Raw genomic sequence first — 111808 nt, forward strand, 5'->3', positions numbered from 1 at the left:
TTGTAATGGACTTCCCTGAATGTCCCCTCTACCTCAATGATCTGTTGTGGTAAAGGCAGGCAGCCCCCTCCTCAGCAGCTCCCCACAGGTTTCCCACCCCACTGGGCATCTGGGAACTAACTTTTGCTTGGCCTTATCTGCCATTCCTAGCCTGGCTGCTCAGTGCAATGTTGATACCTGTCCTTGGGTCACTGTGGGTTCCCTTGAAGCCTCAGAAGAGCTTCTCTGTCATTTCCCTTGTGGGGTGGGGGTTTGGGGTGGCATAGACCCTTAATCCTCCCCAGGCCCTAATACTAGACAAGATGTTCAGTATATAATTTTCTAAGTTTCTTAAGATGAATTCCTGCATGGGAGGGTCTCAGAGCCCTGGATTCTCCATGCTCATGCTCCATCCCTCACCATGGGGAAATTGTTCCCTTCAAACAAGTAGAAGGTCTGTACACCACCTACTCACTATATCTTTTCTAGGTTCAGCTAAGACCATCCAACTTTTTCTTTCTTGGTTACTTTGTTTTCTTTATAGCTTGGGCCCCAGGAGCAAAAGACCACTGCTTTATCCTTTCAGGGTAATTTCTCATCATTGAACAAACTTTTCTTGCTTTTTTATTTTCTTATTTCCTTTTGTCCTCACTCTCTTTTTTCATTCATATTCTCCACTTCCAAATGCCAACCATTGTGCTCCATGTGAAACTTATTTTGATGAAGCATATATTGTTTTGATGCTTTTTAATTTTGTGTGTGTTTGTTTATGGATGCTGGGGATGGCACCCAGGGCCTTGTAAATGCTATGCAAATGCTCTATCACTGAAACTACATCCCCAGCCTCTGTGTGCATTTTTTAAAAAATTACTAATTCTATTGGCTAAAAGTCTCTTTCTGTCCCTTACCTCACAAAGCACCATGTTTTCAAAGGCCCATGGGTGTCATGTGCTCAGCTAATGCATTATTTCCCATTGCCACAAATATCCCATTGTGTGCATGGACTCACCCCGTGTTCCCATCCATCTTCTTAGAAGTGGTCATGTGCATTGACTCAACTCTGGCTACACAAACATGGCAATGAGTGTCACTGCAATGAGTTTCTTTGCACATGTCCTTGTGATCATCTCTCTGGGCATCTACCCAAGAGCAGGACAGCTGGATCATAGGATGTGCATTTGGCAAATGCACATTTGACCCCCACACTACCAGCTTACCCTCCTGAAAGGCTGTCCCTGCCGTCAATCACCTGCAGCAAAGCTCCACTAACATTTGACATTGTCTAGACATCTACTCATTATTAATCTGATGAGTGTAAAGTTGAATCTTATGGTTGTTTGAATCTACATTTCTCTGGTTACTGTGGGTTTCAGCATTTATTTATATGTGTTTGCTTTTGGATTTCCCTTAGTTGACTCCCTTTTAATATTCGTATTCAACCAGTGTTCTTTTTCCTTTCTGATGCACTAGAACTCCTTATTTAATGCAGGTATCAATCCTTTGGGGGCTTTAGATATTGCAGGTATCTTCTAACCTGTTCATTGTGTCTATGGTGTGCTTTGTGGACTAGAAAGTCTTTCATTTGGAGTAATCAAATCCACCTATCATTTTTGTTTACAGTTTACAGTTTTGGGGGGTTTCTTTTGGTACTGGCAATTGAACCCAAGGGCTCTTAACCACTGATCCACGTTCCCAGCTCTTTTCATTTTTTAGTTTGAGACAGGGTCTCACTAAGTTGCTTAGGACCTTGCTAAGTTGCTGAGGCTTGTCTTGAACTTTTGACACTCCTAACTTGGCCTCCCGAGTTGCTGGGATTACAGGAGTGTGCAATCACTCCTGCTTATGGTTTGTATAGTTGGTTCTTCTGAATTTTCTCACCCTTAAGTCACTAAAATGGTCTTCTGTTAATTTTATTTATTGGTAATTTTTGCCTTAAAGGATAAATTAATCCCCTAAGAAGTTTGTTTTTCTATATAATATTAAATAGGGATCTAGTTTTTCTTTTCCCATGTTACCAGTGATTTATATCTTTTCTTACTGGCTTGGGACAACTTTTCTAAAATATATTAGGCTTGCAAGGTTCTATTTCTGAGTGTTCCATCTCTCTACTTAATCTCTTTTGTTTGTTCTTGGGACAGTAACATTCTGTTTCTATTACCAGGGTTTGGTAGTGTGCCTAGTATCTAGCAGGGTTAGTATTCCCTTTTCTTTTTCAAAGCTGACTATGCTAGTCTTGGCCCTTTATTATTTCATGTAAATTTTAGAATAAGTAATCTCTGAAAATAATCTGCCTAAATTTTGGAATTTTGTATTTATTGATCATGGAGTTAAAATTAACCTTTAGCAAATTCACAAAATCATTAAAAGTCTCTATGTATTTATAAAATCTTTTCTGCCTTTTGTTAGAGTTTAAAAGTTTATAAAGATTTTATGAATTAAGTTAATGCCCAGATCATTCATAGTTGCTGGGTGTGGTTCTTGATTTTTATTATATTTTTGGTCAATTATTATAAGTGTATTACATAGGATTCTAACCTTAGAATCATTACTTTGTTGTGTGTGTAAGAGGTACTATCTTTGGCATCGTAGGCTCTGTAGCAGATGTCATTAATACCCCAACCCTAGTTTAGACAAGAATGTCTTCACATGCTGAATGTTTCTTGAAAGTAGGATTGACAGATAAAATACAGGATACCCAGTATTTTATCCTAAATATTGCATGGGATATACTTATACTAAATAGTTTTTAATCTGAAATTCTAACTTAACCAGGCATCTTACATTATTATTTATCAAATGTGTCAATTATACCTGAGAGGCAAGGAAATATACCGAAATTTTCCTTATAAATTTTTTCTTGTTAGCCAGGTGTGGTGGCGCATGCTTGTAATCCCAGCAGCTTGGGAGGCTGAGACATGAGGATTGTGAGTTCAAAACCAGCATTAGTAAAGGCGAGGTACTAAGCAACTCGTTGAAACCCTGTCTCTAAATAAAAAATACAAAATAGGGCTGGGGATGTGGCTCAGTGGTAGAGTGCCCCTGAGTTCAATCCCTGGTACCCCCCGCAAAAAAAAGTTGTTATAGGTTTTTGGTAACAATTCCTGGAATTTCTTTTCCATTCTTAGTGTTTTAGACCATTTAGGCTGCTAATAAAAAAATTCCATTAACTGGTGACTTAGAAATAGAAGAAATTATAGAGTAAAAAATCATTAAGTTGAATGATTGTAAATTGGGTTAGGGACTATGTATTTCATATTTTGACATTTCATATTGCGTCACAAACTTATCAGCAATATCCAGATTTTCACATTGTTTAGCATACTTTCACATTGTTCATCATACTTTGAAAACTTTTATTTTAGAAAAATTTAAGCACATATACAAAAGTAGATTAATGATCTCCTGTACTTCAGTGGTTATCAACTCACAGCTAATCTTGTATTTACAGCCCTGCTCTCCTAATGCTTTAAAGCAAATCACAGGCATTTTGGGGGAGTAGGGGGTAACTAGGGATTGAATCCAGGGGCACTTTACCCCTTAGCTATATCCCCAGCCCTTTTTCATTTTTTTTATTTGTTAAGGTCTTGCTAAGTTGCCCAGGTTGGCTTAGAACTTGCAATCTTTCTGCTTCAGCCTCCTGGATAGCTGGGATTTCAGGTGTGCACCACTGAACTTGACTAACATGGGCATTTTTATAACTGCAAATGCTCTTGTAGGGAACTTCAAAAGTTAAGAACTATGTTTTTTAATATATTCACCACTCCTCCCCAGGTAATTATTGCTAAATATCAAGAAACCCCAATTAGTGTTTGAGTTTCCAATTATCTCACAAATATCTTTTTTTTTTTTTTTTTTTTTTTAAAGCTTGTCTGTTTGAATCTGAATCTGAGGAAGTCTATCCATTGCACTTAGCTGATTTGTCTTCTAATATCTCTGGTCCCTTCCAGCTATTTTCCTTCCTTTGAAGAAATTGGGTCACGGCCTAGAATTGTCCATGACTGCATCTCCAGTTTGACATGTTCTCCTGTCCTCTGTATTTCTGCAAATTGATTCTTAAATGTTGACCCTCAATCAGATTTAGGTTTGATAGTCTAACAAAGCTACTTCAAAGGGACTATTGTTATTATATCATTCTTTTGTCTTTGTCATATCTATAATTGTTTCTCCCCTTTCAATTAATCTTATCTATTTGCAATTGCTTTCCTTTTTTTTTTTTTTTTTATTGAACCCAGGAGTGCTTTACCACTGACCCATATCCCCAGTCCTTTTAAAAATTTTTTAATTTTGAGACAGGATCTGATAAATGGCTTAAGGCCTTGCTAAAGTGCTGAGGCTGCCCTTGAACTTGCAATTCTCCTGCCTCAGCCTCCTGAGTTGCTGGGATTACAGGTGTGCACCACTGTGCTTGGCTTTCATCTCCTCTTTTCTTGATTGGTCTTGGCAGAATTTTACTTTATTGAAGTTTTCAAAGAATTTGCTTTTGCTTTTGTCTTTTCTTCCTCCACTTCATTGATTTTTGTCCTTATTTTTATTTATTTTTCTTTCTTGTTTATTAAATTTGCCCTTTTACTTTTATTCAAGTTTCTTGAATTAACAGTTTCTGTTTGAAGTTATGAATTTCTCTCCATCTACTGTTTTAAGTCCCAGGAATTTTAATTGATTACCATCTCATTGACATTCTGAGTGCATACTAATTTGCTATATGTTTTCTTTTTTCACATTTTAAAATTTAATCTTATTTATTTCCCAGCAATATATTTTGCAAACTATCCTTTTGTTATACATTTCTAATTTTTTGGCATTAGGTTCTGAGAAAATGGTATGTTTGTTATTTTTGATTCTATGGTATTTATCAAGTAATCCTTTGTGGCCTGGCACATGGTCAATGTCATAACCCTATATCTGTGCTTAACAACAGTTTTTCTGTGGTGTTGAGTAAAGAATTAGAGGGAGAGGGAAAAGGAGAGGGAGAGAGAAGGAGGGAAGGAGGAAGGGAGGGAGGGAGGGAGAGAGAAAAAGAAAGTACAGAGGCAAAGTGACTGTGGATATATTCCAGAATTTTTTTCTGAGTTCCTTGATGGTGAAATTACAGGAGATTTTTAGTTTCTTCTTCTTAGGAAGTGGTAGTCTTCACTTGTCTATGATTTCAGACAGTCTTAAAAACAATGTCAGAGATTTCACATGCCACTCACTTCCTTGGGCGAGCCAAACAGTGGAGGGAGTAATGTTTGCCATTGCAGACCATCTGGGTTAATCACCTAGTTATGTGGAGGTGAACTTTTTAAAGGCAAGAGGTTTATTTAGCTCACAGTTCTGGCAGTTAGGTTGGCTGAGTGCATCTGGTAAGGGCCTCTGCTATGTCACAGTGTAGCAGATGGCATCACATAGTGGAATATGTGCAAGAGACAGAGTGAAGAGAGAGAAAGCAAGACTGAGAAGGGACCACGGTTACTCCTTTATAACAATCCATTCTCCTGGGAACTAGTCCACTTCCTCCAGAAGGCATTAATCTCTTCCAAGGATGATTCCTCCAAACCTAATCACCTTCCACTAAAGAAGATCCACCACCTCTCAATACCATTACATCAGGGACCAAACTTCCAGCACATGAACCTTTAGGGGGACAAACCATATCCAATCATAGCACCTATACTTCCAGACCTTCCGTCTCAACCCTATAAAACGAGGGGTTGTAAGCTCCATCCAGCTTGAACATTTATATTCTGCTTTTGTAAGCTCCACCTTGCAGCTGGTGTTACCTGAAAACTTGGGACTATAATTGTGATCCAGTCTCTCAGATGCCAGCACAGGCTCACAACCTCACAAACCTGGCCCTGAAGGTACACCATCCCACCCACTATAGTGGGCTATGGGGAACGAGGCCTTTCTCACTTCGTGCTCAGAAGATGATGTGGCCTTTTCCCTGCTTTTATTTAGCAAGAAAAACAGTTCTTTCATGAATCATGCTGTCTGCTTTCCAGGCTGCAAGCCCATTTCCAGGGAAAGCAGACAAGAAACATGCCAAAAAGAGTGTAGAAATAAACAGGAATTAGTATCCTTGGCAGCTTTGGGTCCTCAGGTCCTCCTAGGGACAAACGTGTGCTCTGTTTTATTGAATGTTTTCCATCTTAATAAGCAGTGGGAAATGCCAGACCCATCTGCAGCTGCTGCTGATCCTGGGGACTGAAGAGGGTGCAGCACAGGGCTTCTGAGCATTGCCATTTTCCCATCGCTCAGGAGGGCTAGGAAAGTCCTCACCTTGGGGTACTAGAATTGCCCCAGGAGACAGGCTCTGCCTTGCAGGACTGGCGACCCCTTCCTTGGCCACATTCTTTGTATTTCTAAGCCTCAGATGTCGCCCTAAGGCCATTTACCCATGCTCCACAGAATGAAAATATAGGGGAAAAGATGTTTGTGCACGTGTATTATTCAGTTCATATACATTATGCATAAAGTGACTATGAAGTTGCTGCACAAGTACTGGGATGGAAGAAATGTCACTGTACTGAAATCAAATTAAATCTAGTTCTAAGCCCTCCCTCACTAGGGAGACGAGCTGTCCAATTTCAGATATTCCCCAGGATGGAGTGGGAGTCCCTGAGAGATGACTCACATCAGATCCACTTGAGAGAAGGCCTCCCATCTTCAGCCCATTGAGCTGTCACTGCTTTCTGAATCCTGATGACCTGTTCGAGATCTCGCGGAGCCAGCGGGTGGGGGGTGGTGGGGGGTGGCGGCGCTCCAGAAGCGCTGGTAGTAATGTAATTTACATTTGCCCAGATATGCAGAGAGATGGTGCCCCTGGAGGCGGCACTGGGCACTGCAATTGACTAATGCCTATTCCTTTTCGGCGGCTCCGCCCCAGAGGCGCCCTCGTGTGGCTGTATTTCGGAACTGCTTCCTCAGCCGGAGCCATCTCTGTTTTTAAACCTGATTCTAAACTTCAGTATGGCCTCTGATGCACCCAGAAGACAGGACATTGCTATGTATCTTTTTTCATTTAGATTTCCCCAACAAGCAGATTAATTTAAAATCATGAATTTCCATTTTTTTTTAAGCCGTAGACAATATTTCAAGCGAGGAGGGGAATAGAGATGGAGAGGTAGAGAGAAAGAATGAAAGGAGGAGGGGAATGGAGATAAAGGGAGGAGGGAGAGAGGGAAAAGAAAGAAGTTGCTAAGAAGGTTTGTCTCCTCTAAAGAAAGGGTGAGGAAACCAGGGGTGAGGGGAAGGAAGAACAGGCAGAGAGTTTTGGCCAGCATGTTCAAGGCACTGTCCACATCCATCAGACTCCCCTGTCCCCTCCAGTGCCTCTGCATCCCCATCCTGCATAGATTGTCTTCAAAAGATCCAGTCTACCACTAGAGAGAGCTGATGGTCTTAAATAAATGGCCAGATTTCCACAGACAAGTGGCCGGTCTAAAAGAAAATGACACTTTTGTTTAGGTTTATTGTAAACCGGTGATTTAAACTCCTCACCTGAATACTCATGAAAGCAGAAATGGGCTGACTGTGACGTGCTCCCTGAAATATGTACCTGGACACCCTGCCTTCTGCTGGGGTGCTTCCAAAGGCCTTGCTAAACTTTGTTTGACTAGCTAAATAGAGAGACTTCTGGGTTCTCTTGTTCTCTGATATTTACAGAAACTCAAGAGGGCTCATTTCTCTCCTCTACATTGTTTGTTCATCTTTATATCATGTTCCCGCAACTCTCTGTAATAAATGGTTTCATTTATGGTTCAGCGCTGAATCCGGATGAGGCCTCTTCTGTTGAAGACCAGGAAGGTAAGTCTGGAACAGGAGGGAGCTCTCTTGTCTTTCCTACTGGCAACATCTCATCAGTTAGAGTGAGGTCAAGGGTCAATACCACCACTGCCCCAAAGGCTAAATGAGAGGTCTCCAAGTCTCCCACTGTCCCCCCACGTGTCAAAGGCTTGGCCACCAACCTGTGATGCTGTTGGGAGGGGGTGAAAGCTTTATGAGGCAGAGCCTTGCAGAAGGTCATTGGGAGTCTGTCCTTGAAGGAGATATTGGGATCCAGGCCCCTTCCTCTGTCTTTTTGCCTCCTTACCAATGAGGCAAACAGCTTTGCTCTGCCCCCAAATTCAGCCATGATGGACTACCTTGCCATGGGTCCAAAAGCAACAGGGCTAAGCAACCATGGGCCCAAACCTCTGAAACCCTGAGCCCAAATTCTTTGATTCTCTCAGGTATTTTGTCATAGGGGTGGAAACTTGGCTAACACGTCTGTCTCTTCTCCACATGTTCCCTCTCTCCTTTGCCTTAATTCACTCATTCATTGAGTCAGTCAACATCAGTTGAACAATTTCCAGGACTGCTGTTTTAGTTCTCGGGGTACAACAGTGAACAAAATGGGCAAATTCCTGCCTTGTATCCTAGTAGTGAGAGAATGAACACCTACCACCTGTCCCCTGTGCTTAAAGCTCTCAAGACAAAAAGAGCAGGGTGAAAGGACAGAAGATGTTGGTGTGGGGCCGTGTGGGGCCTATTTTATACAGGAGTGAAGAAAGGCCTTTCTGGTAAAGTGAAGACAGCAGAAATGAGGAGATGAGGAAGAGCTGTGTGTGTGTGTGTGTTTATGTGTGTGTGTGTGTTTGTGTGTGTGTGTGTTTATGTGTGTGTGTGTTTATGTGTGTGTGTGTGTATGTGTGTGTGTGTGTGTGTGTGTGTGTGGGAAAGAGCTCTCCAGGCAGAGGGAAAGGCAAGAACTGTTGAGGAAGAGAACAGAAGCAGCTAGGCAGTGAGCACAGGGAGGTTGAGGGAGAGGTTCGAGGCCAGATCATGCAGGCCTTACAGCCTGTCGTAACGTGTCTGGATTCTTCTCCAAGCACAAGGAGAAGCAAATGATACTGAGCAAAGGAGTGCCAAGGTCTCGGTCATGTTATTCAAAAGAGCCTATTAGCTGCCCTGTAGAGAACAGACAGAAAAACCAGTTATAAGGCTCCTACATTGCAGCAGGTGAGACCATAGTGCAGGGAGGTGGCCGTGGCAGAGCTGGGTACATTATATGAAGCCAAAGTCAGCAGATTTGCTGATAGAGCAGACATGGGTGTGAAGGAAAGAGACTCAATGCTGACTCCAAGGTGTCTGGCCTGAGTAACTAGACGAAGGGAGTTGCCACCCATGGGCATGGGGAAGAGTGAGGGAGGAGCAGGCTTTGAGGAGAGAATCAAGAGATCTATTTCAAACGAATGCCACAACCGTCATGCCAGCATTCATACCATGATCTTGCAGTACTCTTTCCCACGTTTGCTGACCAGAAGTATGGGGCAGAAAATGGACCATAGGATCCTGGGGTATTTGGAAATTCTAGCTAGCAAGGAAGCTCTCAAAGACGATTAGGGTCTGGTCCCAAGGACTAATGCCAGTCAGAAGGGGCCCTCACTTGCTAAGGATGAGATAATGATCTGGGAGTGTAGCTCAGTGGTGGAGCACTTGCTTGGCATGTAGAAGGCCCTGGGTCCAGTAAAAAAGGAAAAGAAAGAAAGAGAGAAGAAAGAAAGAAGAGTATGTGAGCATTAATAAGGATAAAACTGCAATGAATTGCAATGTCATCAAATGTGTTTAAATCCATGAGTTTATGATGATGCTAAAATTGATCTTTTAATTGGTGCCTGTTGGAGAATTATGTCAAACCAACTCATTATTGAGAAAAATGATTGATAGTAAAGGGAAGGAATAAGCATTTATTCTGCGTTTTCTGTGCAAACTATACCAAGGATAATCAAATAGTACTTGAGGGGGCATTTTTCTTTAATAATCTTCCAGCTAATGAATGAAGAAGAATGATAGAATTTGAATATCACACCATTTGGCCATCTTAATGAGGTAATGGGTCCAGGCAATGAACGTAAACTGCTCTGAAAATGATAAAAAGAGAGACAGGGGGAACATTATTTGCCTCCCGATAGAAGGATCTGCCACCACCTCTAGAATTCAAATACCAATTTGCAGATAATTCAGAGGAGGATGTGACATGCCAAACAATACTGTGGGGTGCATTCAGCAAGATCCAAAGAGAGGATAACACCATAAGACAAGTGACCTGTTTTCAACAAATAAATTGGCCAAGAAAAGGGAATGGGAGGGAGAATCTAGAGATTAAAAGACTTACAGATATATGAATCACACTGTGCAGACCTTTTTTGAATTCTGATTCAAGCTTCCAAAAAATTATGAGGCAGATGGATAATGGAACATTGGCTATTAGATGATGTTAAGAAATCGTCTTTTTTTTTTTTTTTTTTTTATGAGGACAATGAGGGCACAATGATGTTTAAAAATGAGTACTTGTCTTTTAGAGATGCAAACTGAAAAAAAAGATATATGGAATGATGCAACATGTATGTCTGGGAAAGATAATACGGGGTGGAGAATAGAGACAAGACTGGCCCTGAGTGAAAAGTCACCGAGCCTGTGGCATGGGTGGGGGAGTTGGTACACCAGTCTGTCTATGGACTTTTGTGGATGTTTGAAATCCCTTATTATAAGGAGTAAGTCAAAGATAAAAGATAGGAAAGAAAAGGAGGAAGGAAGGAAAGAAGAAAAGGAAGCAAGGAGAAAGGCAGGGAGGGAGAAAGGGAAGGAAGGAGAATTTTGTTTGGGGCACCTTACAGTGAGGAGGTAGTTTGCTATCCAGGTGGAGGTGTTCCATAGATAGTTGAGTCTGTGGGAAGGAAGTTCAGGAGTGTTAAGGTTAGAGACAAAAATGAAGGAATCTTAAATTTTTATAAATTTATAAATGAAGAGCCAGGTGGGGTGGCCCATGTCTGTAAACTCAGTGATTCAGGAGGCTGAGGCCGGAAGATCACTAGTTCAGGGCCAGCCAACTTATCATGACCCTGGCAACCTAGCAAGACCCTGTCTGGTTCTCTCTAATCCTCAGCCACTTTAATTTTATTGATTTTATTTTGAGAAAGGATCTCACTCATTTGCTTAGGTCCTCACTAGGTTGCTGAGGCTGGCTTTGAACTGGTAAGCCTCTCGCTCAGCCTTCCGAGTCTCTGGGATTACAGGCATGCACCACCAAAATTGAGAGGTCATAAAAGAAGCTATGCAGATGTGACCAAGAAGGGAGGGAGAGAAGTGGGAAGGTCACCCTGGGGACCAACCAAGTGGGAGAGCATGCTATGAAGGATGGGCACGCTTAAGTGCCAAGTGCTGCACAGGGTCAAGTGCACGCTGGATGAAGAGGGGCTGTTACCTTTGGCAGCCATCATCCACCTGGGTTAAAAAAGTTTGTGGGATGTGTGGGAAGAGAAACCCAAGTGGCATGGATTCTAGAAGACAGAGGAGACGAGAGGCAGTTGAGTGTTTAGGGGAGATTTTCAATACAGAGCAGAAATGAGACAGAGGCAGTGTGTGAGAGCCATGTGAGGTCAGCGGAGTCGTTTTATTTTAAGTGGGAGAAATTATTCTTATGGGAATGGTGGAGTGTGGGGCAGAGAGAAACGATGTGGGAGAGAGGGCAACTACCGACTAGATTTCCCTGTTCATCCAGAACATCCTGAAACAGGTCACAATGCGGTCAACTCCATTGCATTTGGTGTCATGACCCACATATTTCACTGTCAGAAGACTGAATATTGCCCCCATGGTCTCCCCAGGGAGAAGTAGGTTTGATGGCCACGCGGTCATTCTAGAAGCTGCATCCACAGTGAGGCAACGGGGTTTGGCCCCATGGGTGCAGGGCTCACGGATCAGCACAGGGCGCTGTGAAAGCCCATGCCAGTCCAGGCTGGGGTCATCTGGAGACACTTTCTTGGGCCCCTTGCACAAGTTCTTAGCAAATTCCTCACCTCCACTCACTGGTGGCACCGAGAGGCAATTGATGACTTCGGTGCCAACAGGAGTGTGTGCCCACTGTCCTAGCAGCGTCCTCATGGCTCAGGCCATGCTCTTGCTATGCTCTTCCATAGCTGTCCACACTGAGAACAGAGTGGAGAGGTGAGGTCATTCCACACAGACCACACACTGATTTGATCGTCTAGGAGAGATGTGGAGTGGACAGTTGGACAGATGGGCCTGAAGTTCAGAGGGAAGATCAGGCTGGAAATAGGCAGTGGGGAATCATTAGACCGCGGCCAGGTAGTGAGCACAGGAAGGAGGGGAGGGCAGGTAGAGAAGAGGGTAGGCAGCTGCAAGGCACTTGAGTGAGGAGACTCATCTGTGTGAAATACTGCTGGCAGGTCACCTCAGGGGAGGACTCTCAGTGGCCCCTGGGATTTGCAATGTGGAGTCATTTAATGAACTCCATAGAAGGAGTTGTGGCAGAGTTGTGAGAATGAAGCTGATTGAAGTGGGTTTGAGAAAGAATGAGAGGAAAAGAAGTGGAGTCTGAGTATGAATAAGTGCTTTGAAGAGGGTGGATATAACATGGTGGTGAAAGGAGGCTTGAGGTTTGGGGTCAAGTAGGTTTTTATTTTTTTATGGGGGAGATTTTAGTACACATATATGATGATTATGGGGATGATTCAGTGAAAAGACAAAAATTGCTCCTGAAGGAGAGACAGAGACAAATTGATGGAGTGATGTGGTTGAGTAGGTGCAGGACAGGATCCAGGGTGTGTGATGGGGGCTGCACCTAGGAGCACACCCCACTCATCCTTCCTACTAGGAGAAACAGGAGCTATGATACAGTTGCACATGGTTACAGTGATCCTTGAAGTTTTTTTTTTTTTTTTTTTTTTTTTTAGTATCAGGAATTGAACTCCAAAGCCCTTAACCACTGAACCATATCTCCATCCCTTTTTAATATTTTATTTAGAGGCTGGGTCTCTCTGAGTTGCTTAGAAACTCACTAAGTTGCTGAGGCTGACTTTGAGCTCCTGATCTTCCTGCCTCAGGCACTGGGCTTACAGGAGTGTGCCACTGAACCTGGCTGAAAGTGTGGTTTTAAAACTGGGGGTTTTGTTCTCAAAGGCCCAGAAGATTTTTCTCAGGTCTGAAAATGTATTATCTCAAAAACAAATGTCATTATAATTGTATCTTTGACTCTTCCCTATTCTTCACCTTCCAGATCCAGATAAGTCATTGTGATTCCACCTGCCTCAGGGGTCTTGTCTGTAGTGCTCCTGGCTTCCCTTAGCTCAGTAGCATGGAAGGGCTCCTGCTCAGCATCTGGCTGACCTGATCTAGCAGGTACTTGATGCCTGTTTGGGGAGCTTGTGATCAAGTGATGTAATCTGTTTCCCTCCTAAACTCAGGTAAACTCGGGATAATAATGGTGCTTAACCTCTCAGCCCATTAAAAAGATTAAAATAAATAACAGTGCCCAGTGCTCTGCACTTGGTGGGCATCAAGTTTGAGCGGTCTATATTTTTATCTGCCCTCACTCTGCATTTCAGGTTGAGCTTGCATAGTGAGAATTTCTGCTCTAGAATCTCTGATGCATCCTGTGGACCCCAACTCTCCTGCCTGGCGTCCTTGCCCTTCCTTGTATTTCAGATTCAGAACAAACCCACCATTCACCAACCCATATTTTTCCATTTGCTTTTACAAATTTATGGAAGATACTGCTTCTCACATCTCAACCTGGAGAAATCCTGCACATTCTCTAGGCTTCATTGCAAAATACTGCAATATTTCCCCTGACCTTTCTTCCCATGCCTGACTGGTCCCTTCTTGACTTGCCCCTTATTTCTAAGTTTGCCTGTCTGTACTCCCATGGGACTATATGCTCCTCGGGAGCAGGATGACTGTTTAGTTCCTGTCTTTATTTTTTGGTGCCTTGAACTAGTACCAGGACAAATCAAAGCTCGGAGGAATGAAGGGGTTAGTTATTTCCTCCTTGATATCCACCTCTTTCCCAGCTCTTTGTGATGCACATTGAATTATCTGTTGATGATCTATCTTCTCCATCATGCCATGAATGCACGGGGAGATGAGACGTTCGTTTTATTTTTCTCCCAGAAATAAAGATCCTAACACACAGCAGTGTCTATAAATGTTTATGCATAAAATAGACTGAATGGACCCTCCTCCCGCGCTACAATCTCCCTCACCCCGCCACCACCCAAAATGCAGGTGGGCATCCCTGCAGATCTAGCGGTGGCCTCCAGGAGGCGCCCGCCTCTCGGAGGTGCTGGGAACGCAGGCGCCCCTTCCGGGCAGGCGAACGGGTTAGTTACAGCCGCATCAGCCCTGAGCAAAGAGATGGGGACCGCACGATTGACGCGCCGCTTCCCCCACGGACGCGCAACTTGCGTCAGGGATGCGTCTCCTTTCTGTTCTTCTGGGCCTCGGTGCCAACATTTAAGGAACGTTAATTGAGGGTGGGTTGTGGGAGGCTGCCATCTTCCGGTGCTCCTTGGGAGATGCTAAGCCTCTGCTGCCGGCTGTGACAGCTACAATATGCGCACATACAAAATGTTCTTTATCTGTCATCAGATGATAACAGCAAGTGCGAGGCATGTCTAGCACTATCCTATGTTCTTTATACGTCAACTGAAAGGCGCATAATAAGATAAAAAAGTATAAATTCCCATCTTGTTAGAAAAATTAGATGCAGTGGGATTGAATTCCTCACAAGATGGCCCGCTTAGCAATAGCAGAGGCAAGGTTAGAACCCCTGGCAGTTTGTACCTGATTGTGCAGCAGGCTCCCAGCTATCCACAGCCACCTGCTGTCTAGCCAAGGGACCACTGAGCTGTCTTGCCAGCAAGGACCCAGATAGCCAGACAACAATTTTAAAGGCCTACTATGTTCCAAGTGGCTTGTTTTGCATTGAGTATCAGCAGGTAAACAAGTGTCCCCTCCTGGAACATTCAGACTGATAGGGGAGACCAAAATGTTGGGAGAGTGATGTGGCCAGTGGGAATGATGGGCAGTGTGGTAAGTGCCTGGGAAGGAGCCAGTAAAGGAGGTGCCAGCCTTTTCACTGTCTTCCCAGGCAGCCAACCTGGCTTCCTCCTGCCACTACTAGCGCATTGTAGTTATACATAATATTGGGCATCATTTGACATGATTATACAAGCATGAAATATAGTTGGTGCTAATTTCATCTCTAGTACTCCTTTTCCTCTGTCTGTCCCTTCTCTGTTTCCTTTCCTCTGTTCTACTGGTCTTCTACCTATTTATAGTTTTTTGATTAGCGCTTTATGGATATACATAAAGGTGAAATTCACTGTGGTATACTTATATATGTACATAGGATAGTTTGGTCAATTTCATTCTGGTGTTCCTCCCTTTTCCCATTCATTCTCCCCCCAAACCAATCCCTTTCTTCTACTTCACTGATCTCACTTCTATTTTTATGGGGTCCCCCGACTATTTCCTTTATTTTTCTCATTTTGGGGAGCTTGTGAGCAAGTGATATAATCTGTTCCCCCCTTTTGGTAAAATCAGGATGATAATAATAGCTTCCACATTTGAGAGATAACATTTGACCCTTGATTTTCTGAGTCTGGCTTATTTCACTGAGTATGATGACCTAGTTTTATCCATTAACCAGAAAATGCTATAATTTCATTCTTTTTTTAATGGCTGAGTAAAACTCCATTGTGCACATATAATACATTTCCTCTATCCAGCCATCTGTTGACAGGCATCTGGGCTGGTTTCATAAGTTGGCTATTGTGATCTGTGCTACTATAAACATTGATGTGGCTATACCACTATCATATGCTGATTTTAATTCTTTTGGTTAAGGGAATGGGATAACTAGGCCATATGGTGGTTCCACTCCTAGTTTTCTGAGGAGTCTCCATACTGATTTCCCAAGTGGTTGTAATAATTTGCAGTCCCACCAACAATGTATGAATGTAACTTTCCCCCCACATCCTCACCAGAATTTATTATTATTTGTATTCTTGCTAATGGCCATTGTGACTAGAGTAAGAAGAAATCTCAGTGTAATTTTGATTTTATTTTCATGATTGCTAGAGTTGTTGAACATTTTTTCCATGTGTTTTTTTGTAATTTGTCCTTCTTCTTTTGAGAAGCGTCTGTTTAGTTCTTTTCCCCATTTATGAATTTGTGTGTGTGTGTGTGTGGTATTAAGTTTTTTGAGTCCTTTATGCATTCTGGATATTAATCTCCTGATTAACATATTAATGGCAAAGATCTTCTCCCATTCTGTAGTCTTTCTCATTGTGCTGGCTTTTTTGCTGGGCAGTACCCTTTTAATTTGATGCCATCCCACTTATTGACGTGGTTTTATTTCTTGTGCATTAGGAGCCTTGTTTTGAAAGTTAGTGCCTGTACTAAGATGTTGGGAGTGTTGAGCCTACATTTTCTTCTAGCAGTTGAATTAGACCATTTCTGGTCTAATTCCTAGGTGTTTGATTTACTTCAAGAGGACTTTTGTGCAGGGTGAGAGATACCATTTTTACCCCAGTCTTGTTATTGACTTTTCTTTTTGGCAGCTGGTGCTGTGGTCTTTGTGCTGGAAACCTGTCTGTGCCCTAGTCCCAATCCCTACCAGTCCAGTCTTGTCCCCAAGTCCTTGTAAGGTGGTTGGAATTCTTGTCGTTAGTGATCAACTTCTCTTGTGCTTCCTTCCTGCTTAGGTTTCTGAATAACAAGGACTGTGCTTTGCTTGCTTATTGAACTGTTACCAATTAGACCCCTCACCCCCATCTTCCCATGCTTTCCCATCTCCATGTTGGCCCCATCATCAACAGTTTGAACTTGCCTGATCCTCCAGTAGGCTCTGCGTTCCCAGGCCCTGGCCCAGCTTCTCCATCTATTCTACCTCTGAAACCCTCCTTACCTGCTGGCTTAATCACACCTCTGCCTCCCCTCCAACAACAGCTGGTGTCTAAAAGACCAACAGACTCTAGACTCTCCTTTTCCTCTGATAGTTTCTCAGGCACAAGACATCAAGTGTTCCCAGGGTCACTCAGGGCTAAAAATAAGAGTCCACAGCTGCCCAGGATCCCTGGGGACATGTGGCCTCATCTCAGCCCTAGAGCAGGCTAGCAGCTTTTCTTTACCTGTCACAGACTGGGCAGATGAGGCTTGGTATTGGAGCTGGCTGTTCTAGAGGTTCACAGCACTGCTGTTACGATGGACTGGGTGATGCTTGCCTCTGGGCTCTACCCTCTAGATGCCAGAGGTACCCTACCCTCAGTTGTGGTGGCGAAACCATCTCAACATTGCCAGTCACCCCAGTACCACTTACACAGACATAGGGTTGGGGGGTCAAGTGGCACTAGAGAAAGGATCATGCCACAGTGACATCCCAGCAGAACTCCATGAAAGGGACATTCTCCCTGTAGCAGGGGTTGAAATGACCTGAGGAACAGGAAATGCTGACTGAGAGGGTCTCCTTGCAAGTGGAGCTCCATCTTTGGGGACACGAGGCTCTCTATGTCACAGTCATTTCCCTATTTCTAATTCCATTCCTCTCGTCCCACGTGGGTTTCACCTCCTTGCCTTCTAAGAAATCACAGCATTCTTGTCAAGGAGTCTCAAGGTTTCTCTAGTCACCGAGTCTCAAAAATTGTTGTGGGTAAAGGTTTCAAGAGAAGGTGGCTGAGAACCAAATAGGAAGTTCTGAACCCTCTTGAGTTCTTTCTACCCACAGTTAGGAGGAGCTGAGCACATACAGATACTTCCAGACCTGTGCAGATCAATCCATCTTAAATTTATTTATTTATTTTTAATAGTTTTATTAGTTGTTGATGGATCTTTATTTTATTTACTTATCTATTTATATGTGATGCTGAGAATAGAACCCAGTGCCTCACACATGCTACGTAAGAGTGTTACCACTGAGCCCAGCCCCAGCCCCCACCCCCCATCTTAAATTTAAAATACCCTAAGTTGAAAATGCATGTCATGCACCTGACTTACTGACCGTCACAGCTTGGCAATACAGTCCACTGCAGGGTGGGGGCTGTTCCCCCATGATGGCTTGGTTACTGGGAGCTGGGGCTCACTGCTGCGGCCCAAATCGGAAGTCTGTTGTAGTGCATATCACTGGACCAAGAAAAGATCAAATTAAAAAATTGCAGTACCTTTTCTGCTGAATGCACATTACTTTTATACCATTGTAAAGTTTTAAAAAAAAAATGTTGGGTCCTATGTCTAAATTGTGAAGCATGATAATAAAACACATATTTAGAAAACTACAACTCAACTAAAGGCCTAGAACATGACGACGGTTAACTTGCTACTCCCTCTCCACCCAGGACAAGTGCTCCCCTAACTCTTTGCTGTCTCTTCCTGCTCCACTGAACCTTGCCTCTGGAGCTTCCTTATGCACATTGCTATATTACAGTGTTGTCAACTCTTGTTCTAGAACCTTCTCTCCACCCTGCACCTGTCCTGTGGTTCAGTGCAGGTTCAGAGGCAGGAACTGGACTGGAAGGCCACACTCCTCTTGAAGTGGCAGCCCCTTTCTCCACAGAAAAGCCCTCTTCACCATGGCTGATTTTAGGACTGTCAGCAAAAGAGTCCAGTGTAGATAAACTTCCTATTTTCATGTCACCCTGTTTACTTGGCCACTGGCCGAGAAGATACCAGCACTCCAGGTGCTGGACAACCCCTTACTAGTTTTTCACAAACGTATCCAGTACAGTACTTTGAAGAAACGTGCTAACAAGGCCTCTGGCCTTGAGCTGAGCTTCACAGAAATGTCCACATTTTTAAGATAAGTTACAAATGGGCTCCATGGTAACAGCTGGCAGGGGGAGGAAAGAAAAGGGAGAAGAGGCTCTCCCCTTCTCAGGTGTTGTCCTTGAAGAGTTAACTTGCCCAGAACAGTGAAAGAAAAACCTGCTTTTGTGTGAACTTCTGCAGACTGTGAACTTCTGAGCCCCTCCCCTTACATGCTGGGTATAAAACTCTAAAACTTCCTGAACTCGGGGTTCAGGGCATTGATTGATTATAACAAAGGCTGTACCCTCTGAACGTGGCTGCAGCCAAATAAAACTGTTTCCTGCTATCTTCGGTGCCTTGCCTCGTTTGTACCTACAACACTTTCTCTGCCTCTTCAAGGGCCCTGGGCAAGTCACTCCTCTCCATACTAAAATCACACAGTCCCCTTGAGCTCTTGTCCCCTTGGGCCCCCTTTGGTTGTTGGAAGAACATACAGATGTTGAGTTGACACATCATGAAATGCTATCTTAGCACCAGGCTAGTGATTGACAGAACTGGGTTGCAAGACTAATGTGCCACCCAGGGGAGCTGGGAGGGGAAGTGTCACCAGGTGCCATTCCCTGTGAGTACACATGCCCTTTGCTGGCACTTTGACAGGAAGGAGCTTCAAGATTTCTGTCATGGCCTCTGCCTTTCCAGGTGTTGTATAACATCGTTTTCCTATATGCCAAGAAGGAGGAATGGAAGAAGGCCGAAGAACAACTCACACTGGCCACCAACATGAAGTCTGAGCCCAGGCACTTCAAAAATCGACAAGGCGATGGAAAGCAGCTGGGTAGGTGTGTCGGGGAGGGGAGGTTTCCACAGTTCTCACTGTGTCAGGGCTGTCTGAGTCTGGGCAGCCCTGCTCTACGCTCAGCATGAGGCCATTTAAGCTCTTGAATCTGGGCCGAGAAGCCAAGGATAAGAGCACAGGGTGGCAGAGCCCTTGAATCCCTTGTAGTGGGGATCCTTGGCAGTTGCACCCCTGGGCGGTAGGATGTTGGAGGCTGAGCAGTGCTGTGAGGGCAGAGGCTGCTTGCTTTTGAGTCCTAGCAGCCTGGCACAGAGCCAGGTACAAAATGGCCCTCCACAAAACATCTTGATTACAGGAATAAATGGTATAAGTGAATGATAGTCTGAGCACATTGGGAATGAAGTTTTAAATAGGATTTTTTGGTGGGACAGGTACTGGGGATTTAATCCAGGAGCACTTTACCACTGAGCTACATCCCCCAACCCTTTCTTTCTATTCTTTTCTTTTTTTATTGTTTTTTTTTTTTTTTTTTTAATTTTGAGATAGGGTCTCCCAAAGTTGCTTAGGGACTCTCCTTTTCCTCTGATACACCAGTCTGCTGCTGGCTTTGCTTCCTTTCCCATCCTAGATACAATCTAGCTTGATCTCTTGAACCCTTTACTTGCTGGTTCCTCAACTTTTCTGTCTCCTTGTAAACAGCGGTGCTGGACGACATCCCTGGCTGGATCAGCTTTCTGTCTTTCACCTGGGATGTTCAGGGGTGATGCAGTTCACACAGTTGATGTGTTGTTGCCAGGCTGGACTGGCTACCTGACTTGTGGGGTCCAGTGTGAAATGAACATGTAGGGCTCTTGTTTAAAAACTTCAAGAATTTCAAAATGATGACAGCAGGTTATTAAACCAAGTGAGGAACGCTTTTAAGCATGGGTTCTTGTGCTTGATCATAAGTGTGGCCCCCACATTCACACAGCATCCAGGACTATACATGTGATCATCCTGGAGTCTCAGAACTGCCCTCCCTATGGGCCTGCCACCACTTCTGTCCTTAGTTATCCCCCCCCCCCCCACCTCACGTGCATGCTGGCAGGCCCTCTCATGTGGAAGGGAAAGATTGAGGTTCCCACCATGTGAAAACCACCAGGAGCAATGTGGCATTGAAGCCAGATTTACAGATAGGTAGTTAGTGTAGTTAGGTAAATTGGGTCTAATAGTGAGTAAAATCCAGAATGAAGGCCATATAGAGAATGGAGCCCAGGAAAGCAGAGCAGCACTTGGGGAAATTGAAATGTTAATGTTCCCAAGGCCCAGAGCCCATTCTAAGGAAATGTTAATGAAGCAGCTCCCAGCAAACAGAGAGGTGCTAATAAAAAGCCGCCCCAGGCCCTTCCTGCCCAAATTACTCCTCTGGCCCATCTGTCCCTTACCTTTTGGGCTTTCCCACCTACATTCTATCACTGAAAGATAATAGAACAAAGGACAGGAACACCGACAGGAATGCGGGGGGCGGGGCGGGGGGGGGAGCTGAAAGAAGACCTTAGCTATAAGAGGGAAGACCTCCCCCTTCCATGGATTCCACCTCTTGGGTCCCCTTCTTCTTCCAGGGAGAAGTCTTTTCTGCTGTCCTTTAATAAAGCTTCTACTTTCTACTCTAAATTTGCCTCTGCGTGCTTCTCTGGTGTTATAATTCTGCTTCTGGGAAGTAAGGACTCATCACCGGTAAACAGCGTTAACAGCATGGTATACAAAGACCCAGAATCTCTGTTATCAGTGGTCCCTTCTGAGGCTGGGTCTTCAGCTGCACATAGGATGATAAACTACCCAGCTTTTTGAGAAGCAAAAGGCACTCAGCTATTCTTTGACAATCCCTTCTTACTTGAACTTCGCCTTTCTATTTCTGAGGCCAGGAGTGGGAGAGGATTTTGTTCCCCTTGCTCAGTGCTAGCCCCGTGCTCCCTGGGCATCCCCCACCATTTCTTTGCCCAGTGGAACCTTGAACACCCTCTGGGTCCTGGTCTCAAAGGTAAGGTCACCGAGGCACTGAGTTGAGACACACAGTTAAAAAGCTAGTCAGATCCTGGCATTTGAATCCAAGGATCTGACTCTTCAACACCTGAAGTAGGACAGTCCCCAAACTTCTCCTAATGGCAGGATCCCCTACCTAGACTCCAAACTGGCCAAAATGGTGATAGTGGTTCATTAAGAGGTGAAAACATCACTCAGAACCCCTAAGAAAAAGGCCTTCTTCAACAAAGAGTGACTTCCAAGCATCTCTCCCTGAAAAAAGAAGGCCAGAAGCCACTGGACCCAAGGTGGGACTCCCTACCTGGCTTAAAGGGTTGTGCATTGATGAAACCGCTGTTGACCGGTGATGAGTTCTTGCTTCCCCGATGTTGAAGAATAACACCAGAAAGCACACGCCGAGGCAAGGTCAGAGAAGAAATTAGAAATTTATTAAAGGACAGCAGAAAAGACTTCTCCCGGAGGAAGAAGGGGACCCAAGAGGTGGGAATCCGTGGAAGGGCTGTTCTTTCCCCTTTTTATAGTTCTTTCAGTGATGGAATGTAGGTTGGAGGCCCGAGGGGTGGGACACAGGTGGGCTTAATTATCACCTTTTGGGATGGGCTATCTCCAAGTCTGTTGGGGCTGTTTTCCTGGGCTCCATTACCATTTCTTTGAGGTGGACTTTGGCCTAGGGCCTTTTCAGGACTTCATTAACATTCCATGAGTTGTCCTGCGTTTTCCCTGAGTCATTCCCAGCATGGCCTCCATTTTAGACCCGATTTACCTAACTACACTGACTACCTAACTTTAAATCTGGCTTCATTGATATCAATATCCATAGGTTCAGGAAGGGAGCTGGAAATAATGAGGACAACCACTTCTCCACAACTGCCCCCCACAAGGCCCTTTCCAGTGCCAGGTCTGTAGCATCCAACTTTCAAAATATCCCCCATCCCTTACGCAGGTCCCCGTGGTGGTGGTGGTGGTGTGGCATACTTTTTAAAAATAATAATTGTTAGAGTTATACTCTGAAATATTAATGGGGGAATCAAAATGGCATTTGGGGATTTTTCTTCAACTAATATGGTGGGTGGTGGCGGTGTTAGATAAAACAAGACCGAATGTGAATGGTTGCTCTGTCTTGCTGATGGGTGTATGTGAGCTTGCTGTACTATTTTACCTATGTTTGCATTTATCTGAGTTTCTCTGTAGTAAAAGATTTTTAGCAGACTGTGGTGGCATATGCTTCTAATCTCAGTGATTTGGGAGGCTGAGGCAGGAATGTGAGTTCAAAGCCAGGTTCAGCAAGACCCTGTCTCAAAGTAAAATATAAAAATGGCTTGGGATGTGGCTCAGTGGTTAAGCACACCTGGGTTCAATCTCCAGTACCAAAATAAAAACCTCAAGAACTCTGTGTATATTAGAGTGGGGGGGGGGCAACATCTCTGCTTTTCTAAACCTTGCAGTGACAGTTTATTCCAAGAACAATGGGTTCCTGTTTCTAGATTTTCTGCTCTGAGCTCCAGCTACAGAAGTGAAGCCAGATTTAAAGTTAGGTAGTCAGTATAGTTAGATAAATCGGGTCTAATACCAAGTGAAATCTAAAGTGGAGGCCATGTTGAATGAATTCCGGGAAATGCAGGACAACTCATGGAATGTTAATGAAGTCCCAAGAAAAGCCCTAGGCCCAAAGTCCATCCCAAAGGAATGTTAATGAACAGCCCCAGCAGATTTGAAGATAGCCCATCCCAAAGAAGTGTTAATGAAGTCCTTCCTGCTCAGACTACTTCTTTGGCCCACCTGTGTCCCACCCCTTGGGGCCTTCCCACCTACATTCCATCACTGAAAGAACTATAAAAAGGGGAGACAACAGCCCTTCCACCGATTCCACCTTTTGGGTCCCCTTCTTCCTCCGGGAGAAGTCTTTTCTGCTGTCCTTTAATAAACTTCTAATTTCTACTCTGACCTTGCCTCGGCGTGCTTCTTTGGTGTTATTCTTCAACATTGGGGAAGCAAGGACTCGTCGCCGGTCAACAGCTGTATCAGAAGTATTAGGCAGTCACCGCTCATGGAGGTGTGGGTCCCAGCTTTGCTGGGCCCTTCTTCCAAGCTTCTAAGTAATTAAAACTCCAATCTCATCCCTTTGTTCTCCAGCTCCAGAAGCAGGGCTGCTTCCTACAGTCTCTGGGTTGATTTTCCTGATATTCCCCTTTTGCCTTTTCAGTTTCCAGTACCTGCTTAACCAATTGCCTAGATTAAATTCTTTGTTGAAATAACTGGTGTGGTTCCTGTATTCCTAGCTTGATCTGCCTGATGCATGCCCTCAGAAGCACTGCCTGAGAAACACATTAGGGTGTAGCTGTACCTTGTTGGCCTGCTCCAAAGATCCCAATCTCAGAAACCTGCCAGAAGCTCTACCAAGTCAACTTCTATGGTAGAGAACTTGCCGGTCACAGGAGAATCCCCTAATCTAAATCAATGTTTATAAGCAGAAGAGGAGGGTTTAATTTGCGAACGCCAGTAGGGACTCTAAATCTTTCCATCCCAATCAAAGCTGTCAGAACTAGTTAGCATCAGAACCAGTCAGATGTCCCCCAAATTGCTGTCTCTCCAGCAGCTTTCCTGTCACCAAGGAAACCACACATTGGTGCACAGGGTCCCCAGGAACCAGACTGTAACTGAGTTGCCTGGTGTGTTTGTCATTATCAACTATGCCAAAGCACAGTATCTTTTGCAAGAATGATTCTCCTGCCCCAAACCCCTGCTGTCTTGTGTTTCCCAAACCGAGAATACTTCCACCTTCAAGAAAGACATGTGCTGGCAGGCATGACAGGCAATGGCAGGAGTCACTTGTTTACTCAACAACAAATAAAGCAGATTATCTTCTGCATTGGCCTTGGGACTGGCCCACACAAATTGGATGGCTTGAACAATAGGAATGGGTTGTCTCATAGTTTTAAAGGCTAGACATCTGAAATTGCCATGTTAGTAGGGCTGATTTCTTTTGAGGGTTCTGAGGGAAGGATTCTCCTGGGTTTGTAGATGGCTGTCTTCTTGGTCCTGTGGGATTCTTCCTGTCTGTGTGTGTGTCTCCATATTTCTCCTTGTTATAGGGACACTAGTCATATTGGATTAAGGTTCATACCAGTTTTGGTTTTTTTTTTTTAATTTTACTCTTCTTTTTTACTTAATCATCTCTCTCAAGACCTTGTATGCAAATAAGGTCATATTCTGAAAAACTGGGGGTTAGGACCTCAATGTGAAATTCTGGGGGACATAATTCAGTGCAGGATTAATATTCCTGAGAATTGAGGGTAGAGGATTCTCCAACCCCTCAGATAGGAAAAGTCTTCTGGATAGACAAGAAAATCCTTCTCAGTAGAAAAGTGTTGGACTTCTTTGAGTCAAGTCCTGAGTAAATTTATTCTAAGGTCTCCAAGACAGGAAGATAAAATAAAAACAAAAAGGAGTTATCATTGAAGGAGATGTGCTTTGCTAGCTTCTAGTGGCAGCAAGAACAGTGTAGTTCCAGTGGCCAAGGTCACCCTGGTTGCCTTCTTCAGGGGGCATCAGGGGTAGCGGCAGAGGCAGAGTGGGTTCTGAAACCAGAAATACCCAAGCATCTTCTAATGATGTTCATGCTGCAGATTTTTTTTCAATCCTGGCAACTATGAAAAATTTTTTTAGGGAGTTTTGCTTGCAAATTCCGCTGACAATGAAGTTCTGTAGGAAAGAAAGTTTAGTGGAACTTATTAGGTAAGTTAGTGGGGGGCTGTTTTGTACATCTCCTTGTCTTGGACAATGGACTACCCAAAGAAATGGAGTGGGCAAAGAACCAGGTAGGTGATATCATTTAACTCTCCCCAAAGGGTTTTCTTAGCTTCTTCTTTTCAATCCTGACCACCTTAATAATTTGCCATTAGTGATGTTTGTGTACCCTCTCCCTCAAACTCGTTTGTTGAAGCCTTAATCTCTAATGTGGCTATATTTGGTGAAAATTTCTTGACTGAAGTAGTTAAGGCTAAATGGGTCATGAAGGTAAGGCCCTGATCCTAGGAGACTGGTACCCTTATAAAAAGAGATAATGGGGAGTTCTTTTTGCCTTTCTCTTTTTGTCTGAGCATGCACAAGGAAAAGGACATGTGAAGACACGGCAAGAAGGCAGCCCTCTACAAACCAGGAAAAGTCCTCCCCAGAAACCAAATTGGTTAATACTTCAAGTTTGGACTTCCTAGCCCCCAAAATTGTGAGCAATAAATTTCTGTTGTTTAAGCCACTCAGTGTGTAGTATTTTGGTATAGCAAATCAAATGGACTAATGCAATTTATTTAAGTTATGTCTTCCCCATTAGAAGGCAGAAACCATGCATCTCTATTTCCCCAAACACCAGGATGCCTGGCATAGTAGCTCTCATATGGCAGGCACTCAATATTTGTTGAATGAACCAATGATTAGAAAATCAATGGGGGCATGGTAAGTATTATTATGCTTATTTTAATGTGGAGAAAATTGACAGCTATGAAAAGATACTTAATACTCACAATCTTGGGACACAAATGCATTTCCTAAACTAAAATTAATTGAAAGTGGACCAGGGCCATCTAACATCCTCATACACAAAACACATTAAGACTTGTTTTAGTTGCTGAGGGAGGAGGGTTGTATTATCCTCTGCTGTCTAGTGTTCTCTCTCTAATCAGGATCAGGGATTTGCCAACCCACATCTGGTTCCTCATAATCAATGCTCTCAGAGTCAGCAGATAGATATAAAGCTAGAGAATTTATTTTTTTTTTTTTGCTAAAGGCAAGGTGAGGTACATCAGAGGATGAGTATTTGGCATCTCTGAGAGACCTCACAGGGTGGCACCACTTCTGTCCAGGGTCTAGTCTCTGCCCTGCAGGTTTAAAAACTGGATCTGTCAGCAGACTGAGTGCAGATCCATCTCTCAGCTTTAATTAATTAAGCATGAAGAGCTGATGCATGAAACCAGCATGTCAATTATTGATTCACAAGAGGACTGGAACTGCCTCTGTGTCTGGAATGCTTGTCTCTTCTCACATCATCTTCCACTGAAGACAAACCTCTAAAGAAGGTAAATATCAGAAAGTTGCTCAGTGAGCATGAAATCCAGATGAAGGGAACTGGATGGCTCAAATGTTTAATGGCAGTGAACCGCCATTTTCACTTTAAGAATAGTCTTTCTAATGGCAAAATAATTCAAAACCATTATCTGAGGCTCTGTCTGCAGAGGGCACTTCTTCAATAGGTATTTTCCTCACAGTGACAGAAGCTGACTAACATACCATCTTTTACAAATAGGTACCTGAAAATCATCTCATACAACTCACATATGGCACTGGTTCTGAACTCAAAGTATTTGTGGGTTTGTACCAGCCAGCTTTATGCAGTCCATAAGGGCTTCAACTATTTTAAAAATGGCATGGTCATCAAAACTCTCCGGAGCTAGAGCTGTGGCTCAGCGGTAGAATGGTTGCCTTGCATGTGTGAGGCATTGGGTTCTATCCTCAGCACTACATAAAAATAAATAAAAAACAAAATAAAGGTAAAACAGGTAAAAAAAAATTATATTAAAATACACATTTTTAATAGAATAACTTCTCCAAAACAAAGATTAAATGAGTGGATTTTTTAAAACAATTTTGCAAGTCTCTTGAACATTTGGCTTAATAGAACATAGTAGATTCTCACATCTGCATTGTATTCAGTCTGTTACCATATCATACACCATATAGCCTCTGGAAAACTCTACCCCATACCTTTAAGAGAATGAGAGAACAAGGCAATAATATCTTATACTAGCTTTCTAGGGGTGCCACAATGAAATACCATGAACCAGGTGGCTTAGAACAGAACCTTATTCTCTCATTATGGGGGAGACCAGAGGTTCAAATCAAGATGTCAGCATGATTGGGTTCTTCTGTAGGCTCTGATAGAGAATCTGTTCTATGCCTCTCCTAACTCTTGGTGTTTGTCGGCCATCCTTGGCTTGTGACTTCATCACTCCATTCTTTCTGTCTTTTTTTTTTTTTTTTTTCAAATTTAACTGGATATCCTGGGTTTTTATTTATTTTTTATTTTTCAATTTTTTTTTATTTGTTTTAATTAGTTACACATGACAGTACAATGATCTTGACATATACAACTGAATCAGATGGGATATAATTTCTCATTTTTCTGAGTGTACATGTTGCAGAATTACATTGGTCATGCAGTCACATATATACCCACAGCAATAATAATGTCTATTTTATTCTGCTGTCCTTCCATCCCCGCCTTCCCCTCCCCTCCCTTCCCCTCCCATCACTTCTCTCTACCTAATCTAATGTGACATATTTCTTTTTTTTTTCCTCACATCATCATACCTGTATTCTGTAAATTTATATTAAAAAAAAAACACAAAACAATTCTCCAGAGTTTCTTGCATGAAACAGATGGGACTGTTTATGCACAAATTTTTACAAAAGCAAAATACAAAGTCATTGGCTTAGAGTAAGAATCTCTGAGTTTTTAAATTTTGTTTTAATTATTATTTATGTATTTATTTATTTGTTCTAATTAGTTATACATGACAGCAGAATGCATTTTGATTCACAGTACACAAATGGAGCACAATTTTTATTTCTCTGGTTGTACACAAAGTAGAGTCACACCATTTGTGTCTTCATACATGTACCTAGAGTAATGATGTTCGTCTCATTCCACCATCTTTCCTACTCCTGTGCCCCCTCCCTTTTTCTCCCTCCTCTTTGCCCTATCCAAAGTTCTTCCGTTCCTCCCATGCTTCCCCAACCCCCATTATGGATTAGCATTCACTTCTGAGAGAAAACATTCAGCATTTGGTTTTTTGGGATTGGCTCACTTCATTTAGCATTATATTCTCCAACTCCATCCATTTACCTGCAAATGCCATGATTTTATTCTCTTTTAATGCTGAGTAATATTCCATTGTGTATATATACCACAATTTCTTTATCCATTCATCTATTGAAGGGCATTTAGATTGGTTTCCCAATTTAGCTGTTGTGAATTGTGCTGCTGTAAACATTGATGTGGCTGTGTCCCTATAGTATGTTGTTTTTAAGTCCTTTGGGTATAAACCAAGGAGTGGGATAGCTGGGTCAAATGGTGATTCCATTGAAAGTTTTCTGAGGAATCTCCATTCTGCTTTCCAGATTGGTTGCACCAATCTGCAGTCCCACCAGTAATGTAAGAGCCCCCCACATCCTCACCAAAATTTATTGTTGCTTATATTCTTGATAAATGACATTGACTGGAGTGAGATGAAATCTTAGTTTCGATTTGCATTTCTCTAATTGCTAGGGGTGTTGAACATTTTTTTTCATATATTTGTTGATCAATTGTATATCTTCTTCTGAGAAGGGTCTGTTTAGTTCCTTAACCTGTTTATTGTTTGGGTAATTTATTTTTTCAGTGTTAAGTTTTTTTGAGTTCTTTATATTCCTGGGGATTAGTGCTCTATCTGATGTGCATGTGGTAAAAATTTGTTCCCATTCTGTACGCTCTCTCTTCACCTCACTGATTGTTTCTTTTTAGTTTGAATCCATCCCATTTATCAGTTTTTTATTTTATTTCTTATGCTTTAGGAGTCTTGTTAAAAAAACCGGGGCCTAATCCAACACGATGGAGATTTGGGCCTACTTTTTCTTCTATTAGGCGCAGGGTCTCTGCTCTAATTCCTAGGTCCTTGATCCACTTTGAGTTGAATTTTGTGCATGGTGAGAGATAGGGGCTTAATTTAATTTTGCTGCATATTGATTTCCAGTTTTCCCAGCACTATTATTTGAAGAGGCTGTCTTTTCTCCAATATATGTTTTTGGAGCCTTTGTCTAGTATGAGATAACTGTATTTATGTGAGTTTGTTTCTATGTCCTCTATTCTATACCATTGGTCTACCAGTCTATTTTGGTGCCAATACCATGCCATTTTTGTTACTGTTGCTCTGTATTTTAGTTTAAGGTCTGGTGTTGTGATGTCACCTGCTTCACTCTTCTTGCTAAGGATTGCTTTGGCTATTTTGGGTCTTTTATTTTTCCAGATGAATTTCATGATTGCCTTTTCTATTTCTATGAGGAATTTCATTGGGATTTTGATTGGAATCGCATTAAATCTGTATAGTACTTTTGGTAGTATTGTCATTTTGACAATATCAATTCTACCTATCCAAGAACAAGGGAGAACTTTTCATCTTCTAATTTCTTCTTTCTTTCTTTAGCCTTCTGTAGTTTTCATTGTAGAGGTCTTTTACCTCTTTTGTTAAGTTGAGAATCTCTGAGTTTTAAAATTGGCCCAGTCACTGAAAAGATGTGTGAGGTTTCATTTGTTCAGTTATTTACTGACAATACTGAGTAGCTGCCAGAGGCCAGGGGCTAGTCTAGGCACCTGGCAGATAAACAATCAAATGAGACATGGATCCTCAGTGAGAAGCCAGTGGGGAGGGAAATAGAAAAGAAAACAGGAACTGCAAATGATTATAACACAATGTAAACCCAACAGAACACACAATGTATCATTCCGTTTATATAAAGTAAATTCTTAGTGGTAGAGTCAGGGTAAGGGTTTATGTGGAAGAAGAGGAGCTGTGAGGTAGTTTTCTGAGGCTTCCTAAGACTTCTTGATGTGTGTGTGTTGGTTACACAGGTGTGATCCATTTGCGATAATTTATTGAGGTCTCAAAAAAATAAGTGTACAAAAATATAATTTATGTTCTTCAATTAAACCTTTCTAAAATAAGGACAGTCACGAAGAGTATTATTTGTACAGGCAGGAAATTAAACTGATTATGTATGATAAAGTACTATTTAATTAAAATATATATAATATAATCCATTATGCAGGACATTCTATAAGACAACTCAGCTATGTCCAGAAAACCTCATTAATTTGATAAATAATTAATTCATATCACAATTTTTCTGCATATCTTCTCACTGATATTAAAATGTTACCCTTAAGTTTTTTATGTATGATGAATGACTAAAGAATAATTGAGTTCTGAATCAATCATGCCAACCAATCAGCAAGCATTTATTGAACAACTACTTTGAAATCATCTGTTGGATGTTGTAGGAGCACACACAAAAAAATAGAGTAGCATTTCTGCCTCAAGGAACTTCATTATTTTGAGGAAGACTTGAGTGGGAATACACACAGCAACCAAGATACAGTCTAAGACTGCTAGGATTTCTGGAAAAAGAGAGAATTGAAAGTAACTTGCCTAGAAAAAGGTTGTGGAGGAGCTGGGGGGAAGAGCAAAGAGTAACTTCTATTCCTGCCCACCAATATTGATTTATGTGTATACTTCTTTGATTGCCCTTATCAAAGTCTGAATGTCTTTAAAATGCAAGACAGTGGGGCAGATCAGCAGGGGACATTTCTTGCCATGTAGGATAAGAATTTAAGCAGGTGCCACAGGTGAAGTGATGGGTGAGTAGGTGAAGGTCAGGTGGAATGTTGTGACCAGCAGTGATAAGCCATGCAGGAGGCAGGGCTGAAATGTTAGAAGTAGCTGTTAAACAGCTCTACCAGAACCTAAAGCAAAGTCAAAACAAGAAGCGAATTTAGCTATTGAGGTTCACTCAAGACCAAGATCAGAGTCAACCATCAAGGTTAACTCCCAGGGACGCCAATGTCTCCTAAAAGGAAAATTTTCCTAATACAGTATAGTCTAAGACTGCTAGGAAAATTTTCCCAATGCTAACTATAGGGTTTGCTAGGTAAAGTCTAGTACTTCCGAGCCAGGAGCTCTTCCTTCTTCTCCAGCTCCATTCACGGGCCAAGTCTCTGTTTGGTGTTGTGGCCTTCACACGTGTACAACTTTATTGACTCCATTGACCCTCTTTCCCCCATAAGATACTAGGACCCACAGAATCTTCCCTCTCATCTGAAATTTGGGTTTTGGGCTAAGAGTTGGGACAGGACTTTGACACTCAAAGTGTTTTTATAGACTATTTTGATAGAGGTGGTGTTTATGATGTGGGAAAAATTGGGGCCAATTTTTCTTAAAACGTTAGTCATTTTGAATAATTAATTTTCCCACTTCTATGGGGTCATCTTTAAAGGAATTTTAAAAAGAAATACCATCTCTTTATAGTTATATCTTAAGAATTTAGAACTGGAGTAAGATTAATGCTGAGAGAATTCCTATTTCAATATATTCATTAATTATAGAATTTCTACTATACTTCCAAACACCGCTCTCTCTCTCTCTCACACCCTGGCAGTTTAGAGAGCTCATAGTGACTAATCCATTCAGTATTGCCGGCTCTGTCTTAGAAAAGTGTGAGACAGTGTCTTTAAGTCTTCAGGGGTAGTAGAACTAATTTGCTTCCAAGACACTCTGTTATCTCAGGGCCCCACATCAAAGAAGTTTGTACAGATCTCTGCCTGCTGAAGTAGCTATCTCCTCATTCCTGTCTGGCAGACTCAGAGGATGTTTGCCCTTAGAATGATAACTTGACATATCAACACTCTGCAGAACCTGGTCTAGTCTGGAAAAAAAGGATTTGTATTTATGCATATTGTCTCAATGAGTATATCTTTTGGTATGTAAATGAAGATTCACATCCCTAGTTCCTCTTTGTAGACCATTTCTTTCTTCCTCAGCAGTCTTATAATGACAAAAAATTCCTTTATTTTTCAGATAATTTTATTATTTTTTTTTAAATTATGAGAGCAACATGTTTTTATTGTAATGGAAGAAATAAGACTAAGATCAGCAGAGTAAAAGTTAATTATTCCTGTCTCCCCACAACCCTGTTTCTTCCCTCCGACCCCTGAAATAATCACAATTGTGAATAGCCTCGTGTAACCCTTCCTCAAGGATCTCTCTCTCCCTCCCTCTCTCAGTCCACCTCCCACCCCCATCCTCAGCTGCAGGCCTGAGCATTGCACTTGCACTGGAGTCCAGGGGTCAGAAGTGACTGCAGGGATGGAGTCTTTATTTGGGTGTAGAAAAACTTCGCAAGAGAACAAACCACCCTTAGGTTCTGCTTCTATGAATTTCAAAGTCTTCCATTTAACTCCTTTCTAGTTTTTTTTCAGTTCTGAGGACATATGTAAAATGTGAAAATGCAAAAACAGTGTGGAAGTGAAATCTTGTCCTGCTGCCCCAGGGAGACTGCCTACTCACTAGTCTGTTTTCACCAGGCTGAAGCAGGCAGGCAGTGACTCACCAGGAGTTGAGTGTTTATGAAATGCCAAGTAAAAAAAATCTCTGTTTCCATTGCTAAAGTCCGTGCTTAGCATCTGGACGGCCATCTTAAGGGACAGTCACCATTTTAAGAAAAAATTCACTTTTCTGCCCAAGGGCCTTTCTGAGAAAGGCTCACTTCTCCCTCATAACAACCCAACTCTTCACCACCTGCATTAGGACCTGCCGGGATCCCTGAGCCTGCCCGATAAAAGTCCCAAACCCCACGCCTGTTTTGCCTCTCTTCATCTATGAAGAGATGTGCCTTTATTTGTCAGCTCTGACCAATAAACTCTAGCGTTGTATCTCTGCCTGGTCTCCATCCTTCATTTCTCGCCTGTCTCCTGGTTCCTCGCTTTCCTTTCACTTACCACTTTGTGAATTAGCTGAGCAGCCCAGAGCAGCAGGACGGGTAGAGGCAGTACACAAGGCCATTCCACAGCGAGGCAGCCCAGGCTAAAAAGCACAGTTCATGGGCCATGGCAGGCATGTGCTCTGATTGTGGAGAAACCATCCAATTTGACAATGGGTTTGTATACCTGTAGGGGCTAGGTTGCAAAGCCAACTGGAGCAACTTAGTATTTAATAGCAAAGTTTCTTAATTATGGACTAAGAGCTCTTTAAAAGTACGAGGCAGCTTAAGCTGAATGGTGAGATCCTTGTTGCCCTGATATTTTTTGTTCTGTAGTATGCTAACTTGGGGAGACTTCGCAAGAGAACAGTCTTCAGGAGCTGTCTTTACTAGCACTGGATGAAGTGGGGAAACTTCAGTATAAGTAGATCAAGGGACCCACCCAGTTTGCCCTATTAGAAGATGCTGGTCTTTGTGTTCTCCACTTTTTTTTTTTTTTTTTTTTAATTGTAGTGTTGGGGATTGAAGCCAGGGCTTCACATACGTTAGGCAACTGTTCTACCACTAAGCTATATCTCCAGTCCTACCTTCTCTAATTTTAACTATAATTAACTTTTCTTTCTTTTAGCACATTATTCATTTTTTGTCTTTCTAGTGTATTTAATTTATTATTTATTATTTTATTTTCCTAGTCTGACTTTAAACCTATGATTTTTCATCTTTCATATTATTTATTCTTAATATCTGTTCTGCTTATTAATCTCCTTTCTGCTATTTTATCTTATTGTCATGGATAATGGTAAAATTTTGTTGTTGGCACTTTCTCTTTACTAACGTTATTTCTGCATAGTATTTTATCTAGCTTTGACCATACTAATATAAGAGGACAGAGAAAGGGTGCCACAGATAGAAGACTGTGAAGAAAGCCTTTGGCCAAATCCATAAAGAAGAAACCGTGGTTGAAAAAGAACCCAGCTCATTCACCCTCTTTTTCAAAACTGGACTTCCTTCACTACAATCCCTTGAATTTGTTACTTGTAGAACTTTAGGCCTAGGGAAATAATATGTCTATCTCCCAATGACCTAGCTGAACTATCGGATCTTTCTGCAGCATCTTGCCTTAAGGGTGGGGAGGAGTGGGAGGTAAAGAGGGAGTTTGGTGGGACTGGTTCAGTCATATCTGGCAATTAGGGCAGGAAATCGTGTTTGTAATCCTTGAGCTAATGGTATAGCAAAACTGTGAATTTGTTCATGATTAAAGCTGGCAAGAGAGTTCTTGCTCAAGGCAATGAAACAGTGAAGGCCAGAGGGAAGAGCCAGCACAGAGAGTTGTGGAGTCCTGCACTGCTGCACGTGGTATGTGGAATGATGAACATGATTCTGCTGTGGCTGCTGGGTAATCCTTGTTGTCTCTGCCCTGGGCAAGGGTTTCCTCTGAAGGGTAAGATCAACCCTTGCATCAGTCTTTGAGGAAGTCAGGTGCTGTTGTGGGAAAAAGGATGGGAAATTGTCCCCAGGCCAGTAGCAGAGGGAGCGCCTACCTGGTGCTGGGTGGGAGGTTTGACTTGGGGTCAGGCAGGAAGACAGTGGCTTTAAGCTGCAGATGGATGAACAGGATTCTGTAAGTCAGATTATCAGACTTTATCACAGGCCCTGTTGTTGGTTTCCCCCAGATGCTCCCAAGGCCTTGGTAATATACTACTTAAATGTCTTGGTTGTGACCCAGTTGTGTTATTGAAGTCTAGGTCTGTAGATATGTTTTTGAGGGAGTGAATGTTCCATGATAATTTTCAAGTTTTAGGGTTTTGCTTTGAAGATAATCTGAATGATGTATATATAAAAAAGTGTTCCACCACATTATTTTAGTGCTTACAGCTGAGTTTGGTGCCAAATGAAGAACAAATAACATCATGGCATGTGTGCCGTGGGAATACAGAATGCAGGAAGCTTGAACAGAGAAAGGTGGAGGAAAAATTGATCTGTTTCCTGGCCTAAAGGTGGTACAGGCATCCTCAATTCAAATTCTCTGTTATAGCAGTGGAATTTCATGTCAGGAGCAGAGTTATTAGGAAGTATATCAACTTGAACTATTGCTCATTAGCGAGAAAGGAACAAGAAAGTAATTTTAAAGTAATTTCTATTCAATAGTATCTATAATCTTAATCTTTAGTTTTGTTTTTCATCATTATGCACTTGCTACATGGATGTGGTTTGTGTGTGTATCCCAAAAGGTCATGTGTTGGAGGCTTGATCTCCAGGGTACTGGTCACAGGAAATGGTATGAACTTTTAAGAGGTGGAGCCTGGTGGAAAGTCAGTGGAGGTATGCCCTTAGAAGGGATTGAGGTATTTCTTGTGGGGCTCTGATTAGTTCCTTCTAGAGGGTTGTTATGAAAACCTGAGCCTGGCCCCACTTAGCCTCTCTGGCTTCCTATTTGACACTGTGATTTCTCCATCTTGCACATAGTTCCACCATTGCTATCTGCCATGAGATGATAGGACCAAGAGGGTTCCCTCACCAGAACCTGCTCTATCCTGTCTGGACTTTCAGTATCCTAAAACTGTGAGACTCAATAAAACTCTTTTTATTTAAAAAATAAAGTTTACTCACCTCAGGTATTTTGTTATAGTAATGAATAATATAGTACTAATTGGAAATTTTTATTTTATTTAATTAAGGAAGCTGATTGTTTCCCTAGGTCTTATAGAATATCTGAGTTCTAAGAAATTCAGGGGAGAGTTTTAAGTGTTGAAAAACTGAATAAAAGGACTAGTCAGATAAGTTTAGAAAACTAGAAATTTGGGTTCATGGAGATGAAATGAAACTTAGATGTGTCTGGAACAAATCTTTGTGTGGGGGTAGTGGTGAGGGGATTAAGAAATTTGCCTACTCTTGTTTGTGAGCTAATGATGGGGTGTCTGCTGAATAGCATCACCCATTCCCTAGACATCTTTCTCAAGAGAGCTTGGCTTGGGGTTTTTCCCAGTTGTCTCAGGTATAAATCCAGGTATATTTTGAGTTTTTATTTTGGAGGTTGGGGAAAAGTTCCCATGAATGCACTTTAGAACAGTTACTTTCCATTATAATCAAGTGTTGGAGTAACCACAGTGCTAGTGGGAGGCCACTCTCCTTTCATCACATTTCACCATTTATTTCAGTTCTATGTCTTGGTTGTTAAGGCATGTACACATGGCATGGAGAACTGGGCCTTGGTCAGAGCTAGGGAAGAAGTAAAGACAAGGTGAATACATATAGAGAGATGTTATAGAAGAGGGAACATCAGGATTAATGGTACTTGTGACCTTATGGGACCTTGGATAGTCACTTTCCAATTGTCTGAATGGGTAGAATGCTACATTTAAGTATAAAAGAACATCTGCTCTCTCCAGTGCTTGACACTGATAAATATTAGTCTTGGTGTGCCAGAGCGTGACTGGCTGATACTATGAATTGCCTAAAATTCCTCCTTGTACTGGTCAGCTGTTGGTGGGTAGCTCCCTCATAAAGATAACAAACTACAAGTTCTATGGAGTGAACTCTTCTTTTTTTTTTTTTTTTAATTAATTTTTATTGTAGGTTGTTCAAAACATTACATAGTTCTTGATATATCATATTTCACACTTTGATTCAAGTGGGATATGAACTCCCATTTTTACCCCATATACAGATTGCAGAATCACATCAGTGCAGTTTCAGAGTGGTAGGGCAGGTCTGTTATCTGCTCAATGGGCAGCATCAGTAGACCTGGTCTAGGACCTATTTAAAGCATTCTCTCTGACCCTGATGGGTAGATGACAGGTGAATTGGAAAATGAGGAGTCTTTGAATAATACCTTCCAGAATAATAATATAAATTGGGATCTGGGGTTTGCCCATTCTATATTCTTATGACAACCTGGGGTTTTCTTTTGTCATATATAATAGTTTGTAATGACACACTTCTGTACTTATTTGATTAATATCTACCATATGTGTTATATTTTAAGATATAAAAAGGCAGGGATTGTATCTACTTTTACTTACTGATGGATCCTCAATGGCTAGCATAGTGCCTGAAAGAGTGGGTTTCTTGGTTATGTGTTAATTATCTGTTGCTGCATGACAATTGTCCCTAGGCTTAGTATTTTAAAACAATCAACATGTATGTATCATCTTACAGTTTCTATGAGTTCACAATTTGAGAGTGGCCTAACTGGGTAGTTCTGGCTCAGGGTCTCTCATGATATTGCAGTAAAGATCTTGGTCTTTCCTAATACAGTCATCTTAGTCAGCAAGGGTTGGAGGATACATTTCTAAGACAGCTCATTCTTATGGTTGTTATCTGAAAGGTTCAGTTCTCTTGCTGTTTACCTATGGGAGGCTTCAATTTTTTCACACATATGTCTCCATAGTGGTATTTGAGTGTCCTTAATATGGCAGCTAATTTCTCCTACAGTGAGTGATAGAAGAGGAAGGGAGGAAAGGAGGGAGGAAGGACAGGGGGGAGGCGAGGAGCGAAAGGAATCAGTAGTGCCTTTTTAAAAAATAGTTTTTAAAATTTTGAAATAGAATTCACATATCAAAACATTCATGCTTTTAAAGTGTAAACTCGGTGGCCTTTAGTATATTTACAAGGTTGTGCAATAATTACCACTAATTTGTGCATATTTTCATTATCCCCCAAAAGAAACTCCATATCCACTGATAGTCACTTCTCATTTTTCCCTCCCCACAGCACCTGACAACCACCAATTTATTTTTTGTCTTAATGAGTTTGCCTATGTGATATGTGGTCTTCTGTGTCTGGCTTTTTTCACTTAGCATGTTCTCAAGGTTCATCATTTCGCAACTTGTATCAGTGCTTCATTCCTTTTTATGACCTAACAATATTATGTTGTATGGATAGACCACACTTGGTTCATCTGTTCATAAGCTGATGGACAGTTGGGTTGTTTCTACTTTTGTACATTATAAAGAATGTTGCTAAGAATATTTGTGTACAAGTTTTTACTCAGACATATGTTTTCAGTTTTCTTGGGCATATACCTAGGGGTGGAATTGATGGGTCATATGGTAACTCTATTAAACTTTTAAAGGAACTGCCCATCTATTTTCCAAAGTAGCTGCACTGTTTACATTTTAACCAGAAATATGTGAGAGTTCCAATTTCTCCATATACTCACCAATAGTTTTTGTCTCTCTCTCTCTCTTTTTATTGCTATTATAGCCATCTTAGTGAGAAGTGGTATTTCATTGTGGTTTTTGACTTGAATTTTCCTTTTCTAATTAATAATGATATTCAGCATCTTTTAATTTGCTTATTGGCCATTTGTATATCTTCTTTGGAGAAATGTCTATACAAATCCTGTGCCCATTCTTAAATTGGGTTGTCTTTCTATTATTATATTAGCTGTTTATTTTTAACCAATATCCTATTCTAGGTACAAGTCCTTTATCAAATATATGATTTTTCAAATATTTTGTCTTTTCATGTTTTCAATAGAATCATTGAAGCACAAATTTAAAAATGTTGATGAAGTCCAATTTATCTGGTTTTTCTTGTTTCTCATGCTTTTGATGCTTTTGTCTAAGGGTTCTTTGCCAAATACAAAGTCATAAAATTTATACCCATGTTTTCTTCTGAGAATTTTATAGTTGTGGTCTTCTCTTCAGGTCTTTGATTCATTTTGAGTTAATTTTTGTATATGGTGTAGGGTAAGGACCCAAATTCATTCTTTTGCATTTGGTTATTCAGCTGCACTAGCGCAATTTGTTGAAAAGATTATGCTCTGCTCATCGAATTATCTTGGTGCCCTTGTTGAAAGTCAATCATCATAAATGTGTAAGTTTATTTCTGGGCTTTCATTTTCATTCCATTCATCTATATACTTGTCCTTAAGCCAATACTGCCCAGTCTTTATTACTCTAGCTTTGTAGTGAGTTTTGAAATTGACATGTGTGAATCCTCTGACTTTGTTCTTCCTCTTCAAAATTGTTTTGGCTTTTCTAGTTTTCTTGCATTTACATATGGATTTTAGGATCAGATTGGCAATTTCTGTGAAAACAGCAAGATGGGATTCTGATAGAGATCGTACTGAATCTTAAATCAATTTATACAGTACTGTCTTCCAATTCACGAACATAGGGTATCTTCCAAGTTATTTGATGTTCTTTAAATTCCTCCAATGATCTTTTATAGTGTGCAGATTTTGCACTTGATTGGTTAAATTCATTTTTAATAATTTTTTTGTTTGATGTGATTATAAATAGAATTGTTTTCTTAAAATTTGGACTGTTCATTTCTGTTGTTTAAAAATACAATTGATTTTTCATATTGATCCTGAATCTTGCAACCTTGCTGAACTAATATATTAGCTCTTGGAGTCTTCTTGTGCACTATGCCTTTTATGATCTAATCTTGAAGGGCATACAGGTCACTTCTCCATATTATCTATTATTAAAAGTTAGTCATGGAGTTCAGCATACACTTGAGGGGAGGGATTTCAGACTCCACTTTTTGAAATAGGATTTTCAAAAAATTTATGGACATAATTTGAAGCTATCACAATAGTGTACTAATGATTGATTGCCTGATACAAAATTGCTACCCAGTCCTTACTCCTAATGTCTGTTTGAGTTCCATTTGGTCCTAGTCCTCTACTCTAGAGGGCAAGAACTAGTAAAGGGGTGAATTTCAAAGATCTCTTTGAGAATGCTGCATTTGTGTATAATAGAGATGAATGGCTTCTTACTACAGATTGAATCAGAAGAAAGATTTTGAACAAGATTTTGAAAGATTTGAACCAGGTGTCGTGCCCTTATAGAAAATTATTAAATTGTATCAGCATGACCAATAAATCCAACTTCTAAAAATAATGTTAGTGGGAAGTCAGGCCTGATTCACAGTAGGAATAAATTTACTGCTTATTTATAGTTTTTCTCCTTTCTCTCTCCTTCCCTGGAAAACCTTCTTTTTCTCTCCTTTCTCTCTTTCTGAAAAGAACTTATAATGTTTAATGAATCCTACCTTTAGTTTAATGAATCACTAGCACAGAGGCTGTCCCATATCCTTGAACTCCTCCTTAGGTCTTCTGTTTAAGAACCTTCACAATTAGTGGATGCTTCATGAGATTTCTTCTCACTTTGTGGTAGACTGGCTGCATCCATCAAAGATGGCGACTATTGTTTCAGCAGCATTGACTCTTGTCTGCTTCACCAAGGATCTACAGTATGTTGACAGAGAAATTCTGGTTCTTTTTCAGGAGGTAAAACTTCATACCACTCTTCCAAGTGACCAGAGTGTTATTTGTGGTCTTGTATTGATGCATGCCACCAGCATTCTCTCAGGCTCTTAGGAGCTTCCAGTGCTGGGCAAAGTGATCATAGCTGTGGTCCACAAGTCTCTGAATTTATGGCCTTAGTCTAGATGTCATGCCCCATGATGGGGTGAAAGAGCTTGGATAGGTATTCTACAAGAACAATTTCAAAGTTAAATTTGTTCAAAAATAATCATAATAAGCCTCTTGGAATTAAGCTTAACATAAAAAAATGCTTCTAATTATAAGCACTGGTGGGATAATAAATGATACTTAACACTGTTTATGTGGTAAATATTTCTACATATCAGTTTAATTCATAACTGAAATGTCACACAACTTGACATTTACTACTTCCTTAATTCTTTTACTCTCTTTTGAACACTTCTTAAATACTACATATACTTCACAATAATTGTATTATTTCTCGTGAATAAGAAAATCCAATCTTCTTGACCACTGAACTAAAAAGGAATTTTTTGGAAGTGATTTAAAATAGTGTTTGGCTCTTTATGTTTGCTACTCCTGGTTGTTCATAAACTTTTCCAAAGACCATCAGATTCCACAGATGAGAGTGTGGGGCAAATTCAACTTCTGACTGTGTTTGTTGCTCATGTAAAGAAGGAGACTAAACAGACAAAGGAAATGACCCAAAGGTGTCATTACAAGTATCTATCTTATTTTCTGTTTAAGTTATAAAAGATATTTTTCTTTTTTTCATGCTTTTACCTTTCCTCTCCATCAAAGTAAACAAAATAAGTAAGAAAATGCCAAATTAATTGTTTAAGATCATGATTCTAAAGATTGAGGGAAGGACAGAACCTATTATAGGAATTACTAGAGGCTCTTGGAAGGCTCTTGGTAGGCTTTTTTTAGGAGACATCAATTCCAAGTGAGTCACTGTTAATGACTCATTCATCCAGTAAATATGTATTGAGCACCTACTAAGTGCCAGATACTGTACCAGACTGAAGACTCAATGAGCAAAATCAGATGGGAACACCTTCTTTCTTTATAATTTTTTAGTTGTAGTTGGACACAAAGGTATTGTACCTTTATTTTTTAATTTATTTTTATGTGGTGCTGAGGATCGAACCTAAGGCCTCACATGTGCTAGGCTAGTGCTCTACCACCGAGCTACAACCCCAGCCCCCAGGAACACCTTCTTTATGGAGGTTTTGATTTGGAGGTGAAGGAGGAGGAGACAAACATTGATCTAATAATCACACAGGGAAATGCAGGATTATAACTGTGATCAGTTCTAAGAAGGACAGGAGCCCAGTAATATGAGGAATGTAACCTTAAATGTGGAAGGGTGGGTTGGTGGGGGAAAGCCTCCACAAAGAGACAGTATGAATTTGCAGGAAAGTGAGAAAAACTTTCCTGGAAAAATAGGATGTGGTTCAGGTGCAGAGAGGCTGGGAAAGTTGTATGATAGAGCTAGAGAGGTTGGAAGGAGCCCATTGTGGGAAGCCTTCTAGACTATATATTATTTCAGTCAAAGGTGGATGAAAAGGTCAGAAACCTTGCCTAAGCAATTTAAAACGCTGAATTAAAAGTAAACTTTTCCTTTGTATCTTTATTTTCTCCCTTTTCTTTTTCTTAAATGTGAACTGAAGAGAACTCAAAACTTTTTTTTTTTTTTTTTTTTTTTTTTTGGTACTGAGGATTGAACCCAGGGACACTTGACCACTGGGCCACATCCTCAGCCCTATTTTATATTTTATTTAGAGACAGGGTCTCACCGAGTTGCTCAGCACCTCGCTTTTGCTGAGGCTGGCTTTGAACTTTCGATCCTCCTGCCTCAGCCTCCTCAGATCTGAGGTTCTAAAAGAAGTTTTGGTTAAATGTTGATGACTCATAGCCTACTGAAGATTTTAATTCTGGGTGAAGACTAACATTCTGCTCTAGTGTAGACTGTATTAATCCAGCAAAGTTTACCACATAATCCTGGAACTGATTTCAGATGTTATCTTGGCTTCATTACTTCCTCACTTCTTGGCTTCACATCTTTCTTTAGGTGATTTATTTTTTATCTTAATAATTCTTTTATTTGTTCTAATTATACATGAAAGTAGAATCCATTTTGACATATCATACATAAATGGAGTATAACTTCTTGTTCATCTGGTTGTACATATAATCATATGTGCACATAGGGTAATGTGTGATTCATTCTACTATCATTCCTACTCCAATGCCCACTCCCCTCCTTTCACTTCCCTCTGTCTAGTCCAAAATACCTTAATTTTCACCACCCCCACCCATTGTAAATTAGCATCTGCACATCAGACAAAACATTCAGCCTTTGGTTCTTTGGGATTGGCTTATTTCTTTTAGCATGGTATTCTCCAGTTCCACCCATTTACTGGCAAATGCCATAATTTCATTTTTCTTTAAGGCTGAATAATATTCCATTGTGTATATATACCGCATTTTCTTTACCCACACATCTTCGAAGGGCATCTAAGTTGGTTCCATAGTTTAGTTATTGTGAATTGAGCTGCTATAAACATTGATGTGGCTGTGTTACTGTAGTATGCTGATCTTTAGTCCTTTGGGTATAAACCAAGGAGTGGAATAGCTGGGTCAAATGGTGGTTCCATTCCAGGTTTTCTGAGGAATCTCCATAGTGCTTTCCAGATTGGTAGCACCAATTTGCAGTTTCTGTCGGTGAATTATTAACCATTCTGTGCCTCAATCTCCTGCACTATAAAACAAAATTAAAATAATATCTTAATAGGGTACCATGATCATTATATAATGTGATTTACATAAATTTTAAGTCCTTTGAACTACACACATAGTGCTCCCAAAAGTGAGCTTTATTTATTATAATAATATAGAACTTTTATTTGCAAATATTAAATATTCCTGTGTTACCAGATCTCAAAGTATGGTATGGGAACCTGCAGCGGGTAGACAGGGGATTTCTTGGACATCCTTTTCAGGGTTGAAGCCAAAAACTATTTTCTTAATACTAAGAGGTTATTTGCCTTTTTCTTTCTCAAGGAGATGCAGTAGTTTCTCAGAGCTATACAAAAATGGATAATATATACAGGCAGCTAGATGACCCGGTTGTCTTCTATTAAGCTGGACATTAGAAACTTCCCACTAAATTTTTCATTTTCAAAGTTACTTGTCATAAAAATGTTATTTATGTCATTGTGTAATGTACTAAAATATTATGAAACTAATTTTAATACAATAAATATTGGCATAACCTACAGGAACAAAAGCTTTTTGGATCATTATTATTATTATTATTTTTTTGAGTACAAGGGGACCCAGTGATCTGATGCAATCTCTGAACAAACGTGGATGCCTGTGACTGCCTCAACATCATGCTTTCCGGCCTCCAGACCTTTTTGTGGTTTCCTCTGCCTGGACTGCACTTCTTCCACTTCTGCCTGCCAAAGTCCTACCTCTCCTTCAAGAACGACTAAGGCTGGATCTCTCCTGCAAGTTGGTCTAGGTTTTGCACCCTCCTAGGCCACCTGGGCATGTCCAGGCCTCCAGGATGGGGCTGGGTTCCTCCACCCCAAGCGCTCCTCCCAGCACCAGCCTGGCACAGCCACCAAGTTAACTCGACTAAAAGGTCGGTTCCTGGGCGCTTCTAAGCCGGAGGTGGTCGAAGGGTCACCAGGAACAGCTGGTGAAATACAGCCATCACGTGGGTGGAAAGGAACCGCACAAGTACCAGTTTTACAACCTTGCCCGCTGGGCTTCCGGGCACGCCTCGCCGCGTAGGGGCGGAGCCACGCGTCCGAAGAGGGCGTGGCCCCCAGCCCTCGCGGGAAAGGGGCCGGCGCCGCATGCGCGCTCACAGTCGGCGGCCGCGCGCAGCACGCTTAGGGCCAGGATGGCGGCAGCGGCTGGAAGTGGGGCGCCCCGGGAGGAGGAGGGGCCTGGAGGGGAGGCAGCGGCCTCTCAGGCTCAAGCTCCAACGAGTGCCCCGGGGGCTCGTCTCTCGAGGCTGCCTTTGGCGCGAGTGAAGGCTTTGGTGAAGGCGGACCCCGACGTGACGCTAGCGGGACAGGAAGCCATCTTCATTCTGGCACGAGCCGCGGTGCGGCGGGAGCGCAAGGGCACTAGGGGTGGCGGCGCGTGGTTCTGGGGGCGTGGCTTCGTGGGGGCGGGGCTTGGGGCGGCTTGGGCGGAATTTGGGGAGGAGGAAGAAGAGGGTCTGGGCGGGGTGTGCTGAGCCAGAAAGTGAAAGGGGTGTTTGACTGCAGTCTAAGCCGTGTGTAATCAGGGAAGGCTGGAGAAGAGGGTCACGCACCTTCTTGGGTTGTATTGCTTTGTTAACCACTTTACGAGGGCGCAGAGATCAACTTTAATTTGCAGCTCTCCTGGCTCATACAACTTGTAGCAGTCTAGTAAAGGAACACGGTGGATTTATAAGTAGCGGGGATAGGGACGTAGTGGCCTTCTGGGGAAAGAGGTACTGGAATGACCTTAGTGAAGTTCAGTACCATCTTAAGTTTCAGAACCTCCCCACGTGCTTGAGCCCTTCATCTTCTTTTCTTTCAAAACCAGGAGTCCGTTGATTTTTTACTTTGTTCATTTGTTTGACAGGAACTATTTGTGGAGACGATTGCAAAAGATGCCTACTGTTGTGCTCAACAAGGAAAGAGGAAAACCCTTCAGAGGAGAGATTTGGGTAGTGTCTCTAGTATCTGGCAGTAGACAATGGAGGGCTGGGTTAAGCTTCCCCTTTGCAGGTTGAGAAGGCAAAGCAGGTGTTTGATTTCTGACCCTCTGTCTAGCTGCTAACCCTTGCACATGTCCGAAGTTTTCGAATAGTGTATCTTGTACTCCCTGCAATATTGCCAAACTCTTCTCTGATAACTTTCAGAGCAAAGAGAATAAATTCAAGAGTAAAGCAACATGGTAGGAGGATTCCCATTTCCCCTTTTCATTGAACAGTATTTGCCCGGACTTGACTTTACTCTATTAGGCAGCCAGTATGTAAGATTTAGTGATGGAACAGAATAGATCTCAAGACAGCAAGGGACATATTGTATAAATGCCTAAATCTGTATAAAGCCTTATCCCCTTAATTGTGTGGATTGTGCTAATTTGGAGCTGATGTCCAAATGACTACAGTCAAGTGTCCCTTTTCCTTGTGTTTCAGATAATGCAATAGAAGCTGTCGATGAATTTGCTTTTCTGGAAGGTAAGCTTTTTATCAGTGGAAAATCATTTCCACCTATCTTTTCCATGCTAATGATGTGAGTTCAGCTCTTAAAAACAAATGTTTGGTTCTCTCTTATTTGTACAGAGATAGTTTCTTCTCCTTACTTCCTATTAGGACAGTGAAAACAAACTTGCTAACTCTATTTAGAGTCAATTTCCCTTGGGGAGTTAGAACTTCTGGAGAACTGCTAACCATAAAGAAGGGAGAGGGAATATGAAGACACATGGTGGACTCAGATGAATTGGAAAGTTTTATACCTGCTTGTTTTTTCCATCCCTAAATATAAATAAATAGAAATTTTGTTCCTTCATCATAACATTAGCCTTCAGGAACAATTGCCAACATTCTGTCCATTTTCTTCTTTAGCAGTCTGTGTGTACTGATTATTTTGCACTGAGATTCTGTACTTCATGTAACTATTTTTTCTTAGGAATTTTAGGTTAACTCATGTACTAACTAAATCTTGTCATCAAAATAGGAAATACTTGAAGTACCGCATTTTAACTGCTTTCTCAGCTGTTTCTTCTACTGAATTCCTAAGTCTTACTTTTCAATCCGTGTATTCTGATTGAATAGCTTTTCAGAATCCATGTGCCCTCAATTCATTCTCACTTTCACCCTAACAGGGTGTTCTCATTACCTCCTTTAAGCTTCATTACTTTCTGAAATCTTTTCTTCATTTATTTCATTCTTTTTATTCCGTGTTCTGCATCTCCATATCACACTAGGCCTGTGTTGTAGTCTTTTAAATGTCTTTGAAGATACCTTTCCATGGCTAGCTTCAAGCCTAGATCTTAAGTAATCTTTAATTTGTAGATCTTTGTTCAGCCTCTTTTTCAACTTATTTTTCTTAAAAATAATTTCTCTTAGTTTCATTTGTTGCTCTATAATCCAGTATGTAGATGTATTCTGTGTGTGGGTTCGTATGAAGAAAAAGTGTATTCTCCAGTTGTTGGGTGCAATGTCAAGTCTCATTGCATAGTTTATATTTTCTATATTCTTACTGAATTTCTTTTGTCTGCTTACTGTATCAATTAATGAGAGTTGTGTATTAATGTCTCCTATGACTGAAGAATATTTTCACTTATGGTTCTGACCTATTTTTCATTATAGATTTAAGACTGGAATTAGGAATGTACAGATTTAAAATAATTATATATTGCTTGTGATAGAACCTTTAATATTTAAAAATTTACCATTGTTACTTCTAGTAATGTTTTTTGCCTTAAAGTCTATTTCGTCTCATGTTATTAAAGTTTGTCAGCTTTCTTTAGTGTTTATGTGTTTTTTTCCCCATTTTTTTGTTTTTACATTTCCATATCTTTGTAAGCGCTGTATAATTGGGGATATTAAATTCATACTGACAAACTTTGCCTTTAACTGGAGCACTTAGTTCATTTATGCCTAATTTAATTAGTGATAACAATCGACTTAAATCTCCCATCTTATTTTTCCTGCTTTTCATTTGTCCTATTTTATGCTGCCTTTTGTATTATTATTCCTTTTTTTCCCCTCCCTTCCATCTGTTGGGAAATTGTATATATCTATCCTTTTAGGATTAGTCCATTAGTTACTATATGCATGCTTAATTTATCAAAGCCAAAAGTTAGAACCTTTTCCCTCATCCTCAGCAAAATGGAATCTTAAAATCCATTAATGCCATTTATAAACCCTCATCCCTCAACTTAACATGCTGTTATTGCGATGTGTCTTTATCAGCCCATATCAGACATTGTTATTTATGTATGATACGGATAATATATGAGTTTATTCATGTTTACTACAATTTTTGATCTTTTTGTATTTCTTATCCTCCATTTGTAATCCTTTTCCCCCAAATAAGTCCTTTAGAGCTTTCTTTGGTATAGGTAACTGGGAGCTGACTCTCAACTTTCTTTTTTCTTTTTTTTTTTTTTTTTGAGGGGGAAATGGAAGTACAAAAAGATTTTACTGCTAAATTTAGAATTCTAGCTGTCCTTCTACCATTTTTTGGCTTCCATTGTTTCTATTGAGAAATCACAGTCTGTCTTTTGAAGGTAGTTTATCCCTTTTTAAGATTTTCTCAGGCTGAGGATGTGGCTCAAGCCGTATCGCGCTTGCCTTGTGTGTGTGCAGCCCGGGTTCGATCCTCAGCACCACATACAAACAAAGATGTTTTGTCCGCCGAAAACTAAAAAATAAATATTAAAAATTCTCTCTCGAGAATCTCTCTCTCTCTCTAAAAAAAAAAGATTTTCTCTTTGCCTTTGATTTTCTGAGATTTCACTCTGATGGATAGAAGTATGGCTATGCTCTGGGAAATTCTCAGCCAGTTTCTCTAGACATTGACTCTGCTTTGTTCTTTCTCTGCACTTTTTCTGGGATTTTCACTAAACATACATAAAAGCCCAACCCTAATTTTGCCTTTGTATGATGTGTTCTGTGTAATTTTTTGTTTTGGAATTTTCGGTTCTCTCTTCAGTTCTTTTCATTTCCTTTAAACCTCTTTGTTGATTTTCTGTGGATACTCTGAAACTTGTCTTTCATTTATTTAAGTGGTGAATGTAGTTGTTTATTATAGAGTATGTCATGTGTAATATTCCATCCAATATCCAAAGCCTTTTGAAGTTCTTACTTTGTAGTATGTCCAATCCAATATCTAGACTTTTTGAGTTTGTCTTTTTATCTGTTCTTTCTTTTGGTACTGTCTTTACATAGTGGTCATTGCACTGGAAAAAATTATTTGTTGATAATTTGAGATTTTATGGTGATATCTATCTCCAAAGAAAATTTTTCTTTGCTCCAGCAAGACACCTAGGAACATTATCAGTACAGTACCTCCTTAATGAGATCTAAGACTGGACGATTCCTGCATCATAGTGGTGACGTAACCTCTGGGCTACAGGTCTGTGAGGAGTCTGATTTAATTTTGGTTACTGTGAGGGTATAACATTATGGGACTCTACCTTAAAAAAGGATGGGTTACCAGTCCTCCTCACTCAGGCAGACTTTGGGGTTTGACTATTGATTGGTTCCCTGCCTTTTCAAGATTTTAGATGTTGCCTTTTCTTGATTTTTTTTAATGTCTTAAAGATCTTCTCTCATTTATACACACACACACACACACACACACAGTTGTTACATATATACATGCACATATTTATATTTATATATTTTAGTTTTATTAGTTGGTCTCAGCAAGTTGTTGTCATTGTCAAAAGCAGGCTATTATCTTTTTAAATTAGAGGTGTTTCTGGCTTGTTTTTACTATGTTCTTTGCCTTGAGTTATCTGTTTTATGCTAGAACTTTTAAAATAAATTTTGGTCTCTTTTATTTGTGTAGGATTTCTTTAAATTCTCAGTAATGTTTATTCTTTTTAAGAATGAGAGAATGTGGAGACTGGAAGCTGTGTGTAGTGTAGTGGGGATGGTTGTTGCCTGGCAGCTTTGCTTTAGGATGAGCAGGGTTGTGGTCAGATGTTAACCTGGGGCTTCCAAAGGCCAGTATACAGAATGCTCTGTTGTGGGAGCAGTGTTGTTAGAGGAGCTCTAGTGTTTCCTGATGGTCTGTCTGGCTCTTAAAGAGAGCCCTGTGATTCTCCCATCCAAGTTAGGTGTAACTGTCTTCACCACATAGAAAAAGTTATGAGAGACATGTGGGGGCAATAGTTTGTGATAGAGAAACATGGGTCATTGTCTCATTTTCCTCTCTGGTCTTTAATAATTCTTGGTGACTGAGTCTAGATCCTCCCTATGGTTCTAGGCAGATGGGCTTCCTCTTCAGCTGCAGCCCCCTCTGTGTTCCTTCTGGGTTCATTTTTCTCTACTCTATTTGTAAACTTGCTTCAGGCAGATTTTGATAATTCACTTTTGTTGTTGTTGTTGGAATCTGTTAAGTGCCCATAGGCCCCTATTCCTTATTGTAGATTTATACCTTTTTTAAACCCTTTTTTTCCTTTTGAATGTAATTTTGGGTGGCAGCGCATATAAATTTATGGGCTCAGTCCTACATCTTAAGCTGGAACTATTTAAAAGATTATAAACTCTTTTAGCTTATGTCATTTATTTTATGTCACTTACTCCTTGTATGGTTTTCCTGTATGTTTAGTTACACAACAATTTCTTAAACCTTACCTACCTAATTCTAATTCTCTAGATTGGTATGCTTAATTTCCAACTGCCCACCCTCTTTAATATCATATTTTTCCCTGAGGAGCTTTTGGATAGATATTCTTCAAAATTAGAATTGCTGCTTATATCAACATCCTTTCTATTTTAACTTTGCTCAGTTTGTTACACTAATCCCGCTTTCGAGGTACCTTGCTTTACATATTGCTCTTTGTATTTTTAGGTACTTTGGATTGATTGCTGAGCTGGACAGTTTTTGAGCCTTCACTGCATTCTTCAGCTTGCCTCTCTGCAGGCCTCAGCTTTGAAGAACAGAATCTCTGCACATATGCACATCTTCCTGTTCTACCTTTACTTAAGCCGGGATAAGCAGAATTCTTACCTGATAACTTTTCTTTATAAGGTCTTCCACTACTTATGTCTGTCTTCCACTTTAGCCCTGGATGCAGCTGTTGCTGCTTGGGGCAGAGATGAAATTGTTTGCATAGGTGGCTTAATGAATGATGAGGACCAGAATAAAGGTCTTTGATCAGCTTCATTCTAGTGTGTTCCATGATCTTGCCTTTGTTCTTGCCCTGTGATTGGAAAGCCACCATGCCCTGGTACAGACCTTTCTGATCTTCCCTGCCAGCCATTTTAAACCACAGTCCTTTCATTATTTTTGTTCTTTGTTCAATGTGGCACCATAATGTGGTTCCAGAATTTATAGAATAGTATTTGTCTTTAGTAGTCATAGATTGAAAACGAGTTAAATTTTTTAATTGAGAAATAATTCATAAACAGTTCACCAAAGTGCATAATTCATTGGTTTTTAGTATAGTCACAGATGATGTGCAACTATCACCAATGAATTTTTGAACATTTTCAAATGAATGGAATCACATAATATGAAGGCTTTTGTACTTTTTTGTCTTGCATTTTTTATGTAGATTTTTTTTTCTTTTTTTTCTTTCAAGTGGTCATGTTTATTTATACCAATAGGTTACATTAGATCATTAGTACGATAACTACATTATTGTTCATGTAGATTGTTTTTGTTTATTTTTTTTTAAGATTTGTCCATGTATCAGTACCTTTTATAAAAATTGTGATAAAGTATACATAATATAAAATTTACTGTTTTAACCATTTTTAAATGTATTTAGCTCAGTGGCATTAAATATATTGTTGTACTACCCTTACAATTAAATATATTGTTGTACTACCCTTACAATTCCTCCAGAATTGCTGACACTTTGGGTGGGGAGAAACAGGGGAAACAGTATGGTGAAGGTTTTATTTATTTTTTGCAAATGTAGAACTTTCCCTTAGAAAGATGTTAACATAGTGGGTGTTTAAATTCCTTTAAATTGTGTAGCTTGTATTCTTAGATTCTGTTTCCAATTCTTAATAATGGCTGTGATCAAAAAGTGAAAAAAGTAAACTGAAACTTGATACTCATTAGATACCCATTAAACAGTAACTCCTCTTTCCTGTCTCCCTCAGTCACTGGCTAAATTTTTTATTTTTTGAGAAAGTGTGAGTGACATAGGAAACAGGCAGAGGACTAGAAAGCAGTGATTAAGGGAAGCAGCAAGAAACCTTGGAGAGCAGTTCTTGAGTATTTTTGGTTGTGGACCACTTTTAAGATACAAAGTCCAGGGCTGGGTGTGGTCGTGCATGTCTGTAATCCCTTCGATGGAGAAACTGAGGCAGGAAGATCACAAGTTCAAAGCTAGCCTCAGCAATTTAGTGAGGTCCTGAGAACCTTGGCAAGCCCAAAATAAAATATGAAAAGGGCTGGGGATGTGGCTCAGTGGTTAAGTGTCCCTGGGTTCAATCCCCAGTACTAAAAAAAAAAAAAAAAAAAAAAAGATACAAAGTCCACAGGATCTTCCCCCTAGAGTAACAATGAGATGCTCAGTCCTATAACATTAAAAAAAAAATAAACTTCATTTCAGAATAAGATGATTCCCAGAAAGTTCTTGCACATCCCAAACCTAGTTCCCGCATTGCTAGCATCTTAAGGTTACTAGGTACCTTTGTTAAGAAATGGCATTTATGGGTCACTATTAACTGTACTCATAGTTTTTAGGATTTCACTAATTTTCCCATTCCAAGATCCAAACCAAGATACTATATTGCATTTACTTGTCATGTTTCCTACTCACTGGTTTCTGACAGTGTCTAGTCTTTTCTCTTTTTTTTTTTTTTTTTTTTACTGCTTTGACATTCTTGACTAATTCTGGCCAAGTATCCTAGATTGTGCCCCTGCCTGGGTTTGTCTGTCTTGTCATTAGTTAGCTCCATAACTTTGCATATAATTTTGGATGTTTTACAGACCTTGGAGGCCTGTCTGTATGCCTCTTTTTATGGTAAATGGGAGTTTACAAGGGCATGCTGACCTTTTCTCAAGGTAAATTAAAATATAGGTTGCAGCTCAATAGTGGGACATGAAGTCAATATAGTGTGTTGCCACCAGCATTTTTTAATATAGCAAGGTGACTGACTGATTGTAATGTTGACATACCATATTGAAAAATATAGACAAGATGTTAGATGCTGTCACCAAAAAGTAAGTAATGCATTTTAAAATTAGCTAGATTTAACCATGTCATGTACTTCAAAACATCATATGTAATTAAAACCAATGTTATTTATTCATTTAAAATTAGCATCAGGTGTTGAATTTAGTAAATAACTAAGTATTTTAATTTTCGTTGCATGTATGTTTGTGTACTAGGTCCTTATGTAAAATGTACGTGGTAGGCAAAGTCTTGGCCCCCATTACCTTCATGCCCCCCTTCCCTGGTGCCATGCCTGTAATGTTATGTTACAGGGCAAAAAAGATGTTGCAGATAAAACTAAGATTATTAATCAGTTGATTTTAAAATAGATTATCCTGAATTGTCTGGGCAGGCTTAATCATGTGATCCCTTAAAAGCAGTTTCTTCTGGCTGAGAATAGAAAAGAATGTGACCTGTTGTTGCTTTGCTGGCTTTGAAGATACAGAGGGCCATAAGCCAAGAAATGTGAGCATCTTTAGAAGTTGAGAATAATGGCCAGCACAGAAACAACCTCAGCCCCTCAACTGTATGGAACTGGATTCTGCCAGGCACTTTAATGGTCTTGGAAATGGATTTTCCCCTAAAGATTTCAGATAAAAAAGAGCCCAGGCCAGCCAACATCTTCACTTGTGCCTCACGAGACCCTGAACAGAGAATCTAGCAGCCTGTGTCAGTCTTCTGACCTGCAGAATTGTGAGACAATAATTGAATGTTTTGCAGCTATACTTGTGATTTATTAAGGCAGCAATAGAAAATTAATGTGGCACATTTTGTACTGAGAGGGTAAAAAAAACTGGGAGTCAGGAGGTTTTGTTCTTATCCTGCTACTCTAATTCAGATAATCACTTGCCCACTGTGAGATTTTTCTTATCAGTTGAGTGAGTTAAAATTTGTTCTGTGTGACTTTTATTTTATGAGCTTTTTTCCAGCAAAATTCACCCCTTTTAGTGTACATTCACTGTGAGTTGTAATAAATGCATATAATCACCTTCACAAAGAACAACAAAAAATCCTCATGCCACTCCTTTGTGTTCAACTCCTCCCACCAATCCTAGCACTGGAACCACTTATCTACTTATTGTCTCTACTAGTTTTGCTTCCTCCAGAATATCATTTCACAATGTATATGTTGTGAATGTTATATAAATTGGATATCAAATAAATTTAGTCATATAGTCTATATCCTTTTGTATCTGGCTTCTTTAATTTAGCATAATGCATTTGAGATTTGTCCACTTGGGTATACCAGTAGTTTGTTCCTGAGTTCATTTCATTATATCAAATGTATATAATAATCTCTTCATTCCCCAATTGAGCTTTTGGGTTATTTCCAGCTTTTGAGAGTGAATAAAGCTATAAACATTTGCCTTTAGGTTTTTGTGTAAACATAAATTTTCTTGGGTAAATGTATAGGAATGAGTGGGATCTTATTGTAAAAGTATGTTTATAAAAGAAATGTCCAACTGTTTTCCAAAGTGGGCATACCATTTTCCACCTGCAATGTTTGAGGATATCAGTTGTTTTGAATCCTTTCCAACGCTTGGTATTAACTTTTAGAAATTAAAAAGTGGAGCCGCTTTAAAGGCTATTGATATCTCACTGTGATTTTAATTTGCATTTGTCAGATGCATCATATTTTCTTCCAGTCCAGCAACACTTTTTTTTTTTTTTTTAAATCCTATGACTAATTCTTAACTGTATTCAGCTCTGTTGGAGAGAAGACTTCATGAGACATCTGCGTTTCTAGGGGACTACTTGCTTTTTAATATTTCCTTGTAAAATCTGGAGCAGCAGAACTTCCTTTGTAGTTAGAAACTTCTGTGCCGTCCTGTCTCAATGTGTCTGTCAGTCAAGGATTAATGGATCAGAAAGGGACTGGGCATTCCCATTCTATCTGGCTGGGAGCACTAGAATAGAATTTACTGGTAACATAATGCATACTTGGGATGGGGAAAGGCATGTTACCAAAACCTGATATAAAAAGTACAAAGGCCTAATATTGTAAAAGAATAAGTCATACCAAAAAGTAGAAAATTTTAAAATTTGTTTGTGTTCATTCTTTGTATCTGATCAGAGATGTGACATTTCTTACTTAAGGCTAAATAGCTCTGAAATATCAGCACTTAAAGCTCCTTTATTTTTGTGACTATGTTCTCCATCTTGAATTTTTAAAATACTCTTTATTTAGAGTTTTATGTTCATGTTCTTTCCTTCTTTCCGTAGGAACCTGGTTTTCCCAATCAGGTCTATAAAATTTAGGTGACTTGGGGTCTTCATTGTGGGTATGAATACTATATTTGTTTCGGGATGGTATGATATACCACAGAATCTCCATTCCCTAATGCCTACTGTGTAAAATGAACAATTCCCTCCCACTGAGTTTGTGTCCATTAGCAAAATATTTCACTGCAGTAATGAAATAAGGAATAGGGCAGATTGAAGTGCTATAAGCTTTAAAAAGTAGTGAATAGGAATGACAGAAGATTCTGGAATTGATAGGAAGTGTATCTCAAGTATTTTTTACAACCAGGGAAAGCTAACAACATTGTTATTGTAGCTTTTGTTATGGGTTGTCTTGGCCTTCAACATGCTTACTGAGCATCCCAGACTTTCCTATTCTAGTGTGAGTCACCTATAGAACAAAAGCTTTAAGAAATGAGTGCCAGAATGACACGTTTGGGGGTGACATAGTCTGATCCCCTTTACTATGCTGGCATTTTTGGTTTGTCACAATGGCTGAAAGAGCTGTTGCAATTGGAAAGAGGGGTCAATATGCAGAACCACCCACCCATAGAAGAACTGGCCCCTGACTGGTGTTTCTTGAAAGGTGCCTCCAAATGGAATAGAGCACGTTCAAGACATAATACAAAAATATGTGTAGACACTGACCGTTTTCATTGCCTATGAAGTTTATATGGAAATGAAGAACTATTTGTCATAGGAATTTCTAGAAAGAAAGCTTTGTAAGTGACCTGGATTAAAGAAATTAGAGAAATGGAAGGGGAAGAAAAAAGAAAGTAATGGCTGTTTCAAACACTTATAGGGAAATACTGTAAATGGAGAGACATGTTTGTACATTGGACAATGAATGTCAGACATTGGCTAATGAGTGTTCATTTCTAAGAAGAAGGTTCATTTTAATGTGCTAACAATCCCATGTTTCTTAGTTTGAGACAGTTTCACTGGGATTATTAATGCTGCAATGAAAGACTGCTGGTGAGCTTTTACCAAAGACAACATGTCCCTTGTGCTTTGTTCCCAACTTCCTAATAGAGTCCAGTATCACAAACGGAAAAAAAAACATGCTTTTAAAAAGACCCTGGTCAGCTCATGGTGTTTTCCTGATGAGCTGATAATGAGCACATTTTTACCTTATTAGAGAAGATAAATAGAGATAGACCAGGAAACTGCAGGGAGTGAGAGTTATAGAAATAATCTGTCCTCATTTTAGGGATGTCACACCGGAGACATCATGAAACAGATCACCATTTGGCTTTTTAAATTGCACAGGTAAAGATAATGAATTCTCTCAATGCATCTTAAAGAAATGCATACCATTTCAAGATAAACTGTGAAACTGTGTTTCAGAACAACAGGCAGCAATATTTCTTACTTGCCTTCCATGCTTTGAAATAGTAAAATATTCATTGGGTGAATGCTGGATGAAAATTTTAGAATTTCTGGATTCTTGTTTTCACTGTTATTACATGGTTGCTTGCTAAAAGCAAGAAGCTAAATTAGTTTTTCACCTAATGTCACTCTTAATTGCTGATGACATGAACCACAGTGATTTCATGAAGCAGTTTGTGAAAGTGAAAATGCCTGCAGTTCAGAATGGGTGTCCTTATAGAGAAAAATGTCAGGCATAACAGATTAGGGAGAGAAAATTCCTAAGAGAGGTTATGATCACAGGGAAACTTCTAGTTAAGAGCTGAGAGAGGAGGCGGGGTGGGGGCAGGCAGATAGAGACTCACTGTGGCCTAAAAGCTGATTCTTGACCACAAGACAGAGGCAGCCCTCGACTTTGTTGGCACTGCCACTGAGAATGAAGGTGCCAAGAGGTTCCAGAAAACCAGCATTTGTGCTAACAAGGATCAGTTGAGGTTTTGATGATATGAACTAATGTCTGTTAATACATCCTGGGGCCCAGAAAGGCCTAGAATGGCCTAAATAGACTTGGTCCTTGGAGGATTTGACAATGAGATTACACTGCACTAAATTTATCAAAAGTACTAGATTGGGGCTGGGGTTGTGGCTCAGCGGTAGAGTGCTCAACTAGCACGTGCAAGGCCCTGGGTTCAATACTCAGTATCACGTAAAAATAAATAAAAAATAAATATTGAAAAAAAAAAAAGGACTGGATTTCTCTAGGATTTATTTTTTCATAGTTTGATATAGCTAGAGGTGTACAATAATGGTACAGTCTGCCTTAAAGAGAAACGTCTATTAAAGTTGGTCCTGAGAACTAGGAGTTAAAAGCTTGAGTCTGATGGATGAATGGCCTTTCTTCAATTGAGGCCAGGAAAACACTGCTTAGTATTCTGAAATATAAAAGGGAAATTCACTGTTGTGAGAGACTGAATGTCATTCAGAGTAGGAGATGCTGATAACTGATCTTTCTAAAGGGCAAGTCAGTTCAGCTCTTTCTGCTGGAAGTTCTGTGACTACGTATAGGCTTTGGGATAGAGGCAAATTGTTACAAAGAGTAAAAACTAAGTAAACCCTTTAGCTTCAGTTGTTCCTGATTGACTTAAAAATCACTAATTTTGGAGGTCACATAGCTGAGGAATACATTATTAGTACTCTGATAAGCTTTGCTGTAGATGACACCTCTGACACATGGGTTATAATGATAATGTTGCCTCAGTACTCTTCAGGGACCTGAGGGCTGCTTTTTTCTTCACTTGGACTTATGGATATCCAATGGATGACTGGTACAGGATGAAAAGACTTCATATTGTGTCTGTCTTCTTTGTTGCCTTAATTTTGGGGTCAGATTCTACTTAGCTCTGCACATAGACCTGTTGAGCATTTGAGAAATGTTTTGTCCCAAACTATAATTCAGGGTTATCTTAACCCAGACTTGCCTAGTCTTTCTCTCTCCCTCTGTCAAGGACTAAAAATACCTACTATCCACCATGACCAGATACACCAAACTATTTTGATAATTGCTGTTAAATCAGTACTCAGTATTTGCATTATTATGACTATGCAAAGATTGCTTGCTGCCAAATCAAAGGGAATCATGAGGACTGAGCCTTCTTTCATTTTAAATTCTCATTCCCCCTAGTATAATAAGCATGCTATTTTTTCATATCTTTTCATGATCCTCTTACTGAGTCTATCCAAATGCTCTAACATCAACGTATCACGCCTACCAGTAATATTTTCCATGTGCCTAACTATAACCATTCCTTTTATATTCCTCAGTTGGCCCACTCCAGTCTGGTTTGGTTAGACCCTAGCCTTGCTATTATCTGGAAATTTCCCTTTGCTGTTGTGGAAGGCAGAATTCTAAATATTGCCTAAGATTCCCATCCACTGACCATGCAAACACTAAGTACTATTGTGGGGGACTTTGCAGATGTTATTAAAGTTGCTAATCAGCTGACCTTAAAATAGGGCGACTATTCTGAAAGGTTCAATGCAATCACATGAACCCTTAAAATCAGAAGAGGATGAGAGAAAAGCTAGTCAGATGTGGTGGGGTGGGGGTGGGGGGTAAGCATGGAAAATACTAACCTGCTGTTGGCTTTGAGCGGGAGGGAAGGGAGCCTTGAGCCAGGGACTGAGGTGGCTTCTAGAAATTGAGTCTGACTCCAAGGAAACAGGACCTCCATCCTACAACTCTGTGGAACGGAATTTAGCCAACAACCTGAGTAAGCTTGGAAGCAGATTCCTTCTCAGAGCTTCCAGAAAGGAACCATCCTGCTAACATCTTGATTTTAGCCCTGTGAGACTCTAAGCAGAAACTAACTAAGCCATGCTGTATCTAGACCTTAGATCTGGAAAAACTATGAGATAGCAAACTTGAGGTAAGTCACTAGATGTGTGGTAATTTGTTGCATTGGCAAGAAAAAACTAGCAGCACTGTTATCACGGGCTTCACTCTCTCCTTTCCTGCATTGGAGTCTCTATTTTCTAGACCCTTCATCTTCCTTCTGGAGCATGTTGTTTGTATAGCAGTTCTCAAGCATTTTGGTTTCAGATCCTTTAATGCTCTTAAAAATTACTGAGGACTCCAAAGAACTTTTGTCAATGTAGTTATTTCTCTCCATAATTACCATGTTAGGAAATAAAGTTGAGAGATCATAAAAATATTCATTAATTTATTTCAAAATAACAACAATAAAACACATTGTCATATTGACATAAGGAACAGTCTTTATGAAAAACAGTTATATATATATATATATATATATATAACAGTTATATAAATATATATATATAAAGTTATATATATATATATATATATATATATATATATATATATATATATATAAAAAACAAAAAAGTACTTGTTTCTGCAAATCTCTAATTTCTGACTTACAAAAGACAGTTGGGTATGTTGCAATGTATCATTTTAGTTGAAGTGTATGAATACAATCTGGTTTCACATAGATATGTAGTTATAAAAGTCCTCATTGATCCCTGGAAAAATCTCAAGGGCCTTGAAAACTATAATATCCTGTTACTCTTAGTCCCATGGACAGTAGCATCAGAATTCATGCAGGATCTTTTAGAGAAGTAGATTCAGAATGACAGTTTCATAAGATTCCTCAGTGATTTATTTGTTCATGAACGTTTGAGAGATACTTCTCCAGTAAGTTCTAGGGAAGGCTGCTGGAATGGTCCATCCTGGAGTGCTTACACGTCTGAAAATATCTTTAAGTCTAGCTTCATGCTGACTTTATAATTTGATTGGTGAGATGAGAGATGTTAAGTTTAAAGTCATTTTAGTTTTTAATTTCTATTTCTTCAGAGAATAAATCAGTGGTGGGGGAGTAGAGATAGTTTCTTTCTTTCTCCCTCTCCCTCTCCCTCTCCCTCTCTCTTTTAGAGGGTTTCTAATTGCCCTGTAATAGAAGCTCATCTACTCTCACTTGCTTTATCCTCACCCTCCCTAGGACATTGTTGCTTGGTGTCCCAAGGTTTCCCTGGGTCTGTAGAGGCAAAAGCCTCTCTTTACCATTGTAGTGTTCTCTCTCTCCCCATCCAAGGCATCTGTTTATCTTTCCTCTGCCCCTCCCATTGTCTTTGGTTTTTGATTCACACTTTTGTTTATTACTTCACTATCTTTTTAGTGGCGTTTCAATGGTTGTTTGCCTAGAAATCTCTGGAATGATTTTGATTATCAGCACACTACAAAATACTCTCTGTTGGTGGGGCTTAAAGAATATTCCATCTCCCATTTTTATTTTTTTCACATGGACTTTATATCAACTTGCTTATTCTCACTACCCATTGGCATTTTTATTGAGATCATATTAAACTTATAGTTTAATTTAGGAAGAATTGACCACTTAAAATTATTGAATTTTTCAAGGACAAGGTAGCTTTTCTATCTATTCAATTATTCTTTAAAATCCTCAGTAGAATTTTAAAGTTTACTTCTTATAGATTTTTCCCGTGTCTTGACTTTGATCTCTTTGGTTGCTATTATAAATGGGATCATTTTTTCTAATATACTTTGAAACTGGTTTGACATTTTACTTACCATTATATCAATGAGGCATTTTTGTTTTGATGTGTATAAATCTCTCTTATGTCTTAATATGTATTGACTAGATTTGGTTTAGTTTTTAAAGTAATATATAACATTATAAAAATAATACATGATATTATAAAAAATAATTAAGGAAATAAAAGTTAGATAATGTAAGGTAAATTTCCCTCTCCTCCAGGTTCTTAAGTTATACCCCCTAGAGTTTATCACTAAGAATTATTTTTTGTACAGTGCTTCCAGAACTTTTTCTGGCTTACACCAAGCCATGTGTATCTTCAACAAGATAACATTCCCTCTTCCTTTTCAGTGAGGCCCAAAGGTCGGGAACAATACAGTAGATGCCTTGTACTTCCAGAGTATAGCAGCTTGTATAGGTTGAGATAAGAAGTAAGAGCATCCGAAGTGTTGGTAGCCCCCTGGAATAAGAATAAGAGAGTGCAAGGGCTCAGAGATTTCTCTGGAGAGCATTGTGGGTGTGCTTAGCCACCTAAGAAGGGCTTCAAGGTTGTCCCCTTTAGAGCTGGACCTTGTCACCTTGTATTTTTAGAAATAAACTCAGTATTTATTCCCACCTGAGGATGGAGAAAGGCTATTTTGGAACTGTCTGCCTTGGGGTTGAGTGAAGAGAGGCAGCTACCCTGGACTTGAGCTACATTTTCAAAGGAGCTGTCAAATTGTTAGGAGCACCTAGGGTTATTTTGGGTCCCACAAGATGGATTTCTTTGTGAGACCGTGTGATCTCAGCAGAATGAATATGTGGGTCTGAGGGAGAGTCTGTACGCACCTAGCCAAGTGGCAACTCCTGAGCCAAGAGACACACAGTCATTGGTCCCCTCTGGAAAGCTCTAAAAACAATCAAAAAATAAAAGCTAAAATATGAAAAAGAAAAACCAAAGCCTATAGTAGCTCTCTGTAAGAGCAACATTCACAAACTCCGTCATCTTGAGAGTGGCCAGCTTAATTCCTCTGCCCCAGATGTTACCATTGGGAAGTCCCATTGAAGTCCAGGCATCCCAGACAAAGAATTGAGTTAGATACACAGAAGTAACAGAGTACAGATTTATTGAAGGTGAAGATAGCACCCTATTAGGTAGAATGGAGTGTGCTGAGTAAGAGAGAAAGATGCTCAAGGCCCCAGTGTCTGGAAATTAGGGTCTAATATCTTAAACTGTGGGGCTTTCTCTTCCCTATATGGACCTGATTGAAGACCTTACCCCATTTTTCCCATTGATTATCTTATGATACCTGATTAGAATATTTCCCAATCTAATCCCCATTGGTTACTTTAGAAAAACCTAATTAGAATATTGCCTACTTTACTTCCATTGGTCATTTTAAAATTTGAACCTGTGGAGGGAGTTGTCATGGTGGTAAGTCCTCAGTGGCAGGAGTTGTCATGGTAATGGGATTTATTGTAAACAGGGACAGGACTTGTCCTCCAGTGGCTCCTTTCTTATACCCTGTCTCCTCCATCTTGGTGTCCCTGAACTCTTACCTAACACAGCTATAGAAGACCACCCTCCCGCCAGGTTGTCTCCCCTGCATCTAAAGTTCAGGTGGGTATCCCAGAAACCACAGCCAGCAGGTTTTAGGAGGTAACTGGGGAGGAGAGAAGCCAGTCTTCCCTCACCATGCCCCTCCTCCAACAGCACCAGCCTGCTTACTTCTCACCCTAACCCTGAAAGATGGGTCCTTGTCCCTGATGCTGATCCAAATATGAGGACAGGTTTTGTAAAAAAGGAAAAAGAAGTTTTATTACTTTGATTGTAAATGAGAATATACAGCAGGCCCCTGTCCCAGAGGAGTTATGATTCATTTGTAGCCTTGAGAAACAGCCATATTTTTAGATCCACAGGTGCCATCCCTGAAGTCTGGACTTCTTAATTCCCAATGTGTGTGACAGACAACCTGGCCTAAGACAGGAAGAAGATTAATCTTGCTTTCGCCCTGGTTAGAGATGGGGAGAGGGAGAAGAATAAGGGGGAAAAAAGAGTCAGCTTTAAAATAAGCCATAGTGGCAGAGCAACAAGGGTCATATTCAAAGCATGAGTGGATCCCTGTTATGTTTTCCCCACTGTCAATATTCACCTTTTATTTTTATAGAAAAATGAGCAATGAACTTTTCAGGCTACTTCCTGTGACAATGCATGATGAAGATGGTCTTAGAATAAAAAGATTTTACCTGTTGTCATTTTTTTCTCTTTTGGACTTTTACCAGAAGGTCTAGAGAGGTGATTCCAATTATTTTGGGAAGCTGGAAGAATCAGACTCATGCACAGCAATTAATACTTGACAGATTTATTGTACATATTGTTTTAATCTAGCTTCTTTTGCTATAGCCACATCTTTTCCTCTGTCCCCAGGTCACCAGAAAGGGTCTCTAATGTACTATTTCTTTCCAGGCTCAATTTCAGTCTTATTTTGGGGGACAGCCTTATTTGGAGGAAAGCCATTGACAACATCTTATCCCAGTATGGGCTAGTTTCTTGGCATAATTTAGCCTCTGTTTTCTTTAGGTGTGATTTTTCTGTTCTCCCTGTAGACTGGGGTCTCCAGGATGTGTATAACTTTTATTGTTATCCAATGCTTTGTTCATTCTGTTGGGTGACTTTTGCAATGAAGGACAACTTTTGCAGTGTCAGATGGTCTGTGTAAGGTTGTAGTCCATTGTCATTCTGCATTGAGGAGAGGACCCCATATTTTGGGATAAGCTCAAGAGGACATTAGTTATTTCTGAAGCTCCCCCCTCCTCCCCCGGGAAGTATAAGTATCAACCTATTCAGAGAAGGTATCTACCAGTATAATCAAATAGCTGAAGTTTCCCATGGCATGGGGTATTTGGGTAGATGATTTCTCAATCATCAAAAGGCTGTGTTTTTATATATTATGTCCCTTTTATAGTAGGCTGCCTTTTAGTCTTCAGATTGTTTTGGGTACATAAGACACAGTTTTGTGACACTTGCCGAATAGTCTGTTGAAGGTGTGGCTCTTGCAGGTGGGGCTGATGAAGTTTTCCAAGGAATCCTTCCCATATAGGAATTCTCTCATGTAAGTGTTTTGCCAAGGTCCAGAATGGCATTTCAGGCACGAAGATGAGTCCATTTGAATTTCATCTCTACTTGTCAGTGCTATCCCAGGAGTGAAATTACATTCTCTGGTCCTGGCCCATTTCTCATCCCCCTCAGTATAAAAAGGTTTGTATTGGTCTGATGCAAGCTGAGGTATTAGGGCCCAAATAAACAGTTTGTTCTTTGAGGCCCTTTTGGCTGCCCTATCAATGGCCTGATTTCTCTTGACCACATAAGTAACAATCTTCTGATGACCCGAACTGTGCATGATTGCTACCTGCTTCAATTTGGCCACATTGGTCTGTATTAAGGCCAATATTTTAAGGGCATGTTTTGTCCTTGTTTGTAGCTGTGAGGAGCCCTTTTTCTTTCCAGATAGCACCATGTGCATGTACAATCATAAAAGCATTTTTTGACTCAGTATAAATGTTTATTTTCTTTCCTTTGGACAGTCTGAGAGCTCTTGTTAGAGCAATTAGCTTGGCTTTCTGGGCTGATATTTTTAGCAGCAAAGCCTCAGCTTTTAGTACCTGTTGTTCTGTGACCGTGGTGTATCCGGCTGTCTGTTGGCCATTGTCCATGAAACTGCTCCCATGGGTGAGGAGGTACCAGTCCCACTCTGCAATGGGCTGATCAAGAAGATCCAACCTCTGGAATGAACATTCTCCAGAAGTTCTGAGCAGTCATATTGTATTGGTTCATTATCATCTGCTGACAACAGATTTAAGGTTAACACAGTTTCTTTTAAGGTTGACATTTGGATCATCTAATAGGATGGCCTGATATTTCCCCATCATGCCAGCAGTCAGCTAACGGGACCAGGACTTGATGAGGAACAAACACAGTAATGGATTGTCCTAGAGTAAACTTTTCAGCCTCTTGTAATAAATCACAAATGGCAGCCATTGCCCAGAGGCAGGATGGGGGCATCCTTTCACTGCGTAGTCAAATTGTTTTGATAAATAGGCTAATAGTTGGGGTATGTCTTCCAATAGAACTGTAAGAGCTATACTTTGTTTCTCATGCACTTGTAGTCTGAACTACTTTTTAAGTCAGGCAGGCCTAGTGCAGGGACTGTCACAAGGCTTTGTTTTAACTTTTTAAAGGTAGGTTGACCTTCTAGGGTCAAATCATACAGGGGTTTGGCTATTAGTCCATAATTAGAGATCAAATATGGCAGAATCCAGACATTCCCAGTTCTGGTTCTTGAGTTCTCTAAGGCTCAAGGTAGCCTGCTTCCCATCAGGGTCCTGCCACAAAAGCAAACAGTAATTGGGACTTCCGGTCCAGTGGGATGCAAAGTAATGCATCCTTTAAACCCATTAAACTTCAGGTTTCTCAGCTGATCTGGAACCCCAGATAGGTGACTTGTTTATAGATCTGAGCCTTTTTAGTGGAACCTTAAATCCATATGAGGCAAGCTGGTTGAATATAGTAATTGTGTCTGAGGGGTCATGTACATATTCAGTGCTGGCTGTAAGCAGGCCATCCACATATTGCAAAAGGATTCCTTGATCCAGTGTAACCCTTACAGGTCTTTTGTTTGGCTCTCATTAAACAAAGTAGGGAAGTTTTTAAATCCCTGTGGTAGGACAGTTCAGCAATACTGGGCAATTACTTTGGGACTTCCCCTCCAGTGGGATGCAAAGTAATGCATCCTTTAAACCCAACATTGTGAACCAGTCATAGTTACCTGGCACCACAGTTGAGAGGGTGTGTAGACTTGGTACTTCGGGGTGAATATCTGAACAATATTACTTATAGCTCTCAAGTCTTGCACAAATCAGTACTTGTCAGTGTGAGGATTTTTAACAGGAAGGATGAGAATATTGTAGGGGATCTGGAAAAGCCTTCTTGATCCGTGTTTTAAAAGTTTGTCCAGAAGAGGCTGGATCTTTATCAATGCCTGTCTTAAGGAGATTATCATTTCTTCCTGGAGAAGATTACATTTTCCTTAAGGAAAATCTTGGTTGGGATAGTATCGATCACCCTTCCTTCCCCAGGTCCCTTTGATCTATGTAGCTTACTTTTTATTTTTTAAATTTTTATAAAAAGCAGGCCTCTAGCAGAGCAGGATCAGTTTCCTTTTCTGGTTGGCAAGTGAAAGCTACAACCAGAGAATATTTTCTGGTGGCAGTTGTAAAAGACGTCATCATTTCTTGGGGTGAGAAGTTTATCTGACCATTTAATTTACACAATAAATCTTATCGCAGGAGAGAGAGTGACAATTTGGTATATATAAAAATTATGCTTTAATCTTTGTCCTCCTAGTGTGCTTTCAAAAGTTTTGAACAAAGGATACTTTTGGGCATAAGTTGTCACTTTTATTGAATCCAAAGTTTTGAGATGAAACTTGATTCTCTGATTCTCCTGGCTGGTGAGACTGGAATTTCTCCACTTCTTCTGTCAAATGGGGTCTGTGTAAGGTTGTAGGCCTCTGCAGCTGAGAAGCATTGCTATACCCTCCAGTGTTGCAGCAGACCCCAGCAGCTCACCATCAATTTCTTTTTCTTTCTGGGTTCTTGCCTTGTGAATTCAAAGAATGAAATCCCAGACCAGGATGAATAAGTGTAAGAATAGGATTTATTGAAAAATAGAAACAAAAACAGATTTCTCACAGTGCAAGAGGGGACATGATAGCAGGTTTTCCATCCAAGTGTGCTAGTCTAGGGGTTTATATAGCATTTGGGTCACTGCTATTGGCCCAAACTTATCCTAATTAGGGTTTGGAAAAGCACTAGCCATAGGTCCAAATTTATGCTAATTAGGGTTTGGAAAAGTACTAGCAATTCAAATATCGAGTTCCAACTTCTCTTCAGATCTGCCCCACTTCCATTTTTGCAGATCAGGAAGCAGGAGACTGAGATCAGTTAGATGGTCTATGCTCACAGGTTCCGGACTGCAGTGCTGCGTGGAGCAGGCTTCTGCAGCAAGCATCCTCACCATGCCCAGGTCTGGCCACTGCAGGGAGATAGGTTGGCATCCGCTGGCTGTCCTCTTCAGGTCTGCTGTGCCTGCATGGTGGGCTCCATACAGCCATGGTCCCCGTGCTTGTCATCCATGCCCCAACCTACCTGGCTGCCTCTCTATCGCTCCACTGCTCCACTGCTCCACCCTCTGCTGTAGCTTCTCTGCAGGGATCAGTAGGCTGGCTGTGTGGCTTGGCAGCTGAGGAGCTGTGTCACTATCGTTATCCCATTGCCATCAACTTTGAGTTCCCAACGGTTGGTTGTGCCCAGGGGCTCCTGTTGGGTCTTTTCCTTACAGCAGGCTTATTGATTCAGGCTGCCTTGAGGATCCCTTTGCAGGGGCTGCCAACCAAAAACATGGGTTGGTTTTAGGTTTTCTTTCTTTCTTTCTGGGCATTATATACCTTAAAGGCCATATCAACTAGCTGCCAGGGGTTTACATCATTTGCCCCCTCCACCTGCTAAAACTTTCTCCTTATGTAGATTCTCCTTATACCTGGGACACTGATGGATGAAGGCCACATTGAACATACAAAGATTTTCAGAGGACTCTGGAAACCAGCAGGGCCAAGAGGCACATGCCTGCATACATGGGGACACTGAGAAGCTCTTGTACTTGCTCAGTGATGTGGGTGGCAGGCAGATCTCCATTCAAAAGTGTGGATGCAAAAGAGCTCAGAGGTGAGGTTGGGGAGCAGCAAGCTTAGAGCACAGGAAGAGGCTTTCCCAGGCTGTGTCAGCCTCTGGTTACAGCCAGGTCCAGGGAGAGTGGGGATTGGAGGTTGTCCTCCGTACTAAGGCCACACAGGAGGCTTCTTTTTATCACTTCATGGGCATTGCCCTGATGCTTGTGGTACAGCTGCAGACTTGCCTGCCAGCATAGGCCTTTAGCATCTTTGAGCCAGATCTTAGGATCCTGGGGCTATTGGGCTCATTCCCACAGCTGCTGCTTTTTTTTTTTTTTTCTGACAGAAGAGGCTGCACGTTTTTTTCTCTTTTTTTTCTCTTCTCTAACCACAGCTTTGCAAGTCACAGCTGGATTTCCCCCACTGCCCCCATCCCATGCTGTTGTTTGTCCTGCCAGTCCCCCTGTGCATTTATATCAATGAGATACTGTCACAGCAAGAACTGTTCTGCTCCAGCAACAGATGTCCCCTAACCACATGAGGCATCCTGTCAGATCTTAAAAGGGGAGACCATTCCTCTCCCCAGTTTTTAATCTAGCAGTATTGATACCACATCATTTTTGGCCCTTGACACATCCCCACCTGCTATGAGCAAAGGATGCTAGAAGGTTGCACAGGTCAAGTCCTGGGGGTTTCACTTGCCCCATTGACCCATTTCTTATAGCTATCTGTGGTCCATTCAGCCAAGATCTCCTGAGCCAAGCTCAGGCAGCTTCCTGGGATTTTTTCCTCCATTCCAGGGCTATTGTTCCTCACATGCCCGGGGTTGGGGCCAGGCTCAGTGGCAGTGCCAGGCTAGCCAGTACTGGATTGAAAGGATTCAAATTTCTTCCAACTTTTTCTTCTGATGTTCTGCTCTCTTTTCCTACCAACAAGGGTGTCTTTCTTTGCACTACCAACTTAGTTCCTGGTCATTCAGACTTCTTATCATGTAACTGTATATCTGTCTGCACAGACAGAATATCTTTTATTTATTTGACCTCTGACAGAACTATGACTGCAAGACTGTATAATAATTAAGAATACTGGAGAATATTACACTAAGCGAAATAAGCCAATCCCAAAAGAACAAAGGCCAGATATTTTCTCTAATATGTGGGTGCTTAATTCACATGGTGTGTGTGTCGGGGGGGTGGGTGGCTAGGGAAGAAAAGAGTTGTTTTACATCAGGTAGAGGGAAGTTAAGGGAGTGGAGAGGGTATTGGGGAAGGAAAGATAGTAGAATAAATCAGGCATTATTACCCTATGTGCATATATGACTACATGATTGGTGTGATTTTACATCATGTATAACTAGAGGAATGAGAAATTATATTCCTTTATATATGATGTGTCAAAGTGCATTCTACTGTCATGTATAACTACTACTACTACTACTACTACTACTACTAATAATAATAATAATAATATAATAATAAAGAATACCATTTAATGGCCGGATGGTATTACAATAAAACATCATCTTTTTCTTAGTCATAGACTTATAGATATATGTGGCCCATTCAGCCAAGATTTTCCCCAAGACACAACCTGCAGGGATCAGCACAGAATTGCCTGTGTCTTAAAAAGCCAGTAACAAATACAAAAGCACAGAGACAGAAGTGGACAGAGGTGATCCCCAAAACTAAACCATACAGATGGGTCTGCTTTTCAAATGGATATGAGTCCACCAGTTTCTTTACTCCCACTTAACTGTGTTTCTTACACAAATGGTGCCACAGATGTCCCCTCAAAGACGGACCAGATGTTCCTGTGAAGGGAAACCAGCTGCATGGAATCAAGGTTCTCAGCATGCACACTGGAGGAGCTTACCAGATGACCGAGGTGTTAAAACTTTATTGCATTCAGTTTCCTTTTTCACAAAGTAGACCAATTGATGGAGCCACCCTTATCACCCAGGGAAAGAGAGGGATTTCTCCAGAGTAAAAAGCTAGTAGCTGCCAGGATGGTCTCTCCCTTTACCTATAGGAACAGCTCCTCCAGTTTGTCCCAAAGCAGACTTACCCCATCTCCTAATCCTCCAGAAGTCAGCTCTCAACAAGATCCACAAGTTCCAGCCTTAAAGTCTGAATTCCTTCATTCTGTGATATGTGAGCTAGGGGACTCACCTAGAGTTGGGGGATTTACCTGGGCAACTCATCTCCATCTGAAAAGCATACCCATCCTAGTCAGCCTAGGATGGGAAGAAGGTTAATCTTGCTTTCTTATGGTTAGAGAGGGGGAAAGGAAGAAGAGAAAGGTGGTGGGAGTCAGGAGATGGGGAGGAAACCATATCAGTTTTAAAATAAGCCACGGTGGCAGAGCAGCCAGGGTTATATTTAAAGCATAAAGTGGACCCCTGTTATATTCTACAACAGTCAGGGAGGGGGAGAGGCTTTACACTATTATTTTTTCCTATTATTCTGGGTAGAGTGTTACATTATTAAAATAAGGGTTTTTTTCTTATAACTAACCAGATGTGACTGGAGAGCTTTTAAATTCTCTGAGAGTGGCTGGAAAAACTATAGGACTTGTCTACCATGTCATCCTGAAGCAGGGCAAGGAAAAAACCCTACAGCATTAAGCATAAGCAGTGGAAAAGAATGGAATTGCTTTTTCCTTGTACCCTATTCAAACTGATTTGGGCTGCCAAGCCCCACCTGCCAAAAATTACATAACACATATAACCTAAGAAACAAAAAGTCTCCACAAATAGGAGCATACTGAAGCCATTGCTCTGTAACTTGCTTTTTACCTGAAAAATCTGAGATTTTTTTCTTACCAATATGCGCACGCGCGCCGGCGCGCGCGCGCGCACACACACACACACACACACACCTATTTTTATATCTATTATATATGCATATAATATATTGCATGTTTTAAGTCTGTTGCATGATATTTCACTGTAGGCATAAAATGTTTATTTAACAAACCCTATACCAATAAACAATTGGGATTTTCCCAACGCTTTCTTTTACATATAATACTGCAATGAATAGCCTTGCTGAGATTTTTTACCTGAATGTGGCAATATATCTGCAGAATGACTGTCTGGATGTATGATGATAAGTTTACAATTATATAAATTTTAAATTTATGAGCCTCTAGAGAAATTGCCCCAATCTATATCCCCACCAATAGTTCTCATAACCATGCAGACATTGTGTATTGTCGAATGTTTTAATCTTTGTCAGTATGTGATGTTTAAAAGAATAGTACTTTGGGTTCATAAATTACAAATGAGATTGAGCATCTTTTCATACATTTGTAAATCCTTTGTATTTCTTTTTCTATAATTTATCCATTTATGCCAATAGAGATTGATTTTGAAATCGTGTTGTTATCTCTGTCTTTGAGTGGGAAGTCAGCCTATGGGCCTGTGAAGTGGGGAGAGGGAGGGAGAAAAGGAGCAAGGAAGGGCTGGACCCAGGCCAGGATATTAGAATGTGGTCAGGAAAATCTGCCTTGCTCAATTTTTAATCTGCTTTCTTTCTTCTTTTCTTTGGGTTTGTGTCTCTATGTCCATATTTGAAACCCTGCAGGGCATAGATGACCTTGGGATTTTCTGCTCTTACTGACAGGGTGTATCACCAGCACTCTGGGCATACATGGGCCAAAGCCATGTGGTCCTGAGTGATTCCCAGCCAGGAAGGGCAGGGGCACCATGCCAGTTATGTCTGTAACCCACCCTTCTCCCCACTGCTCTGTGCCCTTGAAGTTGAACTCTGTCCTACACCAGGGAGCTTCCTATCTTCTAGCTGCTGGTTGGGAGCAGACAATGGGGAGCCCTCCCAAGGAAGGAGAGAGAGGGAGGAGAGTAAAGCCAAGTTGTTTCCTCTCTCCCTGTGGGATCTCCACTGGTTTCTTTGTCTCTTGACCTTGGGTCTTGGTGGGCCCCCTCTAAACTCAGATTTTCCCATCTTTCCCATCTATCATTCATACCCTTTCTTAGCTCTTAAAGCCTAAGGGTGATATGGAGGCCATTTCTGATATTGGGATACTATATATGCCTTGTGAATCCTCTACTCCTTGATATACCTCTGCCAATAGCCCCTCTCTTAAATTATCCCAAGTTTGTGTGTGCTGTCTCAGTTTAGATTCTGACATCCTGACTAGTATAGACACCTTGTACCCAGCAGCATCCAGTGGGACCTAGACAGGGAGATGAGTGATCTATACAGTGTGAAGATCTATACAGTTGCACTTTGATGGTAATCATATCCAGAGCCAGGCAGAGGAAGGAGGTGGCATTTGGTGCTCCTTAGTGTGCTTTAGCCCCTGATGACCAGCAGAGTTGAGGAGGTTTTGTAAGAGGAGCTCAGGGCCAGCAAGGATGTCTTTGGGATTGAAGGAGATACTGACAGCCATGGCAGAATGCTGTGATCCTTCTTGGGGCTTGGGCAAAGCCACCATCAGTGGGGATTCCAGAAGTAAGGGTGGTATGGACTCTAGGAGGAGTGTGTATGTTGGTAGGCAATGAGATGTGGGGCAGAATGGACCAAGGAAGGGAAGAATGATTCAGCTGCCAGCAGACTGGCACCTTTGGACTCCAATCCAAAGCATCCTCACAAGGCTGCCTGTGCCACAGAGCAAGTGGAGTGTCCTGCTGAGCAGGACTCTGAGAAGACACTGGAGTCAGGGAAGAGGTTGGGGTGGGAGCCAGTAGTTCAGTCTTCAGGATCTTCTCACACCCTGTGGGTGCCGGAAAGTTCCACCTGGGAAAGAGGATTTCCTCTTTGTAGTTTCTGAGACACCCGAGGGATGCTCACATGTCTTCCATATCCTTCATTCCCATCTAACCTCAGTCAGTTTTGGGCCCTTGCCCAAAGCTGTCATGATGCTTCTCATTCTGTTTCTCTGGGTAACAGCCGTACTCTGTGTTTTGCTGAAGTCCAAGAACCCATTATTCTCCCTAAAGAACAGCCACAAGCAGGTTTTAGCTATAGTCTTGTTGGGAATAGGCAGAAATTACCATGTAAAAAGGAAATTTTATGCTGGGTAGTCGAGACCATGTTTTCCAGATCTGCTTCTGGAGGGTTTTCTTTTCCCCCACGTTTGTCTTTAGTGCCTTCAGCACCCGCTTTTTAAAAATTTTCTTTGTAGTTGTAGATGGACAGAAGGGCTTTATTTAAAAAAAAATATATTTTTTAGTTGTAGGTGAACACGATACCTTTATTTCATTTTTATGTGGTGCCAAGGATTGAACCCAGTGCCTCACGCATGCTAGGCAAGCACTTTGTCACTGAGCTACAGCCCCAGCCCACCTTCAGCACCTTTTATTAATTAATCAATTAATTAATTAAAAATTGTAGAAAAATAAACATAACATAGAACCTACATTTAACCATTTTGAAGTGCACAGGTGAGTAATACTCATTACATTTGCAATGTTGTGCAAGCTTATCAATACCCAATTCCAGAACTCTCATCATCCCAAGCAAAAATTCTGTTCCCATTAGGCATTAATCATCCATCCCTCTCTCTCTGCAGCCTATGTTAACCAGAGTCACCATTATGCAGGATCCAGTTTCCTTCTCTTTTATGAATAAGAGCTCTCCAGATGCAGTTCCCTCTAACCACTCCTGGTATTGAGAGAAACATCTTCTTTCTTCAAGGCTAACATAAAAAATAAATAAATAAAATAATATAGAGAGTTTTTTTTTTTTCATAAACCAGTGTTTGTAACCTCTGAATTACCATATATTACAAATCTTTGACTTAAGCAAAGGAAACTGGGTTTAATCATTTTTGTGCATTAAATTTCAGAAGCTACTGTTATAAATCAAGGCAGTCTAACCTTATACAAAATTGCCTTGAACTGTGCTTGTGGAGTTGATCTTATGTTTGTTTTTGTTATTTTGGGTCTCTTGTGCTATTTAGTTTCTCATTTGCTTTTAACTAGGTAGTTAAGCTTGTTCCTATGAGGGTAAAGTAAGATTAACAAGTTCTGGGTGGGGGATGAATCGCTGATCTCATATAAAGAGTGCACTAACTTCAACACAGTAATCTGGCTGTTGGGAGGCTTTTGTGCTTGCTTTTTCTGACTTGGTTTTTAGTTGTACTCTAGGTAAGTGAGGCTATCACATAATCTAATTCTAGGCTGCGAATTTGTGCTATCCGCTCTTGAAGGACAAGAATTAGTTCTTTGGGCTAATTCGAGGTTTTCTTGTGGGAGTCCTGCAAGCAGATCTGTTAGCTCTACCAGGTGAGGACTTGTGTCAGAGTCACACAGTTGCCTTCAAGGCCCAGGTGATGAGGGAGCCCATTATTATCTCCTGCTAGAAATCTTTAAACATAGGATGTTGTATTCTCTAGTAGAACTTTCTACAATGATAAAAAATTTCTCGGATACCAATAATATTCCTAATCCACCATGATCTGGATTGATTACCATAAATGGGTGCTTGCTAGTGTAGCCTGACACAGTTTTCATGAAACCCCACTTTTGTTAAAATTTGGTGGCTGGATTTCACAACCTATCAACCCCAGCTCGCTCTGAGGTCAGTGAGCTGATTGGATTTAGCACATTCCTGATACTCTGTTCATAGCCCACATCATAAATAATTTTGTCTTGTCCTACTTGCCCCCGAGCGACATCTTGCTCAGTATCTGATCTCCCCCAATTCTCAACTAAAGTTTTTCTTTCCTTAAGTACACTGAGATGGCTGCTGGAAAAACTAGACTGAATAGTGTGTGTTGTGGTTTGAATGTGATTTTCCCCCAAAGGATTCACATGTGGGAGGCTTGGTTCTCAATGTGGTAGTGTTGAGGTGATGGGAGGTCATCGAGGTTGCTGCCTTCAGAAGGATTACATAGTCTTTGGGACCTCAGCTACTTTTCATGAGAATGAGTTGCTATTAAAAAAAGGCTGGCTTGTCCCCTCTCTTTGGCTTCCCATTGTGCCTTTCAGTCTCTTCTTCTTAGAGGTGCTCTCACCAGTGGATGCCATCCATTATGAAGCCCTCTCCAGAGCTGAACAGATGCTGGTCCCATGCCCTAGGACCTCTAGGACCATGGGCTAAATAAACTTATTTTCTTTACACAGGTATTTTGTTTTGGGACTAATGCAACATATAAAACAGAAACACCAAACAGAAGAATCTCTGAGGACAAAGCCACTTGTCCTAAGGTGCATGAGGTGATTTTCTAGGCATTTCTTGTTTTTATCTTGACTGCCATTAAGCAGAAATAATAGTTGGAATAATAACAATAATATGCACAAAAGCAACCAGGCTGGCTGGACAGATACAAAGAGATAATATGAGTGAAATCATTTTCACAGTTAGAAATGTTATGCAGGATGTCATAGCCATCAAATTCTTATTTTTATATTAGGAAGACCAACCATAAATGTTATTCATTTTATTCATACCTTCTTGCTTTTAATTTTCTTTCTTCTGGGATAAGTAAATGTAGCTGATCAAAACACTCTTTGGACTAAATAAACTTCCCTCTCATAGCTTCCCTGTTGTATTTTTTTTGTCTGAATCATAGTCAGAAACAGTCAGCCTTCTCCTAGGAACGGAACAGACACTTCTCAGAAGATGATGTACAATTAATCAACAAGTATATGAAAAAATATTCAACATCTCTAGCAATTAGAGAAATGCAAATCAGAACTACTCTAAGATTTCGTCTCAGTCAGAATGGCAGCTATTAAGAACACAAACAACAATAAGTATTAGTGAGGATGTGGGGGAAAAGGCAGGCTCATACATTGCTGGTGGGACTGCAAATTGGTGCAGCCAATATGGAAAGCAGTATGGAGATTCCTTGGAAATCTGGGAATGGAGTCACCATTTGACCCAGCTATCCCACTCCTCAGTCAATACCCAAAGGACTAAAAATCAACATACTACAGGGACACAGCCACATCAATGTTTATAGCAGCACAATTCACAATAGCTAAACTGTGGAACCAACCTAGATGCCCTTCAGTAGATGAATGGATAAAAAAAATGTGGCATTTATACACAAGGGAATATTACTCAGCAATAAAGGAGAATAAAATCATGGCATTTGCAGGTAAATGGATGGAGTTGGAGAATATAATGCTAAATGAAGTGAGCCAATCCCAAAAAACCAAATGCTGAATGTTTTCTCTGATATAAGGAGGCTGATTCACAATGGGGTTGGAAGGAGGAGCATGGGAGGATTAGGTGAACTCTAGATAGGGTAAAGGGGTAGAAGGGAAAAGGAGGGGGCATGAGGGTAAAAAAGATGGTAGAATGAGATGGATATCATTACCCTAAGTACATATATGAAGACATGAATGGTGTGAATATACTTTGTATATAACCAGAGTTACAAAAAATTGTGCTCTATATGTGTAATATGTATTGTAATGCATTTTGCTGTCATATATAACAAATTAGAATTTAAAAAAATACAAACAGCAATAAGTGTTGGTGAGGATATGGGGAAAAGGCACACTCATACACTGCTGGTGGGACTGCAAATTGGTGCAACCAATGTGGAAAGCAGTATGGAGATTCCTTTGAAAACTTGGAATGGAACCACCATTTGACCCAGCTATCCATCTCCTTGGTTTATACCCAAAGGACTTAAAACCAGCATATTATAGTAATGCAGCCATATCAATGTTCAGAACAGCACAATTCACAATAGCTAAATTGTGGAACCAACCTAGATGCCCTTCAATAGATGAATGAATAAAGAAACTGTGGTGTATATACACAATGGAATATTAGTCAGCATTAAAAGAGAATAAAATCATGGCATTTTCAGGTAAATAGAGTTGGGAAATATTATGCTAAGTGAAGTAAGCCAATTCCCCCAAACCAAATGCTGAATTTTTTCTCTGATACGAGGACGATGATCCATAGTGGGGATGGGTGGCCCGGGCGGCGGGTGATATGGGAGGAATGGAGGAACTTTAGGTAGGACAAAGGGGATGGTGAGGAAGGGAGGAGGCATGGGAGTAAGAAAGACAGTGGAATGAGATGGACGTCATTACCTGAAGTACATGTACGAAGACACAAATGGTGTGACTCTACTTTGTGTACAACCAGAGACATGAAAAATTGTGTTCTATATGTGTACTATGAACACAGATAGAACATAATTGAATTGTATTTTGCTGTCATGTATAACAAATTAGAATAACTAAGTAAGTAAATAAATAGAAATAACCAACCTTCTAACTGGTTTGAAGAAACCACCTCAAAATGGTAGAATAAAAAATCAAGATTTCGAAAAGTCACAAATCTTTGTGCACCCTGTTGGCTGTTTTCTTAAGTAACTTCTGAGGGACAGTTATGAATCTGATGACAAGAATGGCTGCAGCAAACTGTCCATCCACCACAGTGATTAAGGACTTGGGGCCCTCAGGCTGGTTTTAAACATCATTCAGGGCTCCAGTCAAGAAATTCTGGAAGGGGCTGGGGATGTGGCTCAAGCGGTAGCGCGCTCGCCTGGCATGCGTGCGGCCCGGGTTCGATCCTCAGCACCACATACAAGCAAAGATGTTGTGTCCGCCAAGTACTAAAAAATAAATATTAAAAAATTCTCTCTCTCTCTCTCTCTCTCTCTCTCTCTCTCTCTCTCCGCTCTCTCTCACTCTTTCTTAAAAAAAAAAAAATTCTGGAAGGAGAATCTTACAGAGATTTTATACTGAATATCAGCAGGAATGCCCTTTAAAATCCAGACAATTTTCTTTCTTCATATTTTGTAGCACAGAGCAAGAATTATTTTAGGCAAGTCAACACTGAGGGTGCAGAACATAAATACAGAGAATTTTCCAAAACCCATTCATTTTGGTGGACTTAGAAGTGCAGAGTGACAGTTAAAAATGAAGGCCCTTCTAGGCCTTTTATTTCCTGTGGTATGTGAAGTGAATATCTTTCTGGGAATATTTACACAACTACTACTATGGTTTAGATATTAGGTGTCTGCCAAAAGCTCATGTATGAGACAATGCAAGAAAGTTTAGAAGTGGAAGATTGGGTTAAGAGAGTCTTAACCTAATCAGTACATTAGGGATTATCTGGGTGGAATCTGGAGGCAGAGAGGTTGTGGCTAGAGGCTGTGGGTCCCCCAGGGCACTCCTTTCAGGTATATGTTTTGTCCTTGTTGAGAGAGAGCTCTCTCTTTCCTTCCTGGAACCATGTCCAGGGCTGTATTCCTCTGCCATACCCTTCCACCATGATTTCCTGTCTCATCTTGGGCCCAGAGCATTGGCATTGATCATCTATGTACTAAGACCTCTGAAATGCAAGCCCCAAATAAACTTTTCTTCTAAAATTGTTCTTGTCAGCTCTTTTGGTCACAGCAATAAAAAACTACATTAAGCCACAATAAAGTGGTCTTCCTCTTCAGATGTCAAAACCCTCAAATGATTAAAATATTCTCAAAATGTAAATTGTATTTGAAAGTTTTATTTGAATAATTTTTCTCTATATTGTCATTCTCTATAAATTGGATCTTAAATTTGTCTCCCCCCAAAGGCCCATGTATTAAAGGTTTAGTCCTCAGCTTGGTGTTTTTGGGGTGGTGGTGGAACCTTTAAGAGCTGGACCTGTGGGGAGGTTTTCTGGTCATTGAGGGCATGCCCCTGAAGGAGTTATTGGGATCCCCACCCCTATTCTTCAACTCTCTTTCTTTGTTTCCTACCCACCATGAGGTAAGGAATGAGCTCCACCATGCAGTCCTGACAAGATGAACAGCCTTGCTGTAGGCCCCAAGGCCAAAGGTCAAGCAACCATGGACTGAGACCTTTAAAACTTGTGACCCAAATAAACCTTTTCTTTTTTTAAAGCCGATTAGCTCAGGAATTTGTTATAGTAATGGAAAGCTGATTGCCGCAACATTCAAGAGGACAGAAATTGGGGTGAGAGGAAGGAAGAAATCTAGGTGCTCAAGTTAGGGTCCCAGAAGTCCATCATGACTGAGGTTGGGTCTTTGCTTTGTGTACCATAAATTCAGAGGAGATAAACAAACAAACAAACAACAACACAAAACACAAAATAAACAAATAAAAACCCAAAATTCACAGGAGATTGTGGATATAGATATTTCATATCCCTGCAGGAGGGGCACCTGGGATATATCCTATTCATGGTGAGTTGGGCCACAGAGATGAACCATAGGTGCAGTCTGTTTCCTACTGCTGGGGTCCTTGGTTTACCCCCTCCTCTGCCTCCATTTATCCATGGCTTCCTCTGGCTAGTGGTTTGTGACTGGGTCATCTTCTATTTCATTTCAAGTTTCTGTAACCAGTGTCACCTAAGTTTCCCATCAGAATCCATCCTCAGCACCCCATGCCCATGACTCCAGATAAACATGCTGCCTAGAAGGAAATAGGGTTTCAGATTATATATGGCATATATACACAATGGAATATTACTCAGCAATAAAATATAATAAAATCATGGCATTTGCAGGTAAATGGATAGCGTTGGAGAAGATAATGCTAAGTGAAGTTAGCCAATCCCCAAAACCCAAATGCCGAATGTCAAACCCAAATGGCAGATTCATAGTGGGGTAGGGAGGGAGAGCATGGGAGGAATAGATGAACTCTAGATAGGGAAGAGGGGTGGGAGGGGAAGGGAGGGGGCATGAGGTAATTAATGATGGTGGAATGTGATGGACATTATTATCCAAAGTGCATGTATAAAGACACGAATTGGTGTGAGTATACTATGTATACAACCAAAGATATGAAAAATTGTGTTCTATATGTGTAATAAGAATTGTAATGCATTGTGCTGTCATATATAAATTAAAAAATTAATTAAAATATCATGTCTGGTAGGGAACTACAAAGAGATACTGCATGTGAAATTACTTGGAAAATTTAGAAATGCTAAGTAAAATTTCATGGCTATAAAATTCTTGTTTTTCTCTTGGAAAGACCAATAATGAATCTTATTCAAATTATCCATCTCACTTTTTATTTTCTCTTCTTTCTTATCTATAATCTACCTACCTACCTACTTACCTACCTCTCAAAGTGATCCCCATTATGTCTAGTCTGCACAATTGATCCTGTGCTAGGCTTGAGTTCTAGCCAAGTGGATGATCCCTTCTGAGCTTGAGGATAAGACCCTTGCTAAATCATCTACATTCACTCTGGGAGGGGCCCATCAGGCTTTCCCTCTCTGCCAGCCAAGATGCCAACAAGGTGTGGGAGCTTTATGATTAGTCAAAGCCATCCAGTGATCCCCAGATGGGATTTGTGAAAACCCTGATGTTTGCTCCTCAATCTCCTGTCTTCTAGTCAACATTCTAGTCAACATTCAAAAAGAAAGGGGGTAGAGTGGGTTCTGAAGCTGCAGAATTATGGTCGTGAAGGTGGCTGAAAATATTATGTGTATCCTGATATCCTTACAGCATTGGGAGCTATATTATTAGAAGGGATCTCAGTTCTGGCAATCTGTGTTCTGCACTGAGAGCTGGTTCTGGTAGACGTCAACCACCTAGTTTGGGGATAGGAATTATTCACTAACAAGGCTATTGCAAGAGCACTGGCAGGCAAGGGGAGAGTCTTGCTAGATCTAGAAAACCATCTAAGGCCAGCCATTTGGGCCAGGATTTTTAGTTTCTTGAGCTCATTTTTCATTGTGTGTGTGTGTGTGTGTGTGTGTGTGTGTGTGTGTATGTGTATACACACACATATATATGTATGTGTATGTGTGCAAAACTGTGATATATTAATTTCAATGTTATATGGATAGATGATGAGTCACATGGGAGAATGCCGATAGATAACATGTTTATGATATCATTTAGAAGACAGGGATATATAATCTTAATTTTCTTATTTATTTATTTAGACCTGTAAGTATATAACACTGTGCTAAGAAGATGGAGCATGGGGCATAAAAAGGTTAAAAAAGTGAAGACATATATCCTGTTTTCAAGAAGGTCAGAATCTTTGGGGAGAGATAGGCACATACCTTATCACATCTTATAGCTAACAAAAATTAAATGTCAAGATAGAATATAAACTAGGGAATGTGGAACTTCTGATGAGAAAAGGACCAATTTTGTCTATAGAATTAGGGACCAAATCCCCTAGAGAGGAAGTACCCTCTGAGGTGCCCTTGAGGGAGGAATACTTTTTTTTTTTTTTTAAATTTTCTGGTAGTTACAATAGTGGGGGAGGATGCAATAGTGACTTCTAGTGGGTAGTGGCCACAGATGCTGGCAATGGGGCCCAAGATCCTATGATGCACAGAAGAGCTCTTGAGGGAGGAATACTTTCAATAGTTGTAAAAATAATTAGTCTTGACTATAACATTTATAATTACTTATGCTTGTTGCTGTTTTCTGATGAATGAGTGGCCTCATACTCTTTGTTTCTCTCCCTCTCTCTCTCTCTTTTTGTGGTTCTGGGGAGGAAACCCAGGGCCTTGGGCATGCTAGGCCTATGTTCTACCACTGAGCCACGTCCCCAATCCACACACCGTATTCTACTTATTTGGAACAATAACAGCAAAGTTGGGGGGATATTATTATTATTACTTTTTCAGGTAAAATTGATGCCTAGAGAATTTGATGATTGGAAAGTGACCCAGTAATTTGGTTAGTTGGGGGATGGGGAGACGGATATAGATGTAGATGTGAGACCAGTATTTTCTATCTCCAGATACTGTGAGAGCCCTTTCCTGTCTCTTTCTTTGAACAAGCTAACCAAAAGTACATTTCAGGAGTTTGCAAAAATAATTAGCTCAGTGAGCATCAGTGGTTTTCAAAATGTGCTGCCTAGACCAGCAGCATCAACATCACCTGGGAACTTGTTAGATACATAAATGCTCAAACCTGGTTCCAGATCTGCTAAGTCAGAAATGCTGCTGGAGGTATGGGTGGGGGAGCAGCCCCCCACCCCTTTTTTAATCAGACTGCAGGAATTCTGATGTAATTTTAAGTGTGAGAACCACTGGCATTCATAATATAAATGACACAATTTTGGGATTTTTAAAAACTAAATAAATAATAAAAAAATATGAATTGACTCTTTAAAAAACCCTTTACAGTGTCTGATGGATGATAATTGTGCTTTTCTTTTCATTATCTGAGGATTTTTATTGAACAAGCCAGCCTAGGGCTAGAGCAAATTTGATATGAAAGCTTCACATACTTTCTCGTATGTGAAGAAATCATCCAAAGTCACAGGGAACAGGGGACACCCGTGTGCCAAAGTCAAGTTCTTTTAGAACTGAAATGTGAATACCTTGCTTCAAAACACAAAAGGATAAATTTCTGTGAAGGGTTATCCAAGAGTGGGTCCAACCTCAAGAACTTCTGATCAACTCCTGAGAACATGCAGTTTCTAAAAAAATTTGAGTTTAAAATGGGAGAGATCCTAGTGCCATGGCACTTTATTCTTTTGACTAGTATGTGAGAAGAAACAAGAAGGATGAGGGTATTCTGTTACCATGACAACTTGGCCCTGGCAGGTTGAAGATACCTTGGAGCTGACAAAGCTTGGCATCCTAATTTTTAGATGAGAAAAAATGGGGCCGTTGATTGGGTAGAAATAAGTGTTTTCTTATTCCCTACAGTTCTTCCATGTTGCCTGATTAAAAAAAATAACCTATTAAATTAAATGCATGCACAGTGACTACTACCTACAGCACATCTATTCAAGGACTTCCTCCACCTGGAAGGCACTCTCCCTTTCCAAGTCTAGTTTCTATTCATTCTTCTCTGGATAGCTCCAAACCTACTTCCTCAGGGAGTGAGCACTCATTGCCTGGCCCTGGGCAAACTGCAGCATTGAAAGGTTCAGGCCAAGCATTCTCTTCTACTTTGCAACCTTATGCACATACACTGTCTCCTTTGAGTGGAAAAAGTCAATAATTTTTATTTCCTTGTGCTTTCAGGGTCTAAATAGAAAATCTGCCCATAATCTTCTTTTATCTTCTTTTAAAATACAAACAGCTGATTTTTTATTGAGTACTTATTGTGTACTACACCAGTGCTTTTTAAAAGTGGAAGACCAGCAACATCAGCATCACCTGGGAACTTGTTACAAATGCAATATCTGGGACCTCACCATTGACTTGCTCAATCAGAAACTCTATGTGGTGGGGCCTATGAATATCTTTGTAACAAGTGTTAGGTGCAGGACAGGCTGAATTAAGTTTTCTGCAGGGCAGGCTGAACAAAGGTTAGCTGCAGGATAACCCACGCAATCAAACCCCTCTCTGGTCCTTTACCACCTGTTTACGTCAAATTTTAACACTCAATCCCACTCAAGGCTGAACACTTGATCCCCACCCATCTTGTGAAATGGAAACCTCCATCTGACCCCTGCCTCATCTGCCTGAAGGCAGAAGATGATGCTACTGTATGATCCAATCACTGTTTGCCAACAAGGCAGCTTGCAGACCCAGAGACCCCATTAGATTTGGGCTATAAAAACTCCCTCCTGCCGGGCCCCTCTCTCTTGCTCTTGCGCTCTCTCTCTCTCTCTCTCGTTCTTGCTTTCACTCTCTCTTGCTCTCTCTTTCTTCTCTTGCACCCCCCTGCCCCTCTTTTTTCTCATTTTTTGCACTGCTGTAATAAAGATCTCTTGGTCGCTCTGAGTGTTGTGGTCACTTCCCTTTCAACAAACCTTTCAGATGATCTTTACACAGCAGGTTTGAGAATCTCTGTACTATACATATGTAAATGCTTCATGTTATTTTCTTATTTAATTTTCATAACTACTTTTAATCTTAGAAGTATTAATCCCCTGAATAGAAGGGAAACTGAGGCACAGAGAGTATGAGTAAAGTGCTCAAGGTCTCTGTGGCATATCGTTTCCAAAGTGCTGGCAATAATTCTTTCTGATTTTCAATGTGATTGTCACATCTATTAAATGAGATAGAACTTATTTCTCTCCTTGAACTGAACTAGTCTGTCATCTGCTTTGACTAATAGAATACAAGGAAAGGGGATAGTTCAATTTCTGATGCCAGCTTTAAAGGGCCTTCCAGATTCGGTTTCCACTCTTTGAGTACCTTCACTCTTCATAGAGAAGTCCAGGCTCACCTTCTAGAGATAGGCTGTGTTAATAGGGATCTTGGACAATGAGCAAGTGAGCCCCAGGGAGAAAGAGGTCATGTGGAAGGGGGAACCAAGATGTGCCAGTGACAGTCAGCACCAAGACCCAGTTGTGTGATTGCTACTGCAAGCTCAGTCCTTGTCCCCATGCCAATTCAATAACGAGGACACAGTTTTGAGAAAAAAGGAAAAGAAGTTTTATTGTTTTCCTTGAAATGGAGAAATACAGGGTACTCTTGTCCCAGAGGCTGTGATTCTGCCTATCACAGGGAACAGGGACTTTTTTAAAAGAGGTGATTTAAAGGCTGCATTCCAGGTGTTCTCTGTCAGGAGTTGCAATTCACTTATTAATTTGGGAGACAGTCACTTCTCAGATCTTCTGGTGCCATCTCCAAGTCCGAGTTACTTTGTTCCTTTAGTGGTTGTGTGAGCAAGGATAGATAACTTAGAGATAAGACTTAGAGATAAGATAGAGATAAAACTCTACCTAGGTGAGGAAGAAAGGTAATCCTTTTTCTGAGATTAGGGAGGAGGAGGGAGAGAGGATGAAAATGAAACATGTCCACTTGTCACAGTGGTGGAACAGGGAGGGCTATATTCAAAGCATGAAGTGGACCACTGTTCATTTCTACCCTTTTGATGTCTACATTCCATTTCTATGAAAACTGGATAATGACATTTCTAAGCTGCTTCCTGCTGAGAGAGGGCAAAGTTGGGAAAAGTAGCTCTAAGTCCTTGTTCTCTGTCAGGTGGGACATGAACAGTTAAGCATATTTAGCATCAGGACAGTCCAGAGGTCCATGGTGGCAGTTGGTAGATGACTAAACAAGGCACACATAAGGCAGGGATCATGCTAGGACAACAATAAACAAGACAGCAAAGCATCACTTTTTGGTAAACAATCAGCACAAAAGCAATTAGTATTTTAGCCAGTCTCTGAGAACCATAAAGACAATAATTCATTAAAACTTAAGGTGGGATCCAACATGCCATTGATTTGTGGGTGGAGGCCATTTAAGACTTTAGCAGAGTTGTTAGAAACACACACAGCATTTAGTTTTTATAATGGCACTTGTGTCACCTTGATCTGTAGGTAAGATATCTAATGTCATCTGATTTTTGCGGGCCACATTGCATCTTTCAGACCAATATGAGGGATAAATATCAGGCTAGATAATCATACTAGTGGCAAACAGAGTTTATCTATATAGCAAATTAGGAAGATTTGTAGTCTATGAGATCAGGCTCAAATTGACTCAGGACAAACTTGTGACTCTAGAGTCCATTGGGATAGTTATTATTAGGCACTCCCATACAAAAACTCTTCTTTTATAGCCTCCAGATTTACATACTTTTTGGTAGGGCTAACACAAGCATATATCTTAAGTTATATTTAAAAAAATCATTGTCTTTCCTTTTAAATATCCAGGTATGACTGCACTTTGTTTGGTTATACTTTCTTGCCAGGTGTTTAAGACCAAGTTGATTGAAATTGACCTTGTTCTTATCTACTCTTAGGGTCAGCTGAGATTCTTCTCTTGGGAATGTGTGAGAAGCCTCTTGGCTTCTTTAGCTTTCTTCTATCAGTTGTGTCATCTGCCAGGATGGGTCAGAGTCTTGTTGACCATACGTGGCTTCCTTTTGAAGTATTAGGAATATTTCCCGTTCCAATGACTCTCCTCTTTGCAGAATGTGCATCAGTTGGCTTCCTGTTCTCTAGGGTCCTCTCTATCCCTGTGATTAGGAGGTTGGGTAACTCACTGGAGCTCTAAGTGGGGATCCTGTCTGAGTCCTGGTTGACCTTAGAGGGTAAGGGCCAAAATGTTGACTTTTTTTTCTTTGGCTCTTTTACTTCCTTGACTTTGCTCTCCAAGTTTTTGATTTTAAACATCCAGCAGTCCAGTTTCACCAGTGGGAGTAACAGGTTATAATTTCAATATCCATAATTTCATAGTTAACCATTTCATTTAATTGGGGTCAGTATTTGCACTGGGAGTCAGCATTAGATCCTATCTGTCCTGTAGGTGATGACATTATCTTAAATTAACTCATGTTGTTCTGTTAGAAGTAGTACTTCTGCAAAATAGGCAACAGTTATAAAGTTTTATAAGGAAAATACAAAATACACATTAATGTATCTTTGGTATCTATTTAGCTCCTACAGAGACCTATATATTTATCAACTCAACTATATATAAGTTTTACAGTATTTAAAAACTTTTTTACAAACCCTAAGTATCTTTTACAATTTGTCCAAACCTTTACTTAAGTTTGTTATTATATTCCCGGTTTTTTTTTTTTTTTTGAAATCATAGTAATCTTTATGACAAAAAATATATCTTTTGAACACAACTTTAAATAAACTTAATTCCAGAATACTTTGGAGTCATCCTAACATGGAAAAGGATGATAAGCAGAGGCTAAACTCAAGTGAGGCTGGCCTCTTGACAAATCTGTTTTATTTCTGAAGCTGATCTTTGCCTTTCTTTTTAAAGTATGATATTAATGTATTGTTCTCATGTGTTGTTTTGAGTCTATATGAGTATCAGTTAACATAATACAAGATTACATATGAAAAATGAATCAAACAGAAAAACTAAGAGAGTTCTTAACTTCCTTTTGGTGAAAAAAGCGGCAAAATGTTTTCATGTTCTACATTGTCAGCCTTTGAACACTTCAGATTTTTCTTATTATCTTTTAAGAATACACTTAATTTATTATCCCAGTGTAAAGAGTAACATAAAAAGTTACATATAACTTATTGACAACAGGTTACTTTTATCCAGTTACAAAAAATTAAATGACATAAATACCAACCGAATTTGTTATTTTCATATAAATCTGAAGAAGACTTTTGCTATAGACAATTTTAGTTTGGAGAACACCAATTTGGTAAAGTACTTTCTTAAGCCTTACATTTTAAATGGCTTATATATGTAAGGAGCATAAATACATCTCATATTCAAAGAAGCCAGTAATGATTAGCATCACAATTATACAGTTTTCCTTATATTAACTAAGTTTAACTTTTAAAGTAAAATTTAGAATCCAGAGTGTATTGAAACAATAATCACAGGTCTGCATGGGTTAGCAGTATTAGAATAATCAAAGGATAGCCTTAAATTTTTTATACATTTAGGAAACAGTATTAGTGATCAGAAATAAACTTAGTCAAGCAAACAAATATAAGCCAGGTCTTCAAATGGCAATGAGGCTCTTCTGTGTCAGATACATTGTATAAAAGAGAGCCCTTATTGGTTACCTTGCCAGTAAACCTACATAAATTTTTATTTTATACACTTTTACTTAACACTCAGAGAAAGCTCAGACCAAAATAGTTCTCAGTTACATACATATTTCTAGTCACATTTATTTAGGATGTCATCTATATAGTAATAATCTAAAATAACAGTTGTTTAACCAGTTATGAAGTAATGATTTAAAAGACTTTAAAACAGTTACAAACACTAATTTCTTTAAGACTTAGTTTCCCTACAGACACAAGAAAATTATCTTGATAGATTAGAGCAGATCCATGTTTCAGACTTTGCTTTATATTAATACATTAAAATTTGAATGACTTTGACTGTACTAATTACAATCAATTTAACCATACACACAAACTTTTTGAGATTTACCTTCCATGAACCTTCTATAACTTACTTGGCCATTCTACAACTTGATTACATCCTTAGTTTGTCATCTCTTTCTTCTTGGACTTTAGCACTAGAATATGACTTGACCATATAAAGTACTTTCTCACCCAGAAATATTTCTTTTACCTTCTAATTTTCCATACTAAAATATATTTCCACACCTATAGCTTACTTACATTTCTTTTCTGGTTTCAAACCCTTTCTTAAATCCATATTCTGAAACAATCCTTATGAACATTATCTGTGCATTTAATTTACACAACAAATTTCATCTCAGGAAAAATATTGAACAGTCTGGCATATACAAAAACTGTGACTTAATCTTTTTTCTCCCAGGTTGCATTCAAAGGGTTGAAGCACAGGATATTTTTGATCCTGATCCGTCTCCCTTATCATTGTCACTATGCCATCAAATGTGAGTTCCCCACTGTCAATTGTAACCAGACATATTTTTATTAAATGGAAGAGGCCGTTTACATCCTTTTCTTTAGGCTTCCTTGAAGATCCCTTTGCAGAGGCTTCCAATAAAAACATGAGTTGGTTTTAGTTTCTTTTTTTTTTTTTTCTTTTTTCTGTATACAGTTGTTTATCCTGCCAGTCTCCTTGTGTATTTAGTTTGATGGGATACTGTTATAGCAAGAATTTCTCTGCCCAGGTGATGGATATCCTCTGGCCAATTAGGGTGTCTTATCAGCTCTTAGGAGGGGTGAACAGCTGGGCGCAGTGATGCATGTCTGTAATCCCAGTGGCTTGGGAGGCTGAGGCAGGAGAACCACAAGTTCAAAGCCAGCCTCTGCAACTTAGTGAGGCTCTAAGCCACTTAGTGAGCCTGTCTCAAAATAAAAAATAAAGTGGGCTGGGATGTGGTTAAGCAATTCTGGGTTCCATCTCTGGTACCAATATAAAAGGGATGGGGGTGGAGACCATTCTTGCCCCCAGGTCATGAACTAAAGTGCTAGAGACTGCTGCCACATCCCTTGTCTCCACTGGACTAAAGGAGCTGGTAGGCAGGGCAGAGGCCAGGTCCTTTTGCCATTTTTCTACAGCCCAGGCAGCTTTCCTTGGATTTTTTTTTTCTTTTAGCCCAAGGTTGGTGCTCCTGACCCATACTGAGAAGATCTGCATCTGCCTGGGCCAAGCTAACTGCTGGGTGGGAGGGCAGCACTGATTTTAAAGGCTTTAAATATTTTGAAAAATCTTTCTTCTGGTGTCCTGCTATCCTTGCAACCAGGGGCAGGGCTATTGTGAACCCTCAACTTAATTTCTGACCGTTCAGACTCCTTATCATGCAATTGCACAAATGCCTCTGCATACAGAATGTCTTCTGTTTACTTTCCCTCTGACAGACCAACTTCAACTGCAAGATTGTATAATAATCCAGAAAACCATTCAAAGGCAGGATTGTTACAGTAAAACATCTTATCTTAGATAGGCTTACACCTATAGTGTATTGGTCTATTGGCTCATGTCTTAAAGGGCCAGTAACAGATACAAATAAAGAAACACAGAGACGGAAAACCAAAGAGAACCCATAAAACCATGGTTGACATATGAGAACCTTTAAAATAAACAGACCTTCACATGCAGAATTTCTTCCACTGACTTTATCTCTGACAGACCAACTCCAACTACGAGATTGTACAATAATTCAGAAAGCCATTTGAAGGCCAGATCATTTCAGTAAAATATCATGTTTTCTTAGAGAGTTCTATAAAGCAAAAAACTCTTCTGTAGCTGCTGGGACAGTCCCTCAGTCCCTCCCTTTACTCACAGGGATAGCTCCTCTGATTCACCTGTCTCCTAACTCTCCAGTAGTTGGCTCTCAGCAAGTTCATCTTGCATCCTTAGGATGAAAGTGGGGTTTCTTGGGGAGTCAGAACTTCCCAAGAAAGCTGGAGTCAGGGTTGATCTCAAGTCCCAACTGGGCCACCAACTCTTGGTCCTTGTCCCCAATACCAATCTAATAATGAAGATATGGTTTTGAGAAAAGAATAAAAAGGAGAAACACAGGGGACTCTTTCCTATTATGTGTGTAAAAGTTTTTTTTTTTTTTTTTGTTAGAGGCAATTCTCTGTCCAGAGTTGTTTTTCACTTGTTAATTTGGGAGACAGTCATTTCTTAGATCTTCTGGTGCCATCACCAAGTCTGAATTACTTTGTTCCTATGGTGGATATGTGTACAAGGACAGATAACTCTGATGGGGAAGAAATAAAATCCTGTTTCTGAGATGAGGGAGGGGGAGAGATTAGGGAGGAGTAAGGAGAAAGGAAGAGGAAGAAACATGTCCATTTAAAAAATAAGTCACTGTGGCAGAACAGGGAGGGCTACATTCAAAGTGTAAAGTGGACCAATGTTACATGATGAGGCCACCTTAGACCTTCAGTCCAACTTGATCAACAGCTGACTGCATCTCCCTGAGTCTTGTTCATACCACATGAAGTGGAGATGTACTTGCTTAACATCAATTCTGAATTGAGCAGAATTCCCAAATCACAAAATTCAGTGCAATAAAACTGTTGTTTTAAGCCACTGAGTGTTGGGATAGTTTGTTATGCAGCACTAGAAACTGAAACAATCATGTATTTGTCTGTAATAGATTCTAGAGTCCAACCCAGATAGTTCAGTTTGGAGCTTTCCATCTTAACCATTGCTCTTTGCTTATTTTTATATCAAAACCAAACAACAATGAAACAAAACAAAAGAAAACAAACCAACCCTGCTTTTCTTGAAAAGAAAGCTACAGATTAATACCATTCTGACCATATCCACAAAAGGTCTTGGCAATTAACTAATAAAATAAAACAACATAAAGAAGGGTGTAACACATGCAAGAGAATTTAATCCTAGGAAGGCAAGTTAATTTAACATTACAAAAATCTATGTAAGAATCACATTAACAGAATAAGAGAAAAAATCAAATGAGAGTCTCAGAGGATGTAGAAAAGGATGTAGAAAAATGACAAAATTCAACACTGATTTGTGATGAAGTTTTTCATCAAACTAGAAATAGAATAAAACTTCTTCAACTTAATGAAAGTCATCTTCAACAAACCAATTATATGAAATCCCTTTACTCTTTGCTCACAGATCTAGGGTACTCATACCAGTATCTAATACCTATTGAATGCTTACTATGTGCCAGACTATAATCTAAATTCTATACAAGTGTCATTTTCATTTGGTCCTTTTTATTTTATTTTTTTAGTACTAGGATTGAACCCAGGATCACTCAATAACTGAGCCACATCTCCAGCCTGTCTGTCTGTCTATCGTTTTTAAAAATTTGAGACAGGGTCTTACTGAGTTTATTAGGGCCTTGCTAAGTTACTTGTGGCTGACTTTGAACTCGGATCCTCCTGCCTCAGTCTCCCAAACTGCTGGGATTACAGTCATGGGCCACTGCTCCAGGCTTCATTTGGTCTTCTTAATAACCCTATAAGATATGTACTATGATTATTCCATTTGGAGGTAAGAAAAGATACACAAAGACATCAAACAATTTAAAATTAGCCTGCCAGTAAGGGGAGGAGCTAAGACAGTCTGACTCCAAGTCCCATACCTTAACCACTACTTCAGATGCTCATCTTTTCAATCTGAGGTTTGACTTTATGGCATAGCTCAAAAAGCAAAAGTCCAGCAGAGGTTGAACCCTGGCTGTGTATTAGAAAAGCTTTAGAATTTTCAAAAGTCACACATGTCTGCAGGGTCAAGCCACATGGTTGTATCAGTTATAGCTGTGTGTAATGGACCTATATTTTAGGTTCCCAACCTCTGGGATTTCATGACATGCCTCTCCCTGCATGACTATTAATTCAGAAAACTGGCAAGGGGCGATGGGGGATTAGAAAAGATAAATAAACACATAGAGAGAAAGTTGAAAGGAGGTGGGATATTATTTTCTGGTGGAGAGTAATGATCCAGAGCTACTTGGCAAGTTAATTATACAGGTTTTACTTCAAATGGATTTTTTGTGGGAAAGTTTCTTCAAAGCATGCAGGATGACAGATGAAGTTCTGGGCAGCCCAATTATAATTATCAACTTGCGCTCATAATTTTTTACCCCCGGCAGCTGGTGTCTGAATTGAGGGTCAAGACTGGTAGTGCAAAGCCATGCACAGAACCTCCTTTGAACAGGGTGTCACCATAGCAACTGTGCAGTCCCAACTTGCGCCTTTGCACGAGGAGTTCCCAGTGCAAGCGTGCTCCTGTCATTGGACAGAAACCATGTTCCAACAACCACTCTCGACAATGACATGAAGGTGGGCCTGGGCATATGCATTGTTAAGAAGCTCCACAATTGAGAGGAGAACAACTAGAGCAAAGTTATTTGTGCTTGATCCTGGACTGGGCACCTTGACCTTTAGAAGCATTATTTCTGAACATACCTTTGTCAAAGGTATTGCTATGTTAAGTGCCTTGTTAGGCCTCAATTTCTCATGCGCATGTTCCATGTTCAATGCATACCTAATGTTCCTGAGCAAGCTCAGACTGGGGAAGCAGAAAGACAGAAGGTACCTGAGGTATCAATGCCACCATGGCATTAATGCAGCAGCCTTCAACTTCCAACCTCTGGACTTCTAAGTATGTGAGAAAAATTAATTCCCACAGATTTATGTTGGTTTCTCTATTATAGGCAGTCAAACACAACTTCCAATAGATTTGTTTTCAATAGACGTTTATTGAGTACCTGACTGTTATGGCTTCCAGGGATTTAATGGTGCATAACTACAGTATTTTCTCTAGGAATGTCACTGTGTGGTTGGGGAGGCAGGTGTATGAAAAATGAGAGTAAAACAGTATGACAACAGCTAAAGTAGAGGTAAGCACTGGTGCTCAGGGAAGATCAACTGAGTGGGCAGAGAAGACCACCAAGAAAGAGATGTTTGTAGCTGGAGTTTGCTAGGTGGATTTAGGGTGGAGTGGGTGAGAGGAATTCCAGAGAGATGGAAGAATATGTGTGAATGCAGAAGACAGCAATGTATGCTTGATCAGCTCAATATGGTTGACCTGTAGGCTGAAGGTAAGGGGCAGTGTGCAAATCAGACTTAGATCAGCACTACTAGTGATATATATGTATGTATATATAAATATATATATTTTTAATGAATGAATGAATGAATTAATTTTTATTTTTTTTCCTACCAGGTGCTTTGTGTTAGGAGTTAGAATTTTTTTTTTTTAAGCATGGAAATGATTTGATAAGGTTTATGTTTTTTAAATTCACTCTGGCATCAGCATGGAAAATGAACTAGAAAATGATGCAGAAAAGAGATAGGTGGTAAAATTTGTTTTAATATCCAGCAAGAGATGCTGAACCCCTGTTAAGGCAATGGCAGAAGCGCTGGGCAGGAAGCGCTGAGAGGAGGTGAAAGGTTTTGCTAGGTCTTTAAATCTCATAAAATGACCATTGTGCTCATTGGAATTATGTACTTCTTTGTATTAGCACTTTTTGAAGTTTTATTTAAATGTCCCCTTTTAGTTTATCTTACCTTCTTTTAAGTTTGTGCTATAATAATGGCACATTTTTTCCCCATGAGATGGTGGTTGGATGCCTTTTTTTTTTTATTGGTTGCTCAAAACATTACAATGATCTTGACATATCATATTTCATACATTTGATTCAAGTGGGGTATGAATTCTTATTTTTACCACGTGTACAGATTGCAGGATGCCTTTTTATCTCTGAGTTTTCTTCCTTAGTCCTACAAAAGGCATTCTCAGCACCTCTTGATCTTCCTGTCTGATCACAACTGAAGGCTAAGACTGACTTGATTTAGTGCGTAGTGGGCAAGGCACATGTCAGAATCTTCCTCCAGAGATAGATTATGTCCAGCACCAGCAGCAGCTCTTGAGAATTGCTGGGAAAATAGTTGTTTCTATGTTTCTCTAAGAAGATATCTATAAAGTCATGCTCTCTACTCAGTACAGTTGATGATGAACAGTTCAGAGAACCTAAGTATAACTCCTCTGATTGTGTTTCAGAGAATACTTAGGAAACATTACAACTCTCTTTTATGTCTCTTTGGAGGAAAGAAGAAGAGGGTTCATAAAAAAAAATATTTCAGCAATTTATTTTATGTCACCTACCCTTAAAGTTTTAAGTGTTTGATATTGGCCCTTGCCCTAAGTTCCCAGGTGAGATGCATCCTCTGGCTTTCTTCTGCAGGTACTTATAGGTGAGCACAGATACGATGAATTCAAACTGGGACGCACCTGGTGTGACCTCACTTCCTATTGCTGCTGCAACAAATTACCACAAACATAATGGCTTAAAACAGCACTAACTTAATATCTTATGATTCTGGAAGCCAGAAATCTGAAATGGGTTTTATAGGGTTAAAATAAAAGTGCTTCTGCAGAACCACATTCCTTCTAGAGGCTCTAGGGGAAAATTTGTTCCTAGTCTTTTCCAGCTTCTAGATGCTGCCCACTTTCTGTGGGTGGAGCTGTGTCACCCTGACCTCTGCTTCTATTACAACATCTCTGCCTCATTGACCCTCCAGCCTTCCTCTTACAGAGACTGTTATGATTACATTGGGCTCACCTGGTTAATCAGCTCACTCAAAATACTTAATCACATCTGCAAAATCCATTTTGGAAAGTGAAGTAACAGGTTCTAGAAACTAGGGAGTGGGCATTTTTTTTTTTTTTTTTTTTTTGCAGAGGGAGGGGCAAGGGAAACAACATTATGCTGCCACACAATGAAAGCTGGGTTCATGGATGGAGGCTACCTAGATGCTGCTATGGCTTGGATAATGTTTGAGTGTCCCTCAAAGGTTCTTGTGTTGGAAGCTGGGTCCCCATAGTAGTGGTACTAGAAGGTTTTGTGGAATCTCTAAGAGGTGGGGCCTAGTGGGAGGTCTTTAGGGCAACTGGGGACATACCCTTGCAAGGGATTAAGGTATTTATCATGGGACCCCAGTTAGTTCTTACAGAGATTTGTTATAAATGCCTGAGCCTGGCCTCAATCAACCTCTATCCGACTTCCTGTTAGGAGAAGTGACTACTTCACTCCCATACAAGCTCCTCCCATTGACATATGACACAACACAGAGGCCCTTGCAGAAACTGGGCAAGTGCCATGCCTGTGAACTTCCAAAACTGTGAGCTATATGAATTTTTTAAATAAGTAGCCTGCCTTAAGTACTTCATTACAGAAAAAAAAAAAAAAAAAAAAAAAAAAGCTGACTAATGCACTTACCTTCCAAATCTCAGTGAGGTTTTGTCTCATAAACCCTAGCTTTTCATTCATAGTGATCAATGCAAATGCAATTTGAGATCATATACTTAGTGCCTAATTTGCTTGCTGTCTCATTTACAGAACGGTAAGATCCACAAGGGCAGAGCTCTTGTCTATCTTGCTCATCACTATATCTCTTGTGCCTGGCTGAGGCAAACAATGGGAGTAATCTCCCATCGATTATATCTACCTCTTCCTTAATGAATGAATCACATTTTTTTGTTGTTGTTGTTCCTAGGGTATAGAACTCATCTCCAAAGGATGAACCATAATGTCGAAGGAGGTAATCCTATTCTCCTTTGCCAGTGATTGATATACAAATAGCCATTTAATCTAGCCCTGGGTTTTCTGGGTACCTTCAGTGAAAAGAGAAATCTGTATGAGGCAAAAACTCTTTTGTCTCAGATCTTTTCCTTCCTCCTTAGGAGGTAGTTGTGTAAGATTATGAGTCTCGGGGCTGTGGAAGTCATCCTGGAATCCATGAGGGTAGCAGAGGTGGGAGATGGCAAGATCCTGTGTTCCTGCTTGCACAGTTGGGCTGCTGCACCAATCCTGGTATTGCCTATATCCATATTCTAGTTCTACAGAATAATTAAAATGTCTTCATTATTTAAGACATTTAGGCAGGGATTTTGTTACTTGCAGCCAAACACACTTTAACTGATGATATATTATCACAGTGGGCATGTCAAAAGAATCATCCTTCAGTTGACAGATAGGCTGTCAGCACAACCTCAAAATTTACTTAAAAAGAAGGAGCTCTTCGAAACAACAACCATAATAAGCCCCTACATTTCAGAAAGAAACCCAAAGGACTGGGAATAGCTGAGAGAATTCTCTGTTGTTTTGACTTTCACCACAAGGAGGTGAATGACTGCATTATGGGTGACTTGAGTGTTTCAAAGAAAATTATCCTATTTAAACGCTAAGTGCTTCTTCCCAGTTGATTAGCTTTCTCTGTCCAATTCCCACTGGAGTTATCACCAGCTGGGAACCAGGCACCATCTGCGAATTTCAGGCAGGACGAACCAACAGGCAGATGCTTTACCTAGGAAAGAGACAGTGGGTTAACTTGTCTCTGGGAAATTGCTCAACCCTCAATTGAGGACCCTGGAGGATATCTAAGCACCAAAGAACCAACCAAGGAGGTTCCAGAATTCCCAGGAGCTTTAGGAAATACAGAATGCCTGCCTGAAGCATGGGTACAGACTCCATGTTATGGCCATCAAGGTTCACATCTGTATGCTCAACTTGGATTTCCCCAAAAGGTCACTGAGTGGGATGACTCTTCTCTGATACTCTCAGGAGCTGCCTTCTTTGATTTCTGCCTCCAAGTTGAGATCAGGCTCAGACAATGTAGGGGATGGCTGTATTCATGAATATTCCAGAACTCCCCTGGAACAATGAGTTTCCCAAACATGTCATCCTTTTGTCTTCACACAGGTATATAGGCATGTGGCTCTACTCCTATCTTGTTGAGATGTTGCCTCTGAAGAGATCTTACTTTTATATACTCACCCTAAAAGGAAAGTGACCACAACCACTCGGAGAAACCAAGAGATCTTTATTGCAGCAGTGCAAAAGAGGAGAAAGAGAGAGCAAGAGCAAGAGAGAGGGACCTGGGAGGAGGGAGTTTTTATAGCCCAAATCTAATGGGGTCTCTGGGTCTGCAAGCTGCCTTGTTGTCGTACAGTGATTGGATCATACAGTTGCATCATCTTCTGCCTGCAGGCAGACGGGGCAGGGGCTAGATATGGGTTTCCATTGTACCAGAAGCGTGGGGGTCTAGTGTTCAGCCTTGAGTGTGGTTGAGTGTTCAGACTTGACACAAACAGATGGTAAAGGACCAGACAGAGAGGGGCTTGAGTGCGCGGTTTATCCTGCAGCTAACATTTGTTTAGCATGCCCTGCAGACAGCATAGTTCAGCCTGCCCTGCACCTAACACACCCCATCCACACCAGCTGCAGTTGGAGCTCTCTGGCCTCCATGTGTTCCTGTGGTTTGAATTTTAATTGGGCCTTGGTCCAAACTCTGCACATCTGCACCCGTCTTTCATCTGCCTGTGAACTGAAGCCAGAGAGAGCACACAACTCAGGCACTAGAGGGAAGCTGCTACTGTTTCCAATTCCCCTTGCATCTTCAGCCTGAGTGTCCTTTTCACTGATATTCCAACTCTACTACATTCCCCTGCACCCGAGTCAACACTCACCCAGCATGCTGCCACCCATCGTGCAAACTCCTCACCTCTTTCCTCCCTTTCCCACATACTCATGTTCCTATTCTTCAATCTTTAGCTCTCTTGTTTTCTCCATCTTTTTAAGATATCCAATGAACAACTACTACTTTCTCTCCTTATCTCCAGATGGAATGACCCAGTGATGAAATGTGCCCCCTCCCTTGCTGAAATCCTTTGTGGAATATAATTTCTCAAGTTTGTATATTATCTCCATGCTGATAATGAACCAGAGTCATCAGTTTGTCTAAATTTGATTTGGACAAATTTATATATATATTGCTATTCCTCTAGGACAGAAAATTAGGCAAAATGGACTTTTGGGATCTACAAAGTTAAGGACCTTTTCCTGGATTCTGAGGACCCCACAAAATTGACACTGTGTAAGGAGTCCTGTCTACTTGCTCCCTTTGATGTCTTTCTTCTCCTAGAATTTAGCCCAGCAGAAATCAGCCTGTTTTATGAATAACCAGAACATGCATAAAATTGAAGTAATGTCTGAAAGTTGTCATGTTCACATGATTAACAAAAGTCTGTGCCCCCACAGAATTAGAGTGCATGATTGACATGCAAAAGAAAGCTCTAGCATTAAAGAGAAGCAAAAGGGTGGTATATCTCTGGAGAATAAGGATTTTAAAGAAATGAAAGCACAGTTACATACGCACTCCCTTCAAATCAAGTGTCTGAGGGAGTTGGCCATTTTTGCTATAAATTCTTTAGATAACTAAAGACTCACAACTGGAGAATAACAAATATTCTCCACAAATTATGTAAAGTGTTCTTTACTACACCCACTCTGGCACTACTTGTGGCAGTGGAGACTACTAGAAGTGCTTCAGGAGGTAACATGGTAGAACATATCAGAAGCCCTAAAAATATTTAGTTTTTGACACAGAGATCCCACCTCTGGGAATGAGTCAGAAGGAAATATTCTTAAATAAGGAAAAACAGTAATAAACACAAAAGTGTTCATTTCAATTCCATTCTATAGTAGGGAAACATTAGAACCAAATTAATTATTCAATAAAAAGATGCTGATTAATTAAATCCTACTATATTCCCTTGATGAAATATTATATAATCATGAAAATTTTAATTATGGAGATGATGGCAACATAGGAACAGAATGATATGAAATTTTATGTGCACTCTCGATTGCAGTGTCCTAAAACATATATATTTTTGTGATCAAAGAATGTAAGGAAATGCATAAAATGGGAAATAGCTGTGTTAAGGTGGTGGAATTAGTGGTGATAGTTTTGAAAACTATCCAAAATAATGTTACTATACATTCTTATATATAATATATAAAATAAATACACAAAATGCAAATACTCTAAAAAATGGTCAAGAAATGGGGCAAGAACTACCATTCATTAAGGGGCTATTATGTTTCAGCTACAGGGCTAGATATGTTATATAATTTTCATTTGTCTCCTAAGTGCTTTTAATTTTTATGCATGTGGAAATGGAGGATGAGCGAGGCTCGTTGAGAATGAACAGGAGGTGAACAGAGGACGGATAAACATTTAGTGTGATTCCAAATTTGTCAGGCAGTAAGACAACTAATAAGTCTCTGGAGTTAGACAGTCCATTCTGTTCCTTGGTTTTGAGATGATGAGGGTGAGTTTCCTCCTCTGCTTACTTTCTCGTGCTGCTGTCCTGGTTGAGAATGGAGGGGTGAGCTCCTGGTAGTATCCATAGACTCTGGATTAATGCACACCTCTGAGTATCCTATAGGCCTCCCTCAAGAGTGGGTGACATCTTTTTGGGTATCATCGCAACACCTGGGGGAGACAGGATGTGGCTATGATGTCCACCTGAGGGTTCTCAAACACCTGTTTCTTGGGGGTGGTCTCATGATAGAGATGCAATGGGGCTTTAAAAGTCTCCAGCTGTGGAGTTAGAGTTATGTGGTCTAGGATAAGAGGGGACAAAGAGTAAGACAGGTAGGGAGCTGAGGAGGTGATGATAGAGAGAAAAATGGAGGAACTCAGGGAAGTCAGAGAGCAGATGCAGTGAGTGAGGGCATTGGCGAGCTTGAAGGACAGGAAGTCGTGGCTAGTGTTAAACTTTCCAGGCAATGGTAAGTTCCAGGTTGCAGCTCTGGGGGTGTGTGCCTGTGATGAGCTGAATTGTGTCTCCCCCAGCCCCACGGTCAAATTCTTACGTTGAAGCCTTACAGCCAATGTGACTGCATTTGGAGACAGGGGCTTTAAGGAGTTAACTAAAGTTAAATGAGGCCACGAAGGAGGGTGTGGCCCCTGTCCAATAGGCCTCTCATAAGAGTTCTTAAAAGAAAAATGTAGGTCAGGGCCAAAATGGCTATAGTTAGGGTCCCTCACCAAAGCTTCTGGAGGCTATGTTTTTAGCATGAAGCCAAGGTCATGAACACCCTGATTCCGGTACATACTCAAGGTCATACACATTTGCTGGTGAGCATGTTCCCACTTATGTAACCTGTTGGCAAAGTGTCTCCTTCGTCTGGCCTGCATATAAAAATGTCCTATGGAAATGGCTCAGGGGGTAAAATGGGGCTGATGCTGAAAACGGGGTGCTGGCTGGGGACCACGGCTGCCTCAGAATAAAAATCATCTACTAGCCTAGTGTGTCTTGCATCTGCCTTCAACTGCCGGAATTCTGAATCTGTTTCTCAGGGTCTAAGCCTCCACCTGACAAGGAAGAAACCCCAGAGATCTCTCTCTTTCCATGAGTGCACAGGGAGTAGGCCACATGAGGGCCTGCTGAGATGGCAGCCGACTATAATCAGGGAAGAGAGTGCTCACCAGAAGCCAAATTTTCTGGCACCTTTGTCATGGACTTCTAGCCTCCCAAACTTGAGAATGTGAGTGTCTGTTGTTTAAGCTCCCCAGTCCAAGGTGTTAGATGACGACAGCCTGATTACAGGGGGATGAAATATCTACGTAACTAACATAGTCAACTGTGTAAGGCCAATATGTGAAATGGTTCATCTCTAGGACGGTAGAAATTACCAGGAAGATAATCATAAACTCAATCATAGTGTTAACTAAACTTACTGGGCACTTATGGGCCAATGCATTAATCCATTTAATCCTTTATCAGTCCCAAGATATAAGTGCTACAGTCTCATTAAACTTGTGAAAGTACTGAGGCACAGAGTGAAGTGCCATTTTTAAAGTCACAGAGCTAGTTGCAGAGGTGGGGCTTCAACTATCTACTTGGGCTGTAGGTCCCACATTCTTAGTCTCTGTTCTGTACTGGGGAATGGATAATGTTATGAGCCACGGTCCCAGAGAGGTGAAGGAAGAAAGTTTGTCAGATTGATCAGCCAGACAAGCTGGGCAAACCAGGGCAGTCAGTGGGTGACAGATGTGAGAAGATGGTCTCATTGCTTTTCGTCTAGAGGGGAAGGGAGACCAACAGTGTGAATTTCAGGGGATTCAGAGTTTTTGATGAAGCTGGAAGAGAACTTGTTTGAAATCAAGAATGGCGTATTGGCTAATGTTCGTATCACCTTGCATTCATCTGAGAGAGCGGCAATGTGGCAGAAGCTTCTTGTTGACAGCAGTTACAAATTTGGAAGGTTGTCTTGAGGACCCACTATGGTAAACAGAATTGGATTTTCCTCCTGACCTACTTCTCAGGGATGACTTGAGTCTCTTCCAGCCCCCTCCAGATTCAAGAAAGAGAGGTTAGTAAAGTTCTTCTTGATTGTAGCAATCTGGGCCAAATCAGGTGATGTGAACCACATGGTAAGTTAAACAGGAGAAATTTAATGTAAGAATCACTTACTGTGATAAAAGAGCCACTAGGAGATATGAGGAAACTATGTGGTGCCCTAGGATACCCTCTCCTGAGCACTCCAGAAAGAATAAAGTTGGAATTCAGATGTCATTGAAGATACAGTCCATGTGATATCAAAAATGTTGGTTGGTTTTCAAAGTCCAAACACCAGTCTGAGTTTTTAGATCAGCAATAGCCCACCCTCTGGAAGGCAGGTGTGGGAGCAGGCAATTAGCAACTAGTAGCAAGGTCCTGCAGTGGGAGTCTGAGTACTGACAGGGACAGAAGAACTTCAGAGAATGTGGAATGCATGGGGGTTCCCAGAAGGAGAGGCAGCTCTGTGTGGATATAGACATAGGAATCCTAATGCCAACAAATTTAACACAGAGATTTAGGACTGGCTTAATTGTATAACTTTGGTTCAGGATCTCTTGGGACTTTGCAGTCAGGATGTTGGCAGGAGCAGCAACCATTTGAAGGCTTAACTGGGGTTGATTCTTGCCACATGATTGTTGGCAAAAATCCTCAGTTCCTCACTGGCTGTGGGGGGACTCCAATTCTTCCCATGGAGACCTCTCCATAGACTTATTGACTATCCCTACAATATGGCTTCTCTAGAAGGAGCAGCCCAAGAGACTGACCCAGATGGAAGCCACAATGTCTTTCATGACCATGGTCTCAGAAATCATGCATCATTACCATCTTATTCTGTTAGTTAGAAGTGAGCGAGTCAGTAAGTCCAGTCCACACCCAAAAGGAACAGAATTAAGCTTTACTTTATCAGAGGAATGCCAAAAAAAAAAAAAAAAAAAAAATGTGTGGACATATTTTGAAACCACTGTAGCAAAGAATTGTGAATTTTGCCGTTGGTCAAGTCAGCGTCATTGGATACTATCTGGTCTTGTATTGTCTACCTAGTGCAAGAAACTACTTCCATGGAGTTTCAGTGGCAAAATGCCACAGGTTATACTACCAGTTGTGAGAGGTAATGTAGGAAGGAAGAGATAAGTGGAACCAGACTTGCCTCATTAGGGTACCAAGTGCATGAATGCCCCTCAGGGCTCTCTGGAGAATTTAGATGTTGTCCCATGTTTGACATTGGTACACCTGCTACTCAGAGGGCTTCTATGCTATGGCTACCTATCTATATAGGCGGAAGAATGAAGACAGCCAATAGATAGACAGAGAACTCCAGCCATGCCATGATGCAGTTGAAAAATGGGTAGGAGTGTGGCAGAAATCAGTGACGGGGCAAAAAGTGGGTCCTCCAAAAAGTGGCTACGAAATATTGAAAGACATGGCTCCATGTATGTTTAAAATTTGTGGGGGTTCAAATATTCTGTGAATTAATTGAAAGGCAAATGACAAATTAGGGAAGCATTTACAGCATACATGTTAAAAAACAAATTAGTTTTCTTAATATTTTAATTTCTTAAGAAGCAAAAGTTGATTATTCTCAACAGGAAAGTGGAAAGGGATACTTAGGGATGTTTTAGAAGAGGATACTCAAAATACAATTGGACTGACCCATAATCACTCAAATAAGTGATGGATGTTTCTAGACAGTTCCCTTGACCAAGATTCTTTTATGTCTCTCTAGATAAGACTTTAGCAGCTCTTAATACCCTACATTTATTTATTTATGGAGGAAATAATGGCCTAGGATATTGAAAGTGTAGAGTTTAGCCCTTTTATTATTCCCTATCATTTCTGAATCCCAAATATTTTTATCATTATTCTCATCTCATTATCTTCTGAGGGTAGACATAGGGGGATTCACATGAACATCTTAGTGATATTTTGTGATACAAGTGTGAGAATCACACAGGCATAAAAACAGACACACAGACCAATGGGGCAAGATAGAAATCCCAGAAATAAACCACATATTTAAGGTCAATTGATATTCAATAAAAGTGCCAAGAACCTGCGATGGAGAAAGGATAGTTTCTTTAATACATGGCATTGGGAAAACTAGATGTTCACATGGAGAAGAATGAAATTGGACCCTTCTCTTATATCACACATAAAATCCAACTCAAAATGGATTAAAGACTTAAAAACAAGATAGTAAACCATCAAACTATTGAAAGAAAACATAAGGAAAAAAACCTTCTTGACAATAGTCTTGGAAAAAAAATTTTTTTTTTGAATATGACCCTGTGTTAGTTTTCTGTTGCTGAGACAAAATACTTGAGAAAGTCAATTTTAAAAGAGGAAAGGTTTATTTTGGCTCATAAGTTTGGAAGTTTCAGTCCATGATCATTTGGCCCTGTTGCCTTTGGGCCTGTTGCAGGGCCATACATGATTGCTAGGAGTTCATGGTGGAGGAAATGATCCATCTCATGGTGACTGAGAAGCAAAGAGAGAGAGAGAGAGAATAAGGAAGGGCCTGACTGTCCCAATATTCCCTCCAAGGGCACACTCTCAATGGCCTAACTTCCTTCTGCTAGGCCCTACCTTCTAAAGGTTCCACCCCTAAGCACCACAAACTTGTGACCAAGCTTTCAACACGTGGCCTTTGAGGGACATTCAAGAGCCAAACTTTCGTAGACTTCAAAAGTAAAAATAGGCAAATGGGATGGTCAAACTAAAAAGTGTCTGCATGGAAAGAAAACAATCCAAAGAACAAAGAGACAACGTACAGAATGGGGAAATATTTGTAACCCATGCATCTGATAAGGGGTACATCCAAAATATGTAAGGATCACATACAACTCAATAGCAAAGAAAAAGCTCAATTTAAAAATGAACAAAAGACTCAAATAGGCCATCATGAGTTATCACCAAAAGTGTTCAAGGGTTCCCTTTCCTTCACAACCTTACCAACACTTGTTTCATCTTTTCTTTTTTTTAGACATAATAAGTTTATCAAAGGTGCAAGAAAAGATTAACCTACAAAACCAATTGCATTTCTATATGCTTTGCAATGAGTGATCAAAAAGAGCAACTAGCATCAAAAAGAATAATGTTTAGAATTAGTTTAACTCTTGTTCACTTCTATTGAAGTGATCATCTTTTCTTTAAAAAAAAAAATGGGGGTCTCGGGGAGGCACTAGGTTTGATCCTCAGCACCACATAAAAATAAAATAAAGATATTGTGTCCGCCTAAAGCTAAAAAATAAATATTTAAAAATTTCTTTCCAATGAGTTATACATGACAGTAGAATGTCTTTTGACACATTGTACGCAAATGGAGCACAACTGCTCCTTCCTCTGACTGAACATGGTGCACAGTCACATGGATTGTGTAATCAGACATGTATCTAGGGTAATAGATACATGTCTTATTCCACTGTCCTTCCCATTCTCACACCCCCTGCCCGCCCCTCATTCCCAACTTGTTTCCTTTTTTTTGATAATAGTCTTTCTAATGGGTTTGTGAAGCTTTGAGTTTTATTTCTCTGATGACTAGTGACATGGTCAATATTACATATTTTTTATACCTATTGGCCATTTATGTGTCTTCTTTAGAAAATATACAAGAGTCTCCCAATAGTTCATGTGGCAGAAAAAAGGAAAAGAAGTTATCTTCAAGCTCCAACCCCCACTCTCTCCCCTTGGTCAAATCATCCCATGGGGTGTAACTCCATTCTACTTCTGACTGTGTCACCTGGCCTTTCCAAATAGCAGGAAGGTTTGGAGGTGCAGCAATCTTTCTTAGGCTGTCCTGTGCATGGGGCTTCTCAACATGTGGCAGTGGTGGTAGCAGCAGTGACCAGTGACAATGACCTACGTTAATTTTTTTTAAACAGATGAAAAGCATTTGATAGCATCCAGTTGGAGTTCCATACAGCAAAATAAAGGCCAGTACTAATGGTGACTATTGTACTGTGGATGTACTAAGTAGTTTATAAATTCCAGCAAATGAATGGAAGAGAATTACATTTATTAAAAGGGCATGCTACCAATGAGGCCATATTTTAATTTTCAAATATCATCTAGGAGAGCAAATTCATCAGTGTAAAAAAGCAGACTGGAACCTAGATTTTATTATTCCCCACTCAATGGAAGTTGGCAATGAAAAATAGGGTCAAATCCCTTTTATTTATATTGCATTTCCACTGTGCTGTGGAGAACAGATTGCTGCACTAATTAAGCTGAGCAAGTTCTGGTGAGAACTGCTTACTTTTATTAGCAAGCCCTTATTAATCAAAAGGTTTTCTGTGTATTTAATCAGTTGTTACAAACAGTCTCTGTATGAAGCACTTTTTATTTCCCTCCCTATTCAGAGGTGAAGGAATTTACTCAAGGTCTTCTAGACAGAACTAGGCATAGGAGAGATGCCATTTTTCTTCACTATGGTTTAGGATTTTATAACATGAGGAGTCGGTAAAAAGAGAAAATAATTATTAAAGACAATAAAATTGTTATACAGATACAATTAGCCCCCTCTTTTTATTCCCTTGTCCATCTCAACCCCCTGAAGTTTGAATCCCCAGTGACCTCTGATGCTTTCTCTTTTTGAAGGGGGACCATCCCCACCCCTGGCTCCCACACAGCTTTTACATCCCTGGAAGACATCCACGGGCTCAATCTTGGCTTCTCTGCTGCATTTCCTGAGGATGCAACTCTGATCATAAAAATGGAGTAGGTCATGGGCTGACCCTATAAACACATCCCTTTTAAAGTTTTATGTCTCCCAGAAAGCAATTTCGCCCAGAAGTAACTCCAAGTAACTCTGGCCTGTGTGATACGCATATGGCTGGTTGAAGGGCAGGAAATTTAATGTCCTTCTGGCCGCTGTCAGGGCACTTCCCAGCTCTCACCTTCCACTGCCATCATATTCCCTCATCTTTATTACTTCCTGCGGGTTGGTCTGACTCGTGATTGCTAGCACCAGCCTTTCCTAAAATGATCTTTTTCTGGCAAGCATCAGGCAAGAAGTACCCTGGAGGTCGGCAGCCCCCAACCAACTAGTAGGCGTTGCTGCACACATAGATATTCCATCTCTCGGCCCTTGGGCGGGGCAGGCCTGATGTGTGGGCCAGCACTGGCCCCCAAGTACCACAGCAGAATCAAGCTGGGGTTGCTTGGAGCAGCATCTTTTTTTTTTTTTTTAATTGATTTTATTTTTTAAATACATGACAGTGGAATGCATTACAGTTCTTATTACACATATAGGGCACTATTTTTCATATCTCTGTATATAAAATATGTTCACACCAATTCTTGTCTTCATACATGTACCTTGGATAATGATGTCCATCATGTTCCACCATCATTACTAACCCTCTGTCCCCTGCCTTCCCCTCCCACCCCTCTGCCCTATCTAGAGTTCCTCTATTCCTCCCATGCTCCCCCTCCCTACCCCACTGTAGTCAGTCACCTTATATCAGAGAAAACATTAGGCATTTGTTTTTTGGGATTGGCCAACTTCACTTAGCATTGTCTTCTCCAACCCCATCCATGTATCTACAAATGCGTTGGAGTCCTTCCTTCCTCACCTCACTCCCCTCCCTCCTCATGGTTCTTCCTGGGTTTGCCTCCCCAGTAAACTCCATGCTTGTCATTTTTCACCTTAGGGTTGGCTTCTGGAGGAGCTTAAGTTAAGACAGCCTCTAAAATTATAAAATGAAATTGAGGTGAACCTAAGGCCAACTTTCATTTTCAGAAGAGCCCATGACGAATGTTAGTTTTGGTTGAGCTCTTTCTATGCTGTCACATGACTTGATTTGCCCAGAGTTAAAGGGAATCTGCTGCTTACGTCCTTCTCACCTCATTAGTCTTCAAAGTCATTTCAAAAAGTTGGTGGTTCTCTACTCTTATATTAGTTCCTTTAGAGATACAGTTTAATTAATGTATTGGATTCTATAAGAGAAGCAATGAGCCTGAAATTTAATGAGTTAATCTTCTCCTGATTTCTTTTCTCTAACAGTAGGAGCATTTTAGCATTTGGCCAAACCCCATACATTTTGATATATAGTTGAAAATATGAAAATAGATGAACTAAGCATCTTGCTCTCCAAATGAGAAAATATGATGGCAAAGTATACTCAAGAAAAGCGTGTGTGTGTGTGTGTGGGGGGGATATTAAAGCAGATTCATTGAAAGAAGACCCACAAAAATTATACAGTTGATAAATGAAAGAGAAACTCTTAATAATATAATAAATTATATAAATCTCTAGTAACTCTATTCAAGGGAAAAAAAGAACACAAACATAGTTAACTATTACTATACATCATACGAATGTGCCGCAGTCTGGCTGGGCACAATTCACGAGCCACTTGTCAAGCAGAAACGAACTTTATTTTTAGAACACACACCCCGCACCACTTCAGGAATTCCCTCAGAGCCCAACTGCCACCACCGGCTTCCCACAAGCCTCTCAACCCCCCATTCCTCCTGCTCTTGAGGCTGATTGGCTGGGTCGCATTGGCAGAGCCAAAAGAGTCCCCCAATGAGCAGCTCTGTGGTCTGAAAGGGCGGGGAAACAGCCCAATGAGCATCACCGCAGAGGAGCCAATCAGCTGGAAGTTTGCTGGGGCCCCTTTGGCTGTGGCTCTCAACATGAATGGCTCACAAGGTGCCATTTATCACAAACATTTTTCAACATTGTCTTGGAAGTTGTCCAGGATCACCCAAACTTTGGTCCATGAACACAGGTTTTCTAAGCAGTGGTTGCTATTAAGAGAAAAATTTAAGAGGACATAAACTTGTTGGATAAGGTGTTTCAGATAGGTTTGCCATGGTTCTGAGATATAATAGTGGATGTTTTGCTGGGATTCTAAGATGCTAGGGATACAATGCTAAATAAGTTTAAAGTTTTTTTTACTACCTGACTTTTAAAAACCCTCAACACTCAAGTGTTAAGTTATTAACCTATGAGAGAAAGACAAAGTACCCAGAGTTTTCCAAATTCATGGGATAGGAGGCTTCTATGGGTCATGGACTTGCCAACACTGTTGTAGGGAATGCAGAAGGCAAGAATCAAAAAGCCACCCAAATGTGAGGTGCTGTATACATTGATTTATGAAGATGAAGCATTATTTTTGCTTGGTAAGGTATATGGTTGTTTCTCAAGAAAATTTAAGAAAATAAATTGAAAACATATGAGCAGACACTAAATAAATTTATGCCAATTAAGAGTGGCATGACATGTCATTGAAAACATACTAACAATAAAATAGGGAAAATCTCATATTTTAATTCCACTGAAATAGAAAATACTTAAGAATATAATTGATAAGAAATGTATTGGATTTACATAATGATAACCAATTAGTGTTTCTGAAGAACATAAAAGAGCAAATGAGGAGCATTTTCTAGGTTGTGAAGATGTTAATTTTCCAAGTTGATATGTGGATATAAAATAGACTTAATTAGAATATTAATATGAATTTAAAAGAAATTTAATACAATAATTGCAAAAGTTAACTAAAAATTTTCTATGGTTTCATGTGTTCCACAAAGTTCATGTGCTGGAAATGTATTCTCTAATGCAACAGTGTTGGAGCGTGGAGCCTATGAAGGTGTTAGACCATGAGGGCTCTCACCTCACGTTGCTTTCTCGCCATGTGATGCCTTCCTCCATGTTATGATGCAGCAGGGAGGCCCTCACTAGATACAGCCTCTCCACTGTGGACTTCCCAGCCTCCTGAACTGTAAAAAATACATCTAAGACCTTTATAAATTATCCAGGCTGTGGCATTCTGTTACAGCCCCACAAAAGGAACTGTCAGATCAGCTGAGGCAGGCAGCGGCCAAAGGAAAGGAGGCAGATTTTAAAGGGCCGCTGAACAGGCTTTATTGAGATATCACTCCCGGACGGAACTCCATCAGACCCACAGAGGGGACAGGAGAAGGGTCTGAGGAGAAACCGCGTGGAAGCTCGACCGGACTGGACTTTTATGGGGCTTACAGCAGGAAGGGAAGGGCTTGGGACAGGAAAAGGTGTTCTTAGAGTCCCTTGCCCCCTTGGAGTTGGTCAGGGGAGTTGGCTGAATTCCAGGATTGGCCAGGGGGTCCTGCTGATTGACAGGCGTTAGTCAGGAGATCTGGCTGATTGACAGGCGTTTCTGCCGGCATCTGATTGGTGTTCTTTTCTGGCGCGGGCTGCTTTGTTCTAAGTTGCCACTAAGTCGCCACCAAGTTGCCACCACCAACCTAACAGGAACCAAGCAAAATATATATTTTCACACATATTTATTATTTGTTATGTTGAAAATATATATGAGCAGATACTAAATAAACTTATGCCAATCAAGAGTGGCATGTCATTGAAAACATATTAAAAATAAAATAGGGGAAATCTCATATCGTAGTTAGCCTTCAATAACTAATACAGTATCCCAGGAGGTTTTGGATCTTTCTCATTCCAAGAGACTGTATGCTATGAACACAAAGGCCTTGGTGGGCCATATTGTCTCAGTTGCAACTACTCATCTCTGCTATTGTGGAGTGAAAGCAGCCGCAGATAATGCATAAATGAATGCTCATGGCTGTGTTTCAATAAAACTTTATTTATAGAAATAGGTAGCTGGCACGATTTGGCTCAGGGAGCTGCTGGACCCCTGTTCTATCCCTTTGCTTTGCTTTATTTTCCTTCACAGTGCTTATTACTATAAGACATATCCAATATTGAAGCTCCTTAAGAAAATACATTTTCTGTCTTATTTCCTACTGTATCTCTTGCTTAATAGAATAATGACTACCTTATAATAGACCTGTGATAAGTATTTGTTGAATAAATGATCATAAGGTCTTGGTAAAATTGGATCATTAACCTACTGCTGCTGTAATTGTTATTTTTAGGATTATATTTCTGCAAAACAATGTGGCAGCACTTATCAAGAATCCTAATATATTCATTAATTTTGACTTTTAGATTTTTAGCAAACATAAATGCAAAGACTTTATCACCTCATTATTTATAATAATGAAAATTAGAAAATAAACTGTGTTAACAATTAAGCAAATTAGAGTACAAATCTCTAGATATAAATATTTTAAAAATATAAAATTTGTTACAGAGAATTTTTAATGACAACAGGAAAAAAATTGTTTTATTTATTAAAAAAGGGTATGAAACTATATAGGGTATGGTTCTTAAGTATATCTTTTAAAAAATGTAGCATCCTCTGAAAGTAGAAAATGGTGGCCCCTTAATTTTGCCTCATTTGATTGAGTCTTCTCAGTGAGCCTGTTACTACCAAGGTAGTGAATAGCAAATTAGCATTTAGTTTTATCTGGCTTGTGAGAGTGCTGAATGGGGATGGATGGGTATTCCTTCCTCCTCTGGTTGAATCTTTGGAAAGATAAAAATCAGAACATATCTCTCAATTTTTCACTTTTTCTTTCCCCTCCCACAATGTGCATGGCCTGGAGAAAGGCAGGTGCCTTCCTCCATCCTCCTTTGCAAAGTTACCTTATGGTCCAGTGAGTCAAGTCTAGACCCTGATCTACAAAAGAAGGAGATTAAGAATTGCAGACTACCCTCTCACAATAGCTTCCCAAAGGACTCCTTTGGTTGCATAATCGAATTTTATGTGTTGGAAATATTAACTCCTTTCTCTCCCTTTTAGCTCATACATATACCAAAATCGGAAAGACTAGTCTTGCACTCAGAGAGACAAAAGAGAAAAACCTATTAATAATTTTGTAAACATTGCTTCTTTAATAAAAATTTATGGTGGAAAAGAACCTGAAAGAAAATACTCAGATGTGTCAGTAGGGTTATTGCTCAATGTGGAGATCACGGTGCTTTTAATTTTCTTCTTTATATCTTTCATGTTTTTATTTTTATATAATGAACATGTATACTTTCATATTAAACAAAATTATTTAAAGTATAGGTTATAAAGTAATAAACTATTTGATATTTTATTGCAATAGTTTACAATTATTGTGGGTTCCTTTTGATTCTATAATCTCTTTATAGGTGTCCTCTAAAGGCTTGGGGAATAAGCCTTTCACGCACAAGCCTTGGGGGGGACATTTAAGCCTTTGGGGACCCAAATCTCAACAAGAGTAATGGTGGCATTTGGGAACCATGACTTTATAAGACAGCTGCAGGCAGAAGGGGTCAGGAGTGAAGGGAGCCAATGTTTTGGTGTCCAGGGAAGTGGACCTCCAAGTGACCACATATTTGGGGAGAGCAGGCACCACTGGGAAGACACATTTCTTTTTTTTTTTTTTAATACCTTTTTTTGTTTATGTATTTTTATGTGGTACTGAGGATCGAACCCAGGGCCTTGCACGTGCTAGGTGAGCACTCTACCTCTAAGCCACAACACATTTCTGGTTTGTTCTTTTTGCTCCACAATTTATCTCTCTCTCTTTAACAATATGTTTGCAACTTTTCTTCTTTCTCTTTGTTCTTCTTACCTTATTGATATATGTTATGGTTTGAATGTGTCTTCCAAACTTCATGTATTGGAAATGTGGTTCCCAAGGCAGCAGCATTGAGAGCTGGGATGCCTGGGTGGGCTCTACCCTCATGAAGGGGTTAGTTCATTCATGGATTGGTTGATTACTGGGTTGTCACAGGAGTGGCTTTGTTATAAAGGTAGCTGTCTGGCACACTTACCCTGTCTCGCCATGTGCCATCTTCCACTGGATGTCAGGTAAATTTCAGTGTCGTGCTCTTGGACTTCCTAGTCTCCAGAACTGTGAGCTAAATAACCCCCCTTTCCACCAATGCAACCAGCGCCCTGGTTTCATTAAAGAGGTTCTTGGCATAAAAATTAACTAGTGAGATCAAAATAAACACACAGACTCAATTACCTTTTTCTATGACCAGGTCTGAAACGGCTCTCACCTCTCTGGCTCACACCTCCAACCACCCAGTAAGGCAGCAAGGATTACTCAGGGCTAGCGGGAGAGAGAGAGAAAGAGAGAGAGCACGCCAGGGAGTGGCCTTTTATTGGGGAACAAGAAATTCAGGGGAAAATTCCATCCAATGAAGGTCGAGGGGGGCAGCACTCCAAGGTCAGGGTCAGTGATTGGCCTCAGGGTCAGTGGTCAGTCACACCCCCACACGGACAGGCTCTCGCACCAGGAGAGGGTGGGGAAAGCTCCGACACAGTTTAGCCAGAGCGCCTCACACCCAATCCGGGAGGTGCCCAATCACCTGCGAGAATGGCTTCCCACCCCCCCCCTTTTTTTTTTTTTATAAATTACCACATCTCAGGTAGTTTGTTATAGCAATAAGACATGGACTAAGACAATTTAACCTACATGTATGTCTGAACCTATACAAGAGCCGCACATCTTAGCATTCTCTCTGTAAAAGAATACATTCACCAAAATTATGACCAATCAAAGGCATCTTTACTGAATTGAACACTTTGGTCCTGAAGGGGATATCACAATTATTCTGCAAAACTTCAGTTTTTGTAGGGTGATAGTCTCGGGCAACAAGGACAAAATTACAACATTTGAAATAAGCAAAACAACGTTGACAACAAAATTCTTTTTGCAACGATTTTATTATCTGTATTGCAGGCAGGATCATCCCAATGCTCATGTGGTTTGTGTCTGTTTATTTTGGAGATAGTGGATTTGACTTTCCTTGTCCTCTTTACACTGTTAAACACATCTCTCAGGCTATCAGAATTTTTATATTTTAGGTTCTGAAAGATCAGAGAATCTAGAGTTACAGAATCCCAGCTTTACTAATAAAATAAGACATTTATTTTAGCTGAGGACAATCTCCTTCAACTCAAGTCAACTAATTGTAGATATAGGTCACATCTACAAAATACTCTCATGGTGACACCTAGATTAGTGTTTGGCTGAATAACTGTGGCCTGTAGCGTAGCCAAGCTGACACATAAAACTGACCATCATTGTCCAGTTTTTCCTCTAGAAAGTCAGGTGTAAGGTGTCTAAACAGGTGAGGAGCAGTGGAGCATGGGTCTGAGTAGATGGGAGTCAACTTATTCAAAACACCTGACAATAGCTTCTAACTAGTGTCAAGAGGGAAGTCAGAAGAAAGGTCTGCTCCTTTTTTCCTAGTTGGAACCCCTTGGCTTCCTCCAGGACAATAGCCTATACCAATCTAGCTTTCAGGTCACACAGGTAGATCTGGAGATTTAAGGTCATAGTTTATAGGGACGTTGTGGGCACAAAGTAAAATAATCTTTGTATGAAAACACTAGCTATTTTACTAATACAGTGACTTTACCTTTTACCTTTTCTGTCTGTAAGGGGAAGAAATCTCCTATCACCATGACTACTGAATTCCTAGAAATTTACTTTGAATAAGAGGGGAGGATGTTTTCTTGATCCTTTTTTATTTACAAAGATACTGACATATTGGAGGCTGTACCTGAGAGTTTACACTGGCACATATGAAAAATATTTCTATATCCTGTAATTTTTAAGCTTCTTTCTACTGGTTCTTTGGGTAGGTAAGGGTGATGGCCATGATGGAAGCCTTTTTTGTTAGGGGGATT

At 40.4% G+C, this 111808-nt stretch overlaps 1 protein-coding gene across 1 annotated transcript; it reads left to right on the forward strand.

Moving 5' to 3' along the window:
- The first annotated feature begins 44052 nt into the window (after positions 1-44052).
- Positions 44053-104001, forward strand: Pole4 (DNA polymerase epsilon 4, accessory subunit). Its single transcript, XM_076832762.1, has 5 exons — positions 44053-44286; positions 44796-44880; positions 45355-45396; positions 86505-86583; positions 103878-104001. Exons 1-5 carry the CDS (start codon positions 44080-44082, stop codon positions 103999-104001), a joined length of 537 nt encoding a protein of 178 aa, XP_076688877.1. The 5' UTR covers positions 44053-44079.
- The last annotated feature ends 7807 nt before the right edge of the window (positions 104002-111808 follow it).

This window comes from Callospermophilus lateralis, chromosome 14 (assembly GCF_048772815.1).
Source record: "Callospermophilus lateralis isolate mCalLat2 chromosome 14, mCalLat2.hap1, whole genome shotgun sequence".
In the NCBI taxonomy this organism is placed as follows: domain Eukaryota; kingdom Metazoa; phylum Chordata; class Mammalia; order Rodentia; family Sciuridae; genus Callospermophilus; species Callospermophilus lateralis.

What these genes read in the sequence shown, in the direction of transcription:
- Pole4 (XM_076832762.1), top strand. Translation starts at nt 44,080, where the DNA reads ATGGCGGCAGCGGCTGGAAGTGGGGCGCCCCGGGAGGAGGAGGGGCCT. An exon ending in CCTTCAGAGGAGAGATTTGG is followed by an intron (nt 44,881 to 45,354) that starts GTAGTGTCTCTA and finishes CTTGTGTTTCAG; the next exon opens with ATAATGCAATAGAAGCTGTC. An exon ending in TGAATTTGCTTTTCTGGAAG is followed by an intron (nt 45,397 to 86,504) that starts GTAAGCTTTTTA and finishes TTTTTCTCCCAG; the next exon opens with GTTGCATTCAAAGGGTTGAA.